This window comes from Callorhinchus milii, unplaced genomic scaffold, assembly GCF_018977255.1.
Source record: "Callorhinchus milii isolate IMCB2004 unplaced genomic scaffold, IMCB_Cmil_1.0 Scaffold18, whole genome shotgun sequence".
Lineage (NCBI taxonomy): Eukaryota > Metazoa > Chordata > Chondrichthyes > Chimaeriformes > Callorhinchidae > Callorhinchus > Callorhinchus milii.
The window spans coordinates 12587241-12731419 of record NW_024704759.1 but is presented as its reverse complement, the minus strand read 5'-3'; the positions used below and the strand labels follow the sequence as shown (position 1 = coordinate 12731419).

Here is a 144179-nt window from a genome sequence, read left to right as displayed (position 1 = left end):
GTAAAAAACACAAGGCACTGAGGCTGAGCTAACTGGCACTATTATCATGGGTTTTAACACAGTTTTCAGCCAATCCAGATCTTTCCTTTTTAACTATCTACAATCTAATCTTTAAATTCAATCATTGAAGTATGTTCCTCAGCATCTGAATTTAATCCCTGTTGAGTTATGCAGGAAATAATTAAAAGCAAATCAATTCACAGAATTACTTATAAAACAGCAGCCTAAAAGATTTTGGGGGTGATATTCCTCGGAATATTAGTAGTGGCCTGTGCACCTTTTTTAAATTTGCTGGATTTTTAACTGCATTAACATCCAATGTTCCACATTGCTGAGTGGATATAAATGCGACATAAAAACCTTTCTCTCTGACTGTTAACAAATAAAGGATGATTTGACACAAATACTTCAAGTGCATCAGATTTCTTAAAACACGGTGTCAGATATTAATAATAATAATCTAAATTAAAACCCAATTTGGAAGAGCAGTAATCTGACTACCCATATGTCCATAAACCAAAGAAATGAAACCAATTAGCTAAGTGACCTATGATTACCACCTTCTGTGTGGTGTATTGCAATAGTGATATGTTTGAGGGTGCTGAAGGTATCTTCTATAGGGGGGCCTGCTTTGCCTTTGTGGCTAACTGTATACATTACTCCTTGACTAAGGGGATTATTATGCACAAGAGTGTCATGAACTGGGGCATTGCTCCGTAGGCTATCTGCTCAAAAGCCATCCTTCCCTTTCAAACAGGTTGGGGACTGTAGGTGACCTCAGTGTAAATGAGTTTTGTGTTCCTCCTGGCAACCTACTGGGCATAATTTTACTTTGTTGTGCCGACCATCTGGTTGTTTAGAGAGAGGAGTCCCTTGTCATTTCGGTATACAATGAGATTGCATGTGGGTGCACAAATTACAATGTCTATTGCTCCCCTGTAATCAATTGCCCCAGTAGTACTGGCATTGCTTCTGCTGATGCTACTGTTCACTGTGAGACATGTACTGAGGTTCCTTTTAATAAAGGGCATGGTTTTATACGCCTGATTTGGCGTGATACAGCGAACTGACTGACTGACTGACTGTAACAATTCAATGCACTGGTCTATAACAGTAATTTGTAAGCCAATGGTCACATTCACTTGTGGGACGCTGCTGTGCGCAATTGACTGCCACGTTTCGCCCACAAAATATACAGTCAATTCACTTTACAGCATATTCTGTGAAGTGCTTTGAGACATCTCGAAGATGTGATAAGGCGGCTATCTCAAATGGAAGGATTATTTTTCACTGTCGCTGGCGGTACTGCACAAAGTGTCAGCTGTCCCTGATGCAGAGAGAGTGGTGCAGCTTTGCAACGTTACCTGTGACTCCGTGAACATCCTCTCTTACAAAGCTACTCTGCAAAAGGCCAGGTAGCTAACTCAGCTCCAGAAATATCACAGCTCTTGTTGGCTAAGTTCATGTGGAGTTTTAACTGTGGAGGTGGTTAAGGCACAGTTACTGGTGTCTATGCTGTCTGTTAGCAATTTGGGGGTTGGAATTTGATTATGGACTTTGAGTGCGTTTGAAACTGAACTTTATGTGTGAAGATTTTTTTGTAATTGGATTAATTTGGATTGAGATGGTGGGGTGGATGGGGGGGCAAGGTGGGAGGGGTAAGAAAGCAACAACAAATCTGTTCCAGAACATGCACAGCCCGTAATAAAGGAGTATCTTTTACCCTCCAAATAGCTCAGCCTCCCACATCCCTCCTTCTCTGCACACAAACACCCAACAATATCAAAAATATGTCAAAACCTAAGTTAGATAAAAATCCTATTCAAATATCACTCAAACTCGCTTCCTTCCTCCACTCACAATCTTATGTTTTTTATGTTAAAAAAAACTCTTAAGAAAAAGATAACATGGTGGGGGCAGGAACAGGGCTAATGGTGTTTTCAATAAATACCAGCCCTGGGAATTCGACAAAACAATGTATGAAATTCATGAGATGTTTCTGAGCTTCTGCATCAGAAATACAGATCATCACCTTTATTTAAAATGAATCCCTTTGGTCTGTTCATTAATTAACTGCCTTGGTTTTTGAATTTCATGCCTGCGTCTGCCACACGCCTCCAGAGATTGTTATGGTTGCCCAAAACTATGTGAAACATTCGTCAGAAAACTCAGCTAAAGACCTTGAAACCCCACAGTGATATTTATCAGGCCAGAGAAGAAACAGCGCGATGTTAGAAGTTTGAAAACATGAATATTCTAAATTCTGATTTGAAACTAATTTCAATGCCGTCTCCCTCTGGGGCCTTCAATTGCTTTAGATTGCCTGGGGCAACGGTTGATTGACAGGGGAACTTTCAGAAGCTAAAAAGAAAATTGGATATTGACAACCACTACATTAAGAAAAATTAGCTACTGATTGGTAATGACCTATAAGGGAGAAAGTTATTAGCATCTGTTTCCCATATGAATGCAAACACCTGTCAAACAAAATAATTTTCTTTCTAAGTTTTATGTTTTTTTTGCTTTTAATTTGTTAAATGAGTTATGGAAGGTGAATGACAATCAGGCAATGATGAGCAAATACTAATTCCCTCCTCGCATCTATAAAAGGCCATTTGAGGACAAGAAAAAAAACTTTATTTATTTATTTCTGATTGTGTGGTGGTGATCTGTCTATCGAACGGTGATGACTGAAGGTACTGTATGAAAGAAATGATGATAGGATTATCTTAGATTGCCCCCGGGACTCAATGTTTAGGCAGTATTTCAGACTCTGAAGGGAGAGAAAAGTTTTGGCCTATAATATCAGTCAGAAGATTAAGTATCCTCCTCGTCCCCCGAGTCCTCCGCTCCACCCTCGGCGGCCGTGCCTTCAGCCACTATGCCCCGAGACTCTGGAATTCCCTTCCTCACTCCCTTCGCCTCGTTCCTTCCCTTCCCATTTTTAGGTCTCTGCTGAAGATTTTTCTCTTTGACCGCGCCTTTAGTCACCTTCCTCCCCCTCCCCTGGCTCCTCCCCATCCCCCTGGCTCGCCGCCGGGATCCATCGCTGTGAAGCGCTCTGAGACGCCGTCCGGCGTTTCATGGACTGTAATGTAATGTGTAGTGACTGTACCTTGTGTAGAAAAACATTTGTGCACAGCACTATCCCCCAAAACAGCCATACTCTGAGGAATTAATGGCCAGGACCTGGGAGAAATTCCCTTCTCTTTTTGAGTAACATCCACCTGAAAACACAGGACAGACCTCAGTTTTATCTCATCTGGCAGAATAGCACCTCCAAAAGTGCAGCACACTCAACAGCAACAACAACAACACCTTGCCTTTATATCGTGCCCCTGGGGTGTTTGACGTTATAGGTGCTGAATCAAATGCAAGGATTTTTATGTTATTTTATTTTACGCTCTTCGTTCGAAGGAGCGTGTTGCCATTTGTCATTTGGTAAATGCAGTGTCAATAGTTAAGAAGTGGCACGGTTGCACATGGCAGTTTAATAAGAAAGATCAACCACACAATTAGTACAGGCACTGTGTTTTTCCGATGATCAAATACTAATACAGAAGAAAGGAAAGACGATTCTTCATGTCAGTGACATCCACTTATGTCCTAACAACCCTTTCACACGAAACATAATGACAAAAGAAAACAGAAGAATTGCAACAGAGATAACTTAAAAGGGTCAACAACAACAACTTGCATTTATATAATGCACCTCACGCAGAGTAGTGTCCCAGAGCGCTTAAGGGTCAATACTGGAATGATCAAACAAGTAACTACGCTTTCTGGAGAACTTCTTTCTTCTGAAGAGTCAGTTCTTCAAATGTTTGTTTGTTACAGGAGAAATATTCGGCCACCATTCAGCAGACGTTTAATGTTTTTCAATGTGACCGTTTGCAAAACGTGTAAAAGGGTGAAATTATGGGTCATGTGCCCTCCGAGAGATTGAATGATTATGGTGCAACAAGACACAATCAACACGAAAATAGTAGGAAAAACAATCCAGTAAAAGAGGAGGAAACCGAAGAACAAGTGATAAGGAGCATGATATTGATGATTGACACCAATCATCATGGATGCTTGAACCAATGCTTTCAATAATACATTGAACTGCAGCAGGGGAGAGGGGTCGATTTAGTGTGTAGCCATAGAGAGCAAATAAAAGGGGTAAAACTAGAGATACAGCTAATGTTTAACAACTCAGGATACAGTTGTATTATCAGCTCTTTAATCAGCGTAAGAACACACACCGAATACGGCACAGCCTATAATGCATTCCCTATGCATTCATAGTGAATCGCAGCCGTGTGCCTTGGTCAAGCATGGCTTATTTCCCATGGGAACATTTATGTTAATAGAAAATCCTAACAGCTATAATAGATCTCTGTCAAGCTCTGAGAGGTTATTCAAGTTGTCTATTCAATTAAATCCACCAAATTGTTGAAACTTGATTAGGTCAATGTGATGTACTGTAACATTAATTATTACTATATAATATGTAAAGAAATTCAACATTTATTGTTTGGGAACCATGGCTATTTAAGGTTACTTTGTACATTGCTAACCTTCTGAAACTCCAGGCTTCACGGAAAATAAATTCTAATTTGATATTGGAAATTACAGGCAAATTTAATTCAATTTTAAAAAAAAAAGGCTATGTTCATTGAGGTTGCTGGATAGTGCCGTAGGTAATCAAGGCCCTGCAATAATTAAAACAAAAATAGAGGCGGTCTTACAAGTATTTACACTAATTTCCGCGTTTCGTCATTTCACTTTACAGTATATTCTGTGAAGCGCTTTGAGATGTCTCAACAAATTGATAAGGTGCTATATCAAATGCAAGGATTATTATTATTACATTAGATTTCAATAAGATACGTGCAATCCATCTATGGATTTGAGCATGTAAGTGAACACTTGCTTTCTTTTAGCATTTTGTTATCTTTAAATGTTAGGGAAGTATGCTAAATAAATACAACACAATTTACATTTATAATAGCGACTTTCATGTTAGGAGCATGTCTCAGAGTGCTCACAGTGCTCCCTGGCCACCGGTGCTTGGAGCTGAAGAGAACAGGTGAGGAGGGGAAATGTGACCAAAAGCGTAGTCAAAGAGGTAAGCCTTGATTGGGCTGAGCTAACAACATGGGGGGGGGGGTGAGTTGGAGGGAATCTGAGATGAAGTTCCATAGAGTGGGGGTAGAACGTCGGATTTCAGTGTGTGCTCTAATTTGGTTTACACTTAGTTCATGTATCAGCTTTCTGTCCTAGATATATTCTAAACTGCTTGCATGGAACAATACAATGCGTATAATTCAAGAATAGAACAAACAGGGCTAGTGTTGGCTTGTTGAGATTATGTTGTTGTAATAGGTCATTCCTCATTAAGATCTCGTAAATGATTCATTTCTGTATGTGTGTGAGGGAGTGTGTGTGTGTGTGCTTTTTTTATTCCTACAGTTACTGTAGGGGGATTCTCTGAAGTGACGTTTGTATCTATTAATCTAACATCTCAACACACAATATCCATTGTAGGTGTGACCTTACAGCATAATCAATCTCAGTCATACATACAGTGTGGCTCAAGACCCCAGACATAAAGCAAGTCCTTTTAATCCTCAAATCCTACTTTAAGAATTGTATAAGGATTATCGTACCTTCACTACTTTTTTTTAACCTTAGTTTTTTTTACAAAAAACTCCACTTCCTTACAAGAGCTTTACTTAGTGTATGTTTCTCAAAAACAAACACAATCATTTCAGTAATTCTTTCTGACACTAAAGCTTCACATTTTCACAATCTGCTCTAAGTGCATATATTTTACATATGTTCTTGTTCTATAGTACCTTACTATTAATTCATCTCATATGCAGTGTATAGTTCAGTTCATAACCCTCAATATTGCATAAAAAGAAATCAGTTACACAGTTTTTTTTCTATCAATGTTGTGAATTTAAGAGTGTACAAGTCTGTACTTTTCTGTATCTCTACTTCATCGCACTCCTCCACCGATACTATTTAAAGAATAGAATATATCTCCTACCTGTTAAAAGATTTTATACTTTTGAAAGCAATTCACTTGGCAGTATATTCTGTGAAGCGCTTTGAAACGTCTTGAAGACGTGATAAGGCGCGATATCAAATGCAAGGATTATTATTATTATTATCCCCCTGCCCTGAACACCAATTTTGAGTCTCTGCTGTCATTCCGAGCTGTTCTGTCAATGTGTCCCCAGTCATCCTGTGTCGATCCATTCATTTGAAGGGAGCCAGTGCTTTGGATCATACTGAAAGCCTATCTGGTAAAGTTTACGCTAATTGTTTATTCCTTCGAATTGCCCCCAAATTCATAAGCGTATTCTTACACCTAGCAGGCAAAGAGAGAGAGAGGGAGAGATTATATAAAAGAGATTGTCATTCCTTCAGTTTAAAGGGGATCGAACACAGGTTAGAGGTGAACAGCCAATGTGCCAACCCACCGTTTCTCTATTTATCACTGTCCCTGATGCTGTGGCATTCATCCTTGATTTCTCTTCAATAGAGGTTCTCAATTAGTATCAATTAGTACCAAATTGCAAGCAGTCTTACCCTCGGTCTTGTATCTATTGGGAACTGGCACAGCACTGCCCCCAAATCATTTCACTTAGAACCCCCGACAGCAGTCAGAGGTAGTGTTCAGACCATCTGTCTGGTCTGAAATCTAACCCACATTTCAAAAGTGAATCTACTGTATGTATTTCTAACCCACGTTTAGTGTCTATTCCTTGATCATAATAACGTTTTTTTTTTAAAAATGAGCTCTCCTTTACATTAACTGATTGAACACTATAATGAATCAATAAAAATATAGAAAAAGCAGATTAATTCCCTTTTGGATTTATTTTTAACCTTAGTTCCCACCTATTATCCTTTCCGATCCGTGGCCACTTACACTCAGTGCTGATCCTTTGCTTTGGAAACCAGCCAGAAAACCCATATCTTCTATATAATTTCAGATGGATTTGCTAAAACAACATAAAATCAGAAATAAGATTATGTACCAAACGATTAAGTCTTTTTCCACAAACGACTGGACTGGATATTCCAGCACGGAGCCTCTAGAGTTTGTGCCAGCAGTTAAAGCAGCCTCAAATGACTGAAAATTTACATTTTAAATCACTTCTGTTTACCGATGAGACCAGGAAAGAACAGCTGATCGTAGTTGGACCAGACTGCACTGTTTTCCTTCACATTCCTTTATTCCCCCATTGACCGAATTCTATCCACACTCATATGTGTTTCCCAACTCACTGCCTGCATTTAGTTTTGCTGCTTTGACTTTGATACCCTTTCCTAAAAATAGTCATCAATAGCACCTTCACCTTGATAGGCTTATCCTCACCCTGACACCCAACAGGCAGAGAGAGAGAGAGAGGAGTAGTTGATTTCTTTAACCACATAAACTCAAAATAATACAATATAATTTCTATAAAGATTGTTTCAGATAACTCAATCACCCAGACTGTTCTCCTGTAAATGTGACTTTCGGAACGAGTCCAAAACAAAGATTTAAGTTTGACCTAATGGATGCAGAGTAACACTACAATATAATATGAAGAAAGTAAGAAAGTAAAGGAAAATGTTCTTTTAACAGTGGTATCCCAACTAAAATCCTACTTGACAGCTGCTAGGAATCTCTACTTATTTTTATGTCAATACTGTACATTTAATAAGGAGCACTTGGTATATAATGAGTACATGGAGGACCAGATTAGATTTTTTTTGATATTGGGTTCAATTAATGTATGCAATCCGCATAGAAAAATGTACATACATAACTGCTTAGATGAACTAACACAGAGCTGCTTCTACCTTACATAGATCATACACATATTTGTCTACAAATACACAGTCACTGCACTTCACAGTTAATCCTATAAAAGGCTTTGAGATATTTATTATTATGTTATATCAATGTCTTTATTAACACATTATCCGATAACAAGGTACATATTTGCCGTGTGAACCTCTTATTTTCAAATCAACAACAATGCTAAGCTACATAGTTCATTCCTCACCAAACTGTTTTTTTAATGCTGTAATTACCTTTGACACAACATCAGATTTTATTTAACATAATATGATGATACTGTTCATACGCATCTCCCAACTTCTGCATTTGGGGAATTCATAGTTCATTTTTCTGCCTTCTACAAAGTGCATTCCTGTGTCAAACTTTATTCTGGTCCCTTCCATAATTAGTCATTTTACACTGCCTAATAAGTAAAACTCAAAGGCTGGCAATAATTTCAGCTTTGCTGGGTTCTACATTTCAATCATGTTATTTTTGTAAAACTACTATCACAGCAAATTACTATGTTCCCCTTTTGCATCTAATGAGGTCATTTGATTCCCTGCATTCCTGCGAAAAAATACTGCCTGGCTAAATCAGTTAATGCCAATTTGGCATTTAACATGTGCCAACCACATGTGCCCTCATTTAAATTGCAGTGATGTAAAAAATGCTTTAATCTTTTTACCCTTTTATTTTTATTTTCAAACTGAACGGACGTTATTGTCTTCACTCCAAACCCAAACAATCTTCATCTGGGTAATCTGTGTTAAATCTCTCTTGAGCAGGTGTGGTCTGTCCTTGGAGGATTGTCTTACAACGCAGGGCAGCCCTGACTTGTGCAGTATTTTACAGCGTAACAAAAGCCATATGTGAAGCTGCGGGAAAGCAGATGATGAGGTCCCCGTTTCTAAAATGAATGTCAATCCTGCCAGTCATATCAACCACTTATCAACTACACAACACCACACATAAATTAGTACCCCGATGTCTCTATGCAGAGTCATGAAGCGCTCCAGGACGCTACCCCATGTGAAGGGCGCTATACAAATGCAAGTTGTTGTCGTTTGTCGCTGTTGTATGTCTAGTTATTACAAACGCATGATCACTTGTATGATAATTCTGCTTATCTAATGTTCACTGTTCCATTGTTCACTGCCCATTCGAATCATTAATGAGGATTCCATTGAGACTGGAGGTAAAGTTTATTCTGAGGAGAAGTTGTTGTTGTTAATGACCTTCAATTAATATAACTTAGTCTGTAAGTCATGTGAAAATCTCTAAATCGCTACCGTTTTCCATTGATTTGATTTCAGAAATGCTTAATATCAAACATAAAACATCAAATGAGGAAAACAGGTTGTCAGTCAAATTAGCAAAAAAAAACTTTGCTTGAGAAAAAAATTTGCAAATTTGATAGGAACCTACAATATAAAGTAACACTCAATGTAACAAACAGAAAACCAAGGGAAGTCTAGGGTTCAAATGGAAGAGAAGAGGTGTTTACTCTGTAACTGTTTGTATGTTCGGAACCTCCACACAACCTCCTTTACTCTGGCACTGAATCTTATGATTAAGGATGATCTTGTTTGCAGATTAGACCAAGATTCCCATTATATATTCTTAATGCCAGCAGACTAGTTCCTGAAGCTTGCAGTTCTGTAAAGAGTTTTGTCCCATCCAAGGTTAAAGCATCTGTTTCCTGTTACCTTTTATGTGGAGTCCTGTAGCTCAGTGGTTAGAGAACTCGCCTCAATTGACTTTACAGTCAATTCACTTTACAGTCTATTCTGTGAAGCGCTTTGAGTCGTCTAGAAGACGTGAAAAGCGCTATATCAAATGCAAGGATTATTATTATTAGCATAAATAGATATATTTTTTGAAGACAAACTCTTTAATGACATTAATCATTCCATAAAGACTGGCTGACCAAAATCTAGTTCTGGAATTTTTTTTATAGAAGCCACCAGGTTTAATTTCAGAAACATATTACACGTTGGCAAAGATGGACTGAAGTACATACAGCATCATAGATGGAATAATATGCTCGCAAATAGTGCAGTAAGTATCCTTGATTAGTTCTCATGACTAGATTAATAGACAAACTAATCTAGAATCATACCACCTCAAAGTGATGATGCTCAAACCATATATTTTAATACTAGATTTAAAAGCTTCTCCTTTGAGGATTTACTTTAACTCTGTGATGTGCTTCAGTCATATAACCATTTCTCCTGCATTGTCATTAGTTTATGGTTGACACAGATTTTGCTTATAGCTGAATATGGTGATATACGTGTGAATATCAGAGATTATGATAAATGTTCTGTTTATGTAGATTCAAAGCAAATTCTCACGTTTAACCCTAAAAGCAGTGAAATGAATCCCATGCTTGTAGTTCTGGAAACCCAGTTAAGATTTTTAAACATAAAACAAATAGATATAAATGCATTAACATTCCCCAAATTGTATCTTAGCTGGCCTATTTTAACTAATTTGTCAATGTTGAAGAAACTTTTGAATATTGACTAAATGAATGTTTATATAATCAAAACACTGTAAAATCTACATCTTAATAATAATAATTATAATCCTTGCATTTGATATAGCTCCTTATCACGTCTTCGAGACGTCTCAAAGTGCTTCACAGGATACACTGTAAAATGAATTGACTGTATATCTTAAAGATTTGTAGAACTTAAAGTCAATACCGTTACTTTTGAATGCACTGAAACTGGCGAATTGTGTTTGATGTCTTACCTTAAAGGTTTCTAACCTATATTGAAGATACATTTAGGCCAGTCACATCTCATTTCTTAATGGTGAAACTAGGTTTTGTGAAACAATTTGCTTTTATAATTCTGATAGTTTGCAATCACAGAACTGCTCTGATAAAATCTTCCATTTGCAAGACCCTGACTTTGGCAAGAAGGTCCCTTTTATTGGGCCAACACAGGAGGTAAAATATACACCAAGGTCATTTGTAGACAGTGGGAGTCCTGGCAAATCTCCAGATGTTTGATATGGACCACCTGTGCTGCAGAGCCATTAAGCAGTTGTTGGTAGAATGAAGACCCATTTATACAGAGGCTACAAATTTGCATCTGTTGCAAGACTGTAGTTTATTTGCTTCAGGGAATCTGGGAGCAGGAGTTCTGCGTTGTCATTATCTACCAGAGTAGAAAGTCCAGAATGTTTGGCTTGATACAGATTGGGATCTGGAAATTCGTATCAAGATGTTGACAACAGAATTTTCAACAGGATTCAGGAGCTGTCACTGTACGTCACTGGTGGTCTGCTTAATATCTTGTATTATATATCCTGATTCAAGGGAAACCCTGTGTGGATCAATTATAAAATAATAATAATGCTTGCATTTGATATGGCACCTGTTTATATCGCCGCGACATCTCAAAGCTCTTCACAGGATTTACTGTAAATATAGTTCAGTCCATGCAGCTGGCATTTTGTATATTTGCCCTCTCTCACACGCACTTTTATCTTCAGCTAACATACAATACATTTTGGCAAACTAATAACAGAGATAATAATTCTTCATAATGTTAAAATAGTAGTTACACCAGTTAAAAAATAAACGTATTGGTGACATTGGCACTTTACAACCATTTCATGTGATAAAGGATCTTATAATCACTACACAACTAACCCTTTTTACTAGTCACTAAAAGGTCTTAATGACAAGTAACTAATAACCAAATAAAGACAACATTAGAGGAATGCAAATGTTGGTATCAACATTTGATGTTTATTGTTTGTTCTCCCGAATAGCAATGCTCATTACCAAAATGTTTGCAGTTCAAAAACAAACAGCAAAACACAATTTCGAGTCACCACGGATACATTTCAGGCTTTGCTTCACTTTCCAGTGACAATTCTTCCTAAAGATACACCTAATATAGACATCTCGTTAATCAGGCTTGTTTAAAGAATTTCCTTGCATAATGAAGGACATGCATTATGTAGGCCAAAAGGGACACAGTATCTTCAATTAAAATGCATATTAGCACATCAGAAAGACATGGAACTGATGAAGGACGTTTATTGAAGCAAAATATATGCTATTGTCCTTTCAGTGATAATAATTAGTTATTTGACTAGTTTCTGTAGTTCATGCTGATAGCTTTCGCTGGTCAGAGACTTCAATTGACAAGAAACTACATGGTGTGAAGTCTTGGAATCATGTTTATATCATCTGCAATTAAAACAGATAGAATGAGAATGCTTCACTTTGCTCGTCTTCCTTTGTTTTAGACACCTTATCCCACAGAGAAGGAGGGGGATTTCCTTGTTCATCCAGTCACAAGATTAAATTAAACCGTAACATGATTGACATTGCGTTACCAGAACATTTGTGTGGTTTAGAAACATAGAAAATAGAAACATAGAAACAGGAGAAGGCCATTCAGCCCCTTGAGCCTGTTCTGCCATTCTATAAGATCATGGTTTCAGACGAAATGTGGGCAAGGCATAAATAGTTGAGCATCAGCAGTTTGATTAACGTGTTTTACGACAGCAGGGTCCTTTTAAGAAACTGCCCTGTTTCTGGGGAAAGAACTTGCGAGTTACTATTCGCCCAGTTAAAACAGTTCACACTCTCAGCAAGATGACGTATAATCTCTCCAAATAATCCGACTGTACAACTTTGCCATGTACATTTTTTTACTCAAGATGTTCTTTTTTGTGGTAATCTTATACAGGAATAAGTCAAAGTTATTCAGAAAGTTCATTCACACAATAAATACTCAAAACGGGTCAATTTAATCATTTTTTCCCTGTAAATGTCGATCTGTTCATTTGAATAGGTCAGTTAAACTCCATCATTTACTTACTCCTCGACTAAAAAAACGTTGTTGGACACTGCGTAATTGGCTGCCCACAAAATATACAGTCAATTCACTTTACGGTATATTCTGTGCAGAGCTTTGGGATGTCTCGAAGACGTGATAAGGTACTGTGTCAAATGCAAGGATTATTATTATTATTACTAATTCTTTGTGGTGTCCCTAGGTTTCGCTTTTATTTTAAATACAAAGCAACATTTCACACTTCATTCGTTCATACTTCAAGGAAATTCCCACATGCAGGTGACAAAAATGTGTAGAATTCTCAATCTGGATGCTCTTGAGAACGTTACATCTGTATGTCACCTCACTTGGAAATGGTGATGGGTTTCCGCATGTGTAACTCCCCCGAGAGAAAAAAAATCAGTTCTGTTCATTTTTGAACAGTGTGTGTTATACAGTATGTATTACAATATTTCAATAGACTCTCCCTCCCCATAATAAGATTATGTATGGGGAAAATTTGTTTCGCAATGCCCTGTAGCCTATTAAAAAGGATAATTTCCCTAAGGGAGTTTAGAAGAATTTCTTCCAGGATATTTGTCAATCAAATACATATTTACAAACAACATCTGGAACACAATTCCATAGACAAATAGAATGACTTTGTTTATTATAGTAAGCTGCTAGCTGAAGGCTAGGCTGTGCAACGCTACCACAAATGGATATGAAAGAGATATGAATTTCAACTGCCCCCTCAGGTCCTTTTACAATTGATTTGGGATTTGAGAAACTCCAGAGTACTCCCTGCCTGGCAACGCTGCACATCTCCGTTACTGAATCCCACTGGGAAATGCAAATGCATCGAAATATATTGAATAAAATATTTATCTCAAATGTAAACACAAAAAGTTATTCAAATACAGAGACGTCTCGAAGACGTGATAAGGTGCTATATCAACTGCAAGGATTATTATTATTATTATTATTAGATGGGGGGAATTTTTTAATTTCTATGTTTGCCTGCAGAATGATGATTTGATCCATTGTATTGGAAGTGTTCTCAATACTCTATTTCCTTTGTTTTCTGTACGCCTGGGCCAGGCCTCTGGCTACTCCCTTCAGCTTCCTCTGCGGGTTCTCTGGCTCAGGTTGGCATATTAATAATAATAATCCTTGGATTTGATATAGCGCCTTATCGTGTCATTGAGGCGTCTCAAAGCGCTTCACAGAATATACCGTAAAATTTATATGACTGCGTATTTTGTGGGCGAAACGCAGCAGCCAATTGTGCACAGCAGTGTCCCACAAACAGTCGTGGAGTGAGTGACCAATTATATGTACATACACATGTGCTTAACTCGCCACTCCTGATAACTGATAGGAGGGAGTTAAAGCCAATCACATGAAACAAACAAAGAAAAAAAAACTTTTTGTGGTTGAGTGTCTGCAGTTCAACATCACTTCTCTGATCCGTTCTTTTCAACTGTTGCTTGCCTCTGCTGAAAAAATGATGGTTTGCAACTGGATTCACTCGTAGGCAGCTCAGCGTTACCAACACAACAGGGGATCCTACTAGTAACAGGCAATAACGCAATAACAGGAGCCCTGCAATCTACCTCAGGCACTGCCTTTGGAGCAAAGATCCAGTCGTAACATTCTGCTGGTTGCTGTTAAGTAGCTCTGAGTTGCTATTAATCAATCCTGTTACAAACTGATTATTTTACATCCCACTATCTTTCCCACTGAGTAAATACACTGATGGGTTCAGTAATGATTCCTTTAAACCAGGAAGATCTCATGTGTGAACTCTGACCTGTGTTGAGGTACTCTAGTTCGTTTTCACCCTGTAGACAATAACGCATGTTTTATAATATATTCACCATCTTCCCTACCTTCATTGAGCATTTTATAGATAAAATGCAATGACAGTTGACTGATTTAGCTGTGAGTGAGATTGTGGCAGCTGTGTTATTGGTTGAATTAGTAGTGATTTAGATGCTTCTGACTAGGTAGCACCTCCTTTGTCAAAAGCATCATTTACATTTGCAATTGGAAGGTCTGAATTCACAAAATCGGACCTTGAACTCTGAGTGTAATGATGAACTTCTGTGTGCCAAATGAGCCTGGCTTCAAGGAAACACAAGTCTGGGCTAGGATTATGCCACAGGCAATTCACAAATTGCTCTGCTATGGTCCCCACATCCACCCTGTCCATCCGTTGAATTTTTCCCGTTCAGCCTGCCACATTCGATCTGTTCCGCCCACCATCCATTTGGCACACAGTTTATAAGGTATAAAAAGGGAAAGCAATTGTGCATAATCACACACACACAACACATACAAACACACCCACACAACACATACACACACATGCACACACACACACACACACACACAAGGCTTCTGACATACTTCAGGTTCTTTGTTGATGCAAACTGGGTTTCAGATTCTATCAACGCAGAAGTGCATTATATCCCAAATTTCATCTTTAATCTGAGGGAATCCAGAGTGTTTCAACCAATGGTTAAGATGGTGAACTTACCTCGTGCGAGGCTTCACACCAGCTGCAGGATTGCTGTGACGAGTGCAAAGCAATCCTTTAGATTTTGCTTTTAAAATTTAAAAAGTCAGCATTGCCTTTTTCAGGACACAGGATTTACTGAAAACTCTAGCTTCAAGTTACTTTTGTCTTGTCCCACACTCACTAGTGCATGCTCTGAGAATACGCAATGCTAAGGCTACTCAAAATTTGTCCAGCAAAGAAATTGTAAGTGGCCATTTTTCATGGTATTAAAGAGCTGTTCTTCAGTGACATTTGAGTCAATCCTGCCTTATTTCTTAATAATGGATTTTATAATTAAGAAATCCAGAAGTCCGTGATGCCAAGTTAATAATAATAATCCTTGCATTTAACATATAGCAGCTTTCATGGCAAAACAACATCTCAAAGCACTTCACAGGATTTACTGGACAATACATTTATTAACTAATAAATCCAGCATAATTGATCCAATAACAAAGTAGAGCCAAGGAAAGAAGTATGAACTCTATAGAGACAAAACAGGTTGATGCTGTGACAGAAAGCCAGTAGGACAGGTATTCTGAAAGGATGAGATCAAATGGGCCAAAGTGCCTTCTCCATCTAAACCAACGTTGTTTTGAATTTCTCTGTTGGTGGGTGTAATAATAATAATAATCCTTGCATTTGATATAACGCCTTATCACGTCGTTGAGACCTCTGTAAGCGCTTCACAGAATATATTGTAAATGTGGAGTCACGGTGTGTTTTGTGGGCGCGATCTTTAGAAACCCTAGCCTCAATTAAATGCAACAAACAATTTTGCCGCTTTCTTTTTTCGCTCAATGTTATTATCTTCATCAAATTATTACGTAACCGAGAGAGGGAATTTTATGCATTGGCACCAGAGATTACCGTGTGGCAGTGATGTGGTCTCAGCATCCAGGCTACAGCCCGATCATTGAACTCACATCCATATTGCACTGTGTGGCGATTTTGTGCGATATTCCTAGTGAATCCCCATGTAGTATAAACTGAGCATAAAATCTTATTTTCTTACCATTTGTTTCAAATTGTTAAACACTGAGGAATACGGGCAGCATGTTTATGATTATCTGCCCAGCTTCACCAATTTCATTCGGGAATTTGCAGTGCTTTCAAAGTCTAAGTAATACATTCATCCGAGCATTGTTCAAATTGGCATCAGTGTTGGAATAGTGACAGGGAATCCTTAGCTTTCTGCATTTATTGTCGATATTTTTGTTTTGTTGTTTTTATCCCTTTGAAAGTGATGTGCAAAAGAGGCTTTTCATCTTACAGCAATCCTAAATCCCACTGTTACATGTAATATTGTAAGTGTATTATTGTACCAGGCTGGTCTGGAGCTCAGTGTTGAATCCTTGATCAGATCATGGACCAAACGAAACAACTGTAGGTCGGGTTAGACTCGTCTACAAAGAGCTATTGATTAAAAATCCTTATTATCTTGGTGAGACGTCGCAAAGCATTTCACGGGATTTCACTGTGAAGTGTGGTGATTGTGTATTTGTAGGCAAATGATTGATTGATTGATTGAACTGATTAATTGATTGATTGATTTCCTCATCTTTCATTGAAACATTAATTGATTGAGTTTTGTTTTAGTGTTTATGTCAGGTAAGATTATTATAATGTGCCTAATTCCTATTTGATTATTTAAAATAATGCAATAATTACACCTACAAAACCTCTGAGATCAATAAATACTAAACTGCTGAAGTCACGAATATCTATACAGCATTAACTCACAGATACTGCTGCATTTGTTCTTTCCCCAGAAAGAATTAATATTTCTCACCTCCCTCTCATCTTGTTTTATTTCCATTGGAGGTACAATACTTTGCTCATGTGGCCATTATTCAAATGTAAACCTTGTTATTCAGTCTTGACAGGTTGGTCAACTACAGCATCAGAGCCAAGGTTGATGATGATAATAATAATAATAATAATAATAATCCTTGCATTTGATATAGCGCCTCATCCCCGCCATCCTCTATTCCCGAATGGAGTCCTGCAGCTCAGTGGTTTGAGCACTTGCTTTGCAAGCGAGAGACCTGGGTTCTATTCCCGGGCGGGGTGAAACGTTGGGCAAATTTCCTTACTCCACACACCTCTGATTACCTAGCAGTAAGTAGGAACCTGGTTGTTAGTCGATTGGTGGATCTTAATCTGTTAAGATTCAGGTAACTATTCTCATTGTGAATGTTCTCATTCTTTTTATCCGTCCCATAGGAGTGGCTATTTGATATCTAGACTAAAGATTAACACAACTATATAGGTATGGACAACAACAACAATATAAGCTCGAAGGCCTAATCACAGATTTCCACGTTTCTTATTCATTCTCATAATTTATACGTCTAAATCGTTTATTGCTCTTCGTTTCTGGAAAGCTATTGTACTGAAGCTCTCCCTCCCATAATTTTCTTTCATTTCATTTAGTTAAAGGTGTCCATTCTGAAGGAATATCTGGTGTAGCAACTAACGCCAAAATGCTTGATATATTTCTAATTGTTCAGTATCGTTGTTCTATCTAATATAACAATATATGAGCTACAGGGCGCCACAATATATTCTGAGGGAAACGTTTAAAATTACTGGAATGGGGGAAATTAACCAGCTATTCAAAATCGTATAAAATGATTTTTTTCGTCACTCGAATATCTGGAATAAGACAATAACAGCATCTCCTTGTAATATCTCCATACCTTACTGTCCTGCCTGCTCAAAAGCCTGCCAGCATGTTGCACATTAAGCAGACCTTGTTGCCAATTTGTCCCAGTAAAATTATGCATTAAACATTTTGGCAAGCTTTCTGATGTGACTTTATCTTTGCAAATGATACGAAATTTATAGGTGGCTGCTCCCCAGTTCAGTCACTGGGGAAAAAAAACAAAAGGTTTTCCGAACAATTGCTGGACTGTCTGCGAATGACGAGAGTATTTTCTTTTTTTTTTCCTGAACAGGGTTTTAGTACAACAATCACATTTATTTTTTGCTGAAGGTGATGTTGATCTTGTCTTTGAGGCCAGAGCAATGTTCATGCCATCTGTCACCTTGACTATATGCGATGTCCTCTGGAGAGAGCCCGCTGGCTCCTGACCGCTTGCAGATTGTACAGCCTGCATCTCCATAAGGCACACAAGTACAGAGCCAGATGGCAAATGCATGCACACATTATGAGTCTTTATCTCTGTGCAGGAAATATAGAAACCATTAGAGTTCCCTGTTGGAGGGACGTCGAGTTCCCTGTTAGAGCCCTGTTCCCAGAGACAACCTCAAACATTAACTGTTGCGGTGGTAAGGTGAATGTATAATTCATAGTTTCAAAAAAATAGTAAGATCGTAGAATTATCCCTTTCGTTTGTTTGCTTATGTTTTAAGCCTTTCAAGGGGCAAATTTATGTGCAAGTTCCTTTTGCATATTCAAGCTTTATAAATTAGGTCAAAGCACAGTAGCAATATTGAAATGACTACTTTTAAAATCACATTTACGTAACATTATTGTAATTAAAACCCTATTAGTATAGAAGAAATTAGGCCAGCTTCATTTACAATTCTGCTGCCTGTAAGTTTTTAAACCAACTTGAATCTTACCATTACCTATTGTACAGTTTAAGCCAATTTTATTTGGTTCCAAGTGCTTTATGTTGGAATGACCATTTTGCAATGCACATTTTGGTGACTTCAACTGGAAAGAGTCACTGCAAAATAATCTGTCAAATCATCCAGTCCAGCACAAGAATATTTAAAAGTTCCTCTCACTTTCAATGACTTTTCCTTATAATTTTTTCCGTTGCTTAAGACGAGAAAGACCTCAATTTCGCAAAATTGGCTGACGAAAATAGAACTGAAAGTTTTTTTCCTACCATAAACTATTCTTGATTAACAATATCTTAAGTTTTCCTCCCCAATTTTTTTGGGGGCGCTCTTTTGTTTACAGTATTAAGTGTGAAAGTCTTAGTAGATTGGTGGAAGAGGAAAGCGTATTCAGCAGTGGAGGGTTAGGGTTAATGAGATTTACGCTAAGAGAGAGACTGCTCAGTGTTTTGGAAGAGACCAGCAGAATGAAACAAAAACAGATTGGTCATGGCACCAGGTGTATTTGTTCTCCTTGGATCTCCTCATACACAGTGTTACACAGGGGTCAGAAAGTGTCAGAGACAGTTAAACACTCAGTGTTCACTATGGGATAAGAAGCTTATTTCATCCCTCGCTGGGAGAATCTAAAACAATACGTCGGGTGACAGTGAAGCTCTTATTCTACAAAACCATTCAATTGAGAAAGTGCGTGGATTAAAGCTGAAAAAATAATGCTAATTTCAGCCTCAGCCTGAGAAAGTCTTTGAAGTCCAGACAAATCGTTTTCTTTCTGTTGTCAGAAGTATCTGTGTTAAAACAAACGATGCTAATCTCTGAGATTCGTTGACAAATTCTTTGAAAAAAAAGACAAAATATTGTTGAATATTTTATTTGTTTGATTTGATCTGCTTTAGAGCTTCATATTTGTTTGCGGAATGTTACACATATATCCACATTATTAAATATTTCTATTTGGAAGTTCCATAGTTGCTTCAAGCATATATTTTTTAAAAAAAGTGTTTTGAATTTTTAAAAAGTTAGCATGTGTCTAAAGTAGTAGAGAGAGATGATTATTATGTCTTGAAACAACTGGTTAAACTAACATTTAGCAAATTCTGTTCCATTAACTCAATATAGTTGATACTAAACTGAAGTGGAGCAGAATGAGGCAATAAATTATCTTCAGATAAAGTAGTTTATGATCATTTTCTAAAAAACAATAACTACTTTTAAATTACAATTATATATGATCAATGACTATTATAGAAAAATGTATAATTCCTGTGTATACTGGAAGTCAATTCCATTAACAATCCAAGAAGCAGTGAAGAGCAGATATACTTCGTATAAAAGATGGTGTCAAGGGTGTATGACAAATCACACTCTTCTATTGGCATAAATGCTGCTGTAACTAATGCTGAACAGACCGTGATTTACTCAAACTTATTGCTTTTCAAGTTTTTTCTTTTAGTTTCCTCTTACAGTCATGTTTCATATTTAGCATATGATGCTGCCCCATGTGAAGGGCGCTGTACAAATGCAAGTTGTTGATGCTGTTGTTGAGTAACTTAAAGGATGCTAATTGTTTGCCGTAGTTTGCTGTTATAACTAGTTGTACATCAAATATTTGTAGGATGTGATGTCGGATTACGCACAATTGGCTGCCGCGTTCTGCCCACAAAATATACAATCAATTCACTTTACAGTACATACTGGGAAGCGCTTTGAGACGACTTGAAGACGTGCTAAGGCGCTATATTAAATGCAAGGATTATTATTATATTAGATAGCGCAAGGATGTTGAACCATTAGCGATATATTACATTATTACAGGTATTTTAAATTTGAACCAAAAGCTCTCAATAACACTTCTGTGAGATTTTGTGAGGGGGAAAAAACGTTTTCCTTTGCATCGTCAGACTTGTCAGGTATGTCGAGGATCATCTTTTCACAGGTTTGTGTAAATCCTAAATATGGATTTTGAGGTAGAAAGTCGCCCTCTACTGGAAGAACAGAGGGAGGTAACTTAACTATTCCTGCCCCAAATACAAGTCTGTTATTGATTGCCCTTCCTTCTTTGATGCACTTTACTTTGCAAGATTCACAAGGTATTTATTTCGGAACTCCAGGGTTCTCTCTCAGCTGATCCTGAGAGAAAATAAATACCTTGAGAATCTTCCAATCTAAACTCGTACAGTATTGTTGTCCATAATTCAACATCATGCATCATGCTGAATTATCACTTATAGAAAGACTACGAGAAGGGTTGGCGTAGAAAGCAGAAATTTGCCTTATTTGTGGAAGGGAGTGCACTCCAGGTGATGGGATTATAGCATATCATTGGGAGAAAGTACAGAGGTTTTTAATCTTACAACCAAGCTATTCCTTGTATGGAAGTGCTTTGACACTGGAAAGTTGGAAGGTATATATCTCCCAAACACTCACACCCTGATGAACACACGCAATTCAAATAAGGCCTTTGGCTTTCAACATCTGATGTACACGTATTTGTAAGAGAACTTGAAAAGCATTCCACAATATTTTAAACTTGTATTTAATAGTTAATGTTTTAAACAAGGACAACAGTAGCGTTGAACTGCTTAGACAGTTTATTTTAAAAATATTATCGATTTTATCCTTTCAAGATAGAAAAATAAACACAATTGCATTGCTCCCACAAAGTACTGATGACCATAATGTAAAGACAGACCATATATTACAGAAATAACTACACTTGCTGTAAGATACATTCTGTATGAACCATTCACTCTTTGTGCAAAGGAGACAAATATCTACGTGCAGCGTGGGATTTTTTTCTACGTGACATTTCTGTTCTGTTAATACCATTGCATTGGCGTTATTTTCACCTTATAAATAATACAGGTTTTGCATTTAATTCAGGGAATGAAGAAATGAAACTACCAGCACTTCTAAACTAAAACTTACATGTAAATTGCTATTTACACAAACACTGGCACTGTTTAGAATTCATACCCATCTCTTGTTATTTTTACATTCTTGATGACATTGTTGCATCATTTGAAAATTGTAGCAAGGACATTAGTCAGACAAATGTGAGTCTGATGCCTATTGGAAGTACAGTATAATATGAAGAATTTCCTCTGTGGTACCAATGGACAAATAACAGAGTTCAACAAATGATGGCTACCTGCTTCTGCACTGTTTTAATACAAGGGATGGATTATTCATTATTAATTAGCCTTTCATACAGGATGGCACACAATAACCTACACAATGCTATACCGTTAAATAGTCATTTTTTTCTAACAAAATAAAATAAAAATCCATTGTATTGAAATACGTATCCGTTGCACATTGCTTCGGATAGTAACATTTATGAATCAAGAATTCGAGTTTATTTTAAAACGACTAATTTCTTTGGCAGCATCAAATGTCACATTTTTAAATCGTAAACAGTGAACTCTTCAAAGTGAAGCATAAAGGGCAAGATATCATTTTCAACAATTAGACAGGGTTGAAGATTACATAAAGTTCTCCAAACACTGGAAAACAAAGAGTCTTGAAGTATAAATATTTCTAACTAGTTTAAAGCTATTCTATTGAATCCTATTCCATTGAAGCATTAGCCATCAGATCCAAAGACAGCTATCAAACACCTCCTTCATTATCATTAGCAATTTAAACATGTTAAAATTATAGTCTTGATTTGTGTAAATTATCTTAGACTTAAATGATGTCACTAATCCTATATCAGAGAGGATGTGTAAAATAATTATTTTTGTAACAAGTTAAAAGGCATCGTATTTGGTTTGTAATTTCAAATCTCTGATACTTAAATAGCATAGCAATGCTGTAACGTAACAAAATAACCTAAATGATGTACTTTTGCAATTAAATGCTGAAAATGATGAACAGCCCCGACTGATGCAGATGACACTCACCATGTGCTCGATACACGGAAATGAATTTGTGTGACATTCCATTGAAGTAAATAATATATATTTTATACATTGTACATAAATTTTGAAAATGAACTTCGTTCTCAACGAAGCAACTTTATCGGTGAGAATCCCCACAATCAGAAGGTGGAAAGGTTTAGTCGACTCTGCTAGAATTTAAATTCAAGTTAACCGGTCATTCTTACTATGACAATTATTACAAAAATATCCATCGATATATAGACTTAAAATAAACAAATACACAACCTATAAATTTACAGCAATACAGACTTTTAATAACGTAACATACAGAAGTTTTACTTCTCGCATACAGTAAAATTTTAAATTTGTGTACAGTACATTTAAAAACATCTAAGTTTGGAAAACTGGCCCAAAATATAATCAATTGAACATAATCAATTTGCGGTTTATTTCAGTTTTAAGCCTATCATCTCCATCCTTGCCCAGCTATAACCCTCACCAGTAAATCCCTCCACAGCCTCACCCCACCCTGCCTCTGTGACCTCTGAAAAGCCTATCGACTGAGATGTTCCCTTTGCTCAGCAAACACTCGACTGCATGGTCCCTCTCTCGATCCACCCCACCATCACCAGGTGAGCTTTCAATCATTCTGCCCCACTCTCCGAAACTCCATCCCAGAGTGCCTCCAACTCATTCCCCATGTTCAAAGCCTGTCACGAGACACACACTTTTGACTGCTCCCACCTAGCTCAGTTACCCAGCCCGCATTGTGAAGTGCTCGGAGACGCCTATCCCAATGTGAAAGACGCTGTATAAATGCATATTGAATTCACATCTATTTTTCCCCTAGAGAAAACTAAGTTGTATAATATATACCTGTAAGTAAAAAACCTAGATCAACATTTGCCTTCATTATTTGTATACTGGCACACTACTAAGCAGTAACTGAGTTTATAAATCAGCTATAAGCCTGCAGTTAGCTATCAACTTCAGTGCCTCCAGTCACTGAATTAACAGCTATGATACATTCTGATTAAAGTTTTGAAGACAAATTAAACTGCATTTTTTTTTAATATAAGTTTAATCCTGATTTTCAGTAAATGAAGAGAAATCCCTTTAAGAATACCGTTTCTACATTCAGTCTTGCTGAAAAATAACACGAAGACCCCATATATCTCTTTTTCATTAAAACTATATCTTTACATTTTGATAAATGCTCTGTCCATGTAAAAATAGCATCTCTGGCAAATTTTGTACAAAGAAAATCAGTGGGAACAACATAAAAGTTACTTTTCACACTTTAGTGCTGCTTGTTGGAAAAGTTCTACAATAACTAGTTTATAAATAAGGTAAATAACGGAAGGTCGAAGACTCCTCAGATCATAAACTTTGAATGCAATTTAGAGCAATATAAACATTTAAAAATCATAGTCTCTCTTTCGTCTTGTAAAATTGGGTTGGTTCAGCAGCATGTTCTGAATTCTCTTGAAGTCCAGAATTCAACTGAACTCCTTTAAATGTCCACTCGTGTGGCCTGACCAAAGATCATGTAGACGGAAAGCCCAAACATGTTAATTATGCTGACCAGGTTAAAAACAAAAGGCCAAGATCCTGTGGTTTCTATCAGATATCCTGCGAAGTATACTAAGACAACTCCTGTGCAGAAGGAAAAACAGTTTAAACATTGATTTCTACTTCTTTTGGGACAGAAGAAGGAAAATGGTGTGTGAATTAACAAAAATGCTTGTTATTTGTGCTTGCAGAACTTATACAAATGATAGGATTTTTTTTTATGTGCCTGATTGTACTGAAACTTAAAATGCTTGCTTCAGGGATTTCGTAAGAGGACAGAAGCAGATTATTCAGTGAAGGTCTCTCGTGCAGCACACGTGGGGATAAGACACAAAGCAAACCTCAGTCGCTTGAGTTCTCAAAAGTTCAAATTCCATAGCTGTGGTGACGTGTGAACCAACCACATAGCACAGCTCTGGAGTGAATATATTACAGAGGGTAATGACAAAAACTACACATTCAACTATACCACACATAATACTGGACGCGTCTAAAAAGCAAACAATTACTAACCTGCTAAGGCTCCACCAGTGTTCATAACACCTGCATGAAGAGGAAAAAAATATTTTTACAAAGTAAGACTTACGTTCGCTCAGAATAATTTACTTTCAAAGACCCCTTCCCTACCTCTGCGACCTCCTAAGCTTCTACCACCCTGCCCGCTCCCTCCGCTCAGTGGGCTCCGGCCTGCTTCACGTCCCCCCGTCTGCCACTCCGCCCCAACCCTCTGAAACTCCATCCCACAGTGCCTCCGCCTCGCCCCCTCCCTTGCCTCCTTCAAGACCCATCTCAAGATCCTCCTCTTCGACCGTGCTTTCGATCTCCCTGCTTCCCCCCCTGGCCTCCACCCTCCCCAATCCCGATCCCCAGCTCGGGTCTGAAGCACTGACTGTCCAGTGCCTTGGGACATCCTCCCAACGTGAAAGGTGCTTTACACATGTAATGTTGTTGTTGATGTTGTTGTTGCTGCTCATTGGGAAGCTTGATTTGACATTCTACTGGTTTTAACCAAGGAGATTAAATGCTCAAAAGAAATGCTGAAGTATCCTCATACTGACTAAAATGTTCACTTCTCAGAGGTTCACAGTGAAATGTTAGTAACAATTCTAAGTCTCCAGTGCAAATTCAGTTACAAATACAGCCACCTTTAGGGTTAGTGAGAGATTCTATCGTGGTTTAAGTGGGCTTGAATACTGTGAGAATGTACAACTGCAAAGCTGCAATTTGACAGAGAGAAACAGACGTTGTACATATTGAGGTCTAAAATGTGGGAGATGCAGCATGGATTCATGGAGCCTTCATAATTTTGAAGCCCATTGGCCAACACAGAGATGAATCACGGCATTGGGTCATGTGGAACTCTGTTCCATCACAGCTGGAAGAGAATCATGTCAAAGAGAGACCTTACGTTACACTACAGGCAGAACTCAATCCTTTGCAAATCTAGGCTCAAACTTTTAGATCCAGGTTTTGGATCTCATTGCTAACTTCAGGCTCTGAACATTTATTACTACCACTGCTATTAATCCTTACAATTTCGTAGCTTCTTATCACATTGTTGTGATGTCCTGAAGCGCTTCACAGAAATGTAAAGTGGTGCGACTGTGTGAATTTTGTGGTTGAATCCTACAATCGCTACCTACCGTTCACCAGGGAAGATTTGATATAAAGTACTACTTACCAAACAGTGATCCAGCACACGAGGGTGCTAAGTCCTGGACATTCACAGAAGACCCGCTATTGAAAACAGAAACAGAATTGCGGGCTAGTTTCAAGAACAGCTGGACTGTGGCTTTTTCTCCCACAGCATACTTTTATCTACAGTTCAGCCAGATTCTTGAGCAAGTAAGTCATTGCAATCATTAATTCAATGGCATCTGCAGCACGGTGCCAGGATGAGGTTGATAAGACCATAAGATCATAAGATGTAGGAATTCGGTCCCTCGAGCCTGCCCCGCCGCTTAATAAGATCATGGCTGTTCTTCTAACCTAATTCCATTTACCCGCCCTATCCCCATATCCCTTAATCCCCCTATCCTGATGGGTGAGAAGGTGAATCTGATTGATTCCCCTTCCCATGATCGAAGAGCCTGCCAAGGTTTTCAAATGATGCCCTTAAAATGTATTTGGGAAATCAAAAAAAAAAACAAGAAAATCCTCAAGGACAAAGTATGATTCAGATCGTAGAAAACCTTTCACCCGACTTGACTCAGTGAAAGAGTTCCCTAATGTTGTGCATAATTAACTGTCCTTACCTGTGGCTAAACGTCTGAAGTCCTACAGCGGCAGATACAAACAGTAAGGATCGGTAATAGCTGGATGAGTAACACAATAATTTTATAAAGATACTGGACATTCCCATTGCAACCATCTGATGGGAAACAGCAAAAAAGAGAAACAATACATGAAAATGTGGGAGCTGTTTTTGTTGCATTCATACACATGCCTAAACTACTACCAATTGTTTAAAAAGACGTTTTTCAACATCTTACCTGCATTAATTTACGCACTTTAGCAGTGTTGAACCCTGAAACAAACAAGAAAATAGTTATTGAAAGGGAAGGACATTGAAAACGTGATTTTACATGTAACGCTTATGTGTGAAATTAGTTGACAATGGAATAGGTTTGAGTCACAACCAAACCACTATTATGAAATGTTCCACAGATAAGATACTGATTTATTGACCTACTAATAAAACCTGAAAATTAATAACTTGCAACTCCAAAACCTTGCTGGAGCAATTTTAGAACAAAGTAGACATAAGGAATTCAGATGATTATAAGTTTTAGAATGTTTATGTGATATAATATATGATCTTTTAAAACCTGAATTGAAATTAGATCACAGCTGCTTATCACAAGATTATTTTGTTACTTGGTTTCTCTTTCTTGGAATGAAACTTCCAATCATAAAAATATTCTCAAGTGACACCTTTAAAATGTATCACAACTGATTCTGGAAACCCAAAATGCAGGGACCCAAAATGCATGAGTCCCTCATGATTTAGTAAAACGGGCAGAAAACATTCTACACAGTTTTTATTCAAATTAAAATGATCTATTCCCCCCCAAATCTTTCTTCAGTCAATATCTGGTTGGTACAGGAACCTTTTTTCTTTACTTGAGGCTGCAAGAATACATAGTATGGTGTATACATAGTATAGACCTGCCCCCACCCTGGCTCGGGTTCATACTCCGCCACTGTCAAAAGCTACCCCATGTGAAGGGCACTATACAAATGTAAGTTGTTGTTGTAGTAGTTGGAATTCGAGGACCCAGTTGAGGCTGTTTCTTACCAAGATTGATCAGATGATCGGACAGCAAGCCACCCATCAAGGATAATGGGATTGACACGACCCATGGCACTACATTGAAAATCCAGCCCTGGAACATAAAGACAGTAAGCAAGCAATGTCCACCGAGATCAAATGTCGGGAAGTTTAGTTTCAATCGTTCAGTGTTAAGCAGTGAATGGCCAAGCTATTTTTTTTAAGGTAAGAAATAAGTATAATCAGAACGTGGTAGAAATTCCAGTTTATCAGCTGCTCATCTGATTACACTAATGCATCGCTTTTCCAATCAAAAAGGAGGCGCAAAAGAGATTATATAAAGTTAATGTACATCTCAGGATCTCACAAAACCTGACAGACTTTATAACAATGTTCTCAGTGGCAAGACTGGTACACAGTTCCATCATATATCAATGCAAAGATCAGTTAGAGGAGTTAATTATTGCTCTGTCTACTGTATGGCTGCATTTAAAACCGCCAAAACATTACACAGTTTGTACATTTTTCAAAGCTAATTTAAAAAAGAATTCTGAACGCAAATATTAACACAATTGAATACAGGTTTCCTGATGCTATGCAGTCAGACAGGATAACATGAGTCATTCCTCAATAAACTAAATTAATCTGTTTGGTTACACTTAGTTTTGGTTGTTAATGAGAACTTCAGGTTTCCACTCCACAGTATGCACTCAGGGAATTTGTAGCAACATCAAACACCTGTGCGATTCCATGTACAAACAATTGCCTTTTTATAGTATAGAACATTTTGAATTGCAGCCTCTCATCTCCCTGCACAACAACGATAAAATTACATTTCTAGAGCGCCTTTCACGTCGGGAGGATGTCCCAAAGCGCTTTTAACTACTGTTGAAAGCATCCCATGGAATATACAAAGTATTTTAATAATAAAAAGTAATAAAAGTAACAATCCTTGCATTTGATACAGCACCTTTCGTGTTGGGAGGTCTCAAAAGCATTCCATTGTATACTGTAAACTGTAGTGACTGTAAATTTTGTAGGCAAATGCAGCAGTCAATATGCAAACAGCAGTGTCTCACAAACAGCCATGAAGTTATGACCAGTGTTTTATTCGAGGGATTGTTGGCCAGATGACAGGGAGAAAGTTCCATCCCTTTTAATGTCCTGAACAGGCAGGTGGGACCTCGGTTTAAGGTTACGTTCAAAGGACGGCACCTCAGAATATGCAGCACACCCCCAGTGCTGCACTGAGGTGTCAGCCTAGACTAATTCAGTTCAAAGTCCAGACTTGATGCTTCAACCCAAAAATCTTCTGACTCGAATGTTGGAGCTTCTAGATGTTGCAGATGGGTTAGATCCAATGCACGCTATGAAGAACTTTGCCTACAAAATACACGGTCACTACACTTTACAGTATATCCTGTGAAGTGCCTTGAGACATCCTCCCGACATGAAAGGCACTAGATTAACCGCAAGGACTGTTATCATTATTATTAACTGTGCACATTGGACAAGTCAGAGACAAAATATCATGGCAACACACCTTAGAGTCGGGATATGAATCATGGAAGAAGGTTGGGATCCACGACAAAATGCAGAAGAAAGTGCTGGCCATGCAAACGTGAGCTACAATGACAGCCCTGTTAAAAAAGTAAAACAGTTAACTGTTATGAAATGAGACGTATTGGGATAAACAGGACAAAACACAATGAAATTAAACAAACCCGGCAGGTGGCAAAATAACCTGGGCTGGAAAGGGAATGGACACCGGGAAAAAAAGACAACTCACTGAATAAAAAAAAAACTCGCTAATGTTACTAACATACAATATATAACTCAACAACAACAACAAACTGCATTTATGTAGCACCTTTCATGTCGGGAGAACGTTCCAAGGTGCTGGACAATCAAGAGTTTGTACCACGGGACCTTTAATGTCCATCTGGGGTGGAGTCCTGTAGCTCAGTGGTTAGAGCACTCGCTTTGCAAGCGAGAGACCTGAGTTCAATTCCAGGCAGGTCAGGGCGAAACCTTGGGCAAGTTTCCTTACTCCACACAGAGCCTAATAATAATCCCTCCAAAACCCAAAACAATAATAAATTGGTCATTTTCAATCTACGACTGTTTGTGGGACATTGCTGTGCGCAATTGGCTGCCGCGTTCGCACACAAATATACAGTCAATTCACTTTAAGGTGTGTTCTGTGAAGCGCTTTGGGACGTCCTCCCGACGTGAAAAGCGCTATATCAAATGCAAGGATTATTATTATTATTATTATTATCTGAACAGGCAGAGGGGACCGCCTGAAGGACGGCACCTCCAATAAAGCAACACACCCCCAGCCCTGCACTGCATCAGAGTGTCAATTTAGGCTATGTGAGTTCAAGTCATGCAAGCCCCTCCAAACAGGATGCTGGTCTTTGACGTCACTTTACCTGTTTATAAATCTGTTCAAACAAATTACTGCATTTGCTTGCTGCAATAGTCTAATTTTTTTCGTAAAATGAAGACTGTCATATAAAGGGTCAACATTTTACACCCATGACCCTACAAACCTCCGAGTCCGACTCTGGCAGCCTCGAATAGATTTTAAAACAAATGTTTTGCAGAAAATTCCATCCCTATTTACTACATACTGAAATCATGTTTTTCAACAGAATGACCAGTTCTTCCTTTCAGCACAGATGATCACACTGTATTTTGCAAAAAAAATGCTTGCAGGAGTTGAAGATTAACTTTGGAGATAAAAGCACTAGTGAACCGTCACACTTTTATTGCTTCCTTTGCTAAACGGTTTGCAATGACCCAGAAAAGACCAATGTAAAATGGTCATTTACCAGACAGATGGTTTTTTAAACAGCTTTATCCATGGCACCTCGTTGCCCTGTGAATTCGTAAGACGATTGCTCAAACTTTCCAACGATATCTCATGACCTACGCAGGACATAAATTGTTACGGTGGGTCACCAAGACACAGCCTCAAAAACAAACACCGAAAAAAAGAAACTGTGATTGAAAGACAAAAAAAAAAGAAACACCAAATATATGCATAAAATGCATAAATACCTTGTCCTTTGATTAGATATTCCCACATGCAGTAGACCCACAGTATGGTAGGAAGGCCAGAAAAGTAGAAGACACTCTGCCAACCACATCTGTCGAGCAACACCGAGCCTGCTCCACCGATTATCAGTGTTCTGGAAAGAGAAAGCATCCAGTCTAGTAAACCTGTGGAAACATCCCAGTGGCAAAATGCAAATACTCATGGAAATGATCAGCACTCTTTTAGTCTCTAATCTAATCCTATCCTACTAACTCTATACTGGACTTCTGTAATTACCTATTGATTAAAATAATATCAATAATAATAGACTCCTCTGCAATAGGGTTACGGGAATAGACTGAACGCCCACCCGATCAGGCAGAAGGAATCTCGGTCTCAATGTCCCATCGGGAGGATGACACCCAGTCAATGGATTACTCCTCCCACCACCGCACTGGAACACCAGGCCAGGCCGTGAGCTCCAAGTCCTCCATTGTCACAATGTCATAATGCCTGCCATGGCGCATTGAGCCATTCTCATTTCGAAAGGAGTTTTACATTTCAGTCCTGTACTTTGGCACGGTAGTTTGTTACAGCCTACAAGTGTAACTGTGAAAGGGAGTGTAAAGATGTAAACGTAATGTGGGGGCAATTTTGATTTTTTCTTCACGATTCCCCAAATTACTTCAACCCAAGGCAAGGTTACCAAATGGAAAAGTTCCAACTCCAAATGAGATCTGGGCTTGATTTCCTGCGGCTGACACTACCAGACTAAAAACTTCCTTCCCCCTTACTCAGCTAATTAGCAATTACTCTATTTTGTGGGAAGCAGGATGCATGAGGCAAAGAGAAGGAAAAAAACCCGCCATATTCCAGCTTTTGTTTCATCTCTAAATTGTCAAAAGTGGTTCACTGGGGCCAATTAGAAGCATATTCTGAAAATGTAACGCACTTATATACTTCGAGCATGAAAATGGACCAAATAACTTGGAAAATGCCTTAACAAAAATCAGACAAGTTTGGAGTTACCATGTCAATATGGAACTGACGTAACCTGCAATAAATAACAACAATTATATTGTGCCTTAGCCTAAAACATGTGACTTACCCAAACTGAGTGCCTGTGCACACTGTACTTGACGTAAACGCTCGCTCACTTTGCCGCACCTTACAGGAGAATAGACTTGCCAGGGAAGGGAAATGAACACCTAAACTCCCAAACCAAACAAGGATATTAAATGATTACTCCATCTGATCGCTAAACTCAATCGCGTTTTTTCAAATTGAAAGAGCCTCAGAGGTGTAGAGTTAGACCAAAACAATGCCGCTTTTAACATAGCTTTTAACATCAGCGCAATGGATTCTGATCCACTACTTGTCGCCAGAAGCCATATTCGCATTGTCAGTCAATCAGTAACAGAATGCAAACACTGTGCAAAATCTTGCAAAGATTGCAATCGGTTATTTTTGGAAGCACAAATGTGCAAAAGATGTCAAGTGGTGAAACCCTTGAAGGACTCGTATAATATTGATTTCAAACCGAAAAGTGTTGATGGCCAAAAAAGGAGCTGTGAAAAAGAAGATACATCTGGGCTGAAATCTGACGCTCTTCAAACTACAGCAAAATATTTTATAAAAACAAATTGTTTAAGTCTCACCTATTGTGCCTGAGCACATTCAAACACAAACCAGGGCCAATAGCAGCTCACCTGTTGGGTCAGTGGGTGAATACATTATTTGGTGTAATTAATAGGTTAATACTTTGTCATTCTGAGCAAATAAAGTCCCGGGTTCAATCCCTGGTTGGTACATAGTCAGCCAATCTCAACTGAACTGCCGGTGGCTGTGCTGGGGTTTCATCCCAGACTAAGGAGAGAAAAATAATTAGCAACCAGTGTTCTCTGTCCTGATCACTGTCAGGTGACCTCTGCTGGAACTTAACAGACAAGGATAAGATTGGGTGCAACTGTGATCAACTCACTGATGCACAGACATAAAGAATGGCCATTTCATAGAAGTATACAGCACAGAAGGAGGCCATTCGGGTGAGGACTGCTGCCATCTGTGTAACGGTACATACATCGGCTTAAGACATCAGACTCGGGTACTCTAAAAGGTAAAAACCTAATGTTTTCCTGTTGCCGATGGGCCTGGTTTCTGCTATATGTAAATAAAGGTATAATTAAATAAATGTATAGTCCTACTATGAAGATCTTCATTTTGACCACTTAATAAGTATATATTTTCTTTACCTCTGAAGTCTAGCCAACACAGATAAGATTGAATAACATCAGAACTTAAATAGCATTCAAAATCTTGGCCAACATTTCCAATGTAACCAGTAATTTTATGAACATATTCATGCAAAATAGGCAAATGTTCTAAATGCTTTCTGTTATTGTTTAATTACTTGTCAACACAAAAATTAAATTCCAGTACAGAAAAATATCAAAAATACATATTTTTAATAATCAAATTTGGTGGTTTAGCCAGTTGGGATCAATGAAACTGATGTTGAGAAGAAAGCAATGATTTTGACTCCAAACATTATGAACTTTAAATATATATTATTAAATACATATTGTTGCTACTCACCCTGCAGTAACCCCATAAAGAATCTGGATAAGGTTAGAATGAATATTGGTGTAGAGCTGCAATATGCTAGGAGTGGAGTTAAGATGGTTACAGTTCCCCAGGCAAAGGCTGAAAGCAGTAGTACTTTATCTCCTCCCAATCTGTTAAAAGCAATGGACATTCGTCTTATTAGGATTTTATTTGTGATGATTGATCGTAAATAAAGATGTAGCATTTTCAATGAAATCATCATGGAATTGTCTGTATAAATGTGGAACTGGACAATGTATACAGACAATGTTTTGCATTTTGATTGCAGCCATATAGCTAAAGTACTGAAACACTTGGCTTTGTACTTTAGCCCAAACCCACCACCGTACACAGTGAACAAAATCAATTGTAAGCTATTTACTCATGATTAAATGGTACCTCCGTGATTCCTATTTATTAAATATCCTAGTTATTTTCTGTAGTGCTCAAATATCATGTAAACGTAAATTGCAGGATTTCGTTCATACCTGTCACTGATGTAACCTCCTGCAATTTGGGTCAAGGTGTAGCCCCAGAAAAAGCTTCCAAGTACAATGCCTGACTGCTTCTTGTCCCACTTAAACTGTTCTGCCATCGCAGATATACAGATAGGCATGGTCACTCTGGCACAGTATAGCAGGCATGTACCCATCAACAAAACAACAATCCATATCTTCGCTTCTAACCTGTCAAAATGACAAACACAAAGTTATTAAATTGTGTTACGCACAACATGAAAATATTGCCACTAACGTATTACTACAATGTTGCATTTCAGTATATTTCACTTTGGGAGAATCTCTCAAAGCATTTCAAAGGACATTGCAGTAAAGTGTGATAACTGTGTCACTTTGCAGATAAACGTGGCAGCCAATTTGCACACAACAATGTCCCACAATGGCCATGAGGTGAATGACCAATGTTATAATAATAATAATAATAATCCTTGCATTTGATATAGCGCTTTTCACGTCGGGAGGACGTCCCAAAGCGCTTCACAGAACACACTATAAAGTGAATTGACTGTCTATTTGTGGGCGAACGCGGCAGCCAATGGCGCACAGCAATGTCCCACAAACAGTCGTAGATTGAAAATGACCAATTTATTATTGTTTTTGGTTTTGGAGGGAATGTTATTAGGCTCTGTGTGGAGTAAGGAAACTTGCCCAAGGTTTCGCCCTCTGCCTGGAACTGAACTCGGGTCTCTCACTTGCAAAGCGAGTGCTCTAACCACTGAGCTACAGGACTCCACGCAGGGATCTGCAGGGATTGATTGTAGATATTTCAGTTACTGGAGGATTGAAGATACTATAATAATAATAATTCGGTCACTGAATCCACGACTGTTTATGGGACACCGCTGTGCGCAACTGGTTGCCACGTTTCGCCCACAAATTATTACGTCAAATCACTTTACAGTATATTCTGAGAAGCACTTTGAGGCGTCTAGAAGGTGTAATAAGGTGCTATATCAAATGCAAGGATTATTATTATTACTGCAAGCCACAGTGTGGAGCTTTGCTAAAGAACATAAATGAATGCAAAGAGTAAAGTTACTTAAAATGAACTTCCCTGGCAGCAACAAAAATAGGTCTTGGCAAAATACATGCATGCAGTCACTGTGTAATAGAATAGGCATGAGTATCTCAGTCATGCATTTACAGATATGGTTACATGATACAAAGCACTGGTATTTTGACGTTTAGATGTACCAAGATTAAAAACTGATAAACAGGTTCAATAGACAAAAGCTTCCTTTAGTTCCTATTTTCCTAGCTCTCTGTGTAAAAATCCCAAACCTATTAACCAAAATGAACTCTGCCCAGCTCACTCCCAGCTTGGACAACTTGACGACAAAGGTATTGGATTTAATAATAATAATCCTTGCATTTGATATAGCGCCTTATCACGTCTTCGAGACGTCTCAAAGCGCTTGACAGAATATAGTGTAAAGTGAATTGACTGTATATTTGTGAGCGAATATTAATATGTTTAGTTTTACTCGAGATGAAAGGCTCAACAATACATAGAATCATATGGCATTTGCTCTCTATTCAATATGCTTTGAATAATGCTGCTGTTTTGTGTCTGTGAGATATTTCCCTCTATCATTCTTAAGAACTGATGTTCTCCCTGATTCGAATCGCACACACTACAGTATTCGCCAATTTCCTCTAACAGTTACATTTTATATACCACAGATACTTTGAATAGGGCAGATACAAAAAAAACACAGCTGAAGAATCCACACGAACTTTTTTTTTGTAAACGTAGATGTCTCTTTTTTAAATTTTTTTTAAAAAAAAGCAGAATTTCTTCTTTAATTCCTTTGAGTGATTTGTGTTTAATGTTCTGACGCTTAATACATTTCGCCCACAAAATATACAGTTCAATTCACTTTACAGTCTATTCTGTGAAGCGCTTTGAGACGTCTCGGAGATGTGATCAGGCGCTATAACAAATGCAAGGATTATTATTCATTATTACTTAAAGAGGGCAAGTACATTATTCCCTGGAAGGGGATGTTGGTGGGGGTGGGGGGGGGGGGGTGATGTAAGCAGCCCAACAGGAACAGACAGCTATGGCTATTTTCTTTCTCACCCTCTCCCCATCCTTTGGAGCTAACAGGACCCAGTGATAGTCTTACCTTGACCAATACGTACTGTCGGAGTCGCAAGTCGTCTTGGCGGCCGAAGGTCTTGGTGACTCGGAATGGTTAAACAGGACCACTTCGCTCTGGTTGATGTGATGAGCAGCATTTGGGTTCAGGGAAAAAGCCATGAATTAATTCATGCAATTCACGAGAAACACAGCAGACGCCACCATCACAGTCGTTATTATATATATTTTTTTCTCTATTCGCATCCCACCACCACCACCACCCCCCACCTCCCCCCACCCCCCCACCCCCCACAGGAGAAAGGAGAGCCAGTGGTCAGTGTAGCCCTGGGAGCTGCTGGATGTCAGGACGATGAGGAGAGTACATTGAGAGCCAAGTCACCAAAAGCAGCTCCAACCCATCTCCCTGGGGGCAGCCATCAGTGGCATCTTGAGCCTCCAGGTCCCTCTGCTTCGTTGCTCCTCCACTCTCTCCCTTTCCCTTTCCCTCTTTCTTTCTCTCTCTCTCTCTTTCTCTCTTCCTGCAGCTCGGGATCTGTTTTGTTACACGTGTCACTCTCACGTCGATAACATTTTCCTGGGACTTCCGGGTCTGTACTCTTGGTGGGAACAGGAAATACAGCTCTGCCAAACCCCATCCAGAGGAGAGACCTCCTCCCTCCCTCCCTCCCTCCCTCCCTCAGCAGGGGGTTTGCCTTGACCCTGGTGTGATGGGTGGAGAGCAAGCAATTGCACCTCTTTCTGCTCACCTGCAATGCCTCCCTTGTCTGCTGTAGGGATCACAATCCAAACCCCTACACTGTGCAAAATGTACCCTCCCAACACCCCCCCCCCCACCCCCCACCCCAATCCCCAGAACAAAAAAAATATATACTGGAAGCTCCTTGAAAAAGCAGAGGGCTTTCTTTCCTGGCTAACTAATTGGGTCATTCGTGCATTATCCGGTGGTGAGACATGGTTAATAATAATATTAATCCTTGCATTTGATATAGCGCTTTTCACGTCGGGAGGACGTCCCAAAGCGCTTCACAGAACACACTGTAAAGTGAATCGACTGTCTATTTGTGGGCGAACGCGGCAGCCGATTGCGCACAGCAATGTCCCACAAACAGTCACGGATTGAAAATGACCAATTTATTATTGTTTTTGGTTTTGGAGTATTATTATTAGGCTCTGTGTGGAGTAAGGAAACTTGCCCAAGGTTTCGCCCTCTGCCTGGAATTGAACTCCGGTCTCTCACTTGCAAAGCGAGTGCTCTAACCACTGAGCTACAGGACTCCACAGTTCTGGTTGTGAGACAATTGTCAGGTTTGCGTTACAGATAGTCACTACACTTAAAACAGCAGTTACTGTACCGCAGCTCTTTGTAAACAAGGAGAGATCTTGAAATCCATCTGCTCTGCAACAGGGAGACCGTTCACTTGAATGTGTTTATACTTCTGACTGAACTCTTCCCCATTGTGTGCAACCGATTCCATGTTCTGTGATGAGAGGTCTTGTAATGCCTAAGTTTACTTCACAGCGCAAAGGTCACCTTGAAAGATTTGTTACGAATCATCAACTCTCACGAATTTCAAATTGCTACCCGTTTTAAATATTTGGGACAGAATGTATTGGGAAGATGCCAACTTCTGATAACCGAACGCATTGTGTAGGTGTTGATATTTTCTGGCAAAGCTTCAGAGCTAAACCAGAAAAAAAATGGGTTATGCATAGTTACCTAGTCATCAGTGAAGTACAAAAAAAAATCAAGATTTGCAGCACGTATTGGAACAGTTTGCAGTGCGCCAAGCTGAACCACAATAAAATAAACTTCCAGGAGAAGCTGAAAGAAAATCTAATTCTTGCAGAAAATTCAGCACTTATTCAGTCGAAAATATCCAAGGTACTGTAACAGTGAACTATGAGTGAGAAAATTATGGGCACCAATACCGTACATTTTCATAGAGCATATTTAATTTGTAGATTTGCATTAATCAGCCATCAGTTGAGTTGCTGAAAACTTGTTTGAGCCAGGACTCCTCTTAAGAAGGCTACAACTACAGTTAACACAATTGGAATTTCAATGTAGAATCGCAGCCATTTCTGAAGAACGTGCAGGATGCAGAATTTTCTTACCATATCCCTGAGCAGCTACTTACTTCAAGAATTTGGACTGGGGCCCTAAACCATGAAACTGTAACACTACACCTTGAAAAGAAAGAGGAGCGGGGTGGAGGTGGAAGGACAAAAAAAAAATCAAGTTCACATTTATTTCTTTACAAATGTTCTTATTCTTGGACCAGCATTCATTCCATCTTTGCCTCAGTAACATTTGTTTTTTTTTTAAAAACGGGAATATTTACATGACAAATTACGTTTGGATTTTCTTAACTAAGTGATCAACAATATAAAGTTATGAAAAATGAATTAAGTATTTAAAACTATTTTCTCTGGAACGTTACCATTCAAAATCTACATGCCTGAGCTATAGAACTGTCATTGTTGATCTCTCATTTGTACCTTTCCAAACGATGCACGGAGACGCTCTTACAAACTGGTAGATTTATATGAGAATTGTACTATTTTTTTAAAAACAAAACATTTCACCGAAGTGGACATAAATGTTATTCACACACAAAATGAATTAAGTGTTTAAATGAATTAGATAAATGTCAAGGTGACTGAAGCACTTTTTGTATAGGGAAATTTCTATTATACTATTGGTTTCCCAGCAAAGTACTGCATTTTATATATACTATATATTTATACACACAAATCATATCGGAGTGAGCCATTGCCACAGAATATACAAAACCTTGAGTTTCAAGACAACTACACACAAGCTAGTGGATTTTAGTTAGATAATGATAACTAACAAGCATGTGAACCTTTTTTTCCTGCACAAATGGAAAAGTTTAATGAGACTGACAAAAATCTAAAGCAAATGGTTATTTTCTACTAATTGCATTTTTTTATATAAATAAAGTATCCATGTTACATCCAAATAACTGTCTCCAAATAATATTAAGTCAATGGAGTATATAATAATCCTTGTATTCGATGTAGCGCTTTTCACATCTTCCAGACGTCTTTACAGAAGTGCTTTACAGACATCTTCTAGAAGTGCTTTACAGAATATATTGGAAAGTGAATTGAACACACTGTAAAATGAATTGACTGTATATTTGTGGGAGAAAGGCGACAGCCAATTGCACACAGCAGTGTCCCACAAACAGTCGTGGATTGAGAATGACCAATTTATTATTGTTTTGTTTTTGGAGGGATTATTATTAGGCGTGTGGAGTAAGGAAACTTGCCCAATTCCCCTGCCTGGAATTTTACCCAGGTGTCTCGCTTGCAAGGCGAGTGCTCTAACCACTGAGCTACAGGCCTCCAGTTAACTTAACTGGAGTTAACAGTTAACTTAACCAGAAGATTCCAGCAGTAAAAAGTGAGGTTAGTCTCAGATGTAAGATGGACAACATTAGTAGAGAATGACCATTAAACATTAGTTTATTTAACAAAGTTTTTTTTAGTAAAGTTGCTTTGAAAATATGTAAACATACAATTCAGAACTGTAAGACATGAAGCAAATAAAATTGCAAATAGAAACTTTGTACAGCAGCCAAAAGCAAATACCAAATATTCAGTATTTTCAATGCAATGTGTGAAGTTGGGAAAATTATGTTACCATCAAAATTAATTTAGGACTGGGTTGAATGTTGCAATCCCTTGACCCTTCCACAGCCATCTGGCAGGGTTCCCTGATGTAACACATTAGTGATGCTTCAGGCTTCATCCCAGCCTTAAATGTGATTACTCTTAACCAGAAAGTCATTCACATGTTCTGTCATTTATTAGTGAATTTATTACAGTCCAGTCTGATATACTGTAACCAGTAAATATTGTACAGCAAGACACTTCATACTCTTGTTCAGTCCCATCAAATAGCTTTTACTTGGGCTCTTCAATTGTTCCCTTGCTGAGATCTGTCATCTTAGGATATTTAACTTTCTTTTGATCCAACTCATTCTGGGCCCATAATAGAAGTTTTAACAGTTTGGCTAGTTTTGGTGTTGATTCACGATTCTCATAATCCAATACAGCCTGATTTACTTCACTCCACACCTAAAGAAAAGATAAGATGAGTTAATTTCAAATCATATCCAGTTAAAAAAGTTAAGACATCCAAATTTAAAGTGTACAAGGCTTATGAATCATACTTGGATCAGATGAGCATTACAGGCATCATCAAATTTAAACCTTAATAATCTATATTGTGGCCCTCCATTTTTTCTGAGAAACATTTGCAGTTTGCATTGTTATAGCACCACTGTTGATCAATTGGGGAACTGCAAAAGCACAAGAACTTTGCAATCTTCTGTAGTTCCCAGAATGCCCACGGTAGATTACCGACATTGGAGAAACACTGTTTTTGTAGAACATAAGAAAATTAGCAATAATTGTGACCTTCTTTGCTTTCACAGAACTCTTTGCTGACACAGGTAAGTAAGTATAAGCTTGTCTAGGCCCCAGACCAATTCTGAACAGACCAATAATCATTTTGAATCCCAAGTATAAGGAGTTGAGGAAACAGGAATATTTATGAAAAACACCATAAAAAAAAGGTATGCGCCCCCCAAAAAATTCCCTTTCAGCAGTTGAATTTGAGCATTTTCTGGAGCAATACGTAGAACACAGCGCTGCAGTTACAGTAGTTTCTGATTCAATCTTTTACAAAAAAATATTTTTTATGAAGTTCTAATGCTCATTGAATCAAATCAAGATTTTTAATGCACACATTTCATAAGCCATTCTGTTTTGCTGTTCAAGGTCCAACCAGGTATTTTGTTTCCTCTATTCTGCTAGCAAAAACCCATCCTGTAAGCGCCACAAAACCTAAGGCAATAAAAAATGCAATATTTCCAAACATATATAATCCATTCTGATCTGTCTACACAAACCAATTTATACTGTATATTTATACTGCAACTAAAACAAAAGACAGGAACTCTAGTGACTATCCCCTAAAATGATGATAGGTGTTTTTAAATAAAATAGACTGGAGATAGGTAATCAATCCATCAAGTTGCAATGTATTGCGTTGATCTTTTCCGTTTAACAAATGTATTAATTACTACTGTAGTTTATTTTCAAAGAAAACACATACAGAAAAAAAGGGAAACAGTTTCAAGACAAAGCTCAATTTCTACAACCAAAATTATTTAATAGAATTTATGAAAGTCTGAAACAGTGTAAAACACAATAAACTGCAATAACCTACCAGCTGAAGTGGTATGGCTGAAGTAAAACTTATGAAAAGAAACCCAAGAGTGTTGACTAAATAAACCAGTGCAACTTTAACATTTTGAAATACTAGGGTATTTATTTATTCAACAGATTTCATCCTGAGCAATAAGTTATGTAATTACATACAAATTAGTAATAATCACACTAATCTCTAACATGCACCATGACTCCAATATGGAAAATGTTGTTCACACAAATTTTAATAATGCAAAAGGGAAAACAGTAACTTCCCTTAACCAATTGAACAAAGATCTTTTCAAAACTGTGAACAAAGCCAATAAGTTACAAACAGAAACATGCCTTACCTTTTGTCTCTGCATCATATTTAGTAGATCCCCAAATGGCGAATCCTCTGGATTATCGAAAGCTAGAAGGGCCAGTGTACGTTCCATCTCAGTTAGACACTCTCGGCTTTCTTCCCCTTGCTCAGCAAGCTGAGTCTGGGCAAACTCTAATGCTGCTTCAGTCTCTCGTTGGCGAATCAGCTCAATCAAATGTTGTTGCTGCAGGCAGAAAGATTACCAGCATTAACCTAAAACTGCAATGATTCACAATAATTCGACATTATTCAACGGTAGCACTCATTTTCTGGAAATCTGAGTTTTATCTTATCACCATTTCAGAAAACTAGACGTATGCAAGGTCCATATTTCACTTGCTCATTCTTAGTAAAGAATCTCGATTTTGCTTCACAAAAAATGGATTTTCTCCCTTCCTTTCGATATGAAATGTGCTCCCCCTCCCTTATAACCAGTGGTGAAGGCTTCTCTACCTGAAGGTGGAAGTAAAGATAGCGGTTCGTATCTAGCAGCTCTGGATGCAGACTATTGATCAGTGCAATAGCCTCCTGGATTTGTCCATTCAGTATCACTTCGCGAATTTTGATACGCTCATCAAGGGTGTCTAAGTCAACACTGGGCTCTATCCCAGATTCCACTCTGAATTTCTCTGCTGCTTCCTTAAAACCTTCTGAAACAAAAAACACAGATAAAAGATCTCGCCATCAACAATGCTTGGTTTTCAGTTTCAAAAATGTCCCTGATAAACTTCCAAATTTTAAAATTGTTCAAGTCAATTTTTCAAGATGCTATATGAAAAGGGTCACTTGGTAATTCCGTTATAACAATCGCCATCTACCATTCATAAAATTAGACAACATTATCACGGGTCTGCAAAAATAACTTTATAACAGGGTCTTGAAAATTTAAAAGTTTAGTTATTAATGATTAAAATTCCAGGAACTTTACATTGCAACCATGGAGCAGAGGAAGCTTCCAATCTGTCTGAGAAAACAAGGCAAAAATAATTATTCTGGAAAGACTTATCTCTGTGAATGATCTCATGCTGAAACCACTCTCGCCTTGTGTAAAGAATATAGCAACGGTTATAGGTGGTGGCAATACAAAACTGAATTATTCTGCACAATTGTTTCTGCCAGTAAACCACTTAAGAGAGTAATTGCTACTATAGAGCCTTTGGCTAACAATTGTTTGTGGTATAATCTCTTCACTAGGATGATCTTTTTTTTACTTTCGGGGTTACCTTTCTCTTAATTTGATAAGGAAATTTTGTTATAGAAAGACCTACAAATAGCTTCTCTTGCAAAATGACCGGTAAATCTTAACATTGTTATTTCCACTAGTCTTACCAGTTACTAGATAGTTCATTATTAGACGATTCATATCGGCTCTTTGGATGTGTAAATTGTTGAGTTTTTCCATCCATTCATCTTTAGTGATTTCATCAGGTTTTTCTGCATAACTCATTATGAATCACCTGAAAGACAAATATACATTGCTGGAACACACCCAAATGCTCATGCCTACGTCCAAATAGAACAAAGAAAAAAATGTCCATCCTCTTCAAAAGTCGGAGTACAACTTTTTTTAAAGTGATAAGCTCTTAAAGCAGGAAGTTGGAAATAGTCAGTGTTCTTATAGTGTATTAAAATGTATTTTAGACATACAGTACATATTACATTCAATTCTTCCATATTTCTACTCACATATCAAAGGTTTAGTTATATAAAAAAATATTTTTTGAGCTGATCAAGATCAGTGAAATCATAATTGGATGGAAAACGTTTTGATTTTCCTTTGACTCCAATAACCCAAGCATAAAATGCTACTATGTAAGGTAAAGTGCTGCGAAGCAAAGATCCTTCTCCTTGCCTCAATGATGGAGACTTACAATACAGTAATAATCCTTGCATTTGATATAAGATCAAATCATAATCATGCCAACACACTGGAGTTTGAAGTTCACCCACAATTATTTTTGGAAGGCTCCCCAATTAATCCTATAACTTTTCCTCTCAGATCCTGTCGTAGACAGGCATTGCACAGGACGAGTCATATAAAACAAGTTCTCCTCTAGCAATCAGAGTCCACTAGTCTTGATTAACCTCCCAATTTGATTGGGCCTACTCCAATAAGAAAAAGAGCCAAGAATGATATGGACCTAAATCTGTACAAAGCATAGTAATGTGTAAAGGAGTACTCTGGACTGCAGTAAACTGTAATGAAATCAGGATTTCTCTCTATTTTGTATCAATGTTTTCCGAAATATTTTGCTCAAAAATTTAAATTTCATAAAATACACTTCATGCAAAATTCATCTGTGGTCGGTTCTGTTATTTCCGCTGCCCCTCTCATTCCCATAAATCTTTTTCTTCAAAATGGCTGGCAAATGATGCGCCACTGCCTTCAAACCATACCCAACCTTCAATTCTAGAAGTGGTTCCAAATTGCTGGTGCCTCAACTGACAGCTGATCTTACGGGGAAAAAACCCATTGCAGGCGATTCTAAACAAATTGAAACACCAAATGCCCAGTTCAGATGCCTTCTGTGTGTGGTATATTTATGAAAAGTCTTGAGCAACCAGGATTTTGAATACTGGGCCCAGTTGCCGGACTCCCAAGTCCCCTTTCCCTTACCTTTAAAGTTGCTGCCTAAAATATACCTTTACATATCTACTTCAACCTCACAGTGTGGCAGTATGACTCCAGATTTCATGGGGGTGCAACATTTCACCCAAACCACCCTCAGTGGGGTACAAAATGTAAAGCCAACAAAAGAAATCTTGAGCGTTCACACGCAAGAGGGACTGGCAATTCGGTATAAAACACCCAATAATCGAGCCACCACTGGCAACATCAACGCCGACCACCCTGTCGACCCATTCCGTGCTCTCCCCCCCCTTGAGGATGTGCTTTGCACGTTTATAAAGTTATTTGCCAGAGGCTGTGACTCCTGCATTCGGATTATTTGCGTTAGCCGAGAAAGACGCCAGCACCCATCACTCACTGCCAAGTTATAACAGGGAGGATGATGATGGTGATGGTGGTGGGAGGGAGGGAGAGAGAGAGAGGGGGATGGATGGGTGGGGGAAAAGGAAGAGATGATGAAGAGGAGGAGGATGCAAACTCAAATCGATCTGCGATGCAGCACGTAGGCAGGTCCTGTTGGAAGCCTGGAAAACGTTAAGCAAGTGAAAGCGTTGCACTTTTACTATTCTGCATATAATATATAGATATATATATAGAAAGAGAGAGAGAGAGAGAGAGAAAGTGAGAGTGAGAGTGGTGGGGGGGGCGGAGGGTTGGATAGGATAAGCTAAGAGGAGGGCGGGGAAGAATAACTGCGTCGGCGAGGCCTACGCTCAGGGGACACAACAATACAACCTGTCCATCGCTGTATAAACAAAGCGCATTTACCGCCTCCACTCCCCCATCCCACACACAAAAAGGCCGACGAGGGTTGAAGGGGAAGGGGAGGAAGCCGGACTGCGAGGGGAGGAGAAGTCAGACGCCGCTTGTCAGGTGCCATTGCGAGTGTGTGTGTGTGTGTGGGGGGGCGGTATATATATATATATCAAAATATATAGATATCTTTATATATATATACATATATTAGAATATACAACAGGAATGTAATTTTTTTTAAAAAAAAGGGAAAGGCAGAGAGACGAGGGGGGGAATCCCGAGTTCGCTGCCGCGTTTTTTTTCAAAAAAAACTTAACGCGAGCGTGTAGTTACCTCAGCGGGTCAGGTTCTGCCGGAGCCCAGGCCGCATTCCCTCCCTCCCTCCCCCCTCACCCCTCGACACCCCCTCCCCCCTCTCTCACTCACACACACACACACACACACGACACCACCACCAACCCGAAAAGCGAGCGAGAAAAGCTCGCGATCTTTCCTTCCGTGATAAAACTTGACGCAACTCCAACGTGCTGGCAACGGACAGCCTTTGGCTTTCGCCCGCCCGCCCTTTTTTTTTTCTTTTCGCCCTCCCTCCCTCTCCCCCACACACACACACACACACACACACTCTCTTCCGACGCTCCGCTCCGCTCCGATTGGACGGCTCCCTGAACCGGACCCGCCTCCCCCCCCGCGCGACGACGACGACGACATCAGTGCGGCTTCCGATTGGCAGGCGGGCCTGTCAGTCACCCGCCCGAGCACCAGCTGCTGCTGCCTCGTCACTAAGGGAGGGAGCGCGAGCGTCTGCGGAACACCCCTCCCCCTCCACCCACCAACCAACAACAGCAACAACAAGCGGGACTGGGCAAGAGGGGGCGGCCGCCGCCCGTGCGCATGCGCGCGGGCCGCGGCGCGCGCCGGAACCTGGCGTTCAAGGCCGTTTGTTCTCCTCGCCGGCGGCAGCGAGCGACCGGAGCGCCCGGACTACAACTCCCAGAAAGCGCCTCGCGAGACCGCCTTCTCCGCCCCACACCTCCCCCCCCCTCCCCCCTCAGCCCACCCACCCACTCACCCTCAGCCACGGTTCCTCCTCTTCCCCCTCTCTCTCTCTCCCCCCTCCTCCCCCCCCCCCCCCCCGCCGCCCCCCACTTCGAACCGCTGTACCAACTGATTCGGCGTTGGATCAGCGAGCGAATGAATGAGTGAACGGGCGGGCGGGCGCGCCGCCGGGTCTGAGTGAGTGAAGGAAGGAGGGAGTGAGTGAGTGAGAGTGAGTGAGTGAGAGAGAGAGAGAGAGAGAGAGGAGCCGCCGCCGTCGTCGTCGTCGGGGAATCTGCGATGTTCTTCACGTTGCAGTGAGGTGAACGACTTACGTACGACTTCGCTATATTAGATATATATATATAACATATATATATATATATATATACCGTCCCACAGGGAAGAAAGACATAGGCCGAAAGGTGAGGATCTTTATGAGGGAACTGGGGCGGCGGCGTGTGTTTTTTTTTCCTCAGCGCTTCTCTCTCTCCCCCTCCTCCCCCTCCACACCATCACCTCGGGGCCGACACTCTCCCCCCCACACCCCCCACCCCCCACCCACAGATCTCCCGTTTATTATACGTTATCGTGTGTGTGTGTGTGTGTGTATCACGGTCCGCGCGCCCGGTATTTAATGCCGACTGTTGTTGCTCAACCCCCACCCGGTCGGTCGGTCGGTCGGTCAGTCCCCCGATGGCGTTGGTTTGATCCGTTGCCGCAGCCCCAACGCCATAAATCCGTGTCACTCAGCGGATTCAAAAGAGGATTATTTTCTCTTTTTTTTCCACCTAAACCCCCTCTCTCCCTCTTCCTCCATTGCCTTCCTTCCCGTTGCGACTCCCGGGCCTCGGGTTTTTTTTTCGATGGACCGTTGCACCTGAATGCAGAGAAAGGATCAATTCGGTGTGTGACTGTTTTTTTTCTCTCTCTCTATCTCTCTCTCTCTCTCTCTCTCTATCTCTCTCTATATAACTGGTTGGTTGACCGTATGGTTTAGCAGAGACGCTGCTTTGGGTTCAGGGTTTGTTTGAATGGAGGGGAAGGGAAGTGGTGGTGGTGGTGGTTGGGGTCGGAGAAGAGGGTGAAAAAAAAACACAGCTCCCAGGGTTCAGATCAAACGCAGCAATGCAGCAGGTTTGTGTGTGTGTGTGTGTGTGTGTGTTTTATTTATCTATATATCTATATATAATACATAAAAACATCTTGCATATACGCCCGCAGCCCTCGTTGGTTTACAAGGGGCTGAACTCGAGTGGGGGGGGGTTCGTTTCCCCGGGGGGACGAAATAGGCGTAAGATGGATAGGCATTTATTTAGCCTTTCTGGGTAGAAATGCGTCAGAAAGCAGAGGAGATTGGGTACCCTGGATCCCTGCAAATGGTGATGATGGAGATCCTGGAGGGAGGGAGGGAGGGGGGGGGATGAGCCTATCCACAGCTCTTTCCAGTTGGATGGCCGGCGTCTCCTGGCTCATCGTTATCGGTGTCGCCTTCAGCGTCTTCTCCTCCCATCAATATATTAAAAAAAATGCCGTGCGCCGCCAAGGCTAAGGGCCGCGTTTCTTGGCCGGTTTCGAAGTCGGCTCCCACTGCTTTGGCTCGGTGTCCACCGCGGCTGCGTAACGAACGCTGAGGGGGTGGGCTGCTGCTGTCTGGATTAAAAAGGGCTGTTCCAATGCAAATGCTGTACACTGATGATGGCGCCAGTAGATGCATGCACTGCTTTTCAAAACATGGGCTGTGGCAATTTAATGAATGACTTCCCGGTTAGATTAAACTACAAAAGGAAGACCGAGCAGTCTTTAACATTTTAAGTGGTTTTCACCTTTTCATATAGCAAAGCCACATGCAATTTTTTTGAAACTGATTATTGCTATTTTTTGGCAAACGTTATGAGAAACACATATTACCCGTGCTAAAAAATAAAATTCAAATTCGAACATGATACAGTACATCAAATAGACATTAGTACGATTTTGTCTTAAGTTGCATTATCACTGTGGTACTAATTGTAAATGCTATTGTATGAAATCTTAATTAATTGGTACGTGCTTAACTGCACTACTTTCACGAATAAAATTCAGCAATTAGAAATCTGGGTAATATATGCTTCAATTTTTGATTAGATCGTAATATTTTTGATATTTTTAAAATGTGTCTGTCAGATATTCTTTACAGTAAGTCTATGGAATCCGGTGTGTGACTTATCAAGATTACTAATGATTCAAAAATGGATTGAATGACATTTTTCAGGGTCTTCATTCAAAGTTGATTTGTTAACTTGACCAGGAAAGATTTTGGTGACTAGGTGTGTAATATTTGATTGGTACAGTTCCAATATGAGCTTTAAATTTAATTAAGAACCAGGCCATGGTGGGGATTAACTGCCAAGACACACATTGAAAGCAGTATTGAAATCTCTAGTCTTTCACTGCATTGGCTTTGAACCCATTCATTGATCAAAAATCAATTCTGTTTTCTAAATTCTGATAAGTGCCCAAACTTTCTAACTACGGGGCTAAAAGCTGTTGTTTTAAAATTAAGTCACTAAGAATAACGAACGGTAAGTTACTCAAGCAGTGCACAGTCATTGTGTGCTGAGATGAAAATAAAACCTCCAAGATTGGTTCATGGTGATTCATGGGTTGAAGCTAATGTTTATTTTTTGACTCCATTAGTGATGTAATGTAACAACACATATTTCAGAGTGGACATTCTAGAGATATGTAAGATGCTAATGGCATAGAGAAAGTAAGTCTGGAAACCATTATTATATGACATAAAGCAGCTGATCAAGAGGACCCAAAATTTAGGACGGACGACAGAAGCCTAAAACTGATCGTTGTATTATTAGCCAGTAAAGCTATTTTGCCTTAAAACTTAAGGTTGTGCAAATTTGTAGAAAACATCTTGTGCCAAGAGATTGCTTTAAGACCGGAACAGTGGACTTGCATTGCAACCCCTTGATGCTGCAATAGGGAGATGATGGGGATATTATTGCAGTTTAGAAGGATGGGCGTCAAACAAGCAGAAATCTTCATCCAAACTTAGCTTGTGATATTTTTCAAAAGTTCTATTGATTCATTTTTCCAGGCACATTCAACATTCAGAAACATTCAAACGTTTAGTTTGTTTTCCCATTCAAGTAACTGATTTTTACAGGTATGTTAGTTTTAAATCCATTTCAGTATATGAATGTTTTTTTAAAACTGACCCATATTTGATGAGTTAAATATTTGACTGTTGTGCTATAGGAGGAACAATATCTGTTTCAGAAAACCGGAACAGTCTTGCACTGAAATGGAAACTAATATTTTTGTAACAATTTTGCTGATCAAAGGCTACTGCAAGTGAAGATGTTGTTTTGTTCAATTTGAACTGCACAGAATTTATGTTGTTTTGCTAAATGTAAAGATGTCTGGTAAATGTAAAAAGTATTTAACAGTGGATTGGTGGTAGGGCTGCCCATCATCCAAATGGACAAGGTAGCTTGACTTTATTGTGTAATTTCTTCTTAGTGTTTTGTAATGTATTAGAAATTTAAAGAGTAGTTTTTGCATTTTTTTAAAACATGGACAGTCACCTGCTGTAAATGGTATTTAGTCCTATAGGGTTTGAAGTCATTGAATGTTAATATATGGCTTACTTAAGAAATTGTATTTGCCAGTAAATACTGCTGCGGTATACATTTGCTACTGATGAATGTGCCTGAGTCATCAAAGATAAAGGAAGAGAAACAAATCTAGCTATTTTGGGAATATATATATTCTATTGATGGAGTACACACAAAAAAGAAACAGTTTTCGAAGAGATTTATTTTGAAGTTGTGTGGTTATTATTTATATATGGATTAGTCCATTAGCAGAGAAATATGGGTAGTCCTATTTCCATTAGTTGAATTAAAATCCTAAAAACTCAGTGCTCTGATCAGACTGCACTTAGTACTTTAGAACTGCGGAACAGTTCTGGTTGTGGTGGCTTAAGGGACTATCCAGCACAGAGGGGAACAACCACAAAAACAGCAATTTATATTTGTAAGCACTATTTGCCCTGAGCAGAGTCTTAAAGTGTTTCTTATAGCTGACTGAGCGCCCGTGATGGGGGTAGAGGGAGCTGAGAATGATGGGGGTGGGAGGGGAACATGACTGAAAGTGCGGTTGAAAGGATGGGTCTTAAGGTGGGCTTTGGAGGGGAGGGGTAAGTGGAGAGACTCCAAAGTGCAGTTCCAGTGAGTGGGGACAGAATGGCTGAAAGCTCACCCACCAATAATCAGGCAGCTGGGTGTTCACTGAACGGTGAGGGCATCCAGGGGTAGAGTTGCAGGAGGTCACAGGGGTAAAGGAGGAGAAAGGCCAGAGAGCGATTTGAATGCAAAGTCAACAATAACAAGACTGACTGAAAGCACTTGGACAAGCTAGGACTTTTCAACCTCAAAGATATCTTGGAGAAAATGTTTTTATAAAGATATATGTTAGATACTTTGAGGATAAGAAAAAACTAAATGCTGAACAGTACATTCAGATATTCCAAGTCTGCAGGACAACAGAGCACCGTTCAGATTTGAGAAGAATAGGACAGAGTCCTGTAAGTGTTTCTTTGCACAGAGAAGTAATCAACCTCGATACCAAGAAGGGTGGTTGAGGCCAGGACACTGAATTCATTGATGTATTGAGGAACACAGTAGGATGGGCATTCTGGAAAACTAAGATCAAGTGCACCCACCTCTTTATAACATGCGTCTTATTAGTTGAGATTACACATGCAAATCTAGGATTCAATAAGAAACTGGTCAATGTGATGTACACAGCTAATGTGCAAAGAATCCACATATATGAGGAGAATTCCGTTTGGGTCTAGATTTCTCCTATTTATGTAGCATTTTACAGCTTCCAGAATTTGACATATTCTTAAATAGAGCCTTAATTTTAAAACTGTTCTATAAGTTTTTTTTAAGAACTACAGCAATTCAGCTTTAAAGTTGAGGCTGAATGCACCGCTTTGCTAAATTCCAGACATGCAAAAAAGGTACATGCATAGATTAACTCTAGACCAAATTAATTGTTACCCCAATAGTGTTCTCTCTCTGAAAGGTGCCAATAGTAAGAGCATCATTTTCTTCTCTTTCGTGACTCATAGAATACAGCAAGACCTGTATAGTGTATCGCGCTGAAATCCATTATGAGGTAGGAGATATCCCTGAGGATTCAAATCTTCTTGACAATTCAGTGAATATGATTCAAAAGAACAGCTGCTCAATACCTGGAATGGAATTGTGAAGTTCCTGTAAGCTAGTATAAGATGGGTCTACTTTCCAGCACAAGAACTGTATACGATTCAAGGAAATAGACGTATAGTAAGAGATGTAAACAGGGATAAGGTAAAGTGCTGAAATGTAAATATTTAAGCAGTTTTACATTTTGCCTAAATTCTGGAGGTGAGCACAGCTATGCTACTTTTTCTTTTTTTTAAAAAAAAGTGTATCTTGATTTAAAATGGAGATTGTCCAAATATGATTTTGATGTTTTTAAACCAATACTGCAGTGGTGGACAGATTCCTACATTTCAGTGTCTAGATTTCAGGACAGTAGGAAAATAATTTCTCCATTTCTCCTCACCGCCAAATTCTGACTCATTAAAATACAGTATGTTGACATATGGGGGATGCAATAGTTAGTAAAAGCTGTTCTTGGAACATTCCGTCCTGTGAAAATATCCTGATTGTACAGAAACAGATGGAATCCGCTAATATGAAAGCATTCAGTTTGCTTCATTGGTTTCATTTTCTCCCCACCCCAAGCAGTTTTAGTGGCAACATTTGCTGCAATGGCTTCCATTTAGGAAAAATAAAAAACATTCTGAAATTGCAGGGGTCAACATTTCATCTGTAAAATCAATTTGATTTTCACATTGTATGGCATCATGGAATGCATATTAGTATAGTGTTTTATAAAGAGTATTGCAAGTTAGCTTAATTAAATGGTGTCTGGCAAGATGAGTGAAGGAAAAATACAGTAATTCTGTCAATTTCACTTAATTTGGAGAGTGTGTGCATTCCATGCCAACAATCTATCTCTGGGATTTCCATGTGTAGGTAGGATGCATGGAAATCTCAGCTTGGTTTGGATACTCTTAAGCATGCTAATGAGTTTCCGCATTTGTCAGCCTGGTGATGGATTTCCTCATGTGTTAGACACCTGGCTGACCAAAAAAAACATAATTTGGTGCAGTATTGCCACAGCATTGCAGATGTTACAAATAATCAATGTTGGAAAAATAGAGTGACTATAGTGTAAATTGATAGTATTAATAAAATCAATGTTCTGATTAATTATATAATAGTTTTAACCGTGATTCTGTGGCTAGGTGGGAAAGTCAGCCAGGTTATGATTATGATCACTTTTCAGCAATCACTATTGGAAGGTGCATGTTTGTTAACGCTAGGTGAAAACAGGGAACAGTAATGCTGTAGTAGTAATACTACAGTAATAATAGTTGTTGCATTTGGTATAACGCCTTTCGGGAAGATGTCCCAAAGAGCTTCATAATATATACTGTAAAGTGGAGTAACTGTGTTTGTGGACGAACCCCAGTTGTAATATCAGATGAAATCATTATGTGGAATGTCACTAGGAGTTTTATTCTATGGTTTGCTGGTACTGTACAGTTTCCCCTGAGCACTGACAGTAGCTTATCTTTAAGTAGAGTGAAAATCGCAGAAATAAACAGTAGTGACATAAAAGATGTGCTGCCGCCTGTAAACCATGATGGACTGCGGAATTATCCCCAATGTATTCCCAGGTGAGACAGACAGACCTTGGCAGTAGAGAAGTCAATAAAAATAGAATATTGTCATTGCTCTCAATTTCAGCCATAGCCATGTTTTTGGAGTAAATGGATTTTTAAACTTTCAGTGATGATATAACAGCAAACTGGGTACTATTGAGCTCTTCATCAACCCCAGTATTTTTTCTTTTTAAACAAACGATTATAAAACATTTGGATAGCTTTCTGGGAAAAATCATTTATAGGCAATGCTGAATTATTCAGGTACAGCAGGGAGTGACCGACATTGTGAAAGAACAGTAATAGTCAACATAATCGTGCATTTCAAAACCACGCCATTCTGAATCCAGTGCAAATAAACCTGGGAACAAAGGTTGTTCAGTCCATGGTCATTTTAAAGTATTCTGAACACATTTTCTTTAAAACTTAAGATTTATTTAAAAAAACAATAAGTGGTACACATGTGCTCCTCTGTTTCACAGCCCTGCTATATCTAGTTATATCTAGTTATTTCTCAATAAACAAATATAATTATCTTAGAGAATCTAATTTTTAAATTCTTGGCCTGGTTAATCTAAAATTATGAAAATGAGAATCTGCGTTACCTTCATTTCACACCTTTGAACATGTCTAAATGTACCGAGCGTAAAATAGAACTCAATTTGGACAATGTGCACTAGTGATGATATCTGGGAAATGTAAACAGGATTGGATAAAATGAACAAAAGGTCTTTGTTTGTCAGATTTGTATCTTTTACAAGAGATTCCTGTAAATCAAGTCTTCTCCATGCTTGACTATTCAAAGCCAAGTCTTCCCCATTCTTCCTTGATCTGCTCAAGGACAGAAATTGATGTAATTAATGACACACCTTCCGACATTCTTTCTTACTGAACTGAGTTGCGGAGGGTAGCTTGGCAGAGATGGGATGAGTCCTTCATTACTTCAGCAAAGTTGCTGAAGTTCCCCAAAACATTGAAGATTTGAACATTTTAACACCATTTTAATGTTTGTATCACTTCCATTTTAAAGGAGGTTCCTTTCAAAATTACTGTGTATAATATATATATGTTACATTATTTGATATCCAGTGTTAATCTCTTAGACATGCAGCGTTCCCATTTGTTCTAAATTAGTAGTAGAAGTGAAAACGTATTTATTGATTATATGCCATCAACAGAAGTAATGTCGTTTTTTATAAAACTGAATTTCATTTCTGATTTGGTAATCTGAAGTTATTCCATTTGTGGTGCATTTGTCCTAGAAAGGGGGTGCGATTTGACCTCCTGTGAGATTTTTAATCTTTCTGTAATGAAACAAAGTTTAAGCACTTCCATTTTGGTTCTGATTTTTAATTTATTTCCATATGATACCGTGTGAACTGTAGAGTGTTATATTTGAAACAAACTCACAGTGGCAGGATGTAACATTAATTGAATACATGTTGCTGATGTGTGATAAAGTCTCAGCTGCGTTTTGGTGTGGGTTTTTAAGTTGCAAACGCCACTACTGGGAATAGAACATTTTCACAATTTTAGCCCAGTGTTTGCAAAGGCTTTTGAGTGAGATTGCTTGCTGATTGATGTTGCACTGTGAATAGTATTGGGGATGAGACGGCCTAAGCTTCTTCAAAATTGCAATCCTTCCACCAATCTTTACTTTTGTTAGAATGGAATGGATCTAAACCCATTTCCAAACATGAAAGAATAGGGTTTTAACTCTGCACATTCCAATCACCTTGCGAGCTGTAATTACGAATTGGGCTAAAATTGTGAAAATGTTCTTAAATTTAGTCTTTACCCCATTCAGCATTATAGGCGTGCGCGGCACATAAAATGCATGAAAGGTTCCATCTGAGGTGTCTTGAGACTGAAGAGAGATGGCGTATCCAGTATTTCCTTGTAGCTTCATCCCTTAAACCCTAGGGATCCTCCCTCGTGCTCTCTTCTGGGAATTATCAATCCAAATTAATTTTAAAGGTAGCCCAGCATTCCAGTTGCCTTGCTTATTGTTGACTCACACTGTTTGCACATGGAAATGACCCTAATTACTGTTCTTGAAGCGTATTGGTCCTTCAAAAAATTACCAACCTCCTTCTTTACTATTCTTTTTTTCTCTCTGAGCTGCTGTGTTTGCCCTTGTTTTTTCAGTCACTGTCTGACAAATGAACGTCAAAGCCTGACTGATACGTTGAGGCAAGTTGAGCAAAGCTATTCTAGTTAAGTGTCAACAATTTGTGTGGAGCATACTTGCACAAGATCACTTCCAATTGAAAATAAAACATGAACATGCCTGAGGGAGGAGATACTTATAACATCAAAGGCACAACAACGTCGACTGAGTGGGGTAAAGATTTTTTTTCTTGTGAGAAAGCACCATATTCTGCTGCTGAATAAGACTCATCGCTGGTTGCATCTCTTCAAAATTAAGACGGCAAAATAATTTTATTTAGGCAAAATAGGCATTTTTACTTAGCAAAATCATTTGTATAACTGATGTGGAAAATGTCTCTCCGGGACAGCAATGGGAGTTGGGGTTAGAGAATCTCAAAGTTTGAAATAAAGGGCACACATAGTTTTTGGCAGTGGAATACCAATTGGGTTGCCATCGTTGATGCAGCTGTCTATCAAGGTTAATGACATTTTGGGGTTATGTCAATGAATAAGTTTCACAATTGAGAGAATAGGTATATACAACAGTTAGGGATGAAGCTACGAGGAAATACTAGATATGCAAGTTCTCTTCAGTCTCAGCAAATCTCAGATGGAACTTATTATGCTGTGCATAATATTGTAATATTGTAATAATAATACGTGTAATATTGAATGGCCTACTCCTGCGCCTACATGTTATGAATGGGATGAAGACTAAATGTAACCCCAGCAGAATGCTTTCAGGTGTGCCAAGACAGCAAGACAAGATAATAAGTTCAGGCTTGTTTTCACTGGCTCCCTTCACATGATAAATTGATCATTACTGTTGTATAATGCCTTGTCACATTATATAACCAACTTTGTAGGTATGCACAATGATATAGAAAGGAGAGCGATCCAGCATACAATACAACTGTTCCATGGAGGGCAAGTTTGGAACTGATACCTAATGTTTCTTTGTGCAAACAGCAACGACAACAAGAACATTTGAGACTAAGGTGTTGGATTCATTTAATAAATGGATAGATGCTTTACTAGGAAAATGCATGTATTCTAGAAGGATGAGATCAAATGGAACAAAGGGCCTCCTTCATCCCACCTCTTGTAATATGGTCGTGATTGACTGGAAAGATTCCACAATAGTCTTTCTGCAAACCTAATTTTTTTATTAAAATATTTAAAAATATTTTTAAAGGCAGGCACAGTTGGTTCAGAATGAAGAAATAATGTTCTTCTGAATTAGCTGACAGAGTGTATGATGGTCAACTTGAGGATATCCAACTGACCTACAATTTAATTTCCCATGACGATGCAGAGTAATGTTGCTGAGAGCAAAGAGGTTCTCAAATAAATCTTGAAATATACAAGAGTATGTACTTTGTTGTAAAGAAGCTTGTAGATTAGTCCATTCCATTTTAGGATAGACATGAGGGAGCATCCTTCATTAGGCTTTGGAAGTCAATCACTTGGTGCTGGGTGAATATCTTGTAAATGAGCAGATATATTTTATGATCCTTTTACCTAATGTATCCATGGTTTGCAGAAGATAATTTTATTTGAAGAATAAGAAGTGCTATAATTTAATGAGAAGCTACAATATCAATATAATGAATGACTACTAAAGTAATGTTCCAAGAAAATATGTTAGACCATACTTTTCCCTGTAATGCTTCAGTTCACCAAATATTCTGAATCCTGCTTTTTTAAAAAAAACGTGTTCAATGACATTTTGTAATCGAGACTTTACACTAAGTAACAGTGCTTCAGGACAAAAATAAATCAGCATTTTCCCCGGCTACCGAAACATGGCAATTGAAAACACTGATCCTTTAATGTCGTGTGATGTCTTGTCAGATTAGATAGCTGTAAAACTGTGGGTCTAAACAGTGATACAGAAAAGAGCTTCAGTAACCTAAGGACATTGAGGGCAGTTGGTGTACCACAGCTGCGGAAATTAATTCAGACTAGACAGATTTGCACCATTCTAGTTTGCACAGCAGACACAAGTACCGTTAGCCACTAAGCCAATGAGGCAGCTATACACCAAGCTCTTAACAAACCAGGAAAGGCATAATCAACTGTTTCTTATTATTGCAGAATGATGAAACATATTTATTCCAGCATTACTTTGCAATGACATATTGTGAAAAGACGTTATTTTCTTGCAAGCTTTCAAAACTTTGTTCAGTGACAAAAAAATATTGTAGCAGTTGAGACCATTTTTTCAAAAAAAATTCTGTTCTGGACAAATTACCTTATTTCCTGCCATTCATATTACTCCAGACATTTACGAAAATATTTTTCTAACGTTTTCATCAAGAATGGTGAATTTCAAGAGCTTTACTGGCAACAAGTTTATACAAACAAAATATTTCCTGGAAATGGGCGACTCAAACCTAATGAGCAGAAAACAGTTGCCCGGACATATTTATTAATCTAAAATGACCTTGTTAAGAACAATAAAGATATCTTTTAGAAATGTTGTTCTTCTGCAGTTAATAATAATAATAATTCTTGAATTTGATCTAGCGCTTTTCACGTCTTCTAGGCACCTCACAGCGCTTCACAGAATATACTGTAGAGTGAATTGACTGCATTTTTTGTGGGCGAATCGCGGCAGCCAATTGCACACAGCAGCGTCCCACAAACAGTCGTGGAATGAAGTGACCAAATTATTATTGTTTTTTTTCTTGAGGGGCTATTATCAGGCGTGTGGCATAAGGAAACTTGCCCAAGGTTTCGCCCTGCCAGGGATCAAACCTAGGTCTCTCGCTTTTGAGGCAAGTGCTCTAACCACTGAGCTTACAGGACACCACAAACAGTTCTTTCCAGTAAACACTTAGTTGTCTGTCATCAATGATAAATGGGCTGATGACATGTGCAGACAGGTTTGGAAGCACACTACATTGAGATTAATAATTTTGCAAATCTCACAAGTGTAATTAAAATAATCCTGCTTGAAAGTTGGTGAATTAATGAATGAAAAAGCACTCATCTCGCATAGGACTATTAACCATATGTCACTTACCAGTCCATACAACCATACAACAGTCCATAAGAAGTGAATCCAACATTCCTTATTCCTAATCTGAAGTGAATGGCAGGGAAGAAGGAGAGATGCCAGGATTTAATTCCATAATTTTAACTCCATTAATTTTAACTGTTTCTAAGTGTGCAGTTCTGAGCACATCTCAGAAAGTGTTCAAATTATGTGTTAAATTTGAATACTACCTAACCAATAATATCCCACTTTCCAATCGCCCCACAGGGTAGAACGCTTAGGAGGAAGGGTAGAATATGTCTTAAAGTGTTGTTGTAAAGTCGGAATGATTTTCAAACGTGAGTGTAGCGCTAACAACCACACGGGGGCATATTGTCACAGAGCCTGAAGAGGCACTGTGTCTATTTTATCTGCAATGTTAGAAGTGTGCACTCCCTTATACTGTAGATTTGGTGGTGCGAAATCGGCTACGTGACATAGACCTCTGTATTTATATTTGGCAAAGTTCACACATTTCCTGCTTTGATGCTCATTGTTTTCAAAGTATTTGGTTTTTTGGGGGGAGTGGGGGGTGGTGACACAACAAAGGTGAGTTTGACCAATTTTTTTGTTAGGGTTCATGCTAAATTCTAAAATGTTACATAGTTCGCATAGAACACAGTTCTTTACGGTAATGTATGTAATTTTGCCTTCTTCAAGGCAAGACTCAAGACCCTCCTTTTTGACTGAGCCTTCAGCCGCCCTCCTACCCACTCTGCCCTCCCTCATCGCAACCCTGCCCTCCCCCCCCCCCAAGCTCGGGTCCTGATCTATGGCCTCTGATCCTTGACTGTTCAGTGCCTTTGGACGTCCTCCCAACGTGAAAGGCGCTTTACAAATGTAATTTTGTTATTTGATTACATTCCTTAAGGTCTTGTGACAATGTAAATTGCGACATATTGGGTTATTTTGTGGAAAGCAGCAACCATCTTAATGTCATCAATTTCTCTTTATTTTAGGAAGTGCAAAATGTCTGACCAAAGGCAGCGTTCACTATCTACATCCGGGGAAACGCTATATGTTGTCCTGGGACTTGACAAAAATGCAACACCAGATGACATCAAGAAATCATACAGGTAATGTGTTTGGAGACCATTTAAGAAATCAAGCTGTTCAGTTCATTCAGATCTCTGAAGCCTTTGTAATCTTTAAAATTCCAATTTCACTTTAAAGACCGTTTAAAAATGGATTGTTGACATGTCCCCTCACCCTGACCATTTCCCCCCTCCTCGCTCCCTCCCTTCCCTCCCCTCACCCTGACCATCTCCCCAATGCTCGGTTCATGACCCAACTGTGCAGCGCCTTGGGACGTCCTCCTGACGTGAAAGGCGCTTTATAAATGGAATCTTGTTGTTGTTGTTGTTGCTGTAAAATGTAGCATTATGACTGCTATCAGTGAACACTGACCAAAACAATCAACTTCCTCAGCTGCTGGTATTGAATGCTGCAGGTATTGAAAGGCAACGCTAGAGGGTGCAATGTGTTGGGGGAGATCCTGTTATAGTAATTTGGCAAATTGTTATTGTGATTGTTATTCCACTGTGTATATATTTATTATCTAAATGGTAATCAGGACTATCAACACCAAATCCTCAGTAAGATCTTATGCTGTTCTAGATTTTATACTTTTGCCTTTCACCTAATCGAAATATTACTATTATGTGAAACGCAGAAGTATACAATCCAGATCAGCATAAAATCTTACTGAGGTTTAGGTTTAGCTTGGGATTGTTACATTCTAACTGTCTACAACCCAAAAAATCATTGATGTACAACAGTTACCTACAATGTTAACTGGATTTGATTGCATTTACAGAAAACTTGCACTGAAATACCATCCTGATAAGAATCCAGACAATCCTGAAGCCTCAGAAAAGTTTAAAGAGATAAATAATGCTCATGCAATCCTGACTGATGCAACAAAGCGGAATATCTATGATAAGTATGGTTCACTGGGGCTGTATGTGGCAGAACAGTTTGGAGAGGAGAATGTAAACACGTACTTTGTCCTGTCCAGCTGGTGGGCAAAGGTAAGTGGATTTTGAAAGTCATAGCAAAGATGTTATATACTCTACAAAATATTAGTATAACAGCTAGTATCTTGTTTGCAGCAGATTTGTTTTTAATTAATGAGTAATATGTAACTCAGCATTGTACGACAGAAGCAATTAATTTAACTAGTTTCTCCTTTTTTTAAAAAAAGTTTTGTTTTCAGCATTTGTGTGTTTTTTTCCCCCCGCTGCAGGCACTGTTTGTCTTTTGTGGGTTGATTACTGGCTGCTACTTCTGCTGCTGCCTGTGTTGCTGCTGTAACTGCTGCTGTGGAAAGTGTAAACCGAAGCCTCCCGAGGGTGAGGAACATGAGTACTATGTCTCACCAGAAGATCTGGAGGCACAGCTACAGTCAGACAATGAACGAGGTAAACGTTCCCACTGACTAGAACAGTATTTTGTCACGTGTAGTTTTAATAAATTGGACAATGGCGATTTTACCACCTGCCCTGTCAAATTAAGAGTTAAATTCTGATAGCAATCAGTAGTGTTTGTGGGAGGTCCCAAAAAAATCGAATAAGCTGCATATTTTGAAAAATAAATGTACCTTCAACCTGCAAATTTCTTGTCTTGGCAATTTCTGGATTCCATTAGATAGTCTCACCATTAGAATCCCATTCAAAAATATTGGTAACATTTGAAATGTATATATTTTATGTGCTGATGACTATAGAAGTGCGCAGGCTAATGATAATCAGTGCATTTTATATAGATTCTTATCACGTCAAAGTGTTTCAAAGCAATTCACAGATTTGTTCAGTGAAGTATAGTGCCTTTATGAACAAGTGGCTTTATAAGCAAATATGGCAAACAATTTGTGCACAGCAGATTCACACAAACAGTCATGAAGAGAGTGGCCTTTTTTAATCTTAGGGAGTTGATTTATCAGTAGAGATGTTAACCCAGGAATAACGTTAGCTATTTGCATGGGCACTATCCTCTCACGTCAGCTGGATAACGCTTCCAAACCAACACTCACTATGATGTCAGCTTGCCCCTCAAATCTTTTTTTTTAACCCCATGTATTTTAAAATTGTCGGTTCTCACTCTTTGATTCGTATCAGTCTTGTTGGCGCGTTGTCTGTGGTGAAATTAGAACCTGAGAACAATCGTGTTCGAAGTAGTTGCTAGAAGATTTTTCAAAAATGTTGATTGACTTTTAGAAAATTGTGCATTAAATGCTGTATTTACTCATCTGTTTTTAAATGTTGCATGTCCTTTTACAGACTTGGGGATTATTTAAGGATGTTTTCTAAATGTGCACTGGTAAATGAAAATATATGGCCTGTTGAAATATATTGAGGTTAATTAATGACTAAATTCACTACAACTCTTGTATTGATATGCTGTGAAGTCATACTCCCTGATAATAATCCCTCAAGAAAAAAAATAATAAATTGGTCATTTGGATCCAGGACTGTTTGTGGGACGCTGCTGTGCACAATTGTCTGCCGCGTTTCGCCCACAAATATACAGTCAATTCACTTTACAGTATATCCTGTGAAGCGCTTTGAGACGTCTCGAAGACATGAAAAGTGCTTTATCAAATGCAAAGATTATTATTATTACTGCTCAGCGTTCTCTTGCATTGGTAGGCTTAGTAACAAAACAATTGCTTCCAATGGTTTCATCTTTGCAACAAGTTCATGTTCCATGTTGGGCTAATATTTCTGTAAAGCATTATCAGTATATCAATGGTATGGTGTAGTTCAAAATTTGTAACTGTTACCTTAACTATGTTGCACACAGGATTTGTATAAGTAAAATAGTAGCTGTGTAGTGTAAATGAATGCAAACTATATTGTTGAATCCACAATGCATTTACTGATTTTTCTTGTGATCTTAATGGACGTAGATTAAAAAATAATTATGAGTCAGTTTCTTCCACCTAAGCAAAGGTTAATTACAGCTGTATCATTCTGGAATATCTGCTTTAGAATTCATCCTCCAAATCTTAAGGCTCAAAAATTCTATTTTCTTTTCAGTTGTGCAGTTCCTAATTAAAGGTTAGTTACGGCTGTATAACCCCAGAATGATTGTGTGCTGCATAATTCTTCCACAGCATGATAAAAGGCTCAAAAATTCTATATTTTTCATATTAAAAAACGACCAATAGTGATAGTTGTTTCTTAGTGCTGTAGCTGAAATCGCTTTATTACCACTGATGTAGATTACAAACTATATTAGATTAGACGCATTCTCTACAAACTACTTTGCAAATTTAAGTCTTATATCCTTTAAGAAGCTCATTTTCCTTTTGAAAAGCCTCAGCACTCCCGTTTGTGTTTTCTATTTATTTAATGACGTTATAATATTTAGAATGTGCACAATGGCATTCTTTACACAGTTAAAACTTATTGCAAAACCTTTTTGAATAGTGTATTACATGTTGAATATAATGGTACTTTGGCGAACTTGAGACTTGGCAATGCACGATAGCAATGATACTTACCTAACCACTCCATCCAATACAATGCTATGTGGAAATAAATAGCCAGAGCAAGGAGAAAATGCAGATAATTCTGCTTTGTAAGCCCTTTTTATGAAATAAAACGGGCTACCGTGAAAACGGAAAATATTTCATCATCTCCTACCACATATCTTCAATCTTTTTTTCAAGACCTTTATAACTATGGTCCACAGAGAAATGTAATCTCCCATTTTAAGATGGGGCCAGGCAGACGAGGAACAACTGGATCATTGGATTTCACAACATTTTAACAGCTGTTGTCTCTCAAGCATTCATTCATGAACACTGAATATGGTAGTTAGTGTCATTTTGCACCTGTTGTCTGCAGGAAAAGAATGCACATACAATCCTGATGTATACACCTCACTGGATACATAGACATCTGGGTGTAAAACAGCATTAATTTAGGATCTTCAGTTGTGTGGATTGAATCCTAATGAAAACAAAACAAGAAGTTTCATGTTGAAAAGTATCCCTACACAACGTTGATCTTTAAAAACACCTTGTTGTGAAAGGTATAGAAAGGACTCGAGTCTCAAATCATTTTATTATAATGAAAATGGATTATTTGGATTATAAATTTGCTTTTTTCACAGAGGGAGATGGAGCAATTGTGGTGCAGCCAACATCAGCCACAGAAACAACCCAGCTGACTAGCGACAGTCACACCAGCTACCACACTGAAGGATTTAACTAAGCGCCATTTGCTCTTGTAATTTTAAAAATTATATTTAAGTCATTTCAGCACTGGGATAGTTTATGCTATAGATCGGGGAAGAACTTTCACAGGACTTTTGCCATGTCGAGGGCAGCCACAGACATCATGGAAAACGTCATACTTTATTTTGCCTTTTTTTGTCATTACTCATTTCCTTCATAACAAAGTACTGTAGCATGCAGTATGCAAAACGTTTAGAGAATTTTTGTATTTTAGTGACCTATTGTAAGGTGCGAATGTTGCATCATTGTTCTATTTACATTCAGCACAGGTAAGTTTAAGCGTTCTGCACATAAGCAACCGATGGGTTCAGAATCATTGGAAAGTCACAGGACCCATATTGTCTTCTGCCTACTGAGCTGAGCCTCCATTGATTCTGCTGCCAATCATGTCAGTTTTTATTTTTTTTTAAAAAATAGTAATTATGGTTGCTTGGAGAGGGGCAGTCTCTGCAAATGTATGTTCTTTGTGCTCAAGATTCATGAAATCCTGTTGTGTACTGTTCATCTAGACAAACAAATTTGCTTATGCAGTTAGATGTATAGATAGAATAAATGTTGTCATTGACTAAATCGAAACAATGATACGTTGTAAAATTATGCTATAGTCATGAATTTGACAGTGCTCTTGTGTTCAGTTTGCATAAGTATAGGTTTCATTGGATTTACTTCAGGCTTTAAGAAGTTTTGTTTTAAGATTTTTTTTGTAAGATTATTGATGGTTTAAGAAGAGAGCATGCTAACTAAAATGACATTAAAATTACTAAAAGGTTAATTTGCGTTTGCTAGTTAATAGCGTACTAGATATATCTACAAAGAGACTCAAACCCCTGCACAAGCAGGAGTGTGTGATCATCCATTTTAAAACTGGAGACAAAAGTTTGGGGTTTTGAGAGTAGTGGTCTGAGTTTATGTGGAAAATCAATGCATGCAGAGCCACGGGCATGTGCAAATGTTTGGGAAACAGTTGTCGAGAACTCCAGAGCATTGGCTAACTTCTGATTCAGAGTCGCAATGCAGCACCATCTGACATCCCCACTTGGCCTGACTTATGATTCATGACTCATTCTGAGTCTAATTTGTTTTGTGGGTAATTAAAAGTCCTGGTACACATCTGTGTATAAACCTCATAATGCTATTTACACAAGCTTTTGTGATCACTGAATTATCAGCCTGCTTATGACTAGTCAACCAGCTTTCTTTCCTGGTTGAGACACTGCCTAAAGGCAGTGAATTATCAGAAATCACAAAATATCGGATACAGAGTTCATTGTTGACGGAGTACTTTTTATGCTGCATGAACATGAGAATAAAACAAGATTATCTACACTACATAGGATATATTAGCAAGGATCGCGTGCTAAAAATTGTTCACAACAAGATACATGTCCAAATAATAAAACACTGATGTAAATGAAAAGCAGACAATCCTCCACAGTGAAGAATGGCAAATTGGATTTTTCATGTTCAGCGCAGTACTTATATTTACATTTTTTCTTGTGTAAGGTAATATTTTGTCTGACTAGGTCCTGAGATCGGGTGCTTATATAGTGCTCTATTGTGTCTGATATTTTGAGACTGCGCTTTATTCAGTAACTTTCCAAAAATTATGAACTTGTTCAGAGTAATACAGAGTATCGCTGTAAATGTACATTTCAAACAGCAAGTGGAGTATTTTTTAAAAGTAGACTTTCTGCAACAGCAGTTGCAAAGTGAAATGCAGTAGTTCTATTGGTGCTAAATCAAGTGTATTTAGGTACGAAAAGCTGGAGAGGGAAGAAAGTTCACAGGTTCAAGAACAAATAAGCTTGTATTTCCTTAAACAATATCAATTGCTCAGCTCATGGTCTTTCCCCAAGTAATGCAAAAACTGATCCACAACATCTGTTTCTGCACATAAGCAACAGCTACATTCAGATGCCTTTGTAGAACATGTACACACAAACTCCTCCATTCTAGACCCAACTGAGTAAAACAGCCTACTCACTACTCACTCATCTCACTGTTAGGGAGAGCAAACATAATAAAGATGTATTTCATTTTTGGAATCTGCATGGGTGTATCTTGTTTTAAGCTTCCCTGAATGTTGTGCCTCCTCCATATTGTGCAAGATCTGTTTCTGTCCAGTTTGCTTCTTACCTGTGCAGAGGATACAACCTGAAGCTTTTTAGAGGTAATTGTTCTAATGATTTGTACTTCTCTGTCAACAGGCACACAAACCAAACAGGCTGACATTTAGTTTACTGAAGCAGATCTGCATGCTGTTCATATAAAACATACTTCTATTTTGAAACAAAAAATATCTTGCTTTGTTCAGGAACTTAAAAAATAAAACAATTTTAACAAATTTGCTACAATTAACAAAAAGAGAAAATATCCTCAGAGGTTTCCTAAATGGTTTGCGGCATTAGTGAATAAAATGCTGGGTTTCAACTACTATAAATATTAATTGCAACAATGCTTTTTAAAGGTTATTGAAAAATATTGCATGATCATTACACTAGTTAAAAACAGTAACTGTCATTAAGAACAAATGCTTTAAGGCACTTAAATCGATCCAGTCAATCAACTTTCTTATTGCATGACAAAGTTAATCGAAAGCTGAAAAGTGGCATCCTTTGCTCATCTAATCATTCCAATTTACAATTGGATAATATCGTCCAAAAGATACTGATGTGGAATCAGGGTCTGTGTTTTCAGGCCAGACATGACTGGAAAATGTTCATCCCATGTATGCCTTACTTGCGCCCTCAGCTTTAAATCGTTCAGATTTTATTTAAGTTAACAATTAAAACATTTCCGGCATCCAGTGGTTTTCGTTTTAAAAGATGCTTTTGTGTGGTATTTGTCCTTTCTTGCTTCACGACTCCACATATTTCCTTTATCATTTGGGAAGGTCTTTGACATTACGACGTCCACCTTGTGCTGCAAGATCGCCTCTTTATTTTTTTTCTCTCTCGTGCTGTGAAACTGCAATGCTGTATCAACTTGTGTTGCACTCACTAAATAAATATATGTACCTAGACTGCCCTGCACATTATTTTCTAATTCTGGCATCACAATTACAATGAAACTACTAATATTGAAATTGTTGAGTGAAGTTAAATATTTTTGTTTAACTATTTACATTTGACAACATATTTACTTAAAATGAGCTAACATACACCATGCTTTATTAGGCAACACATAGTAATTGATTAGGTTTCAGGTTACCCTGTTGTCACAAGTAAGATGCTGACCTGTTTCAGTCATGTACAAATGCAATTAATGGTTTCTAAAGAATTTGACTGTTTTCTTCCATAATTAGTAGGACAAAAGTGTCTTACTAATTTACTCTGTGTACGTAGAAGTCATTGATTATTTTAAAAATAGTATATTGAAAACTATCTCCTGTTTTATATATTGTTATTTTGCTGTCTTGCATAGATGTTGAGTGCTTTTAGCATTGCATGGTAGTGTTAAGTAGAAAAACTGTTTGGTTCTTACCAATTGTGATATCATAAATCTAAATTATGGAGTACAGTATTTGTTTTTCACGTTAGTCTTGAAGGTAATGTATGCAGCATCTTTAATCAAGTGAAACCCTGTCCCAGTCAAAGATTGCATTATATATTGCCAGTATCTGGATAAAGTACAGATATTCGATGGGGTTTTGTATTGTTTCTGTTTGTCTCATGATTGTCCGGTGTATTCATATTGGCTAAAGATGTATAATTCTAACAATTGCTGAGGAAAACCACTAAGTCTCCCAAGAAAGTTCACACATTCAGTTGTCTATATACCATTAAAACTGGTTGAGAAACTTTTTCACTGTTTAATTTTAGTTACAGTGGCAACAAGTCAGTGTAAAAGGTTTTGATCCTAAAGCCATCAGTTATTCAGTGTACATTCCCCAAATAGGTAGTGACCACTGGTGATAACAGCGGGGCAGTTGTGACTGAATTACACATCAAGCATTTTAGTACTGTTGCTGAACAACTGCAGTGATTATTTTATAAGCTTGGGCTACAGCAACATAATGATTTAAGAATAATACTGGTAATATAGTAATTGATCAAGTTTCAATGAAGCACGTACCTCTATACTCTGCTGAAACACATTGTTTATTTTGTCATTTCTTTCTTGTCCTGTCTCCCCTCAATGAATTTGTTAGGCACTAATCCTCTATATTAAATTGTATAACACAAGTGAAATATTGTCACGTGGCTGTATTTCAGTTTTCCGGGTCAAAAATACGGTATTTTTTTAGTTTGTAATGTGAAGCAGTGTGCTGCAACTGTGCCAGTACAGCAAACATGTGCAAGTGTTTTAGCATTCATGTATTTGTGCCAGCCATCGTATGAGCTTTTAAGCTGCTGTTTGTTTATAAGCAATTTAAGAAAAATAACTAGACCGTAACATATTTACTGAATATGTGCTGCTCTCACATGGTAAAGGCAAAAGTATCCCAGATGTTGTTGGATGTGGCTGCAGAGGAAATAAAAATGTCATTTAATTGTCAAGCCAGAATGCATTGTGTGATCTGTACTTGAAAATGGATTCTTTAAAATTCTAAATATTAGTGGTGTAAAAATAGCATTAAGCATTGTTATCCAGCATTTTTGGTATATTCTTAAAAGGACCATGATTTAAATTATATGTAAGTAGATGTCATTTGAAATGTTAACTACAGGACTCTGCCCATGAACTCCTGTATATACGATAAACAGTAATGTTTGTTTTAGCATGGTAATGTGCTGTATGTCTGAAAAATATTGGTAATTTATTTGATTTTCAGTTGTAAAATAAATGTGTTTCTGATGCTTAAAATCAAAGTTTGTGTGTCTTAGCTTTATTTTTCAAATTGTGTTTTACCCAAAGTACTAACTATTTAAAAAATAATTGCTCTAGTAAAAGTTATTACAAATTGGGTAACGTGCAAAAGTCATGTTATGTATGATGGAGTAGGTACCAGGTTCAATACAGTTTATTGTCCTATTGTCTAAAGTTCTTGACCCACAATGTATAGTGTATATGTAATGATACATCACTGAAACAGCACAGAAATGAGCCACTCACCTATACTAGTATTTATACTGCACACAAGCCCCTCTTCCTTTCTCACTGAGGTCTGTAAAGTTTCCTCTAATACACTGATGTTGTTAACCACATTAAAAGTATTCAATTGTATTGCAGCTCATCAAAATGCCATTTATTTTGATAGGACTTTTTTTTACTTTAATTGATTCATTAGTTGGAAGTTGTTTAAAGCTGTATTCCCAAATGAGTATGTGGTCAGGGTATTACATCGGGTTTTATAGTCATGCTCGAGTTTGAATTAAGCTAAAACTGAAAAGTTCTCCTATTCCACATCTGTTACATTGCACAGTACTCTTGCGATGTGCCTTGTTGCAGACCAATTCTATCTCTCCAGCTGTCTGAAATCTTCGAGGGCAAGAATTATTTTCGTGACATCATAATACTATCTTTGATAGAAAAGTAGTTGAAGAGATCAAATGATTAACTTCTGGCATCAACAATTGAGTCCCAATCAAATTTGTTGATGAAATCTATCACATAAATGTAAAGATTCTTGTATTCAATTGCTATTAAGAGAAATGGTTTTGTTCATTTTAAATTAAGCTTTTTATACTAACCTCTCTATAGTATATATTTAAAAATGATATGGAATATTTCCAGATGAGCTTGAAAGCTTGGCTCTCTTGTGCTAAAGTACTTGATAATGCAGGCAGGAGATTAGATCGATCTGAACAGTAACCGTGTTAAAATCTTCCAGCTTCTTGTGGTTTAAATACCACTTCTATTTTGTACTCGTTTTCAAATAACTTCTAGTCAGCAGAGATGATGACTTCCACTTTCTCGTTTGAAATTCTACAATTTGAAAAGTTTATCAGCCAAATTATCAAAGCAAATTGGTCTGTTGCAACTAACTAGCTGAAATCAGTTATTTGTGCAATGGAAATATCAAGAGTGATGAGTCATCCACACGTTTGTTCATGCCAGAGAGAGGAAGAGGAATATTTAAAGAGGCTTTGGGGCAAGGCTGCCTTCAGCCAGAATTTGTTGCACTGACATGGGGGAGGGAGAGGGGCAAGGTGAAGAGAAGGATCTAAAGTCTGTTCCATCAACGCAAGCAAAGGAGCTAAATCCCAAAAGATTGTTTAGTACAGAAGTATAGACCTTAATGAAAAACATTCAATGTGGTTGTGTATGTTTATGAACATACAAGGTGCCATGATGGGGTTCAACTGTGAAAACAGAAGTGGATTCCTGTAGCTCAGTGGTTAGAGCAATCGCCTTGCAAGCGAGACATCTGAGTTCAATTCCAGGCAGGACGAAACCTTGGGCAAGTTTCCTTACTCCACACGTCTAATAATAATCTCTCCAAAACAAAACAATAATAAATTGGTCATTTTCAATCCACGACTGTTTGTGGGACACTGTTGTGCGCAATTGGCTGCCGCATTTCGCCCACAAATATACAGTCAATTCATTTTACAGTGTGTTCTGTGAAGCGCTTTGGGACGTCCTCCTGACGTGAAAAGCGCTATATCAAATGCAAGGATTATTATTATTATATTCTGTGAAGTGCTTTGAGACATCTAGAAAATGCAAGGATTATTATTATTATAAGACATGACTTAAGAATTTCACTTTTATTTGCTAGAAACTCAAAAGACATCGAGATATTATAATGGAAAATCATGTACTGGATTTATAGTAATTCCATTTTGTAGATAAAAANGAAGGTATTGCCACTTCAGCTGCATGATCTCATAAATAATGAGCTCACTGGAACTGATGAATAAAAAAATTTTGGTCATTACCATCTTGGTCATGACTTATTCTATCCACAATGTTTGTGGCTTGACGACTCATGTTGACTGGCTAAAAGAATTGCTGATGAATAAAAACAATTTTGGTCATTACCATCTTGGTCATGACTTATTCTACCCACTATGTTTGTGGCTTGACGACTCATGATGACTGGCTAAAAGAATTGCAGCTTGCAAGCTAGAAATAGCAGCTGTCAATACTCGCTTAAATCTTTCTTTAGACTTGAGTGTTTGAGGATTTGGAAGCATGCCAAGTATCTCTACACTAGCTGATAATCAAGAGCACGGTCTCATTCCTCACAGTAAAATCCAGGTTTACAGGTTTTGAAATCCAACCATCTGCCAGCCTAAGATACCTCAGAAGCAAGCTAACCAAAATCCGAAGGAAATTCTAATACATAGTTAAAAACAAAAGCTTTGAACCCGAGCAGAGAAAAAGTAGATGCTGGCATAAAATTGTGTTGGAGCAACACTCAAAACGCTCCTGTAATTTGAGGAGTTAAAATCACTGTTCCCTTGCGATATGAATGGAAGCAACATGAGAGGAGTAATGATCCTTGAAAAAATCCTGACGTTCCATCTATGGACAACGGCATGTCTTGTTTCACAACATGTGATGCCTGTGACTTAAATTTAAACACAATGACAGATTGGTCATGCACAGGGCAGGCTTGGATCCTTGCCTTGCGGACCTCAAAACCTCCTTTTGTAAGCAAGAAGATTTGAGGAAACCGAAAAGAAATTGTATGCTGATTTGTCCAATTCCGGCTTTCCCCGTGAAATTTTTTTTTGACATGTCTATCCCGATGGAATATGGTTCCATTTACAGAGATTGTCAAACTATGGATGATCTGGAGAAACAGCTGATTTGCCCAATTTGCTTGGAAATGTTTACCAAGCCTGTGGTGATCCTGCCCTGCCAGCATAACTTGTGTCGAAAATGTGCCAACGATATCTTTCAGGTAAGAGACCCCTATCTTTGTGCGAATCTCAAATCCATGAATTTCCTAGGGAATTAGACTTAATCATTATTATTATTATTATTAATTAAAATCTCTCTTGTTTCTATGTGCTATGACCATAAATGGATGATGTGTTCCATATGAAGTACAACCAATACTAACATTGATCTGGAAAAGTACCAGGGCAGGTTTCATACTCTCAACAACAACACCTTGCGCTTATATACGCTCCCTGTGGCGGAGCCTGACTCCGAGCGGGGTGGGAGGTGGTGGGGTGGTGGGGAGGAGGTAACCATAAACACAGTCGAAAAGGAAGGTTTTCAGGCGGGACTTGAAAAATGGGAGAGAGGGGCCAAGGCGAGGGATTGGGGGAGATTCGTATGAAATAATATTCTATTCTTCCACCAAGAGAATGTTTCCAAGATAATTTGGAATTGGATTTTCACACACCCATCGTCTCAAAGCACTTCACAGAATATTTATTGTAAAGTGGATTGATTGTGTATTTTGTGTAGCTCCGACGATGCCACATCTTTTGTATTCCTTTGATCTATTACCTTTCTCGTCTTTTAATTTTGCTTTATTTGTGGATGTTGCAATGCCACGTCTAACTCCCGATGGGTGTAATGTAATCCGAGTCAAATCTTTCCCCTTCCATTGCTAGTCTCGTGGCACTGCCTTGGGCTCGGGGGGCCGTTTCCGATGTCCATCCTGCCGGCAAGAAGTTGTCCTGGACAGACATGGAGTTTATGGATTGCAAAGAAACTTATTAGTGGAAAATATTATTGACATTTACAAACAAGAATCTTCAAGGTATGAGTTAAATAGATCCATTTCAGGAAAACACACACACACACAAGACCGGCCTGGATGATAATGAATCAGAGTAGATCGTTTTATAAAATGAATCTATCCCTTAAAAATTAAACTTTGTTTTGTAGCCTGGAAAACAACCGTGTGGCCAGAAAAGACATTTAAATAAATAACAAAGTTGTCCAACAGGAAACAGATGAATATCAATGACTGCTAGCCTCAGAAAGTAAACATGGTAATCGTAAAGAAATGAAAAGCTACAATAATAATTAAGCCTGTCAAGTCGAAACTCATTGGTGTGTGAGATATGTGCTCTTCTCATTTTTAGAAGATGAGGACATTTATTTAGAAGGATTTGATGTCTCTGATTCACCTCTCATGTTGTTGTTGATTGGTTGCTATTTACAGTAAATATCTAATGGCATTTACTTAATCTAGGCCTAATGCAAAAGCGGAACAGCCTATATGTGAGGAGCATGACGAGGAGAGGATCAATATTTACTGCGTGTCGTGTGAGGTTCCTACCTGCTCTCTGTGCAAGGTATTCGGTGGACACAAGAACTGTGAAGTGGCCCCTTTGGCAACAGTGTACAAACAGCAGAAGGTGCTTATAACAAGCATTTGTTGTTCAGCTGACGGCGGACTTACACTTTACACAATGTTACTGTTCATTTAAAAACTCGGTCATTTAAAAAAAAACCTTAGCAATACCGTTGTTGTTTTACAGAAAGACCTTAGTGATGAGGTTGGTACCCTCGTAGCGGCGAATGCCAAATTGCAAGGTTTTATTAATCAGCTGGGGGAGACCACCAGAAATGTTGAGGTAACTATTGATTTATGTGCTCCACCTCCTTCTAGATAATGCATCGTTCTGGCTATATCACTGACCAATATTGAGAGTGAAAGAAGTAGGACTTTAGACACCTGCACTACTCCAACAAGCTGCTCCAAGGGTTAACCCGTGGGGTTAACATTAACGTGCTCCGCTAGTTAATTTCTCATCAGGAGGACGTGTCTGACAAGATTTCCTGTAAAGTATAGTGAAGATGTATTTTGTGGGCGGATGCGGCAGCCAATGTCCCACAAACAACCATGAAGTCAACGACCAGTTGTATCTGGAGAATTTCATCAGGACAACAGGAGATGTCTCCCGTCTCTCATCAAATGATTCGAAGGACGGCACATCTATGATTGCTGCATTCCCGCAGCATTGCATTGGGACATCAGCCCAGTCCTAGACTATGAGTTGAAAATACCCATGTGGGTATACCCAGAGGCGAGAGGGTTACCATTTAAGTATTCAGTTAAGATGGAGTATGAATCACTTGGGCTCTCCAACTCTGGCAGAAGTGATCTCTCCTTCTCTGGCTGAGACATGTCGGATTTTACACTCAAGTATTTGTCACTCAGTTTGGAGTCCTGACCTCTGACATGACTGAAATGTGTGAGGTTACAACCCCTTCTCGTGTGTGCTATCTGTCTGCACTCCTGACGATTATTTAGTGAGGACAAACAAATCCTGATCAGATTACATCGTTTCAGATTGACAGGTTTAAAGACGACTGTTATTCATATTTAAAATAGGCGGAGAAATAATAACAATAAAACAATAATCCTTTGCAATTGTTATAGCTCCTTATCATGTCTTCAAGACGTCTCAAAGCACTTCACAAAATATAGTGTAAAGTAAATTGACTATATATTTTGTGGGCGAAACACAGCAGAAAATTGCCCACAGCAGCGTCCCACAAACAGCTGTGGATTGACCAATTTTTTTTTTCGTGTGGGCTTGTGTTTTCTTACGGATTAGGAATAAAACTAATTAAATGTGTCCCACCACTGCCCTGGAGTGTTACCACTCTGTTAAATTAACAAAGAAAAATAAAATTGTTTAAGTTTGAAATTCAAAACGACAAAGCTACAGGGGAAAGTGTTTTCTTTCACATCTTTAAACAGTGATCAGAATGATTTTAAATTTGTTATTCAACTTTTTTTTAAAAGAAGAAGTCTTCTGTAGGAACGAACCTGTGCTGCTTCATTACACGTGTCCCAGAGGATTTAATGACTCACACAAGTGGAAGGAGAAAATAACAAGCTACACTGCAGCAGACATTCAGGCTGTCAGGGGAACTCTGTGTGGGAGAGCAGTGAGCTGAACCAGTCTGTATCTATCTCTGGTACTGGAGTGAGAAAGGAGACATTTCATGCACTTTGCATTTTTATCAAACAAAACCACGCTTCACAGGAAATAATGCAAAGCCTCAGAATTCAGAGGATTTATTACAATGTGTAACAAACCGGAGACAGATTTCTTAGCCTTAAATATTCGAGACTGTGCACATATAATGTATCTTGCACCCACGATAAAGTCCTCAGTTTTCCCTAGACAACAACAACTTGCATTTATATGGCGCCCTTCACATGTAGTGTTCCGGAGGGCTCCAATAATACGATTATTGTATTCTAAATACAGTACTACAATTTTCCTTCTCTTCAATGCCAGAAGATGTGATAAGGCACTACATCAAATGCAAGGATTATTATTATTATCAGTGAGGAACTGCTGGGAGAGTCGGGCGAAAGAAAAGACCTGTTATATTAGCCATGAACTATCCAGTTCTCCACCATCACTGATTATTGTTGTTCTGGTTAAATGTTGCTCTGGTTATACCACAGCCCCTATAGAATGCAATATTCCATTTCCACTCAGTTTGATCTACAGTCATTGTGAAAGAGCCATGTTAAAACTCGCCCAAACTTAGAGCGTAAGAACATAATATTCTAGTAAACTGACTGAAATAAAAAATGATGTCTGAATATAAATATACTTAGCTTTTCAATTGACTAAATACTATCCCATACTGTCTTACAGCACAACTGTAGGAGTCAAAAGCAGATGTTGTGTGAAAAGTTTGACTCCCTGTTTACTATTTTGGAAACACGAAAACAAGAAATGTTACAAAGAATCACAGGCGAGCAAGATGAAAAGACCTCTTACTGCAAGTCTTTGATGAGAACTTATGGAGAACATGTACACGCCATGTCTAAACTTGTGGAAACAGCACTGCAATCAATGGAGGAACCGCAAATGGCAGTATTTCTGCAGGTAGATTTCCCCAGTTAAGGCTCGCTCCATTGGTTTCCTTGTTATGCATTTTCTATGGCTAACTTACAAGTTAATGATTTTTCCTTTCTTTCACAGAATGCAAAGTCTATGACTACAAAGTAAGTAATAAACAGCACAGACAACTTCCCATCAAATACTGAAGAATCTTACTGAGTGTAAGAGTAAGCTAATCAATGAAGTTCCATGTGTAATTTAATTAATCATCTTCAGACTTTCAGAGGCAACGAGAGCATCAGAGTTTGAAGAGTTAGAGCCTGATTATGAAACTATGGATCATTACACCGCGGACTTTGAAAAAGAAGTGAAAATCCTACAGGAAACTGACTTTATCAAAGGTACTTCACACAGGCCTGAGATCAGCTAAACACAGCCCAGATTCATCATCATAATAATAATCCTTGCACTTGATATCGCGCCTTTCAAGTCAGGAGGAAGTCTCAAAGCGCTTCACAGGATTTACAGGTGTAATGACTATATATTTTGTAGGTGAATACCAAATGACAAATGATTGAACCATGTGCCTTTGGCTCACTTTCACACTTGAGTAGTAAAGCTACCAATGGATTCAATGGGGGAGCATGTTATAATTATTTCAGAGTTATTTAAATAGTTCCTTTATAGTCAAGAATCTATGGGCGGTCAAAAANTATTGCTTACATTATTAATTCCTATACAAACCAATAAACGTAATTTAGATTATTGTTTCTGAACTTTAAAACCTTAATATTGAAACAAAGTACAGAGCAAAGATTCAGATCTGTATCAATAGAAATACCCCAGAACTTCTTTGCTTTAAATATTTTAAAACAAACGTGTATTTTTAAAAAGAAAACAAAAACTGCTACTTTTAAGGAAATAAATACATTTTATAAGGGAATTTAAACCAATATCTTAGAATCTTATATAGGGCTAATGTTAAAAAAAAAACACTGGTTTGCAGCTGAAGAGGAAACTGAAGAAGGAGCTGAAGAAGATGAGGAATGCACAGCAGAAGGAATGGAAGATTGTGCAGCTGAATCTGAATGTCTAAACATTACAGCAGGATTAACCAACGCTGAATCAACAGGATGTGTGCTTGGAGCCTCTGCAATGGAAGAATCTTGTGCTGAATTATCGGTGGAAATCCCTGCAGCAGAATCCAGCGCTGAATTCTCAGGAGATAACCCGACATCAGAAGAATCAAGTCCTGAATTTTTAGAAGATAGCCCTGCAGAAGAATCTAATGCTGGATTATCAGGACAGAGCCTTGCACCAGAAGAATCTAATGCTGAATTATCAGGACATAGCCCTGCATCAGAAGAATCTAGTGCTGGATTATCAGGACATAGCCGTGCATCAGAAGAATCTAGTGCCGGATTATCAGGACATTGCCCTGCATCAGAAGAATCTAGTGCTGGATTATCAGGACATAGCCCTGCATCAGAAGAATCTAGTGCTGGATTATCAGGACATAGCCGTGCATCAGAAGAATCTGGTGCTGGATTATCAGGACATAGCCCTGCATCAGAAGAATCTAGTGCTGGATTATCAGGACATAGCCCTGCATCAGAAGAATCTGGTGCTGGATTATCAGGACATAGCCCTGCATCAGAAGAATCTGGTGCTGGATTATCAGGACATAGCCCTGCATCAGAAGAATCTAGTGCTGGATTATCAGGACATAGCCCTGCATCAGAAGAATCTGGTGCTGGATTATCAGGACACAGCCCTGCATCAGAAGAATCTAGTGCTGGATTATCAGGAGATAGCCCTGTAGAAGAACCTAGTGCTGAATTATCAGAGGAAATCATTGCAGTGAAAGAATCCGGCATTGAATGGTCAGGGGAAATCCCTGTGGTCGACGAACCCAACTCCGAATTCTCTATGGACATCCCAGCAATGGAAGAATCCAAGAGTGACCTTTCAGGTACTGCAGAGGAAGTCTCTGCAACCAAACAATCTAACGCTGCACATCCAGGTGCTGTAGATGGAGCTTCCCCAACAGAGGAAGTGAGTGCTTCCTCACTGGTGTTTGGAGATCTCAGTGAGGTGTCTTCAGATGCTGCAAATGGGAAATCAAGTGATTCACCTCCAGCTGCTTTGGATGAAGGAGCCCCAATAAGAATAGATTTGTGTATTATATCTCCAAACTCTGTGGAAAGAATCCCTGCAATAGATAATTCCAAGGCTGAACCTCCACATGTTATGAATGGAATTCTTGCAATGGAAGAACCCAGCCCTGGGGGTGCTGAGGACTTGATTGTTATGGGAGAGGCTTCCAGTGCTGAATTATCAAGGGAAATCCTTGCAACTTCAGGCGTTGCAGATACAGTCTCCACCACAAAGGAATCCAACCCTGAATCTCTAGAAGGAGTTCTGTCAACAGCTACGGAAGCTGGTGTTGCTGCACAAGAAGCTGAGGCCAAAGTGGATGAGATTGTTGAGAAGGTATTTCTTTTCTGCATTCCCAGAGCAAAGGAACGTACAACAAATGGGGGAAATTCAAGTTATCTTGTACTGCACATCAATCTGGAAACAGGTTTTTTTTCTATATTTGTGAGCACAGTTTACATTGTTAGAGTTCTATGGTTGGGTGTTTAATAATGTTTAAAAGCACAGTTTGCTGGAAGTTCCTGTGAGATTTAATGGGACTGCATGAATACTTTCTTAAGATATCTGGAAGAACTGAGCCCAGTATGGCTTATGTTGCACTAGTTGAATTTCACTGCTGCTGAGACTACTTCTTCTGGATAATTTCAGGGATGGAACCACTGGATTATTTGCCTGGTCTGATGCTCCCTTTGCACTACATGTTTGACAGCAAATCACAACCAGAATCTGGGCCACAATCCAACTGTATAAATACATCATGTTCTCATTTATTTATAGATCCCCTTGTGTCCTGTACTTTGTGCTACCAAAAAGTTTGTTTGACTTAGTCGCTCCTCCGCAAAAGATCCTTGAAAATATTCTAGACTTCGTTTTTTTAACACTTTTTAAAGGGACAGTAGTTTTATTATGGGTTTCTGCAGTTATTAAGTCCTCAAAACATATCATTTCTCCAAGTTGTTTCTTTAAACTAGTCAACTTGTTGCTGCAGTAATGCTTTGCTTTACAGAAGCTGAAAGAAGTATTCATATTTAATCTATTTAATCTATTCAAGTCAAGCTTAGAGTCAATAGAACAGATACTTCTATTTTTAAAAACCTTAACATTACCTTTTAAATAATATAACTGGAAATGTGATTCTTTAGGTAGTGAAGAGAATTCCCACTCTAATATGTTGATGACTGCTGATACATTCTTTGATCTTTCCCCCCATATCTCCTCATGTTAAGGATGATGTTACAATGAGTGGAGAGCACAAAGCTAATGACTTAGACAAACAACAGTTGTTGGCTGAGGAAGAAACTAAACTGTACCCAAGTTGGTATAAATCTGGGTGCTGGGCTTTGGTGAATGCCCCTTTGTTTGCCACAAGTACCAAAGAGGATGCCATCTCTCAAGATGCAACTGGTCCATCGTCAATGACAGAGAATATTTCACAGCCTGAATCTATCTTGGCTCCAGTTGATGCAGAGACATCCTATGCAGTGAACACATCTGATCAAGAGCCTGAAATACCATCACCTGTAGTCCAGGTCAGTGGAGAACAAGTGTACTAATTAAATGTTCTAGGGCTAATGAGGGTCTCCCCGACCATCATCCACTTCAGTGTCAGGCTGTCACTCATCTGTCAGTGCCTTTTGGCTGTTTCACATTCTGCAATCCTTGCAGCAAAGAGCACTATTTGATTATGGCTTCTTTATTGGAGATCAGGAGTGTTCGGGAAACATGGAATGGAGCAGAATGTTTGTTCCATTGCAGTAACGTTAGCTATAACGGGATGTGACACTAAAGTATCTTAAGATGAAAAGCCAAAGTGAAGTAATTGGATTACTCTGTTAGTATAATTAAAGAGTTTTGGTTTTGCTGCCAAATACTAAGAGACATGATAAAGCTTTAATGTGCCACAGTGTGACTTGTGGATTTGTTTTGTACCATATTGGTGGACCAGTATATGGCATGGTCAACAAGACCATCTCAGGGACAATGATGGTCTTCAAGACTCCTGCCCTGAATACTATTGTTACACTTACTAATTAGGCATGACCCAAACCTTAGGAATAACTAATCATTTCAGAATCTCCGATCTCTGACTTTTACTTTATTTTTCTTGATCCAATGTATGTTATAAATGCAAAGTAAACATGAAACATCCATCTCTAACAATGGATTTGGGCCCTTGTTCAATATTTTGAAAATGTGTACATCACCAGCCCAATGTGGTTGGTTACACTCTGTATCAGCAAGTCACAAAATATACAGTCAATTCACTTTAGGGTATATTCTGTGAAGCGCTTTGAGATGTCTCAAAGATGTGATAAGGTGTTATATCAAATGCAAGGATTATTACATATTATTACTGGGTAGGCACTGGTAATGTGATCCTAGATAACAATTTCAAATTGTTTGCTGAGAGTGGACAAATCTAGGCTAATTTCCTGGCATTGATCTCAAACTGGAAATGGTATTGTGTGGCTTCTAACATTATGAATAGGGATTCATGAATCATTATTACCAGAACTAAGGCTGACCCTAATACCGAAACTAACGTTTTGCTCATGGTTTTCGAGTGAAAATGACAAACTGAATTCTAATCTTGATGTCTGTGCCCTCGTGCTAATAACAATTGCAATAAATCTGCAATTTAGTATGGAACAATACATCCATTGAGCGCTTTACCAATGCCTTATTCAAGACTGATCTTGTTTATGTTCTGGAAAAGGTGCCAAGTGGAGACTAAGCATTTTTCCAGAGCGCGGGAAGGGAATCAGCCAAAAAATTGTAAGTGTCCTTAAGTGATTCTTGCACAACTCGTAGGAGCAAACTAGAAGTCAGCAATAGAGACCTGGGAACTGTTTTTTTCTGCCTGCACTATTGGTTATGCAGAGAGGAGTAAATATGAAAAAACATTAAATTACGAGAGAAGATATTCAACAAAAATATCCATCGATTGTATCGAGTTGTCTGGGGGTTTCCAGATTTATGTCAATAGTGCTTTTTGTTGCAAGGATGAACTTGTCTTTACATTGTCGTTTGTCTTCATCCCAAATGTCCTGGTCTGTTGTTCTTCACTAGGCACTAGGCTTCTGCCTTTCAATTTTGCTGATGATGGTCATACTTCACAGCCTTTGAAATAGGAATGAATACATGGCTTGTACATGGAAGTGTTGAATGGACTTTTAATGGAAAAGGTATCAGTATTTGTAACATTATTCTGAATTTTGTTTAACAGAACATTAATGTAATAAGAGCGCTGTGATGGGCAATTTTCTTATCACACCTGCACTATCTGTTAATATTTGGAAGTCAATATATGCTTCATTAATTCATTGCCATTTCAGGTATGAGCATCTTCTCATGGTTCTAAATGATGACATAAAATAAATAAAAGCAAATCCACAGTCTTTTTCTATCTCATCTCTGCACTTCTTATTACTTGACATTGTCCATTAATCCAGCGCCTTGGGACGTCCTGCTGATGTGAAAGGCCCTATACAAATGTAATTTTATTTTGTATTGTCCAGTTTAAGAAGCATTACCTTCTTTAAGGCTCAGTAATATTTTTTACAGATTTAAAACTGATTGCAATAATAATAATAAAACAAAGAGATCAAAACACTCAATGAAGTTACTTTGCTCTTTTCTCAGATAGAAAGTTCAAGCTCTACAGCAGAAACTTCTGGACAACAGACAGCAAGTCATGAACCGAGCACACCTGATCCAGCCCGCCATTTATTCTCCTTTTCCTGGCTGAATGCTCTTACTAAGTAGAGTAGCACGAGAGTCCTTCAGTCAACAGTGTGCAAGGGGAAACATTAAAAACAGTGACCAGCGTTTGGGAATGTAGATGTTGGTGAGGGAAGCAAGTGATTAGTAACTTGCACGAATATTGCAGTGTGAGCTTTTAATACAAGAGTTGGTCTGTGTCCTTTAATACAATCCAATTTGATCTAAAAAGAAGAGATGAGCACTTACATACAACTGTTCTACATAAATACAAGAAGATGCTTTAGTTTGAAGAGCTCAACCTAATGTGTTTATTTACCAGAATACTTCATTAAAGGGTAACATTTAGGAACATTTTCTGCTTTGTTGATTGTGCAATTTATATTAGACTATCGGTATTTTAAGGGCTATCTGCAGTGCTGGTATATTCAGGAGCATATGTGTTGTGTAAGATCTATATTTTACTATCAGTAGAAACTGGAACAATTACTAAAAGAGCCATTGTTAGCAGAAAGAAAAATCAGATTGAAAATGGGTCATCGATGAGAGTTGCGGATATAGGAATTGTTTTCCTGAAAGATAGTTTAAGATGTTTTTATCTTTATTTAAGATGTAGTATTGGATTTTGTTCCATTTTCATCCACTGAAAAAAATCTACTCTTCAAATGATGCAATGATGTGCATATTTTCTTTGAATCGATTTAGAACAAAATGGCTGTTAACTACAATCCTCTGTGGTTTACGTTAGAATAAATGAATTCATATCCATATGATTGAAATGTAAAGTTTGTTTTTCTTGGGAGTGTTTTCTGATTAATTAATAATTTATGATATAATACATATAACATTGCAGCTAATGTTTTCCCCATGTCCTTCTTTGATGATGCTTGTGTAACTCGAGATGCAGACTAATCTTATTTGGGATGAAACGTATTTTATGTGTTGCAAACTACTAACTACACAAACTACTGTGCTATCCAAAACATGAATAAATGAAATCAAGGTATGTATTACTTTATTCATCTCAAATAATACACATTGAAACTCCTCAATCCCATTAACCCAGTCCTTGCCAGGTCTCTACTAGCTTCTAATTCAGAACGGATCAATTTCAAGATCCTCACATTTACTTATAAATCAGTTCACCTCCTAGCACCTCTGCCTTCTTCCTATGTCCCTTGACCCTCTGGTCCATATTGGCGGGCGTGCTTTCAGCCACTACATCCCGAAACTCTGGAACTTTCTGCCTCATTCCCTTCATCTTACCCCCTCCTTGTCCATCTTCAGATCGCATCTGAAGACCTACCTCTTTACTGTGCCTACAATCACCTCCCCTCTCTCCTTGGCTCAGCATCACGCTCCACCATTGTTTAAGCTCTCTGACATACTACTCACAAGGGTGCTATATAAATCCAAGTTGTTGCTGTTGTTTTATCATTAAGTAATTGACATTGTAACCAATTTCTGTAATATTCTACACTTCTGAACCAGGAAGTGAGAAGCCAACTAAATCAGCAGATAAGTCACAAATAATAAAGTCATTTTGAAGCAATTTTACCTAAAGCTTTGTAAAAAAAACAAGCCATGTTGGTACACTTTATTTCACTTTATTTGAAAGAGTAATCCATCAGGTGGAAACACTGCATATGCTGGGTTGAAGTACAGTATTGTTTTTTACTATTTTATTTCTAATAGGCAACGTGCATTATGCAATATTGATGATAATTATTGGACACGGATCCTAAATGGACTCGATTTCCATTAGATAAATGTCATTTCCCTAGGCTTTCCATCATCAGTCTGTTACTCTGTGCTTTGCGGGCCATCTTCTCAGCCCTGGCCATGCCTAGGTACCCTCTCAAGAGATGGAAAGTGAGGTCGAGAGAGTTGGGTTTGGAGTTGTATCTCTTGGAGCGATAGATGGACAACAGTTCATCGTTACCTCTGGGAACAGCTTCGGCGCTCCTGGGGTTGGAGTGTAAATAGCCCAGAGTAAAAGATTCACTTACCAACGGCGGCTCCCCCCTTTCCCTGATGGGCGAGGGCTGAGCAGAGAAATGTTGGAGCAATCTGTGCCTCAAAGACAGAGGCAGACTGTAGCCCAGGCTCTCCACACCCAGCTCCTTGTCGCTGTGAGAGCCAAACCTCTCCCGGTCTGGATTTCTTAACAGATGCAACGTTTTCGCAGGAAGGAATGTAAATGCCAACAGGGACATTGCCAAGACGAGTGTATTCATTTTCCACGAGTGTCTTAAACAGGTCTTGGATTCTTTATATATAAAAAAATACGAAAACGACAGAATTTAGAGTATATAAATGTTAATACAGACACCAGTGACAGGTAGGTGCACAGCCAAGCCTCAGGGTACAGTTAAACACACGCAGCCACAATGTTAAACCCAATTGTTGGCACTGGGATCTTATTCAGTTACTTCGCAGCTATTGCTAAAGTCATACTCTGTACAGAATCCCCTGTGAGCAATCTTAGTCGATTGCCTGTAACGTTTCACATCTGTTAATTTGCAGTAGTCACTGTGCTCAGCATACAGTCGCACATTAAGAAATTGATTTAAATGATTCCCCCAATTACTAAACACCCATATGATATCATAATATCAATTAATGTTAAAACCATTTTCTTATCATTTCAATCCATCAATTGCCACTTTCCTGCATTTCAGTGATGTATGTATATGGCATTATTTACAATTACTTAAAAAAAGTCAGAAAATCTTACTGATCCGGCATTGCTTTTTTTTTGATTTACAAAATAACAAACACCGCACGTTCTACTATTATATATTATTATCATTTATTATATATTATTCATTATTATGTTATTATTAAAAACATCTATTATATATTATACATTATTATGATTGTACATTATTATATATTATTGTATAATAAATATCGGTTCATGTGCCATTTTAAATAGTTTTTTTTAAATATTGTAGCAATCGTAAAGAAAGCAGTCTAATATCTAAAATTAGACAATGTTTTGACACCTTTGAAACCGCACAGTTTTACACTGAGACTCAACCCCCGTCAAACGCCTTGTCTGCATCCACAGCAGCAACTTACTGCGAGCTTGCTGGAGTGTTTTTTTTCCTGGCTTTTCCCTCTTACGGTGCGAGTGCTGGAATTGTCGCGACTGCATAAAGGACGGTGCTGCAAATCGCAATCTTTTATATATAGAAAGCTAAGCAGAGAAAAAAAAAACTTTCAACTTGTCAGTGAGTTTTGGGTGCATGAGGGTGAAACTGACACGTGCCAGGCTACGAGAGTCAAGCCATTATTCCCTCAATGCCATTTTTTTTTTTTAGATTTTAAAAAATCTCCTATGAGGATTGAAGATGACAATGACGACAATCAAAAGGACGTATTTGGTGGTTTTCTGACGTGAGATTTTTTTCCTTTTTGCCATGGATCGACTTGCTCTTTGCCTTGTTGTGGGAGCTGTCTGTATTTTGGGAGCTGAAATAGCAAGAGCTGTCCAGGGTGCTGAAAACATCAGCCAAACCTGCAACTGCGACTGAATCAGATTGAACCAATTGCAGGTGTTTTATTATAATAATAATAATAATAATGATAATGATACTAATAATCCTTGCATTTGATACAGCGCTTTTCACGTCTCTCGACGTCTCAAAGCGCTTCGCTGAATATGCTGCTAAGTGAATTGACTGTATATATTTTGTGGGCGAAACGCGGCAGCCGATTGCGCACAGCAGTGTCCCCGCAAACAGTCGTGGATTGAAGTGACCAAGTTATTTATTTTTTTTGTTGAGGGATTATTATCAGGCGTGTGTGCGGAGTAAGGAAACTTGCCCAAGGTTTTGCCCTGCCGGGAATCGAACCCGGGTCTCTCACTTGCGAGGCGAGTGCTCTATCCACTGAGCTACAGAACTGTCACCAACAGATCTCAAAACCTCCAGGACCACACACCACACACACACAAACACACACACACACACACTGGCCTTCCATAATACACGTCCTTCATCAACTGGAAGCTGACAAAGGAACGGTCTCATTATCCGCCTCAGTGGTTTCGCCCACAAAAATATACAGTCAATTCACATTTACGGTATATTCTGTGAAGCGCTTTGAGACGTCCCGAAGAAGCGGATAAGACCCTACAGTCAAATGCAAGGATTATTATATCTTACATTGTTTATCCTATGCGTTAAAGGGAGTCCGCGAAGCAGTAGCAGTGGAGACGCTCAGGGTTTTTGAAAGGTTTGGGTTTTAGAGGAGACAGGTTTCTGGTTTCTGGTTGAATATCATGTGGGGTTTGGGTGTGACAGTCACCAGCCACTCTGCTTGGAAAGAAATGTAACCTTACATGTGTTTTTTCTTGCGAAACCCCCCCCCCAATTTTCCACCACCTGAGTGATACCAGGAGACACCAGCCAATTGCGGGCTCTTTAATACAATCGAATTGAACTGAAGGGAAGTTGTGTGTCTCAGTCTCTTTGTGGATCACAAGCTGTTGGCAATTAACTGCTGCCTTTTAAAGTCATCTCAGCCTGTGTCGTGTTAGCATCTCACTCACAGGGAAACTGAGCCCCTGGTGTGGATTTGGTCGGTGTGGTGTTACCCAAGAAAACAAGACGAGTGCAGAGGGAAGTATTAGGATGAATTCGCTGTGAGTCCAAAACCTCCAACAGGTAACACTGCAAATCAAAAAATAAAATAATATAGCAACTTTAAAATGAAGAGAGAGGGGAGAGGGGGAGGGAGATTCATTTGGAACCAGTTAAATTGGGAGGTGGAAAAAGAAACTAAAGTTCCGACATTGCCTTTCTGTAGCTGCCCAGTCAAACTGGGAACACTGAGCCATGTAATCCGGAATGAATATTGTATAACAACCCCACCTCGGGTTAGAACACCTGTTTTACTCTCTTGCTCTGTCTTTCTGATATTCTAATAGCAAGTTTGTGTGTTTGGTGTGCGGTTGGGGATTGTGAGCACCAGCCTTTGCCCCACTCTCTCCCACAGGTGTGAGCTATTTATCCCCTTCTGCTTCATATTATGGCACATTCCATGTAATAATAATAATAATAATAATCCTTGCATTTGATATAGTGCTTTTCACGAATTCTAGACGTCTCAAAGCGCTTCACAGAATATGCTGTAAAGTGAATTGACCGTATATTTGGGGGTGAAATTGCGTACAGCAGTGTCCCACAGACGGTATTACATGACAAATACATTGCAATCCCAACCCAATCCTGGATAACAAGGGGCCAAGTCTTTAACCCGTTACTTATTCGTTTGAAAGGATGATTTGCAGAACAGCAAATTGTGTGTAGATTACCTTGGCTGCCTGTCAATCCTGCTATAAATATTTGGGAGCACTTTAATTGCTCCAGAAAAGGTTGGTCCGGCTGGACTGGAATGTCTGTTTTAGATGAGCTACTCTGTCACATCGTATGCAAGAGTAAATTAGGTGTCAAACTTAACTCCGCCAAAACAAGAAGATAAGACTAACTAATTTTACTGCTGTGACCTTGTCCATTAAGCAGAGACTGTGTACAGCATTGTGAGCCTAAGTGGAACCGAAGGGAGTGAGGATGCTTGAGTTTGAAGCACTGTTGTGTTCACTAGTGCGGGAGAAATACACCTTGCACTCAGTGTTGAAATGGTCAGCCTCTTAAAGCTTTGGGTATCACTTGTGTTAGCAGTTTCCCCTTAACCAATGCTTCAACGACCCCATCCTTTCTACTGCGAGGATAGCATTTTAATAGCTTGCGGCATCCTTCAACAGCTTTGCTGAATAAACAAAGGAAAACAGTTCCAAGAATTCATTTCAAGAAGCGCCATAGCTAGCGTGAAAATATTCCCAGCTTCAGTAGGAAAGCGACATCTTAACATGTTTTTTCCCCAAAAAATGTTTTCTATGTAGTCAAATTGGTCCACAGTTCTCCCTAAACTACTAACACATTTGTGCCAGGAGTACATTCTATTCTTCACTCCTTTTTGTGTGATGTAACCCTGCTCAAACCATACAAAAAAAAGTTTGGTCAGATTTTAGAATATATTTGTGTGTGTATGTGTGCGGTGTATATATATATATATATATATATCGAAACACTGATTGTCCAGCGCCTTGGAATGTCCTCCCGATGTGAAAGACACTTTAGAAATGTAATGTTTTTACTAAGAAAGTTTGAAGAATATATCTGAGACTTGTTATTTCAATCCAATTATAATCCATTCATCAAAACTGTCAACTTGTGTGCATTGCATTTAACATGGCTTAAGGTGGATTGAATATCATGTTAAAATATATTTGTAATTTTGAGTGGGAAAAAAATTGTTTAGCTCTGGATATAACCAATCAAAATAGACACAAATATCAAAAACAGAATAAAACTACAGGCGTTTACTATTGGATGCCATCGTAGAACAGCACAGTTTTTAATAAATAATGGAAACAAAAAAGATTAAATATATACTTTTCCATTCATAGGTTGAATGAATAATTAACACTGAAGCAATGATTGGGTAACACACATAAGCTTTTGGAAACATTGATATTCCTCAATAGATCACGTGAGCTGCCTTTAACTTCTTTCCCAAAGTCAACGGCCACCCACCATCTTGAAAAATATTGTCCAAAGATGAAGAATAGTAAGCGAGGGCTTTACTAGACATTAATTGTTCAAATGTAAAGAAAATTGAAAGATCCCACAGTCCCTTCACCTCGCTCCCTCCCTTGCCTCCTTCGAGGCATGTCTCGAGACCCTCCTCTTCGACCGTGCCTTCGCCCACCCTCCTACCCTTCCTTCCCTGCTCTCCACCCCTCCCGATCCAAACCCCCAGCTCGAGTCCAAATCCCTGACTGTCGAGAGCCTTGGGATGGCTTCCTGACGTGAAAGGCACTACACAAATGTAATTTGTTGTTGTTCTTGTTTGTTTGTTGAAAGATCACAAAGGAGTTCTGCAATTTTCTAAGCAAACGAGAAGTGTTTCATGGGCTGACGAACCTGAGATTGACCTTTATCTTCACCATTCTCAGGTTAGACAGTCCTTGAGGCACCTCTCAATCCTGCCGTTCAAGGCTCTTGTCCTTCACCGTTCCTTTGGTTCTGTATCATTCATCGCAAACTACCCACCTGGAGTCAGTTAATCTTTACAGATGTCAATATGTTAAAATTGTCTAATAATAGAGAGAAATATACCTTTAAATTAGCTGGGGAACATATTGTTGCTGCATTTGGTTCCTCTTTCATTCTCCTGGGGAAAATGTTTCACAGGCGCCACAAACTTCACCAAAGTAGCCGTTATTTATGTGTAAATCTGGAGAGGATGCAATGCCAGTGTATTGGACCACTGGGGCATCACAGCCAAGTCCCAAATGAACAACTCACGCATAAATGTGCACCTGTAAAGAGCTTTACTGGAAAGAATGAGAAGCGGGAATCTGCTCTGATTTTCTGTTTCCTACTCGAGCACTGAAGGCAAGTGTCACAATTGTAGGACTGCCCCAGTTAATATTGGTTATAATAATTCTTGCATTTAATATAGTGCCTTGTCACATCTTTGAGACGTCTCAAAGCGCTTCACAGAATATACCGTAAATCACTAGATCATTTCAAAGAATAATCACTGGAGTCGGTTACATGGCATTTAGATTAGAGGGTAACAATGCAGGTGTTCATTTACTTCAATTGTAAAATGAATTGCTGTTCTGAATGTGTCTGCTGCTTAAAAGCAGTTTCTTTAACTCTGTTTGAGTATAAGGTTTTTTCCATTAATAAAAAGTCAAATCACATATACACTTAAACCCCCGACTAACCAAAGTGTGGTGGGGGGGAATCCAGTCAGTGAGCCAGAATTTCTGGCAAAGTGTAATTACAATGCCTGTACCAGCATTTACCAACGTTTTTCAATAGTAATTGTTTGAATCCCTTGAGCAGAAGAGTGAGTAATCTTTCTGAGTCCAAGTTGATATCCCTGGCTGCTGTGAAGGTGACCAAGGATGGTGAGGATGCTCAGTGTGGCATTGGCGGGGAGTTGGACTGGCGGGAATCTACATCCGTGTAAGGCCCCGGAAAGTTTTTTACAAAAAAAATAGAGCTGTCCACCTTGGTCTGGGCTAAGTTCGAATTCTGGATCCCCAGAGTCCAGTAAGCCGGGGGTTTAATGTAGTTAATAATGAATCATAGAATCAAAGAATTATACAGCACAGAAGGAGGCCATTCGGCCCATCTTGTCTGTGCTGGCTCTTTGAAAAGAGCTATACAAATTAATCCCATTCCCCCACTCTCTCCCCATAGCCCTGCAAACTTGTCCTCCCCCCAAGGAAAAGTCATCCCACCCTTTCACATCTAGAGGACATCCCAAGGCGCTGGACAATTCGGTCTAAAATCTGACCAAAGTTTTTTGTTATGGTTGGTGAACAATTTAATCCCAATTTAATCAACAGTTCTCACATTTCCTTGCACAAGGAAGCATCAAACTGGGAGCAGGAATTGAGCACCAGGGTGTTCCACATGGCGAGCAATCAGACCAACATAAGAGCAATATATTCAGTGCACAAACAGATGTACACTGTCCTGTGTGAAAGGTGCTGTTACTATTGTTAAACAGTGAAAGATTTTAAAACATCTATTAGACTAGTCTGAGTCTGTATATTAAAAAGAAACAATTTTACACAGTGCTCAGCCTTACAGGTTGGTAAGTGCTGGAGCGAGGACCTGTACTTAGGAGGTTAATACATCACGAGGTTAATACATTAGCAGATTGTCAAGAGATCCTCACCCCAGCATGTGAAGTGTCCATTAGTCACAGTATAGGTCGACTTCCATGTCTCACTGGCACAGTAAAAGAGCAACTACTCAATTTGTCACTGAAACAGATATGTTTTTAACAAAACTCCCTGTTTAAGATCAATTAATTGTATGTAAACTATGTATTAATTAAACGGATGTAAAATGAGTTGGTAACTGAGAGTACGCTATTAATTTTTTAAAAAAAATCCAGCACATTGAGGATTATTTTAACATTGAAGCAGCAGTTAATGTGAATAAAAAGTGCTGGAGTTTCTGTGCCTACATGTTTAAAAGGCTGATTATCGATAACAGCCCTCTGATAATAGATGAACTTCGACATTGCTTTAAGAGTGCCTACTTTGTAAATCAAAACACATGGCATTGCCAGCGATCAAGCCCGTCTAATTAGAACTAATTGGAACATAATTTTGTATCAGCAAAACACAAACCAGATTAAACATGTAGAGCTATATCTGTTTGCTTTTATATTCATTAGCATGAAGTATAAAGTCACATTTTTACATTTATTCCAAAATCATTATCAATCAGAAAAAGTTTTTTTTAAGCCATTTGTTTTCTAATGGTACTTCAGAATTTATGTATAATCAATTGGAGCCACACGACACAGGATAAGCTCTGGGCTTTTTGAACTCTGTGGTATTATAAAAAGCTCCATTAAAAGATCAATATTTGATAGACGCCTTGTGAAAAAAATTAAAATGTGCTCCTGTAAAAAAAAATTTAAAAAAATTCAGGATTCAAATGTTTAATGTGAGTCCATGGTGCTTTTTTTTCCAGGAGAGACATAAATCCACATTCTAAAATACTTCAATTGTACCTGCTGTCCGCATGGATTTGACCGCTAATGCTAGCCTTAACCCGAGACATCCACATTTACCACATCCTAAAACATTCAAACATTTGATGGTTAACATTATTCTGCTCTTAACGCTTATTGAGACTTTCTTTGGTTACTAGGTTTTCACTCTGTTCCGCGTATGCTGACATGGATGACTTCAGTTTAATATGTGGAGTCCTGTAACTCAGTGGTTAGAGCACTCGCCTTGCAAACGAGACACCCGAGTTCAATTCCAGGCAGGTCAGGGCGAAACCTTGGGCAAGTTTCCTGACTCCACACAGAGCCTAATAATAATCCCTCCAAAACAAAACAATAGTAAATTGGTCATTTTCAATCCACGACTGTTTGTGGGACACTGCAGTGCGCAATTGGCTGCCGCGTTTGGCCCACAAAATATATTCGGTCAATTCACTTTACAGTCTATTCTGTGAAGCACTTTGAGACGTCGAGAAGACGTGAAAAGCGCTATATCAATGCAAGGATTATTATTATGACCATAATGAAAAAAGTATTGGCTCAGTCATGAAAATAAACCCTATCTAGATGAAAGGCCTACAAATCATCTATGGTCATATCCCTATAATAAGTCGCTCCACTTTATAAATCATATAGGCATGTTGTGCCTGAAATTTATAACTCTGCATTAATTACCATTATGAATTTATGGTCTTATTCAGAAAAAAATGAATGGCATAACGTTACGTGATTGGGGTGGGGAACGAGGAACTAATGATTGTATTTTGCAAATACGTTTTGCCAAAAATATTCTGGAATTGAGTGGTAACATTCCTAGAAAAATAAAGTATCTACGACTATCTTCAGGAATAATATTCATAAATAATCGTTGCATTTGATATATAACGTGATTATGATAAACCTTGTACTGAATTTGATATTTGCGCCTTTCACATCGAGAGGATGTCTCCAAGCGCTTCACAGGATTTACCAGAAAGCGCGGTGACTCTACTTTTTCTGCGAACATGGCAGTTAATTTGTGCTCATTAGTGTCCCACAAACAACTATGAAGTGAATGACCACCAAGTCTTCCTTTGATTATTTCTGTGATAGTGAAGAGTTGCAGTATTTTTTGTTTTAAAAAAGACCGACATTAGTGTAGCAGATGACAGTGTGACCTGCCTCCACATGAGGTTTTCTGTTCCAAGCCTAAATTTAATCGAACAAAGAAACTGCAGGTGACAAAAATTGCATTAGTTTAATTGGGCTTCAATACTTGTCAAAAACCACTGACCGTTCTCAAAATTTTAAAACATTATTTGCCCGTATTGTATCTTATTGACTCGTAACTATAACTAAGAATTAAACGTTGAAGTGTAGTGCAGGAAATGCTGGGTTTAAATTTTGAAGTAAATTGCTTTACACAGAAAGTGTTTGTACAGACATCAGACAAACAGGATGCATTTATTCTTCTGTCTAAAAAGATACAATATTTAGACTTGATACTGAGATTAATTCCTTGGAGGAATTAATTAATTAATTAATTAAAGCGTTCTTTAGTCCTGTATAAAATGTTCAGGAGGAATAAGATTACATCTATATTTTTGTGCATTTTGTTCCATCAGTTTGATTTTTTTTGTTCCATTCCCTGAACAATTGGATTTAAACTTTCTTTTTTTTAAAAAAAAGTTTGCTTTTCCTAACAGTAAAAAAAATTTGCAAAACAAAGGACATTCACAGCCTTCCTAGAAAAGGATAAACTTTTTTATGAATGCAGAAATATTGCTAAAATGTGTGAGCTAAAATGTTATAATTATTAACAATTGAGCCGTACACGAGTAATACACTGCAATACATCATTTAATTTTGTCGTACTTAAATCTTAAAAAGCAATTAAATCAGCGACTAAATAAAAGGCATATTTAAACGGTATCATAAATAAGACGCTTTACCTGTTTACCTGTAACTCCTCAACACTGCATCTGTCCACTTTACATGAAAAGATTACTGGAGAGGCTATTTCACTCCTTCTATATTCCATTACAACTGCTCAGAAAGAATGAAATAAAGTTCTACATTCATACATGCACTGTGGCGCCCTTCGTATTGTGTCTCCAAAAGGCCCTGATGCTTTGAACTGGCTACTTTATAATACCACACAGCAAGTCACTTCCTGTTTATCAATTGTAGTATGGCTTGTGGTAAATTTTCCATTACACCCAAGGACGTGAGTTGACTCATTTTTCACTCTTTTTTTCTTAATGCAATTAATTAAAAGTAGAATCCTTAGGCTGCAACTAATAAAGCTCGAATTACGGTATTAATTAATTCATTCATTCATCAATCAATCAGAAGAAAACCAATGTTTCGGTGCTGAAACGTACTTGTCAAATAACTGCGACATCGATATTATAATACATGCAGCATATATATAAATAAAAGTCAAGCAAACTCTCATGCAATAAAGTCTAACTTTAACTGCAGTAGGATTCCCCTACAATGTTGCTTAGAGATAGTGACATACCTGTAGTTAAATTTATTCCCTAGATATACACAGATGCATTTCATTTTAACTTGTGGTAAATTGGCACCACAGCCTGATCAATTGTGACACGAAGTCAGGTATCCCAATATTAAAACGATAAATGTTGGTGAGACTGAATAAATGAATGTTGGAAGAGTAGCCTGGATTAAAGCAAGAATGGTGCAATTATGGAAACTGATCACAGATATCACAAGTTTCCAAGTTGTGACTTGAACCACAGTATCCTTCCTGTCTTTTGCTCTGAAAGAAATCTTTAACTATTTGTCAAGTGAAATAAGTTTACTCTGTAGACAAACAGGAGGTACTTAGGCATTTAAGTTTAATGGCGCGTTTGCAAAGACCCCTCGTAAGTGTAAATTACAACAATATGCAGAGTCCCTATCCCAATATCCCAGAAGAAACCATCCCATTAAATTACTGGACCATCATCATTGACAATGGCCTACTTGGAAAAGGCTTGTATTTTTAAAAGCTTTCCAGAGTTTAGATCGTAGCGGTTAAATAATGATTTGACGTTAAAAATTTTTGCAATGTCAGTATTTTCGTACGGCTAAGATAATAGTAAAACTATTTGTGTAGGTACATCTGCCAACCAAGGACTGCTGGCAAACATGAGATATTAGTCATGGAGGCTATATATGGGAATGAGTGACTTGTGGAAAATAAGCTTGCTGCTCTCTTCTGGCCACAAAACTCATGAGTATTTTTTGATGATCAGGATCAGGACCTAGATAAAGCTTTGAGGCCCACAGTGCAGTGCATCACCAAGCTTGTAATGACAATCAGGGAAGGAATTAAGATACATGCTCCAATATTTAGTCTTAAAAGTTTGTAGGTTGTACTTGAGGAGGGAGGACTGAAGGATGTAAAGAGTTCTATTCTCATGAAGTCCTGGGAGATCGTGAGGTTGACTTGGACAGTGCAATTTGCACACAGCAATGTCCAACAAACAGCCTTGAAGTCAATGACTAATTTTATCTGGGGGTGTTTGTTAGCCAGGATACCTGGCGAAACTCCCTCGTCTTTTCAAATAGTGCCGTGGGATCTTTAATATTCACTCGTACAGGCAGATAGGACCTCGGTCTAATGTCTCAACCGAAGGCCGGCACCACCAACAATGTAGCCCGCTCCCTGCTCTAGGGCTTCAGCCTATACTATAACTCATATAGTAACACAAGGCTCGAACACACAACCTTCTTACTCACAGATAAGATTGTGTACTCAGGTGGGCTGAGTTGATATGTAATATAGAGTTGTTCATATTTAGAAGTAAATTTGACATAGTTACTGGCATTCTCGTTCCCTGTGTTTAAGGGCAGTGTGTTCAAGTCTTATGTTGGGATTCGAGAATATATTTTAGGCTGATGAAATATTCAGGAGGTATTGCATTGTTGGAAGTGTTTGCCTGCATTATTGGTGGCGCTTTCTTTCCTATGTGAAATCTTGCAATGTGTAAAATGGCCGTCACATTTGCCTACCAAAACAGTCACTACACCCGCAGCAAATGTCTCGCTGCCAGATATTTTGCTATGATGTAACACCACAAAAAAGTTCTTTCTTCAAACTGGAGGCCAGTCCTTTTCAAGAATAATAATAATAATTTTCAAGAATGAATTAAAATGAATAGTTAGCAATCTTTCAATATTATACAACGTACTAAAACCCCTTTAATAACCAACTACATAATCTACTCCGCAATATGCTGCTTGTTTTACCACCGCACCGTAGCACAGTTCATCAGACTTAATTAACTCTGGTTTCCTCATGCAGTTGAACAGATTAATAAAAGAACATAACCAATTTGCATGTTTAATGAACAAAATGAAGACTAAAAACCGGCTTTGCTGCAGTCCATTTGCTACAGACTATTGTGTTAAATAAGGCTGAGCAGCAATATCTCAATACTATAAATAGGCATTACTATTGATGGCAAAACATTATGGAAACATTTTTAAAACAAGAAACAAACGATACGATGATCTATTCCCAATATATAGTGAAAATCTGATGGACTCACCTGCTTCAAAGTATAGCTGTACGTGCAGGTTCTATTTTGTTTCTTTCGTTTTATGATAGCTGTTAGATCTAGCCTTCGGAAAAACTTAATAGGAAACGGGTCTATTTGTAGGGTTCTGTGTTGGTTTACGATACAATTTTCCACGAAGCTCATTAAGTCTTGGTAAGGTATAATCTCATGAACAGTCTCATCAAATCAGAAAAGTGGCATAAAACCATGCAAAAGAGAAAGATCGAAATTCTACATATGCAATTTGCTCTTGCTTTATCAAAGCTTCCTGTCAATCAAGCCTCTGTGTTAACTTGATGCTATTTTCCACCTTCCAAAAATAATTTCCATTCGGTTTTTATACACACAATTGCTAGAATTTTAGCTACAAGCCGACATTGTTTTCCTCCTCCTTTTATGCTTCAATCTGTTAGATGGCCTATAAACGACAGGACACGATAATGAAATGGGTTGATCACACATTGTTTAACACAGTATTTAAATTATGGGCTTGTGATAGGGGCCAAGGCTATCATTTTTGCTGCTAAATGAGAGCAAGCTTGTGCATTGTAATTAAACATATTGCAAACAGACTCCAATCTGCTTAGAAGTGCATTTAATATCTTTTAAGGCATTTCTGTGAAACACCAATGTCTGCAGACAAGGAGGGTGTGTATTATCTGATGTCCTTTGGTGATGGTTTCACAAGAAAACCTTTATGTTCCATAGATTTATCATAGTCATGATTATGCTTTCATCAGTGATTTCTCTCTGAAACTCTGTCCAGCTTTCAAAAACATCAACGAAAGGCCTTGCAGGTACTGTGGATATTAATCAGCTACTGCTTATACATTTTTAACCATTTTAATACAGTAAAATCTGGGATGTTGTGTGAAACTATGGATTAGTGATGTGCACTGCACCAAAGTGACCTTGAATGGTTTTAACAAATTCTGATGTAATAATTCGTGCATTTGATATTGTGCCTAATCAACTCATCAAAATGTCCCAAAGCGCTTCACAGGATTTTACTGTAATGTGTAAAGACTCTGTATTTGTAGGCGAATATGTGTGTCTCAAAATGTAAGTATTTTTAAGGGATTTGTTTAATTTAATACTGTTAAAGTGCTGGTCACCCAGCAAAGTTTAGTACTTGTTAACACAGCCCTCCATGGTAGGGTACATATGTAAAGCTGTCCTCAGGCTCCAGGCAATAGGTTTTGGAGCAGGAAATACTGTATAAATCAGTTTAATCTCCTAATTGCTCTTCTGTCCAAAGCAATGACCACTGGCTTTCAGCAGTATAAACTCGCCAGCAGAAGGCAAGATAGCTCAAAACACAAATAAACATCCAGCAGATGAGGAAACATGATTCGACAGAAAAAACCCAATACATTAACACTATTAGATGCAAAAAAAACCCAAAATATAATCACATTTAACCAATTTATTAAGAAACACACACTCAATTTTACAAACAACAGGAGTAGCATACAAAGAGTACACAAAACTGTGAAATAACAGGAAAAATAAGTAATAAAGCAGGACAATAACAGACAACTCAATTTTTCAGGTGCTACTGGAGAAAATAACTGCTCATCACAGTTAATTTCACAACCCTGTCCTTTCAGTTTCCTCAAACAATACTAACTTTAGACAATTTATACAAGGCTAAATGTCTTCTATAGCATGTTTATCAGTCTCTGCTTAAGTTCTCAAAGCATCCATTTTTCTAGTTGGCATTTTATTACTCATTTAATATTATACTCGTTGTATACCTTAAAGTATTGTGTTTAAATTCTATCCTACATTTTCATCTTATGGCTAATCCGGTCAAAGAAATAAAACCTAATACAAATGCTGTGCTGAAACCTTTCTGCGCTTCCTTCCTTATCTGACATTTGTTTAAGGTAATTAAATATATCTGCAAAATGCTTATACCAATGAAAAGTTTTCAAATGTATGTAAAATTCTCCAGCTCTATGAAATAACTTAAACTTAAGTACACTTAGAAGATATCTCTGAATTCTCTCAGTTGAATTTTCTTCTATTTTAGCCTGCGGAAACAGGGACAATTATTATTATAATAATAACCCTTGCATTTTATACATCATGCACTTGATGATCATGTCATCAAGACGTCTCAAAGCGTTTCACAGGATTTTACCGTTAAATGTAAGGACTATTTCGTAGGCGATTGCTGCTTGCTTCTTGACTACGATTATTCAATTTAGCACAAACTAGGGATAAAATCTACTTGAGACTGTATGTCCACTGTAATATGTAACCTCTCAGCTATTGAATGAGTTTAACTCCCATCAATTGCATATATGTTTTGAGTATGTGCATTTAGACATGTTATTTTGTGTTTCGTATAATTTAATGTATTATTTCTAATTGTATTGCATAATACTGAGCAGCTATCTTAAGTAAGTTAAATGAAAAACTATGCATTTTGGAAATAATTGTGTTCAGTAATCATGCGGGATAAAATAGATGTAATCAGTCTAACTGTAAGCATAAACTAGTGCTTATTGACCATTAAACTGATCCATTGTGATATCCATTGTGATATCCACTTTGGATACACGCCAGTAATCAGGGCAACTCATCATTCAAGCTTTTTTTTTCCATTTGAAACTGATGGGGGCAAAAATAATAGTCTCTGAGTGTCTTTAATAGTGAGTTTCCCTTGAACAGAGAATAATGGATGGCCAGGGGGAATGAGAAAGGAGTTACCTACTGAACAATTGGTGTAATAGTCTGTGAGAGCAATGCTCAGTACTTGATAACTGCCATCTGGAATCCAAGGTAATGTTGCCTTGAAATCACTCTCATATAGCCGTCGTTTTAGATTATACATCATGTAATTTAGCAGGTACAATTTTATCCCATTTGTGCTTTTTTGTCAGTGTCGGTGTAATGGATGGCCATTTAATGGTGATTGACTGTGATAGAATTACTATGAATGGATTACTGTCAATCTAGAGTGGATTACAAGGAAATAACACCTTGTATCATGATAAGAGAATGGCGAGGGAGTACACCAGACACATTGTCATACCTTCATAGAACAATTGCTGCTAAAAAGGTAAGATGCTATCAGCATACATTAATTCAACTAGTTTCGCACGCAGGGGCTACATGAATGTAATGTGTACACTCTGACAGAACAAAAATGTTTCAAAACACAACTGGTTTGAAAAGACAAACATTTTAATGTGCACATCCCAACTTTAAACGTGTTCCAAATGCATCAGTTGGACACAGAATAATATGTTCAGCTTCTATAGTCTGCTATGAAAGAACTTTAGCGATGAAGTTCTGAACATACTGAGTGAGGAAAATACGTACAAACAAAAGTACACAGCTGCATTGCATCAATCCCACTTTAATTCTCACAACACATATTAACAATTAATGAACTCTAACAATTCTTTCAAGCGGTTATGTGTTCATCAATTTGATGGGGTTAAAAAAAGTCAAACCTGGTGTATCGCAGACAGGCTGCAACCAAACAATGATTTTTTTTTCACGAACCTTTGTCTCTATGGTAACAGTACTTACATTATTTATACCAAAACAGAATGCTAAACAGCATACACAAACGTTAGCTTCCCGACAGGGGAGCAACACTTAAACAATGTGCAAGTTTTTCTATCTTCTTTGGGTTTCTCATTAGAAGCTATCTTACATCAATCACACAGTCAACGCTGCAGAACTGGTACCACCTTTCATGTTCTCAAATCAGCTGCTTATTTTGTACAGAAATCTTTGTCTTTGAAGACAGAAATTACTGACGAATGCCTCTTTAATGAGACCAGAATTTTCCAAATAAAATTAACAAATTTGTTTGGCAGATTAATATAGAACAATTGAATATAATGTATCAAAAGATATTTTTCACATTGTTTGAAGGACCAGATGCAAAATATACTCTCAGTGAACAGTGCAATCAGATGATTGGTAATATAACAGTGCAATCTCAGGATTTAAATATATACACACAATTAAATATTATCAATGGCATTCATCATCATAAATTAGAACACAGCCATCATATTTTATATAGAATACTACACATAAACATCAGGCTTCTGTTCCTGAATGCAAACTACAACCTTTGCAGTACTACAGGAAAATAAGTGATTTATTTGTGCTGCGAGTACAATATGAAATATATTTTGTGTTAATTTCATGTGTCTGACACTTTTTTCTAATTGTTTGCAAATTAAGGTATGTTTTTTTCTTAATTCTCAGTAACTTGCATTTATATAGCCCCTCCACGCAGGGTAGTGGTAATTCAAAACCTCTTTCCCCTTTCCCCCCAACTCCCACGTATACTCACCCCCTCTAAACTCTGTACCCCCATCACACTAATCCTCGCCAGACTCCACTAGCTCCCTATCAGAGAATGGATCGACTTCCAAGATCCTTACACTTGTCCACAAATCCCTTTGTGCCCTGGCGTCTCTCTAGCACTCCGACCTGCCCTTTTCTCCATTCTACCACCTGCCTCCTCCTCTCGGCTGGATCAGGCCTTCTGCTTGCCCCTCGTACTCTCCTCCCCATTGTTGGTGGCTCGGCTTTTAGCCACTACGCCCGAAACTTTGGAACTCTCTCCCTCAAGCCCTCCGCCTGGCCCCCCTCCTTTTCAGATTTTCAGATCATGCCTAAAGACCGTCCTCTTCAACCGTGCCTACCGTCAACTCCTTCCTGCCCCTGGCTCGGCATCGAGCTCCACCAATGTTAAGCGCTCTGAGACTACCCCACGAGAAGGATGCTATATGAATGCAAGTTGTTGTTATTGCTTACAGTGCAGAGATTTACCAGGATATTGTTGTGCAACAAAAAGTAACAGTATTTCCTAATTCAGAACCACTGATGTGGAGTAAAAATAACTGATCAATCGCATTAGATATACATTCTGTAGTTTAAATGTAACATAATATGCAATGCCTTTTTTTCCAATGCAAGTATTTTGCTACACCGCAAACTGTGGAAGAATTGTAGGCTGTAGCTTTTGTAGAAAAAATAACTACACAATAAATTGAGGTAGTTCAAAATATTTTTCAATAAATAAAAAGATTGATCCAAAGCAGAAACTTTGAAAGCTTACACAGATAGATAGATATTACTAAATTAGAACAAACCTATTGGCAAGAATTTAGTTGTGTTGCTTTCCTTTCAATGTCACCAAAAACATTAATTTGTGGACACCATGAATCAGGAATAAATTTTGTGCTTTTGAAATGGTGACGCACGGAATATTCAAATCAGAATGAATGTCACACCCAAATACTGCACCTTAAATAATGCTTGTTATAAACATCTGAAGCACAATTAAATGGATTGTCATTTTTGACAAACATCAGTAAGTAGTCATCCTTTTGCAAGGTAGACAAATCAGTCTGTGTAACATGCATGACTTCCCATAGCATACTTCTACAACACAGCACTATTATATCTGCTATAAAGCTCCTTCTCAATAATTCTGATGTAACAAACACAAAGATTTTTACTGTATTTAAAAGTACACCAAATTGTCTTAATTATAATAGGATCAGCCAGAGGAGTTATTTTAGAGTCTATGCATTATATGGTATTGGTAGGGTAAATATAATCTGATTATAATCTCCCTTGTAATAGATTATGGGTAATGTTTCTATAGCCAATAAGAAGTGTCCAGCTATAAATGGGATTTAAGTAAGGAAAATTATGGTACTCTAATACCATGTTAATATTCAGGGGGAGTCTGTTTTAAAACCCTTTGGTATAACGTGGCCTCAATTAAAGCTCTAGAGCCCTCTGGACCAGTGATGGTCTAAAGGATATTTGCCTCAAACACCACTGATTTGCAATGTACCTACACTAATTGATTTTTCTCATGAAAATACTACAATAAATGGGGGTGAGTTAATTTTGAATGGAGTGCCCTCTGTCAAGCTCAACATTTATGATCCTGTTAATATCAACAGGCCAAAGGGCACTAAAAATCACTGAAGACTAATATCACAATGACACCAATTCTTAATGGCTGTTCATTATAATAGAAGTAAATTCTTTAAATAGTTGTAACGTGATTTAGAGTGCTTAAATATTTGTTTACATAATCTTACATTCTGCTAATTAAAAATCCTTCGGATTGTCAAACAAATAAAAAATGACATTTTTCAAAATATTTTCAGGGTTTTTTGCTGTAGGTCAATTTTGTTACTTAAAAAAAAAATTCTATTCTATTATTTTGTTCTAGGCCACTCTTAACTACACAGTAGTAGGTACAACAGCCACCAAAATCTTGATGGGAAATGAGCCAGGTATTACTCTGAACAAAGATGTCATCTATGATGGTCACAGGTTGGATGGATCTGCCTGGAATTACAGTCGTGCTGAAACACCAGGATAAATCACAAGTCTCTGCTGTCATCCTCTTCACACCAGTCTGCAGGGGCATCAGTTCCAAAGTAACGATCTCCAAAGTTTCCTGAAGTGACAATAACATGCGATGAAATCATATCCTGAAATCCACCTGAATATCAAATTAAACGTGAGTGCAAGACAACCAGTTCTTTCCCTTATCTATTTGTTCCAAAGCTTTTCAATGGCATGAGGTTTGGGTGATACAGTTGTTACCTAGCCAATACTCTCCCAAAATAACATTGGCCACTCACTCCATGGCCTATTGTGGGACACTGCTGTGCGCAACTGGCTGACGCGTTTCACCCACAAAATACAGTCAATCTTGTGAAACGCTTTGAGATGTCTTAACGATGTGATAAGGCGCTATATCTAATGCAACGATTACTATTACCTACCAATGCCAGGGATAATGTGGAACAAATCATTGACTTTCTTGTCTACTGCAGTGGTAATAATTCTCACTTGGGGGAAGGCGTACGCCACGGAATGTACCCCCATCTCGGCCATCAAAAGAGACACAAGGAATATTTTATCTTCTTGGACATCGTGATCCTGCAGAAGAACGACAAGTATCAAGACCACATCAGATGGAAACAAATTGTGAAATTCTGTGCTTTTGGCAATACAGTTAGAGGGCTTTAAGGCTGTTCCAAAGTATTTTAAGTAAATACGCAAGCATCAAAGAGTCTGAACTGCAAGTATTGGAATACATTTGTCCTAATACCATCCATTTAGAAGATTATGCAACACATCAGTTGCAAGAATACTGGGACTTGGGTAACTTGAACCGAGGGACAAACAGCAACAGCTGTCTTTTCTGGTATTACCCATTGGACAATGGACCTGTTTTTCCTGGTATTACACATTGGGCAAATGTTATAGAGTAAATCAGTTTCAAGAACTAGAACCCAGGGACAATCAGGACGTCAGTGGCACGTACAGAGGTCAAATTCTTGACAGTTACATCTTGGGTCTTACGAATAGATAGATGGTGTGACCAGGAATGTATTGCAAAAGGTAGAAGGACTCTGTCCTTACTTAAATACAGACTACTTCCAGAGATGGTAATTAGTGGAGTCTGTTCTCAGAAGAGAGCAAAAATAAATGACCGTGTTCAATTCAGTCATATTTTTGATTGGAAGTGAGCGTATTTGGATGACTAGTGGATAATAATTTAATTGACAATATAGAGTGCTCTGTCCAATTCAAATAAATGTCAGAAACACATCACTGTTACAGGTAAAGAAATGGACTTCACTATACCAAGTTTAGGGGTTTATCTTTCCAAGGTAATTAAAATCTCTTCTTCAACCCAGTGAGGATTCAAAGAATTTCTGACCCTTAAAAACCTCAGACACCCTAATTCAGAAACGTTTGTCATTTTATAATCTTCAGCATTAGTATTCCAGGCATTCCTTTCTATGGACACGTTCTAGTGGTTTCAGTGCCAGTATGAACAGCAGATGTTGATGATTTTACTCCAGCACGTTGTCAAGTGTAGAAAAGAGTACAATTTAAAAGACTTAAATGCGACTGATTTTTAAAAAAAAATCTCTCCATGATCAAAGATGCTCTGCTATGAAAAGAGATTGGCTGCCACTTTGCTTTCAAATGCAAGCGTGACAACACTTTACAGAAAACTATGAAGTGCTTTGAGATGTTCCAATGTGATAATAATAATCCTTACATTTTATTTTATCTGGAACAAGCTCTCTGGGACCCCACCCTGCGTGAGGGCCACTATTTAAATGCAAGTTGTCGTTGAACAATCTTAAAAGCACTAAATCTTACCAGTAACACGCGGATTGCCATCAAAGCAGCAGCTCCTGTGGAGACTGTACAATCCATTAAAATAACATGATCCTCACTAATATCCTTGGGCAGTCTCAGGTAATGAAGCTGTTAATTGAAGGACATGTTTGTATTAGTATTGGCACAATAGTTTACAGATAAATTGAAACACGGGGGAGAAAGCAGAGTGACATTGATTTATTCAATTCTAATCTGGATCTTTACAGTCAAAGAGCAGCAATTATACCTCGGGTTCCCCTGTACTGTGGTTGGTTTGGATTAAGATTTTGCCAATCCTCACGTCTTTGCACACAGCTCTCAACGCCGGCTCCATGGTTTCTCCCGCTCTTAGAATGGACACTCCTGTGATCTTTGGGAAAAATAAAAGGTGCATATTACATTGGGAGAGGCTAATATGTTTCTGCACATATAGCAATAAGGATTCATCATTTTTATTCGATGCTTTTAGAAAGGTGAGGTTATAAATCTAAGAAAGGCCTGTTGCTTTTCATGTTGAAATTGCACTTACTCTCTTCCCGTCAAATCCTCTCCCTTCATAATCTTCACCCTGCGGGGTCTGGACTGTGCATGTCTGTCCAAAACAGAAGGGAACAGTTTGCTCATTAGTATGTTTTACATCCTATCATACTGTCCTGGTTTCATAACATCAACCCACAATTATTCACAGGTCACAAAATACACACATCACTAATAGACAAGTGATTCTGACCAGATCTGTTCTGCTGTGCATTGGCTCAATTTTGCCCAAACTGAGTCTCAGCAAATCAGTATAGAACTAAGGTGTGTGTAGATGTAAGAGTGCAGTTCATAAAATGCAACTATAAAATTGGGCCAAGTATCAAATAGCTGTTCAATTTTCACAAGCACCTTGAACTGAGTTCATTCACTAAGTTCCACTGATGTATCTGAAGAGTCAGCTTTTGCCATCAGGATTCATTTTGCTCCAGCATTTTGCTGGAATGCAACTTTGAAGATGTAACTATAAAAGTATATTTTTATTGCTGCTGTTACACTGCCAATATACGTGTAACTCAAGACACCAAATTGATGGTATAATGATTGAATCATACTGAACCACCAAGAATCAGACTAAATGTAAGTGCCTTCAGGCAAACTCTTAAAAAGTGAATTGGTCTGCACACTTATCGCAACAGCTGAAGAGAAGCAATATCACTAAACTCAGCTCAACCTAATTACCAGTAAGCACAAGTATTGGGTGAATGCCAACCGAGAACAACATTGAGTCAGAATGAAGGCATGATGAAATGAAAGGAATGGAAGCTTGGAACTCGCTGCCAAGTCGAGGAATCCCAATGACATCAGACAGAGAGAAGACCACTGGGGGCTGCCGGATAAACCAGATGTTTCCATTTCCTGCAAAAGTGGAGCACCAATGGCTCTGGAATCCTGATTCATATACACACTCTAAGCTTAGTTATCCTAAACACACATAACTTGTATAATTGTATTGCTTACCCTGAAAGGCAACAATGAAAGTGCATATTCGATCAACAGCCTCATCAGTCTCTTGGAATAGAAGATAAATTCATCTCGACTCGTGTCTCTATTTCTGTAAGAGAGGGTAGCGTTAATGATGAAGGACTACCTTTATAAATGTGCATTGCTACTATTAAACCAAAGTTACCCCTTATGAAATAAAGTTCACTGTAAAAAAAAGATTCAGTTTCATGGAGTGGATACCGAATTATTCAATTATCAGTGATCACACCGGTATAATTTTGTCTTCATCGTATCAGTAATCCAGCTTTGTTGCAGCCATTTAAAATGTCATATTTTTAAAACCAAATTTATCAATAATTTTAAAAAAATCTAATTTATCAACAGAATATTCTTATGACAGAAATAATGATTTATTTTAAAACAACAATTACATTAGAATGTTTCAATTTACAAATCGCTGAAGATATATCCCGTGAAGGGCTTTGAGACATCTCAATGACGTGACAAGGCGTTATATCAAATGCAAGGATTATTGTTATTAATTATTATTATTGTAGAACAATGCCAAACAGGCTATTGGAGACAGTACCTAATGAATGTGTGCATTCCTTGTACCTGCGGAGTGCTCTTCAGTACACTCAGTGTCTCCGGCAGTGGTTGTGCTTGGTGAGCAGATGCTAAAGTTGCCCTACAGCAATACAGCAGGAAAATAAAATTCAGACAGTGAACTCCTGAATAGGCAAACGTGAAACCATATGATGGTCTACACACTTCTGTTTGCTTTTTCAGAATAAGCTGATATAATAAAGAAATAGCAGGGAATAGAATCTCCAATCAGTTTTACCATTCCCATGAAACAAACCTTTGTGTTTCAATAAAGATTTAAAGCTTATTGCTATTGGTTGACAAAGATTGTCACAATTTTGAGGTGTTAAATAAAACACTGATTTTTTTGGGGGGATATTTAAAGAGCAAACAGATTGTATGTGCTAACCCAAATAACTAAAAGCATACCAGCAGCATTTGAATGGGTGCATTTATTTATTAGTGGCTGATTATTGTTAGTTTTACAATATCCACAGGCTCATGGAAAAAGCAGATTTTACTCCTCGGACAAGTCAGAAATATAGTACAAATTGATGAATGAAAGAATAGGTTTCCAAAACTATGCAAATCAGCACTTTATTTTTATGCTGGGAGTTCTGGAGGGGGTCGGGGAGCAGGTAGGGAGTTCCCTGACATGGTTGGTGTTTGTAAGGGGGACAGCATTCCAGATCACTGAACATTAATGCCATCAGTCACCTTACACAAAATGCTGAGCAGTGATGCACATTTGGTCTTGGCCGAATGCCTTAGAAGCTCTGGTTACTGACGGGCACCATTCACCCACTAAAACACTAATAGGTTATACAGGGCCTTTGTGGAATGGTTTGTTTTTGAGATCTGGCTTTTTAAATGATTTTTTTTTTTGGCATGAGAAGGTATGAAACTGCAACAGGTTCCTCAGTTTAAAGTCACATGGCATCAACATCAAACAAATGTTTGCTTCCAAACCAGCTACTCCCTTTATTCTTTAATCTGAGGCACGTTATCTTTACTCCCGGACAAGAGAGTACGTTTTGTTTGAGCTAGACATTACTAACCGCTTAGCAACAGACAAAAAGTTCTGTCGTTACACGTAGGGTTGTGATCCCATGTAACTAGGCCGTACCCACTTCACCATCACTGACATTCAGTCACTATATACACTGTAGGTCTGCTGTCAAATACAACACACTCCCATTAAACAAATCTTATCATTACCACAACACTATGTCCAATAAAATATTAGATCGTTACAAATAAGGTCTCGGAGTTCATTTATTTGATCTCCACTGCACTCCCATCAACAAGCGTTCAAACATTTAATCTTTTGGAAACAGAAAGCACCAAAAGTACTTCTGATGTGGTTTCAGTAAGGCCAGATAATATTAAAATCACTTCTTGAAATTTGTGTCACACCCTGAGCTATACACTCCAAAATGATGTTCCTTTTCTTGACTATCTTGGAATACTGCACCAATGGTTTCAGAGACCAGTCCACCAAAATTCCCAGTGCCCTGGCCAACAATCCCCCAAATAAGTCATTCACTTCATGGCTGTATTCAAATCAGCTTACAAAATACAGTCACTACACTTTAGAGTAAATCCTGTGAAGCACTTTGGTATGTCCTCTTGATATAAAAAGCACTATACCAAATGCAAGGATTATTATGAAATTGACTGAGCCTCTACAGGGTGTATTCGACAGCTACTTTAGCTAAAATATTTAGTAAAGGTAACTGACTGAATGGTCTGGGTATAAATGAGAAAGGGTTTTGGATCTTAATTTTCATTCAATCTGTTTCACTTTTATTGTAGCTGGAAGTGATGTCCTTATGAAAAAAAAGCCGTTAATTGATAGATGGCTATCAACTCCACTGTCAGTTGATTGTTGAAAATTCAAGTGCAAATAAAGAGGTATATTTGGCCTTGTGGTTACAGCTAGCTCGCCTACGCAGCCCCTACCTGCAATTTAAAATCTGCAAAGACTCTGCTTTTTTCTAATTTACATTTCTTCTTGGGGAAAGGAAGGAAACGTATTTATGAAAGAGTAAACAGAATTGCAATTACTTCAAGGCTTCAGATGGCTAAAAGCTTGCCTATCAATGGTGGGGCAGATTGGGAGGGACATGAAGCAGACCAGTACTTGCTAAGCAGAGTGCATGGCCAGGGCAGTAGGATTGCACAGATGGGTGCGGCGAGATCATGAAGGCATCTGAAAGTGAGGACGAGGATCTGGGTGCTGTACTAGATTATCCCAGGGGTAATGATTGTATAGGTCGTGAGTCCTTTCGCCAGGAGCCCTGTTGAGCAATGATGCCAATAGGGTACCTTTAATTGCCATTTTGTGAACTACAGATGTGAATGCTGACATGCCTGGGTTACTGATCATAAAGCCAATTATTAATGGGGAAAAAATCCATCAACCCTAAAAAAGCTGCTGATAGGCCTCAGAGTCTTATTGTGCCCAGACAGGGTTAAGAACATAAGAATTAGGAGCAGGAGTAGGCCATTCGGCCCCTCGAGCCTGCCCCGCCATTCGATAAGGTCATGGTAACTCTAATTACCTGCCCTATCCCCATATCTCCTAATGCCTCGGTTTTTTAAAAATATATCAGTCTCAGCCTTGAAGATGTTCAAGGACTGAGCATCTACAGCCTTCTGTGGTAGTGAATTCCATAAATTCACTACCTTCTGAGTGAAGAAATGTTTCCTCAACTCTGTTCTAAAAGGCTGACCCTTAATTTTAAGACTGTGACTCTTGGTTATACATTCTCCTACCAGGGAAAACAGACCCTCAGTGTCTACTTTATCCAGCCCTTTAAGAATCTTATATGTTTCAATAAGATCTCCCCTAATTCTTCTGTACTCTAGAGACTATAGCCCTAGTTTATTCAGCCTATCCTCATCTCAGTCCCCTCATCCCAGGAACTAACTTAGTGCACCCCTTCTAGGGCAAGTATGTCCTTTTTTAAATAAGGAGACCAAAACTGCACACAATACTCTAGGTGTGGTCACACCAAGGCCCGAAGTTGTGTATCCCCAGGGACACCCACAGCTCCTTTTAAAACAATAATATTTCTGTGCAAAATGTGGTATGTGCTATAATAATTCTAAAGGCTATCTACCATTCCCAGTATACTTTAGTCCTAATCCAAGCAAAGTAGTCTTCTGGCCGGGATCATACAACATAAACATTCAACATACATAAAGTAAGAAGATATCAGCTGTATATTATGTTAGGACAGTGTTTTATGATAAATGAGGGGTGATTTGTTAATCAGTAGGAATGATTGGGGTAATGAATTAATTTAGCAGAAGCAGAATAATCAGTTATAATTTGCCGGTTTGTATCAATCCCAAAAAATATTTTGATTCAAGCATACATCTCGAGACAGAACATCAGAGTTCAAAGCTTTAGATCAGACAAGGTTAAATCAGTTCGTGCTCGAATGAGGCTACTGAGCCAGTCACCTCTCGGACATGCTAGTGTCACATCTCCGGTTGCTTTCGTCACTCGGCTAAGAGCTAAAATGAGCAGATCAAGCCAATAGCTAAGCCACAGTTGTCCATTTGGCATTAAACTATGGACTGATAATTACATGCCACAGGAATGTGCCCGGACCGTTATAATATCAAAACGATTTACTAATGGTTACCAGTTGTGTAGTTCTTGTGTACCAGTTCACATTAACCCAAAGCAGAAAGCAGCCTGAGCGAAAAAAAATTACTGAAACGATTAACCCTTTCCGTAGGAATCGGCCCAAATGGCCATACAATTTCCAGTAAAGAGAATGGAAATTGAGGAAATTCTTTAGAGCAAGGGTTAAGGTCATTTAATCAAATTAGCCTTCGGTTCAAAAAAAATTCAGATTACGGGGTGATTGCACTAAGAGCAAATTATAAAAATAATTGTAAGCAGCTTATTAGTTTCTTTTGTTCTAGAACTGCCACACACAGGCTTCAAATGCAAAAAAAAACATCTAAAAGGAAAATTAAGGAAGTATGCAAATTCTCCTCACATATCCCAGCGCAGTTTCCTCTGTTCAGATGCGTATAATATTCGGGGCAGGACAACGAAGGAAATACATATCGGCCAAGAGAGAAGAAATTTCAGTTCATTAATGGCTAACAGCGATAAGAAGAGGCATAAATGCCCACAATGTGCGACATTAGGATGTTACAAAGCCAAGTGGAAGTTTCAATTCCTGTTGAATACTTCTGTGTTAATGTGACTTAATTTTGGGGAAAAAAATCACATATTATAAAGCACAAGTAAAAACAATTTCTATTGAAAGTTTATATTTCTTTCGGAGCCAAAAATAGTTCCTTTCAATTTTTTTCGTTGTGTATTTTTAACCTGTCAGACAGGATAGGAAGGTTCTAGTGAAGAACACGGCTTGTAAAATTCCATGTCACACACTGTAGATACCAAACTTCACAATAAAGACTGAGCCCTCTAAGCTTCCTGTGTCTCAAGTTAATTTCCTGTCACAGCTCACTTGTGGCTGACCATCAGTGGAAAGTTAACTTTTAATAAGTGCAATGTTGAATAATCTAAAATCTTGGAAACTACTTATCTGATTAGCAAGGGTCGACTTATATTTTGTACAATTGCTTAACTCGCTGACTCAAACGGACCCAGAAAGTTAGAGGGCCGCATATAGGTAACAAACAACCGATAGCAACTGACGTCGGGGAGACAGTTTGAATACTCACCTTGCTCTGCCACTTACACATTTAAGAGCGGAGTGTGTACACTGTTTAAAAAGAGATCGGGTCTCCTTTGAAATAATTCACAATCATAAATACACAACTGCATGAAACAAATCGCTTCCAAAATTGAAGGAGGGGAGGTTAGAAGCGACGTCAAGGAGTCCTTGTGTGTCAAAGCAAGGACCAGTATTCACAGTGCCTCTTGCCAGTTGCAGTACAGGGCATACTCTTACCATTCTTTTTATCATACCTTACATTGAGTTCACGCTGAGGTGATTATAGTAACAATTCGTTCAGGGTTAAGCAAGTATTTTCAATACCACATACAAGAGAAGGAAAAAGAAACGTAAAAAAAGAACAATTCATTTGTGCGTTTGTACATTTGGGCTGCAGCTCTTAATCATCAACAGTTAATACCGTTTCTGACATCTTTGCTCTGTAGAAACATCATTCCCATTTTTGTGACTTTTGTTTCTTTTTAAAAAAAAGTCTGCTCCACTGAAGAAAAATTGACCTAAAGAAAATGCAAGAAAAGATCCTTCGCTCCGAGAAGCAACAGATGAAGTGAGAAGACAATGTGCGGCCTTTGAAAAGTCTGCTTCGTGGAAAAACCCTGAAAAACACTTTAACCCTTCAAATACTGAATGTCTTCAATATTCCTCTTTTCTTATCATGCGTTTGCAAGAATTCCTCTATAAATTCGAATGTAGAAATTACAGAATTGTGCAGAGCACTGCTACCATTTCACCTCTGGATGCCTATTAGATCCAGGGAGAATAAGTCTCCTGCCTTTAACCCATTTTAGTTTTAAACACAAGATTGTCAGTTCACACAAGGATCATTATGGTAACATTAATCAAATTAATCACTAAACAACCATACAGTAGAATTTTAAATGAACACTTTTCGACCACTTTACTTTTGCTTGCTTCATCTTCTCCCTTTATTATTTTAACTTAATTTCCTCTCCCTTAATTTGTTACTATGAAAGCCGACTATATGCTTTTTGTTCTTTAGACATCCATAGTAGATTTTATTCTAAACTTATTTAAAATATTCTAGTAATATTTGCTCTGCCTTCAGGGCCGCAGAATCCATTTTGAAGGTGAGATTATATTAATGAATTGGCTGAAAGTCTGCTACAAAAGCTGTATTTTTGCCTATCAAGTAGCAGACCTCCAAAGACCAGAGACAGCAGCCAGCTCTCACTCATTAAATCAAGCATGGCCTCTCCAAAACGTTAATTTATCTGCACCCCCAGTTGAGATTTCATCCACAGTGCAGTTAATCCACAATGTTCAGTGGACGTTGCAAAACTGGTGTCCAATCTGACCTTTTTATTTAGGTTCAGAAATGTAGTCATTCAACAGTGGGAGTGCTTCATTCTGGAGTATATTGGCAGAGCTTTGATCTGGCATTTTTCCTGACAGTACATTAATAGCAAGAGATTTAAATGCCTGCTCCACATGATACTCTTTTTCCTCCCCCCTTTCCCAAGTTGTTGATCAGAAAACTGTGGGAATTGCGTGTGAATAACTAGAGAGGTCAGCTGTTGTTTAACAAAATGTTTTGGCACAGATATGCCTGGCTGTAATGTTGCATCTTATTTCAATCCAAGCGCTAACTATTCACAGATACCAAGGCACCAGTGGCATCTACCCTTGAAATCAGTGTCAAATTCTTGAAGTGGGTTAAACATCTAAATGTTGTTGTGGCTTACATACATTAAATCTGGTAAAAACAAATCTAGGGATTCATTTTATTAACCCACCTTTAAACACCCACATCCTCCCTGCAGGCAAACTATGGGAAATAACTCACTATGGAGTATAATCTACTTTAGGGCTCTGAATCAGAACACCAAAGCCAGACAATGAACTGCTCCTACTCGTTATTCTTCTAATGTTATCCAAGTTAAATAATTAATACAGAAAAATGTGGTTCTTATCTTAATATATACCTAAATAATATGGCAACAATGGAGTACTATAATTTACCATTACAAGGCATTTGGACCATAATTCAAATCTCTCTTGCAACATGAGTTTTCCTAAATATAGTGTGACTGGTTAAAATAATAATAACCCTTGCATTTGCTGTACCATCTTACAATGTCTTCGAGATGTCTCAAAGCGCTTCACAGAATATACTGTGAAGTGAATTGACTTTATATTTTGTGGGCAAAAACAATTTGCTACTTCCAAATTTTTAGCGTTTGAGAATCACAGGTCGTACCATAACACCGATCTTGGCTGAAGTTTCCAGTAACACTTGCTACACTTTGTTCTGAAAATGCTAAATTGCATGAGATTACATAGTGGTTGGCAGAAACGTACAATGACTGCAATGAATAAGCTAAACCAGGAAAGTGAAGCACTGGGGAGTAAAATCTGCCTCTTTGCACCAGGCACTAGGTGGCACTGCAATGTAAAGAATGCCAAATCTCATACCATCCAAACCAATTTGCAGCCTTACTGATCTAGGGTTCCTTGCCATTCCACTCTTTAGTTGTTGGGGATAAAACTTATGTAAAATCAATAATTAACCCAAAACAAATATATCCACAACTGGTTTAATCCCAATTGTCACAGTGCACAATTAAAGGTTCTTGAAACCAGTTGAAATATCCTGATCCAGACTGATTTAATGTAACTCAAACAAGGTCAGGTACATGAAGTTCAATAATCTATGTCATTTGGGGATAATAGACTTTAGGGCTTTCTTTATTGTTTTGCTTGTTTAATTAGTGACAAAACATTCTACCTCGCATCCATTCTTTGGTGAGTGGAAGGGTAATACCATGTTAGTAATTAAACCTGCCTTGCTAGCAGGCTCGTTTCAATGTAATTACTATGTAATTAAACTGAAAAACTCTCATGTGCAGAACTCTGGAAGAAAACAAAACCACAAATAAGTGATCTCTCTTAGTTTGGGGGAAACATTTAAACCATGAATTTTATGCCTTTGATTTTTCTTAATATAAAATTGTACAATTGCTGTTTAGCTGTGCACAAAGGGCACTCTGTGCATTCTGTGGCTTGTCAATAGCACTTTCAAATGTACAGAAGCTTACTACTGAAGCAAGCATGTGGTGGAAAAGAGGTTTATACAGCAGAAGCTACAATGGAAATTCAGTATTTGAAAGGTCAAGCAAAGCATCTCTTCAGGGCAACGGAAACATAAGTTAATGCAAGACCCATAATTTAAAACAATGTAATATTACACTAGGACACATCTGGAGTTTGAACTAACATCATCAGCAGAACATATATTGGCTCATAATTAATTTAACCTCTTCCATCCGCCCATTTTTCATTGCTTGTGAGTCGTATATTTGTGAATTAACATAAGAAGCTTTGATGTGTTTAGGAAAATTTACAAAAATGATAAAACCACAAAGTCACTAAAGGTGACAATATTGCCACACAGAAAAGCCGTCGCTTTAAGGTACACGCACAGATATAATCAAAGGTCACTGTATACCAAACAAAAANTTACCAAAACAAACCACATTTCATTCCACTTATCTACCAACTACGAATTCAGGTGACATGAATGTATTCCACACTGACTATGCTTGCAAAAAGTGGACAGTTTACATCTGAAATCTTGTACATGTTGTAGACAGGTCAGATATTTTTGGCGATAGACAAATTAGACAAACATGTGAAGTCCTTGAGAAACTGCAAGCTAGATGTACAGATAATCCAATTTAGGTTGTGATACACATAACCAGACACATAGAATGCAAGGCCAGCAAGTGACCCAGATTACTCTCTGCCTGTTAGATCAGAAGGTTGTTAATTAAGGTCGTTATTCTCAATCGGGATTGACTCATATTCAAACCTGCCAATGATCAGATGTATATCGCATTAACCTACAGAAATTCCACTCAGGTGAAATCTCATTCCAAGATTATTGTAGCAGACCTCTTCCTTCCACATTAGAAAAACATGCATCTAAACCCTTTACAAATTTAGGTTGTGAGTACAGGAGTTGCTCAAGAAAAATAGGGAAGTGATATTTGACTAGGTTAACAAAACAAATGAACAGGCTGTTTATAGGGTAGAATATTTTTCATGAAACCAGAAATCAAGCAACACAATGCCTTGATGAAATCGGATTTTGTAGATTTTCTGAAGATATATACAGGTGTCCAGATCTGAGTCTCACCAGCAACCCAAACCTACATGAAGTATTCATTCCTGAGCAGCAGCCTCTTTGCAGAATGATTTCAAACACTTTACCTCAAGAAATAATGAATTGTTTTAATTAGCAGACAATACATACAAGGGGACAACACAGGGGAATAGAACAGTGAGGAATGTTTGCAATTAAGTGCAATGGAAAGAAGCAATTGGCGGTTTTATTTCACTGCGGAGTTTGAGAACAAAACGTTTTAATAAGATTGCTGCTCCAAAAAACTACTCAAGGTTTATTTATTAAAAAATAATGGGATGTAAATTAATTCAGGTAAACAATAACTTGTGTGGGTAAAACTAATTTTGTTCCTGGGTTTTGACAATATTGACTGTAGGATCAGGCCAATAACATCACTAATACGGAGTGAGATTTCTTCAAACGGAGGTGGTGGGCTTTTCAACAACAGCAACAACTTGCACTTATATAGCGCCCTCCATGCAGGGTAGCGCTTAACAATGGCGAAGCCTGACTCCAACCTGGAGGGGTGGGGGAGTGGCCGAAAGCACAGTCGAAAGAGGAAGGGTTTCAGGTGGGACTTGAAAAAGGGGAGAGAGCGGGCAAGGCAGAGGGAGGGATTGAGGGAGTGTTTGGTAACGTAGTGGCTGAAAGCGCAACATCTGATCGTGGGGCGGAGGATGCAAGGGACGAGCAGGAGGCCAGTGCCAGTCGATTGGATGCGCTGGGAGGTGGAGTGGGGAGGTGAGGAGGTTGGAGAGGTAGGGAAGTGCCAGAGACGGAAGGGATTTGAACACGAGTGAAAGGATCTTGAAGTTGATCCGTTTGGTGAAGGGGAGCCAGTGGAGCCTGGGCCAGAACTGGTGAGATTTGGGTACGGAGTTTGTTCCGTGTCAGTATGTGGGCGGCAGAGTTATGAATGAGCCGCATCTTTTGAATAGAGTTGGGGAGACCAGCGAGGAATGCGTTTGAGTAATCCAGGCGGGAAGTGACAAACCCAATGCACAAGGGTTTCGGCTGCATTTGGGGTAAGATACGGTTTGGAGGCGGGCAATGTGGCAGAGTGGAAGAAGTCAGCCCTGGTCAGGGACTGGATGTGGGAGAGGAAGGACAACTGGAGGTTGAAAGGGACACCTAGATTGCGTACTGGTTTGGTGAGTATGAGGGAGAGCCCAGGGAGGTTGAGGAGCTCAGATCCGCAGGAGTGAAGACATTGACGGGAGCCAAGGAGTATAGCTTCCATCTTGACCACATTCAGCTGCAGGAAGTTTGCACTCATTCAGGCCCTAATATCTGCTGGACAAACTTATAGAACATCGGCGGACCTGGAGTTGGTACTGGAGGAGGCAAAGTAGATTTGTGTGTCGTCCATACAAGTGGAAGTTTTGGAGGGTGACATCACCCAGAGGGAGCATATAGATAAGGAAAAGAAGAGAGCTAACGATGGAACCCTGGATTACCCTGCAGGTGACCGGGTAGGGGCGGATGGAGAAACCATTTGTCGAGATGAAATGGAGGCGGTTGGTTCAGTAGAACTCGAACCATGCAAGTGGGTCCTACTAAGGCGGGTGAGGGAGGAGAGGCGGTAGAGGGGGATGGCGTAGTCGATTGTGTCAAACACAGCAGAGAGATCCAGGAGGACAAAGAGGCAGAGGCAGCCCTGGTCACAGATAGAGAGAACGTCGTTTGTGACTTTGACAAGCACTGTCTCTGTGCTGTGGGCAGAGGAAAAACCCAACTGCAGGGGCTTGAGGAGGGAGTGGAGGGAGAGGTGTGACTGAAGCAGACCTGCAACAATGTGTTTCAGGCTGTCATCTGAACTGAACCAGAGGAAGTAAANCATGGTTCGAGTCCCCACAGAGGAAATACACTGTCCAACGTCTGAAAGTCAAGCGCTCTAAAGCAACGAATGGCTTGATGCAGATCCTTCAATGGCCTGTACTTTATTTGACAAGACAAGCTGATTTGGTCTCAGAAGCACCAGCCACACAATGAGACCATTTCTCATTTTTAAGTGCTTCTGTGGGCATTCTGACTCCAGACAACTGTTTGGCTATCAAGTGCTCAGTATCAGTGTTAACACACTGTAGCGCGTTGTCAGAAAAAAACTTCAATACATTTGTCACACCCAGTGGCCCCTTCAACAAAAAGACATTAAAGTCCAGTGTTCAACGCTCCAACACTGAACTATGAGGGACAGTCATCATTAGTTCAATTTCTATGAAATTACCTAGAAATACTACTTCTAGCCTCAAAGGTCAAAAGCAATAATTGTTGCTTGATTCAGATTACAGTTAAAATGCTTAGATTTCTGGTTTCCAATAGATTCCGGAAGTAAGAGAAACTTCAAGATTCACTGACAGACTGATTAATATAAAAACAATGACTCATTGACAAATTAGTGTACAATTAAAATCAATTACACTGCTTTTACTGAGTCACACTGATACCTTTGTGCAAGCATAACCCTTGTTTCCAGATCCCTTTTACTTGAGAAAATAATTCAAACTTATCCCATATTATCCCTAGAGATTCACATTTATACCTTAAAACATGTGTCACAGATACTTTAAGACATACTTCAATTTGCAATGGTAGCATCTTGAATTTACATAAAGGAAATATTATCAATGTATCAAGGTGTGAATGAAGTGACATGACACAGATTAATTCAATAAGAAAAGCAAAATTAGGAAGATACACGTGTTAATTTTCACAGGAAGTGAGATATAAGATTTATTTTTGCATAAGCAAAAAAAATTTCATTCAAATGCATGAAAACAAACGCTTCGCCAAAAAATGTTCTCTTTGTGCTTCAAGGTATTAGAAATCTCTGCTGATTATGTTACTCAATTATCTTTCGACAATAATATAAGGCCCGAGAGGGAAAGATAATCTAGAATTATTCTAAACTATAATCTCATGCAAAAGGGACCCAGTGTGGCAATATGGCTAGTTGCATTGTCTAAATACATAATCATTTTATGTTTCTGACCACATTTACCACTTGGATAAACTCGTTAAACTCTTTCATGTACACCTTTAAGAGAGAAAGTAGCAAGTGTTTCCTATGACCTTTAGGAAAGATAGCACTAAACAGCCTTGCTTACCTCCTCCAGCTGACTGTGGACGTGTTGCACTATCAGATCAATGGCGACCATATTTCCTCCCCCTTCCAACAAGGGTAAAACAGAGAAAGATTCAACGTAATGACATCAAGAGGCAAAATAAATTGTATTCACATGAACTACTTGCTATCTTTAATTTGCCTCACCCTATAGAGTTCTACAATCCATAGCTTTCCAACTTGCCCTGTTTAAATTCTTGCTAATGCTTATATCACATTAGTTATATTATTTTGTCTAGACCAGGTTCCACAACAGAATGGTTTCAAGATGTTCACTGAACCCCTCAACTGAATAATAAAAATATTGTGAGGCAAGCCGCAAATCTCCTGTAAAACTGGGACTCACATTATGTAATAATCCCTTCAAAACACAAATAATAATTTGGTCACTCAATCCACGACGGTTTGTGGGACACTGCTGTGCGCAATTGGCTGCCACCAATATACAGTCAATCCACTTTACAGGAAATTCTGCGAAGTGTTTTGAGATGTCTCAATGACATTATAAGGCCCTATATCAAATGCAAGGATTATTATTATTATATCAGCATTGTTCATTGTCGCAAGATGCATAGGTCCCAAAAAATAAATCAGAATAAGGAGCTGTGCTCCAAAACAATCTCATTTACTCAAACCCCACTGCTGGAGGCTAAAGAAACATCATTTACATGAATAACTTTATGTATTTGGACCCAGTTTCCCAGGTGTTAAATCTACCAGGTTCAATCAACTGAATAATCAATGTGAACTAACATGAATTCCATTTGAATGCAGCAGATTCTTCTCGAGTAGCTACAATAGAAATAGAAGTGTTCAATAATGTGTCTTTAGAGATGGAATTAATTTAATTTATAGTTGTTTTACTCTATTGAATTACCCAGTAGTTTCTTAGTAACGTGCTTTCTTGACTTGTGATGAATTCTGATGGAGCAGTGTTGGTGGTTTCCTCAATCATTAATACACAAAATACGTAAGGTGTCCTCCCCACACCCATCTCTGACTACAACTCATTGGATACAAAACATTACTGAATGCTCCCTTGCTCCAGCGCCTTGGGACGTCTTCCCAACGTGAAAGGCGCTATACAAATGTAATTTGGTTATTTATTGTTGCTATTTTACGATCTAAAATTCAGACTTCATCGGTTACTTTCTGCTTAAATATTAAATATGGTGCCTCATCTCATAACATCTGGGATTAGAGACATCATAATCTGTTGTTTCCCACTGACCTGGCTGATGTAGGTTTAAGGGGGAACCTACAAGCAGTAGGAGAACTAATAATATTCCATAGACTTTATTTCTCTTAGCTGATTATATTGCTCAGACTCTAATTTCCTTAAGAGAAGGTTTAAAGAGAAAATAACACCTTTCATAGAGTAAGGCTTAAACCTGTACAGTATTAGAAATGAAAGATGCACATTGTCATTTTTGGAGCTTCCAGAAAATATACTTTATCTTTTTTTTATTGAAAGGACAGCTTGTCAAACTGAAGAGCTCTTGTTGGAAACAAATGTGATTGTTTTAACTATTCTGGAACTGAGTATGATTGCTTGATAATGCGATAACTTACTCACTAGTATGGCAGTACTTTATAGCTAATTCAAAAAAGTTTCAGTTTTACCTCGTGGAACAACTATATCGGCCAAGCGCATTGTTGGTTCAATAAACTGTTCAAAAGAGGGCTTGACAAATTGGTTGTACTGCTTGATGACTCCTTCAATGTCACGGCCCCGCTCAGAGATATCTCTACGTAGGCGGCGTACAAGACGGATATCTGAATCAGTATCTACAAAAATCTTCATGTCCAACAGCTGCAAGACAGTAAGACGGCATTTAAGAGAAAGCTGCCTTTCTTCATTGTGTAAGTACTATACATGCTTATAGCGACTAAAACGCCCCCCTTTGAGCAGGTAAAGTACGTGTGACCTTTAAAACATTTTATAATAAAGCTGAGAATTTCTCATCATTGAAAATGGAAATTAAGGCAGATTCATTTCTGGGGGCTGAATTTATAAAAAATATGGTGCTAGTCTTTTCTGGTGATTTTCTTCTCATTACAAACGATTTGACAGGTAGCCAGTGTTTAACAACTGGTAATATCCCACCTTTAACCGCAGGCTTCATTTAGATGCCGACGAGACTAAGGGAACATTTTAACCTCATATCTCTGCTTTGGGCATCAAAAAAATAGAACAGGGTGAAATGTCAGAAGTAATCAACTGTCAACAGTTCATACACTGTAAGCTAACCTTTTGGAATATTTGGACAGAAAACATTTAGATAGTTGTAGTGATCATGAATTTTGTTTGCAAGAAACTGTAATTTGAAGTTGAAATTCTGATATTTGGCTTTCGTCAACCCGCACCTAAAACTCTCCGGAAGTAGGACGTCCTTCCAGGGAGAAAGCACGCTTCCCAAATACAGGGACATTTCCATGTGTAGGTGGCATAAATATGTGGAGCACTCATTCTTTAAGCATGATGATGGATTTCTGCATGTGTCAGACACTCAGCTGGCTCCAAAAAAATTGTACCGTGCGCAGCCAGTTAATATGGCATTGTTTGGTGGGGGGGTGGGGGGGGTGGTGGCTTCAGGGAGAGTCGCAATACTACTAGAAAAATGCAAAGACTGAGAATCCATTGCTGGTCAAACATCTTGGGATCCATGTAACAAAACATTTCAGAAGTAGATTATGGAGAGTAGCATGAACAGGATACAAACAGAAATGTTCGTGCAATGATACTTACATTCAACAATTCCTTATCAGCAAAAGCCATGATGCCTTCCAATATGATTACACTGGCTCCGTATAATATTTTCTTGGGGGGGAAAAATGCAGGTTGGTAATCAACAGAAATAGAAATTAATATTCTTATTTTGTACAGTCAGTGTTTGAGCCTTATGGTAGGGACAACTTGTGCTCAAATTCGCACCTTCACAACACTCTTGGCCTGAAATTTCTCTTAGTCAGTCTTAGCTTGTTTTAACATTTAAGAAAGCACAGGATTATGGAAATTCCTCTGACTCGGTCTTAATTTGGAAGTTTTTTTTTTAAGAACCGGCTTCCAAATTGTGATTGAACTTAAGAATCTTCCACAATTTTATCTGAATGTTAATTTTAAGATAAAAGATTAGGTGCCATTTTGGGTCTTATGTTCCTTTACTTTATTGCTCATTGACCTGATGGTTGTTTTTGGTTGCTTGCTGGGACCAAATTTACAACCTTAAGTTTTATTCGGGCAGGGGAATCTTGCGAGCACTCACAAAATGTATAGTTAAAGGGCCTAGCACTGCACACTTCCAGGCATTAAAACTGTACCTCAATCTATGTGATGTCACCAACTTACTCCCTTCGTAATAAAATAGCATTATAAATATTGATTCATCACATTAATATGAAATGATATTTTGCTACCAATAAATTGTTCAATGTGGGAACGTATTCCTTCCAATATTTGATCTGGCATTGAGCTTACCCAGTCCTTCTTCCTGCTGTGCGTTGTGAAATCATACACAGGAATCTTTACACTCTTTCCCTGTTTTAATTTCCTGAGAGTAGATACAATTAGGTCAAAGTCAAATGCATCGGGATGGTCAAAATTAAAGTCATTGCTGGCAGCTAGATCTTGTTGCTCTTTTTTAAGGACCTGTGTATAAAAAGAGAGAAAATGAAAGTAATAGGTTTAACAACAACAAAATTAGTAATTAATGTTCAATTTATTTTATTGAGGGAATGGGAGCTTTTAATCAATAAGGCATGTTTTTCTATTACATCCAACTCTTATCATAACTTAACTGTTGACCACTTAAAGCAAGTTATAAGTGGAAGCAATGTTGTTAGAAAAACAGGCAGCTTTTACTAATCAGAAGGTGAACTACATCGTCAATGAAGCAGATTTTAAAAATCCATTAAAAAACTGTAATCAAATAACGTTAATCTGTTTACATTGAAACATGATTATGATTTCTTACATTAAAAAAAACTAGACATGGCAGAGATGAGCACCCACAAATGGATTTTACTAAAACCACTTAATATGCCATCATCTGCTCTATGGAAATTCAGGAAAAGTATAACATGCACTGAAGGGCACTGGAGGAAAAACAAAGTAGTTCAGCTGGGTAGATGAAGGCATGTGAAAACTAAACAAGGAAATAGAAGACTGTTTAGTTCCTAAATCAGCACCAAAATGCTTATGTTGAATTGCTGTATTGCAAAAGCCAATGATTGGCGGATCGCTTTTCCGGGGTAATAATTCCTTTAAAAAAAAAAGTTGGTCATTTAATCCACGACTGTTTGTGGGACACTGCTGTGTGCAATTGGCTGCCGCGTTTTACCCACGGTATATAGTCGATTCACTTTACAGTATATTCTGTGAAGCGTTTTGAGACACCTCGAAGATGTGATAAAACGCTGTATCAAATGCAAGGATTATTATTTATTGATATTTGATGTTTTCCCTCTGAATCCAGTTCTAAAGTTCCTGAAATGAGCTATCTTTCTTTCTGTTTGTGTGTGAGAACTGGTCGCAATCCCCATCAAAGGCAACTTTACACAATCTCGCTTTTTCCAGTCTCTCCACAACCATCAAGACATTTTAGTAAACTGTAAGTAGAGCAAAAAAGTCTGCAAAAAATATACTTCAAATCACAAAAATAAAGGGGATGTAAGGGAAAGCGTACTGTAAACGTCTGTAAACGAACCAAGATGGTCTATGTGTTGCATTATACTGTAGCCTAAAAAGATCTCTCAAAAGATTATATTCATGTGGGTTATAGATATATTTTTTGCATTTGCATTAACATCAACCAGTCTTGGCTTAAATGCTATTTGTGAAATGTACCTTGTAGAAGGAGTCCATAGATAGAAGCACAACCCATGGAACGTCTAATTCTTCTATTATCTTCCTGGCCACTGTTGTTTTGCCTGAAGCAGTGCCACCGCACAGTCCTAAATAAACACACAAAAAGCAGGGCTTTTATTTTTATGAATACTAGAAATTCTATGCCTCTTTCTATCCTGTTAGATCTCCTTTTCTTTCTATAACTAAACAGGAGAGGTGAGTGGGGATTATCTACTGCCTTCAAAAGTGCACTTCACCGATATTTTTTCAAAATGAATGTACTGTTAAATGGACCAGCTCCAGTCACTAAAATGGAAGCTACCCATTTGTATATTTTTTTATTGAAAAAAGGCACTGGACACAATGATTACTTAATATATTCATGTAATGTATAGCCATCAAGACGTAAAGATAATTAGCATTTTGGCTGTGATCCTTCTTCACCACTGAACCAGTGGCTAGAGGGAACCCCTTAGTAGGATAAAGGACAAGTAGGACTAGAACATAGCAATTACACTAGAAAGTTGAGGGGATTATTAAGGTACTTTCCAACCATTCTGGTACTCTCCAATGAAAGGTCCTGCCCGTAACTTTAAACATTGCTCTCTTTCAAGATTACAAACACCAGAATAGGTATCTGCAGCTTTTTGTTTTATGTAACGCTAGAGATCAATCCTCCAACCAGATGGGTTATTGCCTCAAACCTTCACAGTTGTGAGTTGAGAAGAAATTGGAATATCACTGAATACAATAAGTGTTCCGAGATGCTATCCTGTGTGAAGGGCTCTATATAAATACAAGTTGACAAATTGTTGTAAGATGCTTTGCTTGAGTAACTGGTTAGACCAGATAAATTAGAAATGTACAGATTAGATCCTGTATAGTTTTTTTAAGGGGGTGGGGCTGCTGGGTCAGATTTTTGCTAGTTAGATAACAAGGCTAACAACAGTACACAGAAATAAGGGATAAATGACATAACCAATTACAGTAAACTTTTCAACACCAACTGACCGAAAGTACAATTCTTCAAGGTCTCACCGATAACAAATGCTTGCTTAGACTGGGTTCCATGTTCGTTGTACCATGGAGGGCGTCCTGCAGTATAAATCGTTCGTTTACTTGTCCTCAACAGTGGTGGCTCAGATTTGCATTGGCTTGTAGTTCGTTTTCGTGGTGACAGAACATTAGTTACTGGAGTTAATAGCCTATCTAAGGAATCTTCATTGCCGCCACTGCAGAGAGAAAATGCAGGCAGTCAAACAGATAGTTAGTAATCAGAAGGCTTCAGATGGAAAGTGGAGCGCTGTACAGAGCAACCTGTCGGCACACAAAACAAATCACTTGACAAATGGAGTAAATTATTTAACGTAGAGAAAGATTTTTTTGGTGAGTCTAATAGCCCTTTCAAGTGAAATAAAGAAGGAACAATTACACTCCAGTATGGAGTAATTTATGCTCTTACTGATGGATACAATTCCTTACAATTACAAAATACTAAATATCACAAACAGCTTTCTTAGGGAAAGGAACTTTAAAAAGATTTGTGCAATCAGTAAATTAATCATCAATTGCTATGTGCAATGCTCATCAAGACTAGCTTCATCGTAGCGCATATTTGTAGGGAACACAACATTAATATACTGTGAGGATGGTTTTCAGCGGTTGTACTGATAAACAGGGTTGGTTCAAGAGGTGAAACAGCACAGCAAATGAAGCCGGGATCTGTAGGAAACTGAGGGCTCGCTACAGCTGTGTTTGTCAGTATAAGCTTTCCTGGAGTAATCAGGGTTGTCGACTGATCCCATGTGCTGTGAGTAGGTCAGTAGTGTTAAAACACATTACGTGTCATCAGCTGCAATCACTCCTCAGTTCTTTTGAAAGAATTTTTCCTTTCCTTTCAGAATCAGAACAATAACTTTCAGTTAGGCTTTATTACAAACTCTAGTTTAGTCCCGAGGATGCAAAATTTCTGAATAGGTCACTTAGCTGATATTTATAGAGGGGCATATGACTAGGTAGTATTACAAGGATACAGACACATGATCTGGAGTACATTATTTACATGTAAAGGTCTGCGTCATCAACAAAACATATTTAAGCATGAGAAGGAATTATCTGTATTCCAATATATATATTTTGAAGGTAATTTGTCTGAATGACCATGAATAAACCAGATTTTTTTTGCCAAGCAGTATCCAGCAAGTTGTGAGTGAGATTAGTGCACAGTACTGGAGTATTTTTTTATTCCAGTTTGCACCACTGAATTTATCAGCTGAAGTTTTAACTTAAGGAGTATCACTTGCAATTCAAAAAATAGTGTTAAATAGTTACGTCCACGTCTGACAGAAGTACACAGCGTACCAGAAGCATCTTAAAAGTCCCCAAACTTTGCAATTCCACTGCTACTTCTTGAGCTGGTTGTTAAGAAATGCACACAATTAATTCTCAGAGGAAGGATCTCCCTGAAATGCCTAAACTTGGCACTTATAGCCTGGATAATTGCTGGGTCAACTCCCAGTCCCACGTCACAGCAAGTCAGAGCAGTCAGAACCTGACTGACGCCCAACTTTGACATGTTCTAGCAAGTACAATATCACAAAATTAAAACTAAGTGAGCCCATAATGTAATTCAGTTTTATGTTTTACTTCATACCACCCTAATTGTAGAAAAAGCTACATGGAGCAGTGTTTTGACAGCTGATCTCACCCTGGGAAGCATGGTTGTTGGTGAAATGTACCATCACTTGAATGTCTATTGAAAGAGGAGCCAATGAAGCTTTGATATCACAAGCACGAAAAGACTAGCTTCCTGAACATGGTTATGCATTCATGACCATATTGTGCAGCTGCCAGTCACTACATTTGACACCTTTGGGAGCATGCTTTGTTAGTCCTCTCCCCTTCTATGTTGACCAAGCTTTGCTGTATTGCCATACTACAGAGGCACATTCTATCAGTCATGGGAGACATATTGACAACAGCTCTGGTCTGGAGGAGCCTGTGGGTCAGACAATACAGCTTATTTCCACCTGAACGTTTAAGATCCCGTGAAGTTGTTAGTAGACTGGTTGGTTTCCTGTGGTGCAGGTGTGGGGGAAGAAGAGTACATAAAACAGCTACAAATGCTAATTAAATATTAAGATTCAGTAATTAGAAAACTATCTTGATTAAATTATGTTTCTCAATAAATACGTAGCTCGTCAGTCAGACATTTCTTTTTTTTTAAAAAATCTACAAAAAGGAATTATTTTGATATGGTGAAACTTAAATATTCCTCCAAAACCGGATGTTTATCATTGTCTACAAATACAGTTACCGGACTTCACAGTAAATCTTATGAAGTGCTTTGAGAAGTCCTCCTTATGTGAAAGGCGTTGGATCAAATGTGTGGATTATTATTATCATGATCATCGATATGCTACTGGTAATAAAATATTACTTTTGTATAATGCAAAGGTAAAACTATTACCCAATCACCTACTTTACTAAAAGCACGCGGGTTAATATATCAATCTAGCAATAATCTCTACAATACTAAGCAAGGTCCTGGAGGCAAAACCATTGATCAATTGCTTTTCCCATTCAGTTTGTCATTTGAGTTGCTGCCTTGTGAAACTGTGTATAGTCACTGGATGTTGTTATCTGACTTTGTTGTTATCCTCGTGACAGCAAGTGGAAGTTTTACTGCTTTCACCCTGAACCCAATTAACCCTCATTTATCACTGTTCTGTACTTATTAGTAATTTTTCTGCTACTGTAAAGCAGAATATAGCGCTGCTGAACCACTTGCAGTGCTTGGGTGTTATTCCACCCCCTTTAAGTACTGTCCTCATTTAGCACCACAAAAGAGTTTGAGCGGATTCTGTGCCAGTGTGTTGTACTGCCACCCACACAGTGCTTTCGGTCTCGACTGACAAATCAGAGGAACACACAAGTTTCACTCAATGTACTCATCTCTCGCTAAAACACTGTCTGACAAACACTGAAAACAAAAACAAGTCGCTGGGAACACTGAGTTTGCTTTGCACTGTATTGATGAGATAAATCTAGGTGACACCATATTGGGTTTTAAAACCCTATCGATAGCCACTTTGTCAGGGTACCAGAGGGCAACCAGTGCCCATGGAAACATCCCTTAGCAAGAGGAGACCAGACCAGGAGCAGACACGCAACTAACTACCAATGAAGAGAAAATCAGCCCAATAATGGAACACGCTATTTATATTTTAAAAAATTGGGGGGGGGGGGGGGATTAGGAGAGGAATAGCCAAAGATGCAAGGCTATGAAGATCATTCCAGAGGGTGGGGACAAAATGGCAGAAAGACAAAATGCTGATGGTGGGGCATAGCTGGAGGCGTGAAGCCAACGAGAGTTGGTGACGTGGAGGGAGTGGGCGGTGGACCGCAGGAGATCACAGAGGTAGAGCCATCAGTAGCTTTTCTCCCCCCCACAAAACAACTGCTGGAAGGTGCGTTGACTGCAAGAAACAGGAGTAAAGTGGAAAGGAATGGAAGTGGCTGTCCTTGAAAAATACATTACACAATACCGGGTTATGCAACTGACATGACAATAGCATTCAGAAGAGAACTTATAGACAGTGTGGGACTTCTACACAAGATGTAATATTGTACCATTTTGCTACAGTCCAGGAGTGCCCGCTAATGCTGAGCAAAGGATTATTTTAACACCTAGAAATATTTTTTTCCCCCCAACTGTACATTGCAATAGTGTCTCCAACTAATCCCTTAAGTCATCAAACCTGAAGGGTCCAATACAAATCCACATTAGCTTAATTGCAGAACATTCATTACCTTCTTCACTATTCTTGATAAAATGTTAGCAACAGAAGTGTTGATTGTGCAACGAATAGACACATCAAAAATAGCTTCAAGTCAAAAAAATACTACCAATTCACAATCCTAAGAGAAATTAAAATGACTTACCTCCTACCAGACACCAGGGACCAACATCCAGATATCCTGGCACCAGAATAAACAGGGAGAGAACTCATGCTTAATTGCAAAGGGGACTGTTTATAGGAGCTATATTGCGGTGCACTATGCTGTGCTACCTTATTCTGGTCTTTTGTTTTATTCCTCCAGACCTGCACTGAAACAGCTGGTGACCAGGATTTTCATGGGGCTTTGCTTCAAATGTTGTGAAACAGGGAACTGAAACTAAAAGGGAAAATGAAAGTAAACTGCTTTCTGTTCAATTAAAAGGAACGAAAAGCGATGGCTTGCAGTCTCACAGCAGCCAAACAGATAAGAGGATAATGTTTCCCAGAGATTAAGTTCATTACCTGATATTAATAGCAATCTCTTCGTACAAGACCCTTGACACCCTGCCCGGTTTGGAGTAAGCAGTCATCTGCGTATGACATTTGGCTGCACTGGGGAATTTAAGGGAGTTATGCACCACCAGAGTACACTGAAAACAATTTGGTCAAAGTTACAATTTTATAAATATAATTTCAACAAATGTTGCTGCTTAATGCAAGAATCGCCTTACAGCAAAGGGTTTTAATTATGGGCTCCAAAACAAATCAACTGGAAAGCTCCTAGTTTGTTTTATAGCATTATGTCAGGCAATTCCTTTAGGAGCCCCAGTATGCATATAAGCCAATGCAATCCCACACCTCCCAGCAGCACGATATGCAATCGTTCAGCAGACATCTGCCTCAGGAGGGCTCCATATTTAGCAAGTGCACTCTGTTTGAAGACTTGGGGCTTTTGAATGAGAAAAGTAACTATCCACTGCAGCTGTATTTCATTAGAATATATTATTGCAATAAAATATTTACCATAAATATATAGTGCCTTAATTGTTCCAAATTGCTAGCTCACTGACATCTGACTAAGTCAAAGACGAGAGATATCATCAATTTTCAGTTAAGTAAACTTCACTTTTGCTCAAATTGGGCCTGTGACACTACGATATTATTGCAAACTCATAATCGTTTTAACTGTAGCCGGGGAATGCTTGGAGCTATAAAAGCATAAACTGTTTGGTGAAATAAATGTAAATCATAACAATCAAAGTGTATATTTCTGTATATTTCTGTACATAACTGTAAATTTCATAGTCGAATGTGACACAGAATTTGTCCCACAAATTGCTACGATGTGAATGACCAATTTTAACTGGGTGATTGATTGATAGTCCGGACACCACAAGCAATTTCCTTCTCTTTTCGGATAATGAAATGGAATCCTTTATGACCACCTGATCAGGACCTCAGTTTAACACCTCGTCTGAGGGTCAGCACCTCCAACAATGCTGCACATCCCCAGTATGGCATCGATGTGTAAGTTCAAAGTCACAGTTGCGAGGTTTGAACCTACAAGCTTCTGAATCAGAAGCAGTTGAGCCAGGCTGACATTAACGGGTTAATGGATTGTGCATTTCTAAATTATACATATTGGAAATATCACAGGTTGCCTTTCTGGTCTTGGGTAAGTTAGCTGACCTTAGCCATGGTGGCAACAATTGGTTCCTTGTCCTGTATGACTGGATTCAGTTTCTTTATTTGGGAGGTGAACAAAATACATATAGGCAGTGACTCTCTTCAGTTTCCTTCCAGTGAATTCTGGTGGAAAACGAAACTGAATTCTGGCTTTTCACTCATATTGTTGTAGACCTGCATTAAGGCAGTGATTGCTCAGGATTTGCATAGAAGTTTTCCCCTCAGATGCTCTGTGCAAAAGAATCAAAATAGAAAAATGAAACTTAAAAAAAGCTTTCTATCATCGTAAGGGAGGAGGGGCAGGACTAGCCTCTGTTGTGATACTCCGACATGCCAAAACTCTCTTTCTAGGCTCACACATGAAGCAATGCCACTTGGGGAGGTACTTGGAGGATTGCTGTCAACCTGTGGAACCACATCCCAACGGACATCAGGAGAGGAGGGAGATGAGAAAGGCAAGCATTTAAAAAACATTCCAGGAAACTACACAATACCTGAATAGTAATAAATATTATTTTTGTTTGCAGCCTTCTTAAAAGTGGAAACTACATAAGAGATAACAATTCAACATTCATTTAATAATCTTGTTTGCCCTCCCTTTTCCATTGCCTTCAACAACTTGAATTTAGGTAGCTCTATTTCATAGAAGAACACGTCAAGCAAAACATTTAACAAAGTGAGCATTAGACATTGAGGAAGAAATGAGAGAAATTAAGAGGTGATCAAAGGGAGGGGTAGCAGCAAGTCAGTAATGAGTAGAATGTAGAACCTGTTCGGTACAGTGCTCGGGCTGAGGAATTTTGGATATGTTAAGATTCGTGGGGTAATCATAGAATTGCCATTCTGGAAGAATGAGATCAAATGAATCAGTTTTGGGATGGGAGTTTCTACAGGGAGTGGGAGCTGATATAGTTCTTTGAAATAAATCAGCTTACGTTATTTGTAGTTACTTGTAACTACCTAACAAACTACCACTGCTCCCCACAAGGCCTCTCCCCATCACAACAACAATCTTACAGCTAGATTGCATCTTTCACGTCGAGAGGACACCTCATTGAGCATCTTCCTAAATAGCATATATATTGTATTAAGAACTAAAATCACACCTCCCCTGCCATCCTCTTTTGAATGATATGGTCTCCCTTAACCTCATTTGGCACTACAGTTGAAACCTTTACATGCATCATATGGCTGGTAAATCTCCATGGTCAGAGCTGCATGCCACATTAAGGATTAAGCTGAGGATTGAAAGAAAGGTTTTCAGGGTAATCACAGAGCACGGTATTACTATAAGTCAACAAAGAATACTTTTTTTTTTAGCTTGTGTCTATTCAGGTTCAGCAGATTAAATCTTCCTGTACAAAGAATTTCAGTTCTCTTTAAACCTTATAGTTTAATTTCCTCCCCAGTTCCTGCCACACACAATGTCCTACTCGAGGCTTCCCATTCTTTTATAATAATAATAATAATAATAATAATCCTTGCATTTGATATAGCGCTTTTCACATCGGGAGGACGTCCCAAAGCGCTTCACAGAACACACTGTAAAGTGAATTGACTGTATATTTTTTTGTGGGCGAATGCGGCAGCCAATTGCGCACAACAATGTCCCACAAACAGTCGTAGATTGAAAATGACCAATTTAATTATTGTTTTTTTTTTTGGAGGGATTATTATTAGGCGTGTGGAGTAAGGAAACTTGCCCAAGGTTTCGCCCTCTGCCTGGAATTGAACTCAGGTCTCTCACTTGCAAAGCGAGTGCTCTAACCACTGAGCTACAGGACTCCACAATTTTAGTTAATTACAAAAGAGCCAAATGACCTTAACCAAGTTCCCAGTAAACTCAAGTTACATAAAAAGTGAAAATCATACTCTTTTTACACAGAAGAGTGGTGCACATTTAGAATTCACTGCTAGAAGCTGTGTTTGAAGCATTAATGCATGAAAGAGGAAACAATGGATACATGGGAGAGGAGGGGAAAATGTGCATAAGGGGAGGCTCGGGGTTGGGCGATTGGAAGGAATGGAGTTGGGCTCAAAGACCTGTTTCTAGATCTGTTATATATCCGTAACGTATCCATTAACAGCTATTCCTTGGGAAGATCTCTTTTGCTATATTTTACTATCAGGTTAGGGGGGAAAGCAAAGTACATAACAAAAAAGTACAAAGCAAAACTGGAATGCAAAATTCACCCTTTTAGAGTTAGCATTAATGACCTTGCCAGAGTGACATACTGTAGTGTGTTGGTGATCCAACGTACCATGCCAATGGTATTGAATTGCATTGTAAAAGCAAAGAGATCACATTTTCACTTGTATTCTCGAATGAGATAGTACAATGGCCAGTTACTGTCATTAAGTGCTTATTCATTTTCAAATCTTGTATGCCTTCATTAATTAGTCATTTTCTCACCACCAAACAGGAAGTCTTTATTTAGGTTGGGCTTTTATAACCTTTTTTTTCTCATTTCTAAGCATTATCTTACTCATAAGCAACACCAGTTACACCACAAGTTAGTATTTACTGTGCTACCACTGAATGTAAGAGGTTTGGATTACTCAGATGCCAATGCAATGAGCAACCTCTCAGATCATTACAGGCGGGCAATCGTTATACAGTAGTGCAACACCCACTAAGGTACAGTATTCACTAGACAATAGTTTCACTGTGGAAAAAAAAAGGTCAAGCTATTCTCCTGAGTAAACTACTGCAGTACTGCTGTGAAAATGAAGGGAGAGCTTCCGGTTTGCAAGCGGAAGGGAGAATTCAAATGAGCCAGGTATCACCCATGCAGTCTTTTTCAAGACAAAAAGACAAGAGGTCTCCTCTGCAAAATCCCCTCTAAACACTAATACATCTCCTTTCAAGATTGAAGTGCCCTAGCTTGTCTAATCTTTGCTCATAGCTAATTTCTCCAACACTGGGGATCAGCCTTGTTGGCTCTTCTGTGCGCTGCATCTAGGGCCTGGCAGTTTCCTTACGTCCTGGCAACCAGAACTGAATGAAGTGCTCAAGGTGAGTTCTGACCAGAGCACCACATAGCTTAAGTATGATCTCCAGGAATCTGAATTCAACTGATTTGGCAATAAAGACCAATGCCTCACACTGTTCCAACACACGTTCAGCACACGTTTATCTTCCCTGGAAGATAAACGCTCTCGTTCAAAATGTATGAAACGAAATTTGGATCTTCGATTTGGAATTTGAAATGCAAAGTTGCTGCAGCTATTTTCAGCCGACAGTTTCCAGTCAGAATCACTCTCCCGGAGCGGAGATGATCTTCCTTTCTGGCACCCTCTGGTGGTTTAACTCCACAAAGCAAAATCTAGCTTGCTCCTGCCAGGTTCAATCAAATAATAATAACCCTTGCATTTCACGTCAGGAGGGCGTATCAAAATGATTCACGGGATATACCGCAAAAGGCGGAGACTGTGTATTTTGTCGGCCTTTACAAAAGCTTGCTCTTGCGTCATTTGAAGAAAAAAAATTATTCGCGGGAACATTTCAAAACGTTAATGAACCACACTCGCAGGAAAAGCGGCTGATTATATCCCTCAAAGCACTTTGAGATATCTCAAAGACATAAGGCGTTATATCACATGCAAGGATTATTATTATGTCAATGGCAGTAGCTGTTACAGTTTGTTGTAGAAATTGTTGCTGGGATGTTCTACAATAGGATACTTTATAATGAGTGTTTAGCAGTCATATAGTAACTTAAAAATAACAAAGCACAACATGATTACAACACGATTTGTTCAGCGTGTACAACACAGAGGAAATAAATGTAAATATCTTCTGTGGATAACAGTAATGTATTTCAAAACTCAAATCTAGTAAATTATATAAAAGTGTTAACTTTTGAAAATTGATATCTTGTTTTGACCCTTGGCTTTGCTCACAACTATAAGTGCTTGAGTGTGGATCAAGAAAGAATGACACAGTTGCTGCAAGTTGCTCTTCCACTCGACTGAAATCATTTGCTGCAATATCTGGGTGACGATGGCTCCTTCAGTCAATCCGTTGCACGAACACATTCCTTCAGATTATACCACTGTCACTCCTATTGAGTTTAAATTAGACTATTGTAAACATAGACTTGCTGCTTCAGAAAGCCATTGCCAGGCAGTGACATGTGTTTCAGATCACTTACAGGTTGCTAGGAATGGGATCTTGTGGTTCTGGAGAATGTCCTTGTGGACGTGTCTGTTCATATCATCTAAGAAATGAACGTGATTGAAGGCTAACAGACGTAGGTGACAATTACATTCAACAACTGTTGTTAAATTCGGATCAAATTGACCTAAAAATTAGGAACTCCGTACAGACACTAGCCAACACAATGAGACCATCAGCTGAACATTTTGCAGATGCTGCTATCGGACTGCAAATGGTAACTCAATAAAATGCTTAAATAGACTAAACCAGAAACAGATATTTCACAGTATCAAGTGGTGTTTCTTACGAGCACCAATAGGTCACAAGTGTAATTAATTCCTTCACTATGGATGTCATTCTATATCAAGAGCACAAAGCTCACCTGTAAGCATATTAGTTACTGGTGGTGGATCAGGTGTGCAAGTAGATCACTATGAGCAAACTTTTGCTCACAAATATGAATAATGTGTGGTCGACTGAATTAACCTGATTAATTCGCAGCCGCCCTTCAAGTTCTAAGAGAATATTTTTAGCAATGTTAGGCAAAGAGGCCGCAATAAATGTTCACTTATAATATACAGTCACTACACAGTAAATCTTGTGAACGCTTTGAGGCATCTTGCCAACGTGCAAGGATATCAAATGCAAGGATTATTATTAATAAATATCATGGATCATAAACAGGTAATTACAACCCAAGAATCAAGAAAGTTGAACCACGGAAATAGGAATGAAGTAAGGCTTCAGACGGCACAGTTTAACCGAAGACCAATGATCCATAAACCATAAACTGAGGCATGAGAAGATTCTAAATGTATCCCTCACCCTCCAAACGCATAAACAAAACTGTTTGGCAAATCACAAGTCAGTTCCCACAGGACAGAGCAGTTAATCAGCAGACTATGTTTGGATGTCATCCACTGGGGATTTTGCTGGTAAAAGTCAGATATACAACAGTCCTAAAGAAAATATGAAAGGAGACATTTACTAAATTACCTCAAACCTACATGAGAAGTATAGAAAATATTTATTTAGCATTCCAAACCATATAATCTACAGAAGCACCCACCATCTACCACCTCAGGGGGCCTGGGTTAAAATTGGAATATTCACTATACGGCGATTCATATTGTGAACTCATTTCCTACAAATATACAGCTCTTCAGCATTAAAGTGCCACTGCGATATAAATGCAACATAACACAAGTTTGTTTTTATATGTAGCTTTAACATTGATGTGTAGGAGGTGTCAGCATCATAAAATTTATTAGACCAGACTGGCTCTGCATTACATCCACCTGTTATGGCTCTGGAATGACAACATAAAATGCACTAAATAATATTTACAGAACCACAATAAATACAAAAATACCACTGATAAAAATATATATCATATGGATTGTTCACTAAAACAGTAATATTTACTTAGCATAACTATTCTTCACTGTGACTCAGAAAATACACGATCCACACTTTCATTGACATTGAAATCAATTAGATTTATAACATCAAACAAACATAAGAATTTGCTAGGCGTCTTTCACCATCCTGGCAGTTTCATGACATACTATATATTGTATCCCAAGATATTGTTTCTAACAGAAATCTATCTAATTTGTTCTTGGACGAATCAACACTTTGTGCTTCCATCGTCTCCCTAGGGAGCCTGTTCCATACATTTACATCTTCCAACTTGTAGCAAAACAGAAGTGATGTTTAGCTCTCTTTTAGTTTGTTTCCCAACAAGAATAACAAGTGGTCAAATATTTTTAGCTCCAGTGTATATTAAACAAAGTTCGAAAGAATTTCAAATCAGAAATCTATTTATAGCATTCTAGCGCATATTATACCTTCACCACCTGCCCCGATCAATCTCTTAATCTTGCCTATCCATAAATCCTAATTTGAATGCAATTTAAAGAAAAATAAAAGTCTGGGAATGCTGGATTAGTTTCTTCCAATAATCCTCCAGAAATCAATTGCATAGGATGAATACATTAGGTCACTGCGTAAATGAAGATAGAGCACAAGAATATTACACTACCCTACTGTATATACAAATATGCATGCCTGCTGCAATTGGCAATAACATAAATATAGTTCTCCACACATACTGTATAGTAGTGCAATCCCAGGAATTTCTGACCCAACCCTATTAGACCACTTGTTCTTTGCATCTCCGATCTGACAAACGATTAATTAACATTAAAAATGAGGGGAGAGAGACAGAGGAAGAACGAACTACTGTACTTTATCTCTCCAACCAAAAAGTTACACAAAAAAGGGGGCAAAGTGCAAGTTAATTTGGTTCAGGCACATGTGGGTTTGGCTCATCAGGGGATCATTAAAAATTGCAATGGAATTGGTGTTTACACACATTAATTTATTTAAAAGGTAATTTAGATTGTAACTTTCCTGACTTCAATCACAATTGCATTTAATGTTGCATAGGCAAACACACATTTTTAAAACAAAACACACAATTTTTTCAAACAAGTGTACCAATTCCAAGCAAACTAATAGAGGACATTTCAATGGACAGATGCACCAACAAAAACACATGTACACAGAAACAAGCAGTTGAGATGTGTGCAGGAAATTGAATGGGGCATTTGAAGTCACTGACAGTTACTCGTAAGTGTCACAAAAGTGCTGGAGGCTGAGTGAGTGAGTGTGAGAGTCTGAGTACGAGAGAGTGAGTAAGCGAGTGAGTGCGAACGTGAGTGTGAAAGTGATTGAGAGTAAAAGTGAGTGTAAGAGAGTGAGTGTAAGAGAGTGTGTGTGAAAGTGATTGAGTGAGTGTGAGAGCAAGAATGAGTGAGTGTCAGAGAGTGAGTGTAAGAGAGTGAGTGTAGGAGAGCAAGAGTGAGTGCAAGACAAAGTAAGAGTGAGTGTAAGATTGAGTGAGTAAGAGTGAGTGAGTGAGAGAGAGAGAGAGAGAGAGAGTGTAAAACAACAACAAAATTACATTTATAGAGTGCCTTTCACGTCGGGAGGTCATCCCTGGACAGTCAGGGGTCAGGACTGAGAGAGAGAGTGAGTGGGAGAGAGTGAGTGAGAGAGTGAGATTATAAATGAGTGAGTGAGAATGAGTGAGAATGAGAATGAGTGAGAGTGTAAGTAAGAGTGAGTGAGAGTGTAAGTAAGAGTGAGTGAGAGAGAGAGTGGGAGTGAGTGCGTGAGAGAATGAGTGGGAGAGTGAGTGAGAGAGAGTGGGAGTGAATGCGTGAGAGAGTGAGAGTGAGTGGGAGTGAGTGAGAGAGTGAGGGAGGGGGTGAGTGGGAGTGAGTGAGAGAGTGAGGGAGGGGGTGAGTGGGGGTGAGTGAGAGAGTGAGGGAGGGGGTGAGTGGGAGTAAGTGAGAGAGTGAGGGAGGGGGTGAGTGAGAGAGTGAGGGAGTGAGTGAGAGGGTGAGTGGGAGTGAGTGAGAGAGTGAGGGAGGGGGTGAGTGGGAGTGAGTGAGAGAGTGAGGGAGGGGGTGAGTGAGAGAGTGAGGGAGTGAGTGGGAGTGAGTGAGAGGGTGAGTGGGAGTGAGAGAGGGAGGGGGTGAGTGGGAGTGAGTGAGAGAGTGAGGGAGGGGGTGAGTGGGAGTGAGTGAGAGAGTGAGGGAGGGGGTGAGTGAGGGAGTGAGTGAGAGAGTGAGGGAGGGGGTGAGTGGGGGAGTGAGTGAGTGGAGTGAGTGAGAGAGTGAGGGGGGGTGAGGAGAGTGAGGGAGGGGTGAGTGAGAGAGTGAGGGAGGGGGTGAGTGAGAGAGTGAGGGAGGGGCGCCTATGTCACGCTGTGTGTGTGTCTGGGGGTCAGTCGGGGACTTCCGGTGAGACAGAGTGACAGTTGGTGGTCAGACCCCCCCTCCCCCCCCCCCCGCGGCCGCTCAGCTCAGAGTAATGGACACAGAGCAGACAATGGCTCTCCCCCCCCCCCCCCCACACACACACACACACACGGTCCCCCTCCCCTCTCCGCCTCTCTCGGCCACTCACCTGTGTGACCTGGAGGCGGCCATGTCCCGGCTCGGCGGCTCGCGGGCGGCGCTCGGCAGCTCGGCGGCGGCGGCGGCCATTGCTTGGACCCGGGCTGGGGCCGCGCGGGGGGTTCTGGGAGATGTAGTTCACAGGCGCAGAGACACACACAGACAGAGACAGAGAGACACAGAGACACACACACAGAGACAGAGAGATACAGAGACACACACAGAGACAGAGACAGAGAGACACAGAGACACACACAGAGACAGAGAGACACAGAGACACACACAGAGACAGAGACAGAGAGACACAGAGACACACACACAGACAGAGAGATACAGAGACACACACAGAGACAGAGACAGAGAGACACAGAGACACACAGACAGACAGACACAGACACACAGACAGACAGACAGACACAGACACACAGACAGACAGACACAGACAGAGAGACAGACACACAGACAGAGAGACACAGAGACAGACACAGACAGACAGAGAGACACAGACACACACAGAGATAGACACACAGACAGACACACAGACAGAGGGACACAGGCACACAGACAGAGATAGACACACAGACAGAGAGACACAGTCACACACAGACAGACACAGAGATAGACACAGACACACACAGAGATAGACACACAGACAGAGAGACACAGAGATAGACACACAGACAGAGAGACACAGACACACAGACAGAGAAACACAGACACACAGAGATAGACACACAGACAGAGAGACACAGTCACACACAAACAGACACACAGGTACACACACAGACAGACACAAACAGACAGACAGACAGACAAACACACACAGACAGGCACACACACACACAGTCAGACACACACGGGATGTCACGCACTGTGACCCGCCATCTCTGTAGCATTTAATTGTATCCTCTCGGTTTTTTTTCTCTCTCTCTCTCCACAAAACGACCCGACCATCCCCGCCCCTCCTTGACAGATGTCAGCTGTGTCCCCCCCCTCCCCACACCTGTCCTGTAATCGGTTGAGTGGCAGGTAATTGTTTTAACTCTGTTGAAAATGCCCTCCCGCACTTACCTGAGGCACCTCTGTCTGTGTGTCCAGCGCCTTGGGACGTCCTCCTGACGTGAAAGGCGCTCTATAAATGGAATCTTGTTGTTGTTGTTGTTGTCTATTCCTTGCCCATCACCTCGTATTACTACACAGGTAGCACATTCCCTGGTAAAACGCTGCACATGACACGGAGGCCAATGCATTTCTTTTTCTTGCCCACAGTCTGAAATAAAAGCTGAGATTTCCCCCCATGTTCGGGGGGATCCAAGGCCATTTATTGCTACCACCTGGTGGGAAGGAGCCTCTGTGGACGAAATGCCCTGCAGTGGTTTCTGTGTACGGTAGAATACTATCTATGCATTCACCGGGAAAGTACACAGCATCGGCTTTTCTTTAAATGAGCTGGTTCACTATCAATCGTTAATAATAATAATAATAATAAATAATAATAATCCTTGCATTTGATTCCCAAACCAAACAATAATAAATTGGTCATTTTCAATCCACGGCTGTTTGTGGGGGACGCCGCTGTGCGCCATTGGCCGCCGCGTTCACCCACAAATACACAGTCAATTCACTTTGCAGTATATTCTGTGAAGCGCTTTGGGACGTCTAGAAGACGTGAAAAGCGCTATATCAAATGCAAGGATTATTATTATTTTATTATGTAGTGCTTTTCACGTCAGGAGGACTTTTCCAATAGCGCTTCACAGAACACACTGTAAAGTGAATTGACTGTATATTTGTGGGCGAACGCGGCAGCCAATTGCGCACAGCAATGTCCCACAAACAGTCGCGGATTGAAAATGACCAATTTATTATTGTTTTTGGTTTTGGAGGGATTATTATTAGGCACTGTGTGGAGTAAGGAAACTTGCCCAAGGTTTCGCCCTCTGCCTGGAATTGAACTCAGGTCTCTCACTTGCAAAGCGAGTGCTCTAACCGCTGAGCTACAGGACTCCAATGCGTTGCCAAAAGCTGCTGTGGCCATGATTCACTTGGTAAACATCTTGTAACGTGTAAGATGATTAAGAGTAGTTTCACCTTGCGAAACTGAAATGGCTGATAAAGTTTGCCTTGTTTTTACGAAGCTCGGTCGTGCCAATGATTTACCAGTCCACAGAAAAGGCAGATCGTTTGTTATTTCTGAGGATGCGACACCTTTTTATTTCCTTATTTGTCCTTACTCATTCTTGGCTTCTCACTCTGCCACACGTCCATCCTAGGACAGGCAGGTGGGTGATCTGTTCCCTGACCTCTGACATAGTTATTCTATAGACCAGAAGAAAGCTAAAGCAGCTACCATCACTATAATAATCCCTCCAAAACCAAAAACAATAATAAATTGATCATTTTCAATCTACGACTGTTTGTAGGACATTGCTGTGCGCAATTGGCTGACGCGTTCGCCCACAAATACACAGTCAATTCACTTTACAGTGTGTTCTGTGAAGCGCTTTGGGACGTCCTCCCGACGTGAAAAGCGCTATATCAAATGCAAGGATTATTATTAATATCACGAAACCCTCTCGCTTCTCCATAAGGAAACGTTTGGTAGCTGAGATTAGTAGCTAAGTGTATGGAGGATCACAGCTGGCAAAGACGTATCATGCCACTTCATGGCATAGCATCTGGGGGTTTGAACTCACCGTAGCAGCACGTCATCTACAAAAAAGAGAACTTTTTGAATAAATACAGAATTCAGTTAACAATGGCTAGAAACAAGGATATGTATAGACAAGACTACTTGAATGGTTTTGAATGAAATCTTAACCTGCTTTGTCCTGCTGACTTGATTGAGAAGGTTTGAGCCACAAAGAAATTCTCTCTGCCTACAGGATAGTTAATCAATCCTACACTTTGAAAAGCAGAATTCCCATTAAGCCTCTGTCTTGCCCTAAGGATTGAGGTCTGGACTTGTTCAGGTTTTAGTGCAGTGCTCAGTTAGTTATTTTCCTTTTGTCTTTTATAGTTTTTATTTGTAGAGCTTTAAGTAACATCAATAAAAAAAAACACTGATTGCATTACAAGATGTACGGTGCTTATTTTCTTATAGGAACAAAGAAACAATCTTCGGTGTGTCAAACCACATAAATAAACCCATTGTGTGCAACCAGACTAACAACAATATAAAAACAAAAAGATAGTGATTACTGAATGCACAAATAGTTACTTACAATCGGAGATACCCGCTGATTTGACACTATAAATGGGTATCAAAAGGGTATGAATAAACACAAAGTAGAAGTTGTTTTGCTTACCTGTCTCTAGTTGCTCTTTAACAGTTTTCCTGTTGACTGCCATGGTTCCTTTTGTTCTTTTCAAGGTTTTTCCGTTATACAGAAACCCTAATCTTTCAACTTTTTCGACCTTTGATTATCTAGATTAGTGACCAGATAACCTAGCATGGTTAGTCACCCTTATCACTTTGTCATACATTTGACACTCTTAGTACACACTGCCTGTTGTCCACTTGCTCTCAAAGGAACATCTATTGAAGATTTGCAAGATAGGACCATAGAACATTGGAGCCCAGTAACTGATAATGTTTTTTTTTCCAATGCAAAATACAGAATCTAGGGCTGGCATTTATGATCGGCCTCCAAAAACAGAATCAGTTATATAACGGTTTGTTTGATAAGAAAAACAGTTTCAGTCAACTCAAATCCCACGATGAGGGCAATGAGATTCGCCCTTTTCTTTTTTAAACAATTACCTTTCTCCATAACATCTGCAAAAACCTCCTCTATAATCTTCTAATTTCAGATGCCAGCAGTGCAGGTATCCTGTATGAAAGGTGCTATATAAATGCAAGTTGTTGTTGTACACTTATTTTGTTGAAACCAAACCTATTACACATCAATTGTTTTGTTCCCACAAGCAATATTTTGAAATTGATAATTGTTGCATTTTATTTCTTTTTTCTTGAGGTGTGCCCTGCACAAAGACAAGATTAATAAAAGAGACAGGATACAGTTAAGTCAATTACTGTATAAGGTGATGACTTTGGTTCCAAGTAAGTGGTTGCCACTCATAATTTGGGACTATAAAAAGTGTTCAACACCAACACAGTAAACCTCTTTTGTCAGCCTCCACATGGACAATGAGCTGCAGTCATTTTTTCTGGTAAACACAAAATACCTAAATTATTGTTTAAAATGAAAAAAATGAAACCTTTGGAAATCCACAAGAGGTCAATCAATAGACATCAATCTTTCAATCTAAAAAGAGGAAAAATATTGCAGATGCTGGAAATCTGAAATAAAAACAGAAGTTGCTGGGAAGACTAAGCAGGTCAGGCAACATCTATGGAAAGAGGAAATGAGTTAATGTTTCAGGTCAATGATCTTTTGTCAGAACAGTTCTCTCTTTCTGATGCAGATTGAACTGCTGTCTATTTCTGATGTTTCTGGTGTTATTTCACAGTTCCAGCATCTGTAGTTTTTTTAAAAAAAAACAATTTTGTATTCATTTTTACTTAATATATAACACTGAGTTTTTCAAAGTGTGAAATGATAGTTTTGTGGTGTGGCGTGATAACTCAGAACTTGATATCTCGATGCAGTAAAAGTTGTCTGAAACAATTACTAGGATGGAGTACAGTTTGTTAAGAATGATAAGGTTCGAGCCTCAATCACTGCAATCTGACACCTTCATTTTATCATAAGATAATAGAATATACCAATCCAACTCCTTTTTTTTATTTTGTACATAGGAATATTTTAAAATACTGTTATTAGTACACTAAATATTTTTATTGGAACCCTATCCAAAAAAATGCCACCTATTGCCTTTGGAACACAAGTGCTATCTGTCACTTTTTCTATTATGATCTGAAATATAGTAGAAAATTATCAGAATAGGATAAATCTGTCCAGATAAGCCTTCCAGTGATGCTGCTTCCTAACGATATTATTAAGAAAGTTACTGTTATTCTGTACAAGTATTGTATTAAAATATTTAATTTAATTGATGATTTAAAGCTCTCACCATCATCCCTGCGTCCATGAACATATGTAAGAACATGTGTGAGAACATAATGGCTCTGAATTTACTTAATATTCATACTTCCTAACTATTTATCTCCTTTTTCATGATATACCAATAAATTCTGCATCTAAGTGATCAGTGAATGTTCAGTGCAACATGAAAATGAACAAACTTTGCCATCATTTAATATTACTTTATTAATGGAGATGGGAGTTCGTAAGCAAGTAATACAACAGAAAAACTATTTGATTACAATTTAAAAGTACCTTGGAAGAAAATGAACATCCTCTCGGTCACAATTAGTTTGTCATTCTGTAACCTAGCACTAACACATTAACCGTCTTTCATCGTTCTAGTTATGGTTATAGAAATATACATGACACAATAAGGTCTATGAATTGTTATGAATCAAATTCTCTTTTGAGTGTTTTTTATTGGAGCATATAAATAAACATACATCATCAACAGGGTACAAAACTGTGGTAAAAAGCAATGCAGATTATGCAAAGCAAAACTATGGGAACAGCAGAGTCACTGAAATGATGTACTGCTTTATGGTGCCAATATAGGACAGACACTGTTAATGGTCTGTTTGGCAGTAAAGCTGGCCAGAACTGGTGCTGTTTGATACCATTGTCAAAACACTCTCTTGACACTAACAATAAACAACCATTTCATTTGTAACAGCCAAGAACTTTTAAAGTCAGACCCCTTTTCTACAGACTATTAATGTTTAATCTTATATCTCAAGTTGAAGCTCTGTTTTCCATATGTATTTGGGATTATGGCAGCAGTTTCATGTGTACGCCTACTACAGTTCTTGTGCATTTAGGTGCAAAAAAGGTTTCCCTGGTCTTATAAAAGTCTATTCAAAAAACACGATACTTCTAATATAGATATATGCAATTATATTATGCTCAGCAGTACTATAAATCAAATTATAGGTAAAATTAGGCCCCAGTACTATTTCTATGGCTAGGATTACACTGGTGGAACAGACCCATAACTTGTAAACAATAAATTTACAAGTGATTTATAAGACAATTCAGTCTTATTCTAGCTTCCAGGGCATACAAAATCACAACACAAAATCCACCCAACAGTTCAGCACTAATTGGGCAAACTCATTCAGAAAGGCCACAAGGATAGAGCGGAGGGAATGAGAGATTAGAGGTATCATAATCGGACCTAGTCATAGTGCTCTTCTTAAATTGAAGGACATTTATGGCAACACAGAAAACCCTGTATTATATGTTCGGTATCGTGACTGGCCCATGTTTAATTGTGTCACTTGCAGCACAATATAGAGAACAGTAAATACCTGGTAGTGATTACAATGCATCGATCTGACTGAGAGTTTTGGGTTATGTCAAAAATCGTTAGTTGATGTAGATTATAAATATATGTTTTAAATTATTGCAGATTTTTTTTAACCAATAGAAATTATTATTAGTGTCTTTGTGGAGAGGAGAATTTTCTCTATCAATAATTTCCTCTGGCACAGAATGCAATTACAATTGCCACTGCGCTACAGCTGAGTTCAACTGACTTGGGAATAAATGGGCTTGGGAATTAAATGGGTAGAAATCCCTGATGCGTCTAGATTTACTCTATTAACTCTTTTAGAGTATCCGGAAACCGCCAAATTGTTGAATTCAGTCTCTACTTTGAAGTCGAGTAAAAATTAAAGACTTAATTAAAGAATTTGCCAAATACTGGGACGCTCCAATCCGCTACGTGAATAAAAGCAAATGTAGATCCAGATAGAATTTTTTCCCCCCCAAAATCTGCGATCTTTTGGGTGTGTGTGCCTCAGTTTTATTTCAAGCAGTTATTTTACCAATTGTGCCACTGAGAGAGAGAGAGAGAGAGCGACTCTCTCTTTGTACCGTTGGTGCATTGAATTGACTTGCCAATTCACTCTGTGATGTCAACACACAATTACATTCATGTTGTTGAAGAAGCAGTCAATCGCTGTAAACGATACTGGAAAGTTTAGGGAGATTTCAATTTGCGGTTGATTTCTTAAAAACTCTACGCACAGTAAACATTGTTAAGAAAGTAGTCCATTCCTTAAAGCCCACTAATGTGCAAGAAGTAGTCCAAGCCCTTATTCTCTGACCTCAATGGCTGTGGGCTGCCCTCCCAAGTTGTGGAATGGAATTGGAATCGGTTGTTTCTTTCAAGTTCACCAGTTTGTGCAACCTTTGTTAAAGGAAAGTCCTGTCCCTTGGCAAACCCTGTGCATATTCCTACCCAGCACTGTCAACTCTCACCTTAATGAACAAGTCAATACTTCCATCCATACATACATACATGGATATACATACATACAAAAAGAGATCATAGTGTTCATCTTACAAGTTAAATAATCACCGTGAAGAATTGAAAAAGATATCACATTTTGTTCAACATTAAAACAGTCTGTCTTAAACAGTTTTTTTTTTCTATTTAGTGCACATTGCCCGAAGGGCGCTTGCGTCTTTAAAGTTTTTTTATTAAAAAAAATAATTTTCCCCTTAGTGCAATAACATATCCACCTGCTTTGCAGCAACCATGAGTGCAAAAGTGAAGGTTAATGTGTCAAATTGCTGCAGTGCGTAAAACACTGGACTCTCAAAAGGGAAAGCCATGTTTGAATTCCAATTTTCAATAATATTTGCACCTGGGCTTCTGTTCACGGTCATCAAAGAGAGAAA

At 38.7% G+C, this 144179-nt stretch overlaps 6 protein-coding genes and 1 non-coding gene across 17 annotated transcripts; 2 read left to right on the top strand and 5 right to left on the bottom strand.

The window, feature by feature from the left end:
• Positions 1-23168: 23168 nt before the first annotated feature.
• slc17a9b (solute carrier family 17 member 9b) lies at positions 23169-36048 on the bottom strand. Of its 2 annotated transcripts, none has more exons than XM_007911125.2 (13): positions 35812-36048; positions 33653-33850; positions 33156-33295; positions 31669-31768; positions 30584-30714; positions 30355-30451; positions 29061-29157; positions 27545-27632; positions 26739-26773; positions 26502-26617; positions 25928-25983; positions 24760-24789; positions 23169-24330 (listed from the first exon to the last, which is right to left on the bottom strand). In XM_007911125.2, exons 1-13 carry the CDS (start codon positions 35943-35945, stop codon positions 24188-24190), a joined length of 1365 nt encoding a protein of 454 aa, XP_007909316.1. In that variant the 5' UTR covers positions 35946-36048; the 3' UTR covers positions 23169-24187. The 2 variants fall into 2 exon arrangements, with proteins under 2 accessions (XP_007909316.1, XP_042197906.1); XM_042341972.1 differs by having other exon boundaries at positions 35828-35890.
• A 1673-nt stretch (positions 36049-37721) lies between these two features.
• Positions 37722-45377, bottom strand: LOC103190395 (glucose-induced degradation protein 8 homolog). 6 transcript variants are annotated; one of them, XM_007911159.2, is made up of 5 exons: positions 45239-45377; positions 42724-42851; positions 41848-42044; positions 41381-41578; positions 37722-39893 (listed from the first exon to the last, which is right to left on the bottom strand). In XM_007911159.2, the coding sequence occupies exons 2-5, from the start codon at positions 42839-42841 to the stop codon at positions 39720-39722; spliced, it is 687 nt and encodes a 228-aa protein (XP_007909350.1). In that variant the 5' UTR covers positions 42842-42851; positions 45239-45377; the 3' UTR covers positions 37722-39719. The 6 variants fall into 6 exon arrangements, with proteins under 6 accessions (XP_007909350.1, XP_042197646.1, XP_042197645.1 ...); XM_042341712.1 differs by lacking the exon at positions 45239-45377 and adding an exon at positions 45214-45236; XM_042341711.1 differs by lacking the exon at positions 45239-45377 and adding an exon at positions 45113-45182.
• Positions 44877-63748, top strand: LOC103190382 (dnaJ homolog subfamily C member 5). 3 transcript variants are annotated; one of them, XM_007911144.2, is made up of 5 exons: positions 44877-44896; positions 58752-58868; positions 59609-59822; positions 60038-60212; positions 62911-63748. In XM_007911144.2, the coding sequence occupies exons 2-5, from the start codon at positions 58762-58764 to the stop codon at positions 63009-63011; spliced, it is 597 nt and encodes a 198-aa protein (XP_007909335.1). In that variant the 5' UTR covers positions 44877-44896; positions 58752-58761; the 3' UTR covers positions 63012-63748. The 3 variants fall into 3 exon arrangements, with proteins under 3 accessions (XP_007909335.1, XP_007909327.1, XP_007909345.1); XM_007911136.2 differs by lacking the exon at positions 44877-44896 and adding an exon at positions 46047-46242; XM_007911154.2 differs by lacking the exon at positions 44877-44896 and adding an exon at positions 58302-58341.
• trnal-caa lies at positions 57492-57564 on the bottom strand. Its single transcript has one exon. It is a non-coding gene; the product is annotated as a tRNA-Leu (tRNA).
• Positions 63749-70512: 6764 nt separating the features above from the next.
• On the top strand, positions 70513-81353 carry LOC103190428 (tripartite motif-containing protein 55). Its single transcript, XM_007911211.2, has 10 exons — positions 70513-70829; positions 71494-71642; positions 72081-72246; positions 72370-72465; positions 74515-74748; positions 74845-74867; positions 74980-75104; positions 75710-77196; positions 78087-78389; positions 80503-81353. The coding sequence occupies exons 1-10, from the start codon at positions 70524-70526 to the stop codon at positions 80623-80625; spliced, it is 3012 nt and encodes a 1003-aa protein (XP_007909402.2). The 5' UTR covers positions 70513-70523; the 3' UTR covers positions 80626-81353.
• Positions 81354-81882: 529 nt separating this feature from the next.
• LOC103190424 lies at positions 81883-92292 on the bottom strand. The gene is made up of 3 exons (XM_042341674.1): positions 92130-92292; positions 83665-83782; positions 81883-82849 (listed from the first exon to the last, which is right to left on the bottom strand). The coding sequence occupies exons 2-3, from the start codon at positions 83738-83740 to the stop codon at positions 82353-82355; spliced, it is 573 nt and encodes a 190-aa protein (XP_042197608.1). The 5' UTR covers positions 83741-83782; positions 92130-92292; the 3' UTR covers positions 81883-82352.
• A 7232-nt stretch (positions 92293-99524) lies between these two features.
• Positions 99525-136486, bottom strand: LOC103190407 (uridine-cytidine kinase-like 1). 3 transcript variants are annotated; one of them, XM_007911186.2, is made up of 15 exons: positions 136454-136486; positions 122888-123081; positions 121850-121956; positions 120482-120652; positions 119753-119824; positions 118627-118816; positions 116987-117048; positions 109025-109044; positions 105010-105108; positions 104436-104529; positions 103468-103530; positions 103186-103308; positions 102939-103046; positions 101543-101699; positions 99525-101211 (listed from the first exon to the last, which is right to left on the bottom strand). In XM_007911186.2, exons 1-15 carry the CDS (start codon positions 136474-136476, stop codon positions 101135-101137), a joined length of 1560 nt encoding a protein of 519 aa, XP_007909377.1. In that variant the 5' UTR covers positions 136477-136486; the 3' UTR covers positions 99525-101134. The 3 variants fall into 3 exon arrangements, with proteins under 3 accessions (XP_007909377.1, XP_007909368.1, XP_007909363.1); XM_007911177.2 differs by lacking the exons at positions 109025-109044; positions 136454-136486 and adding exons at positions 109969-109985; positions 126794-127111; XM_007911172.2 differs by lacking the exon at positions 136454-136486 and adding an exon at positions 126794-127111.
• Positions 136487-144179: the final 7693 nt, after the last annotated feature.

What these genes read in the sequence shown, in the direction of transcription:
- slc17a9b (XM_007911125.2), bottom strand. Translation starts at nt 35,945, where the DNA reads ATGGCTTTTTCCCTGAACCCAAATGCTGCTCATCACATCAACCAGAGC. An exon ending in GACAGTACGTATTGGTCAAG is followed by an intron (nt 33,851 to 35,811) that starts GTAAGACTATCA and finishes TCATTTTGACAG; the next exon opens with GTTAGAAGCGAAGATATGGA. An exon ending in ATTCATATCCCGACTCTAAG is followed by an intron (nt 27,633 to 29,060) that starts GTGTGTTGCCAT and finishes TTTATGTTCCAG; the next exon opens with GGCTGGATTTTCAATGTAGT.
- LOC103190395 (XM_007911159.2), bottom strand. Translation starts at nt 42,841, where the DNA reads ATGAGTTATGCAGAAAAACCTGATGAAATCACTAAAGATGAATGGATG. An exon ending in AATGAACTATCTAGTAACTG is followed by an intron (nt 42,045 to 42,723) that starts GTAAGACTAGTG and finishes TTTTTGTTTCAG; the next exon opens with AAGGTTTTAAGGAAGCAGCA. An exon ending in ATCTTTACTTCCACCTTCAG is followed by an intron (nt 41,579 to 41,847) that starts GTAGAGAAGCCT and finishes TTCTGCCTGCAG; the next exon opens with CAACAACATTTGATTGAGCT.
- LOC103190382 (XM_007911144.2), top strand. Translation starts at nt 58,762, where the DNA reads ATGTCTGACCAAAGGCAGCGTTCACTATCTACATCCGGGGAAACGCTA. An exon ending in GACATCAAGAAATCATACAG is followed by an intron (nt 58,869 to 59,608) that starts GTAATGTGTTTG and finishes TTGCATTTACAG; the next exon opens with AAAACTTGCACTGAAATACC. An exon ending in TGTCCAGCTGGTGGGCAAAG is followed by an intron (nt 59,823 to 60,037) that starts GTAAGTGGATTT and finishes CCCCCGCTGCAG; the next exon opens with GCACTGTTTGTCTTTTGTGG.
- LOC103190428 (XM_007911211.2), top strand. Translation starts at nt 70,524, where the DNA reads ATGCACAGGGCAGGCTTGGATCCTTGCCTTGCGGACCTCAAAACCTCC. An exon ending in TACAAACAAGAATCTTCAAG is followed by an intron (nt 71,643 to 72,080) that starts GTATGAGTTAAA and finishes TACTTAATCTAG; the next exon opens with GCCTAATGCAAAAGCGGAAC. An exon ending in AGACCACCAGAAATGTTGAG is followed by an intron (nt 72,466 to 74,514) that starts GTAACTATTGAT and finishes ACTGTCTTACAG; the next exon opens with CACAACTGTAGGAGTCAAAA.
- LOC103190424 (XM_042341674.1), bottom strand. Translation starts at nt 83,740, where the DNA reads ATGCAGTCGCGACAATTCCAGCACTCGCACCGTAAGAGGGAAAAGCCA. An exon ending in AACACTCCAGCAAGCTCGCA is followed by an intron (nt 82,850 to 83,664) that starts GTAAGTTGCTGC and finishes TTATATATAAAG; the next exon opens with AATCCAAGACCTGTTTAAGA.
- LOC103190407 (XM_007911172.2), bottom strand. Translation starts at nt 126,861, where the DNA reads ATGAGTTCTCTCCCTGTTTATTCTGGTGCCAGGATATCTGGATGTTGG. An exon ending in CGATATAGTTGTTCCACGAG is followed by an intron (nt 117,049 to 118,626) that starts GTAAAACTGAAA and finishes CCTTGTTGGAAG; the next exon opens with GGGGAGGAAATATGGTCGCC. An exon ending in TTTCATTGTTGCCTTTCAGG is followed by an intron (nt 103,531 to 104,435) that starts GTAAGCAATACA and finishes TGTTTTGGACAG; the next exon opens with ACATGCACAGTCCAGACCCC.